Source organism: Strix aluco, chromosome 14 (assembly GCF_031877795.1).
Source record: "Strix aluco isolate bStrAlu1 chromosome 14, bStrAlu1.hap1, whole genome shotgun sequence".
Taxonomy (NCBI): Eukaryota; Metazoa; Chordata; class Aves; order Strigiformes; family Strigidae; genus Strix; species Strix aluco.
Window position 1 is genome coordinate 20,135,402 of NC_133944.1, and position 104,341 is coordinate 20,239,742.

Consider the following 104,341-nt stretch of genomic DNA (forward strand, 5'->3'; position numbering starts at 1 on the left):
CAATCTTGAACACTTTCAATGTAAACTAGATAACATTTTAAGTGATAAAGGCACATAACATTGTACACATAATCATATCTTCAGTCTGTCAAACCCAAGGAATTTTAATGCCTCAAAGGACATTATGCAATGAAGTACATGAGAAAAAAGATTTTGACCACTCAAAAGTCTGTATCATGCTTTAGAATGGATGTATTCTTTATTTTAACATGAATTGCTGTTAAAAGTTGTAGTTTATACAATTGCTTCAGACAAATTTCATTTTTTAATGGGATGATAATCTATTTAAATTTGGTAAGGACCTCACAGAATTATTTACTGATCAAATAATGTCATAATGTTGAATTTAACAAGTTTAGCCTTTTCTCTTACTGGTTTTCTTAATCTGAAAATATTTGTTCTGTAGTTTGTCATTAGTTACCTCCTCGTGGCTTATGGTATTATTTCTTAACGTATGGGAACACCAGGCCCTGGTCTCCAAAGGAGTAAGCAGCTGGTCAAACATTTTATTTTGCATTTGTAGACAAATTATTTCTGCATATTCAGATATTTGTGGCCTTTTTGATAATGAAAGCAAAAGGACTGATCATATGATTTGTTTTTGCTCGCCTACTAGATGACATGAATCCTTGGGATAAAATTTCTAGTTTGAATACACGTTAAAAATCCATATTATGTAAGCATTCATTGAAATTCTGTTGTTTTGTTCAATATAAATTAACAGCTAAACCATTCTTTATACATACCTGGTGAATTAATATATGGAATCTGCAAAGACAGCAAAAAGAAATTAACTTTAAATGGGTGAACCTTTACTGAGCACTATTTTTGCAGAGCTGACTGGGATCACTTTATTAACTGAATAGCTCATTCTCCATCTTGGAAGAATACTGAGATAGTATTTAATCAGTTATTCCTTTCTGTGTTTTGTCTTTTCTACTTTGCATAAATTTTTAATACACAGCAATACCTTTATCCCAATCCAATCTGACATATAAGTAGCCAGAGGATGCAGCTAAGCCTATTCCTGGGAAGGAGTTAGAGTAGAAAGACAAGGACCGGGACCAGCAGCATAATATCAGATGACTGACTGTAGTGAGGATTGATTCTGTGACTGAATCGAATAGTTAAACCTCCTAGCCCTTGCTCTGTCAAAGAAGAATCAACCCTCTTACATGCAATCTGGATAGCAAGCCAGGTAGAAACTCTGTCAACTAAAAAACTGAGAGGCAAGAGCTGCTAATGAAAACTACTGCCTCTATTCCAATGCAAAGGAAAAAATAAATGTAAACCACCTGGCTGGCCTGTTTGACTTTATACTGGAATGGATCACAGCAAAGAAGACACACAAACACCTGCCACAGCTGGGATATGGCAATCGTGTTCCACACCTGTTGTCTCTCAGCTGAAACCTGTTGTATCCAAATTAAGATGTTGGGTCAGAAACTTCATTAGGCACAGACTAAGCAAGTGGTATGAGCATATGTAATCTAATGACTGCAAAATGGATCCAGTTCCACAGAGAAAAGGTGAAAGTTCAAGATCCAAACTACCAGGGAGCCTTTAAAGTTTTCCACAGCATTAGAACCTATTGTTTTATGTTGGCTTAGTCTGATCTGAGTCAAGGACAAAAGAGTGGTTTGCACAAGGCTGACGGTCCCTCTGTCTGAAGAGTGAGCCTATCAGGTTTCATACAGAAACCTGGGAATATGCATATCAAGAAAAGATTAGTAATATATTTATTCTGGTTGTTTATTATGAATTATGGTGAAAAGATGTAAGAGGGAAAATATTCTTTTGCTACCCCTGAAGACAATTAATATACTGATAATTAAACCTTAATTTACAGATAAGCAAAGGCTATGTATCACTGATTAAATTACAGTATAAGGAGAAATGACTTAAGCACATGAAATTGTGGTTATATCTAAGGTAATCAAAGGACATCAAATGTATATATGGAATACAGAAAAACTGGTGCACCTTAAACTGCACATGCATTACACTTGAACAAAACAGAACGGATCCTAGCAGTATCATAGCATGTATAGATCCTAGAATAGAATAGCTAAAGGCTCAGAGACAGGGGTTTCATTTTGCTATACCAGTTGTATGATGCTTCTCCTTTTCCAGTACCAAGAGAAATATTAGCCCAAATCATCTAGCCAGGCTGCTTGACTGTTCAAAGACAGTGTATAAGAAGTATTCCAGACTTGAGAGTCCTTACTCAGAGGCATTTGCAATCTAAGTGAAAGGAGGAATAACAGAAGCTGTATTATCCTCACCTTAGAGGGAAATTAAGGCAGTGTTTTAAGTGCTTATATAAATAGCAGGGTACTTGTGCCGCTTTGAGGAAGTCTGAAAATTAGACTACAAGAAATTGGAAGCTTGGAACAGAACCTGTATTTTTTTTTATATCCCAGTCTTGTACAAGAGGACTGTCTGCTGGCTAATGAACAGTCAGAAATGAAAGTTAAAATATGGAAAAGTAAGTCAAATGACACTTTAGTCTTTGTATCAAGCCTAAGAGCTTTTATGAAACCTCATTTGAGTTTCCACAAATATTTATCTTATGCAAACATCACTGTGCATTAAAGGAGTTTGCTCTTGTTCCGGTAGCAATCTCGGTTGTCATCTGATTTCACTCACAAACCACTTTAGGCTTTGTAATAAGACTCTAAGGTATCTGTAAAAGCAATCATTTCAGAAGCAAATACTCATGCCTGGAGTGTCCTTATATATTGATATCAGTAATAATGCAGCTGATAAATTTGCTTTCACTTGATGATTTGAGAGCAAAATACTATGAATATGAAGTCTGTGAAGAGAGCCATGCAGTTGAGTGCCAGATTTCTAGACCCTCTAGTCTTTTAACATGTGTGATGGTAACCTCCAAAGGGGAGGATTCCAACCTGCTCCGTAAAACTATAGAAATATAAAACAGCAGCAAACTTTATGAAGTAATGTCTGCTTTACATGGCAGAATGTTAAACAAACAATAAAGCAAAGCAATGATTGTTTAATGTGAAAATATATTGAAGAAAAATATATTAAAGCGTACTAATATGACTGCAGTCAGTTTAGGAGAGCGATGAAACTTCTTGGGGAAAACTGTAAAATGGTTAAATGAGACTGTGGCCTCATTAAGTTTTTATGTAGTTATGTTTTGGTCAACACACAGCTTGTAGGCAATTTTTTTTTTTTTAAAAAACTTTGTAATCTTGTTATTACAAATGCCCCATTGACCAAATGCTGAGCACAATATCTAGATAGGAGTGTTGCAATTAACAGTCACGGCATACAGAGTCTTAAAAGGATGGCTGCAGATTTTCACTGAAAACTTAAAATTTATCCAGGTTCAGTCAGATTACTCCCTTTTATGCTATTTTCTGTTACCATGTATTCTAATGCCTGAATTAGGACAACTCCTAATTTTCCTACAAAACTTTCCAATGCTAGGCAATCTAATTTTGTTTCTGTTTTCCCTTTAATTCCCCAATGGCAGAAGTTTCACATTTCACCCAGGCACTGGTAATTAGCCAAGGAAATTATTTAAAATGCCAGATGTCACATATTAAATATAAATAACCTATGACCTTGTGTGCAGAATGCAAGCCCCTTTCCTATATGACTGCTGAATTTAACTTTCTTGAACATAGCTTCTATACTGAAATAGTATCTTTCTCCTACATAACACCATTCTGCATGCTTAAAAAAATGGATGTGCCTTGTTAGCTGTAAGAGACATAAAGGCTGTGATAATTTTGTTTATGTGCCATCTGCAAATGAGTTTTAAGTGTGTAAGTATACATTCACACTGGTCAAAAAACTTCCCTTGTTGTACTCATGCTTTTTTTCAATAGCAGCTGTAAAAAAAGGCATAACCACAGATGCAGCCAAGGACCCCTATCTGCTGATTCCAGGAGTCTTTGTGCTTTCTCATCTGCCCTTTCTAAGCCACGCTGGTGTGTGTGGCTTCTAAACAGGTCCAGATTCAACCACAAACGGGAACAAGATCAAGCACATGAAATACAACCTCATGCGTTGTATTCTTAATTTGAGGCTGTTTGGTTTATTGAATCATGCAGAACGAATGCCTGACCATGCTTCTTCCAAAGCCTATTCTGGCTACAATTGCACAGCTGGGTTTGATTTGCTGCCCATAGGAAGGGGGGAGGAATCCCTATTACTCCAAGACAAATAGAGATCTGGGATGTGGCTGTAGATCCAGAATTCCTAGCTATCCAGCATAGGATGATGTGTGGAAAATAAAACACGGCACAATGTAGCCCTCAGGTTTTTGGAGCTGAAAGTCACAACACGCCTAGAAAATAGCCCCAGTTTGGAAAGGATTCAAATACCACAGGAAGCGCGTTCCTTCCTTCTCAAGGCACATGCAATAACTCCAGCTTCTGACCAGATCAAGGTGTATCCCCATCTGGATGCAATAACACAGCCTAAAAGCAGCAAGGACAGAAACCACCTATGCATATTAAATAAATGAATAAATAAAAGCACTCCCTCCTCACAAAACCACAAGTGAAATTAAGTTGCCCTCGTTACTGCCACCATTTCGTCTCTCAATAGTGAGCCAAAGCCAAATCAGCCATGCATGCCGTGGACCTCAAGCACAGAGGTTGACATAAGTCCCTGGAAATGGATGTAAGCCCACGTCAGTCATTTTAAGGCTTCTGCCAACTCACTCTCAGTCACACCCCAATAACTCTTTAGCTGTATAGAAAGGGTTTGAAGGTGTTTTTACTAATTCAAATACAGAAAGGATGTGCATTCTGGTGCAGTAGGACAGAGACAGCATGATGAAAAATATGGTGAAGACAAGACAAAAAGAAAGGATATTGCTGGCAAGAAATGCAGGTTGTGAAATCAAAGAGGTATATCTGATGTAAAAAGCTTTATAAAGATTACTGTAAATAACTATTAATTGCTTACAATGCCACCTTACCTTCTACATATTCTGTAAATTCTTATCTTGTTAGCTAGATGGTCATGACAATTACTCTATTTTATTTTAGGATTGACATTTATTTTTAATTGACAGCCGTAGGCAGGACTAAAAGCACTGCCTAATGACCTGCATGTATCATAGTTTTCTGAATAAATACTGCTTCAAACATGGGAGAAAAGATTTGTTTTACAGTTAAGGGAAAGGAACAAGACAATAATATACATAATTTTCATTTAGTATACTCATTAGAAATATGCTCTGAGCATCTTTATCAAAGAACATGGATCAAATACTTGCTTGTGTTCAAATTTCCCCTTATGGAGAGAACAAGTTTGGTTGTATTTTTCTCTGGGGACATGCATAATGAATAATCTACTAGTATAGCAGAACAGGAAACTGCTATGGTTACTCCACGTGCTGTAATCTGACACAACAGTTATTTAACAGTAAGACAAATTCTAATATATCTGCTTTGAAAATGTGAAAGATTACACAAAAGTTTTTAGACAAAAATTACCAGCTAAGAGCCATTTTTTATATAGTATATTTTACTCAATCATTCATTGTAGACCTGTTTTCATTCAAGAATGCATGAGGGTTTTTCTTAACCGTGGTTAATCCAATTACACATTCTTTTCCAGCTTGTCTTGCTACGTGACCTTGGATTTAGAGGTAAAAAGAGGCTACAGGCCAACTGGGTGTGAGCTTCTTATAAAAGTTCGGGCTTCCTTCACGAGAGGGAGTTCGCTACCCTAACAAGAGCATCAACCTTTGGATTAAGTATTGTAGGAGCAGTGGCTACAGTTGCTCATGTATTTTAGGTAAAGAAATAGCTAGTGGTGTGTGGGAAGTGACAATAGAAAGGACAGTGCATTAGAAGATTAAGTAAAATATAAACATAAGGCTGCTTTGTATTCTGGCCACTAGAAGCAGCTTCCCGTTTTCACTTGGGCAAACTCCTCCTGTCCCAAGTTCTACATAGTATTTTTTAATTATGCTTTCTGTTTCCGCTAAAATTGCAAGGTCACGAAGTAGGTTTTTATGTAGGCTTGCTTTCTTCAGCATAGATGACTTGTTCTTCCTTAGGAGTTCACAGATACATACAATTAACTGAACTCTCTTAAAAGCCTGCTGGACTGAAAATGTTACACTGTAGCCAATTTCTCTTCGTGTTAGCCTGCTTTTCTCACTTTCATTCGCAGTCTGTGAAGAGCACATCTGGATACAAATGCACACATGGGATTATGGTATGTCTGGATCGGTCTAAACAGAAACAAACATGAAAAGACCCTGTGCATAGAAACAACTTGAATTAGTTATTTATGAATCAAACAATATTAACAGATAAACCTATAATTTCCACATGGCCAAAGAGTCATGACACACTAACTCTAGTTCAGTTAATTTTTCAATTAAGTAATGAAACCTGGTCCTTTAATTTTAAACAGATATAGCAATGATATTTCTGGTTAATATGAGTTTCATATTCAGTCCGTAACATAAACAAAACTATCACATAACTATTTATAAGCAAATGCAGTGCTGCAAGTAGTAATTTAATTCCTATCAATGCCCAAGTTTCAGCACGAACCTAAAATCTTCCTGGATCACATATATTGAGGATTAATCTCTTACTAATTTCACAGCACCCAGTGATGGTTTCACTAAATTGTAGGATTAAACCAGGATTAGACTGCAAATTCCAGACACATCAGGCCAGTTATGGTTTGTACACTGCCATCGGCTGCTGGGAACAGATGCTTCTCCTGTAAGAACAACTTCAATTCTACGTTTTATCTTGCCCTTTTGTCTTTCCAACCTTAACGCAAGGTAAAACAATAGGTGATGGTGCGTTACTCTGCAGTCAGAGTATTCTGAAACTTCTGGGCTTTTCCTAATGATTCCTTGGCTCCCTTTATTGGTGCCGTACATTGCTAAAAAGTATTTTAATTAGTCTCCTCACAGATGCTTCATCGCCACTGTTTCCAAGGAGCCCGGAAGGTAAGTGGCTAACTGCTTGGAGTCCTTCAGCCAGCATCTGTTATCCCAGCTACATTCCTCAGTTTACGCCAGCCTACCTAATTACCCGAGTCATTAGCTGGTGCCAAGGACACCGCCTATTTACGTGCAGGCGTTCAGAGGACTCTAACAGGAGCCCCGCACCCCGAAGGATTCTGCCCCGCTGTGCTCGTAGGCGGCCGTGGGCGCCTCGCGGGGCGGCTCCCACGCGGGATCCCGAACCACCGCGTCCCGACTCTGGGGGACGCTCCGCCCGCTCGCGCTCTCTCTCCCCCTCCCTCCCTCCCTCTCTTCCTCCCCTCCCTCTCTTCCTCCCTCCCTCCCTCCCTCCCTCTCTCTCTCTCTCCCCCCACTCCCCCCTCCCTCCCTCTCTCCCTTTTTCTCTCTCTCTCTCCTCTCCCCTCCTTCTCCTCCCTCTCCTCTCCCCTCCCCTCCCCTTCTCTCTCTCTCTCCGGGAACGAGCCGCGCGGCGACACGTGGCGTCCCCGCCCCTCGCGGCCGCCCCGCCCCTTTGGGCTCGGCTGGCTCCAGCCCATTGGTTGCCCGCTCCGGGCCGACCAACCAACTACAACCCCCGGCAGCCCTCGCGGCGCGCGGGGGGGGTGGGCTCTCCGCGCCACGTGACCTGCCGCGAGCCGCCCCTCCTCCCCTAGCGGCACCGGCGGCGGGTCACGAGGCGCTGTCGGTGCCGCCGACGCCACCCGTGAGAGAGAGACCAACTGTGGGAAACGCCGGCGGGGGCGGGGCCGCCCGGGGGCACGGCGCGGGGCGGGGCCGGCGGGCGCGCGGGCCGGGGCGGGGCCAGCCGCGGCCCGTAGTAAGCGCCCGCCCTCCCTGAGTGACAGAAGGCGCCCGGACACGGGAGCTCGCGCTGGGGCTGGAGTCGCCGCTCGCGCCGCCGCCTCCCCGCGCGCTCCCCTCCCCCGCCCGCCCCCTCCCCTCCGGCCGCGGCGCCATCCGGTGTTATGAGGCGGCCCTGAGGGGCGGCGGCGGGGAGCGCAGCCCGGCAGGAGCCCGGCGCGGCCCGGCAGGGCGACGGGGTCTCGCTTCGCCTCGCCGGCCAAACCCATGACTACGGCAAACTGCGGCGCCACCGACGAGTTCGATTTCAGGCTGATCTTCGGGGAGGACGGGCAGCCCGGCCCCGGGCCGCCGCTGGGGCCTGCAGGTGCGCTCCGCCGCAGTCGGGTCGCGGCCGCTCCCCTCCCGCTCCGCCGGGGCCGGCGTGCGGGGGGGGTCGGCTTCCTGTTTTCCTCCGAGTAAGGCGAGGGCGGGGAGGGGGGGGGCTGCCGCCTGCCCCGCCGCCGCCGCCGCCGCCGCGGGAGGCGGGAGACCGGGGCGGGAAGCGGCGCCACCGTCCCTTCTCCCTCAGGCTGCTGCTGCTTCACGGCGCCGCTCCCCTCCCTCGCGGGACGCGGGGGCTGCGGAGGCGCCCCGGGGACTGAGGGGTGGCAGTGCCGCCAGCGGACCCGGGCCGGGGCTCTCCGGGCCTCTCGCCACCGTTACAACTTTCTTTGGGAAAAGGAAACCCCAGAGCTCGCGTCGTGCGGGAGGAGCCTCCCCCGGGGCGCGGTGGCTGTGGCGGGGGGCAGGCCCCGGCGCTCGCGGAGACAGGGGCGGTTCGGGGCTGGCGGGCCTGCCCCCCTTCCCCGGGTCGAGGGCGGCCCCGCGTCCCGCTGGCGCAGGTGGCGGCGGGGGGTCCCGCCTGCCCTTCCCGTGGCTGCGGCGACGAGCCTGGGTCGCGTCGCAGGGCTCGGGGGAGGGCAGTCGGCGGGGGGTCCCGGGGTGGCACGGCGCGCCCTTAAATTCGGCACAGGGCAGTGAGCAACCCAGTATTAACGGGCTGGACTAAAGACTTGTCTGGGGCTCTTGCGATGAAAAGTTTCGACCTAACTGTTCCCTGTATATAAAGCATCATAGTTATGCCGGTGTGTTCTTGTAAATTTTGTGTACGTGCGCGTCTATATGTGTGGATGGGCAAAACACAGCGTGTTGAGATGTGATGGCTGTTTGGGTCCATATGTACGGATATAAACACACGTTTCACAGTGGTTCCATTTTATTGTTTTGTAGCATTGGAGCCTGAAAATCCCGTTTAAAAGAACTTGTATTTCTTTAAACCGCACAAAATAAAGTATTCCCTGTAAATTATGATGTGGGGAATCAATAAGAGCCAGCTGTGCAGTGTGTAGCTGTACCAGAGTTCGATGGCTGCGTGCTTTTTTTTCCTGACCTACTTGAAATAAGTATTAATTGGTAATGCACTGTCTTAAGTCTAACTTCTTAGATAATAAGATAGCTCTGAAACATGACTGCATCTAGGCTAGATGATGTAGCCATGTTGTTTTGTTCTCAGACTTGGTTGTCTGCATAAATTGATTAGGAAAAAATTGTTTGATACATTCTGTGTATGTAATCCAGCGTGAACACTTGGGATTAATTTCTTACAAAATTTCTAACATGCTTGATGATTTAGTTTACAGATTCCTTCAGATAAGGGGGTATTTTCTTTGCCTATTTTCCAACTTAATGGAATAGCAGATGGTGCTTTTGGGAAGGGGGCCTGAGTTCTGCAAGCCAAATATATGGTACAGAAAAGCATTTGAAAACAGTGGGGAATGTTAACAAATTACAACAAAAATAATTGACACCCCTGTTTCTATTCTTTTCACATAAAACTAGCAGTCTTAAACTATGGTCCTCTCAATGATAGATGAGAATGAGAAAACAAGTTGCTCAGAAAACTGGAAATACTAGTGGTACTCACTTCACTTCTATAATATTTGTATTTTGGTAGCATTCCTTAACTAGCTGTTCAGATATTACTCTGAATATAGACAATTTTCCATGCTTGATAAGTTAAAACTGTTTTTAAGGCAAATTTGAAAATTGGTATTTCAGACCATGAACTGATTTGCTTATTGTAGCTTGCAGTAAGAAATCCTGCATCTGCATGTGTAACTCAGTAATTTCATTGTTTTGTGGAATACTGAAGATCATATTGCCTGCTGTGCGCAGGTATGGTCTTGAGGGGAAAGGGTTAGAATAGGTTTCTGCCTTCAAGTATTCTAATAAAAGGATTGCCAGAGTTTAGCTGTTAATTCTGCCTATGTATTTTGCATGTGAAGAGCTAGATTTCATATGAGGCAACTCATACTAGAAATCTGATATTTTTCCCTTTCCCCTCTTCCAAGTATATTAGTTAGATGAACAAAAGTTCTTAGATCTCCCGAAGGCATGTATTTCATAATCCCATGTCACTTGCTTCAATGGTGTTGTCCATTGTGCAGCAAAGTAAGTGCAAGGGTATTTTTTTTTTCTAATGTATACTAATAATAAAACATGTAGGTTACATGGAAAGTTGCTTAATATGAAATAAATAATATCAAAATTACTAGTCTTCCATGATCATGGAGAATGCCTGAAAACATGTCCTCTTGCTTTGTGGTGTATCTCTAGAAGTTTGGGATTGGCATCCTTGTGAAAGAATTGTCTAGTACCAAGTTCTTGGGTAAATAACGTGGAAATCTACATTAGTGCTTTCTTTTATGCTGAGACTACTGCAGTGTTGTGGGGATTTTATTCTTTATATATATGTACATATATAAGTTTATATAATTTCTTGCTTTTGATTAAAAATGCAAGTAAAGATAAAAAGTAAGCTATTCTTTCATTTTATTTAATATACGCTTGATTTCTGAACTACTAAGAAAATGCTAGTCCCAGGCAGTAGATGACCCTTTTTATTACATTAAAAGGACAATAAGAGAAATTAAATCAACTGGGATTCTGAGTTACTATACAGAACAATTTCAGTGAGTTGCAGGATAGTAGAACTAACATACCTAGTTTTGTGCTAAGTGGCAGGAATTGAGACTAATGTTCTGCAGTAGTGCTTGTGTGCTTGATCTGAAAGTTGTCGTTCCTGCTGCAGAGGGGAATGCATCAAAGATGTTTTAAAAGTGCTTAAAAGTCTGTAGTTTAATACTGCTGTCTGCAGTATACTTCTTGAAATCAAAGGGATAGCCCATTTCATACGGCTTGTGAAATGAAATAAAAATCTGCTCAGGTGGTTGGTAAATAGGAGATTGTCAGAAGCTCTTCAGCTCCTTTTAAGTGGAAGTTAGGGTACAAAGCACCTTCTGCAAAATCTTACTCTTTTTCTCTGATAGTTTAGTGTCCTTGTCCCGGAGAAGAAGGAAATTAGCACTGATTTTTGTAGCATTCAGCACTCAAAACAGGCGGTACAGTTCTAGGTACTAATGAGCTTCATCTTTTTCTGACAAAATAATTCAGGCCTTGAGTGCCCAAAGGTAATGCTATAGAGCGCTCTGAAGTGAACCAAATCTTTGGTATACTCTTTCTTGTGAAACTATTTGGTTAGTTGCTGTAGCATCTGATTGCATCTTCCCACCTTGTATCAGTTGCATTTGAAATGCCTAAGTAGGCATTTGAATTACAGTATCGTTCAGATCCTGTACAGTCTACTAAAATAGATTGTCATGCAATTACCTTTGTCATTTAATGTATTCGAGGTGCCACGATGTTTGCTCCTCTTAATGAAGAGACTTTTGAGATGTAATATACGACCCTTGAATATTTCTCTAATGATGCCCTCATCCCCTTCCCCCTCTACCCCCCTATTTTTGCAATACTGTTCAGTATAATTTTGGGAAGTTTGCTTAGAATTTATTAAGCATTAAAGTCTTAACACTACAGTTAAAGAGTGTACCACATCCTCAGCAGAGTTTTTAAATGCCAGACAGTGCCAAAGGGGAGCAAATACAAGTGCTATAATTGTTTTAGTTTAATTTTTATTTTAAGGGTTCCTCTTCTATGTTGAATAATGAATTTTTACTAAGTAAGGGCCTTTAAAGAACTTGGGATATGTAGTACTAAGCTGGGAATTTGGGATCTTGTAAGGTTCTGTAACATCTGAAGCTGTTTCTTGTTGGTATGTGAAATGGGGACTGGCTTAAAATTAGAGGCTGCAAACTGTTCAATGTCCAGGAAATGAATTATTTAATTAATTAGGGAATTCTGACAGATGAGTTACTGATACTGCTGTTTAGAATCGTAAAATGTTATTTCTAATGAAATCTTCTAAGAGCAAAAGAGGGGCTAAGGTTTTGTTACTCAGTAAAACAGAGTATTATGTGGAATTTACCCTAACATCCACCTTTTGTTCTTGGTTCATGAAGAAGAGGAGGAGAAACTAATATTATATTTCAATGTAAATAATCATCCTTGTTGATTTTTTTTTTTTGTTTGCTTTCCCAAAATATGAGTGCTTTAAAAGTACCTTCCTGGACTTCTGGTTCATAATATCTGTTTTATTTTCTTGGAAACTATGAAACAAGCTGAAAAGAGGTTCTCCATATTTCCTGTGACTTAGTATTTGGTTAAGTAATATTGAGTAATCTTGTTACAGATGAATCTCACAATCTCTCTTACTTTTCTTCCGAAAAGTACGGTATGAAAAGTATGAAAAATATTCCAGTTCTGTGATGAATGTAGTGACATCTTCGTGAGCTGGAGCCTCACTCTGGATAAGGACAGTATATCTGGATTTGCATCTTTAGTTTATCTGAAAAATTCTATACTCTTGTTCTCCTTTGAGGCTTTTTTCCCTCTAGCTGAGACCTATTAGCTTATTGGTTTGAGGCTGTTACTGAATGTCAAGGTTGAAATACACATTTTGCCATTGTGACTGTCAAAGTAATACCTGATCTTTTCTTTTGAAGGTTTCGGTGTCTGACCTTCTTTATGAGCATCTGCGAGCTGCTTGGGCTGCTCTGCCCATGCATTAAGTCCTCTGAAGTGATGACAGGCACTGAATTTTTCCTCAGTAGCTAGGCAGAGTTATCTATAGCAAAAACTGGCACCATATATGTGTAATTTAATTTAGATATGTAGTGAAAGTCTTAAAACTAATTATTTATACTGAAACACCACCACAATACTAGTCTTTATAGCTTTGCTTTGATCATTAATATGTAAAGTGTTCTTTTTCACTTCTTAAATGTGTATTGTGACAGGTATTGCTGTCAGGGATTGTTGGTAGAGTAGAAAACAGCCTCAGCTGTTTACAGAAGTTTGCAGTGTGCTTGAACTTTTTGTTGTTTTCCCTAAAATGGTGATTAAGGTAAGCCATACTAAGAAAGTCAAGTTGTGGCAATAATTGTGAACTCGAGGTGTGAGCTGACTGAGGATTTTTCTTGGTGAAATTAACTTCTGTGATCACATACCTCTGATCCAGAAATGCTACAAAGTTTTTGTTTTCTGTGGCTGAGTAAGAGAAACTCATGAGATATGATCTTCTGAAGTCTTTTTAACAGACCGTCTTGCACACCTGTATGGTTCACGAGAAGTTTTATTCCTTTTTAAAGTCTTATTCTGTTTAGACTTGGTTGCCTATGTAAATGGGCAGGAGAGAAAGTCTTTGCACAAGATGGTAACTCTGTGGTTAATATGTATAATTTGAGCCATCCATATAAATACAGCTGTCTGTGCTGGTCTGTAAACATTTGCTATACAAAAGAGTGCTCATGTGGATTAAGACTAGGATCAACTGGTGCAACTTTAAGAAAGGAAGGAATGAATGAATGAACAAGTTGCTCAAGTCCACTTTTTTTTTCCTCCCTTAGACATAAATGATACTTTATTCCATATTGAGCATTAAATGTATTGTGATATGAACCACCCCTTGAGGGAAACTTAGTTACTTTTTTAGTTATTTTACAAGCTAGTGGATGCTGCTATCTGTGCATGAAAAAGATTGACACATGGGGACACAATGCAAATCAGTCATGGGCTGTGGTTATATAATCTGCTAATGGAGGGGAGGAGGGAAAACCAAACAGCTGCATCTGACCAAAAATAGAGGGTCTGTGACAAGAACCTTGTGACTTTGAGATAACTTAGAGACACTGAGGAAGAACCAAAGGAAAATGTGTATTAAAGTCAAATCTGGTATCAGTGGAGTCAAGAGGTGCTTGGCTATTAAGAGTAACAGATTAAGATGGTAATCCTGGGAAGCTGATGTGTTCGAATATGTTGTGTTTTTTCACAGTATGCTGGCTAAATGAAGTCTTGCCGATTTGGATAAAGCTTGACCAGGATGAGACCATTGGGAAAAATACCAAACTCCCTTGGGTGCTGTTGCAAAGCAGTTGTAGTTGCACCTGATCTAATTTCATAACTTTTATGGTTTGGCATATGCTTCTTGGATCACTACATAGTGCATCGAGAATCACTATGTAGTGAGTCACTATGTAGTGTAGGGATTTGAAACAGATCCCCAGTTTGGCAAAATGTCACTTTTGTGTGTGAATTCATAGTTGCACTTCGCCCTCTGTCCCCTTCCCTCTCATCTGAATTATGGGCACAGTGCAAATGAAAACAAATCCTGAGAGTTGGGATGTGGGAGATGGACCCGGTACAAAAGCATTTGTGCTAATGCTTTTATCTCCGGTATTTCTGAAAATTAGAAATAAGCTCTTTTTCTTCAAAGTAAAAAGTAGCCCCCTGCTTAAAACATGATGGGTTTTTGTTTGTTCGTGTTGTACAACTGCAAGCAGTTTATACCCCACCTGAAGAGTAGCCAAATAAGTAATGTCACTGGGAATGCGTGAGAAATGAGAGTAGATTGGGCCTGGGTCAATAGTAAGCAGCAGTTTGGCTGTTCACAGCAATAACGTAAATATGGGAGTTGTTGCCTAAAGCTGCCCTAGTGGGCCAGGGAAGTACATGGAGCAGACTTGGCAGGAAGCCCAGCCTGTAAAACAACATCCAAGTCCTTGCATTTGTCCAGGCATGCCATGGGGGGTTCGAATGACAGTGGAATTTAAGATGAGTGAAATGATCAGTAAGGCTAAGTAAAATTGCAAGGCAGGAGCAAGCTTATCAACAAGCCAACTTTCTCTTCTACCTTGAGTACACCTATCTGTGAGTATTCTTGTGAAATACTGGCAAAAGAGAACATAAAAAATTTGTGGAACTGTTCAAAGTCATTCAGAGAAGATGAGTTGAAATCTGAAAAACTGCAGAACTGGTTGATAAGCAGGCTCTTGGGCTGTGTTGTGGCCTGCACATCTCATGAGCTAACTGAACAGCTGAACTTAATCATTTACGTGGCTCTTCTGATTAAATGTCTCGGTGGCATTGAATGCTTGTGGTTACTTTTCAGACAAAGGACGATAGGTGTGATAGAAAAGAAGATACTTCTGTCAGTTTTCTTTTGGAGGCCCAGTCCTCATTTTTATGTACCTGGGGGAAAGAGAGAAGAATCAACTTTCTGGGGATCTGACTACAAACCCATGATCTTTCAGCAATAAATTAATGAAAATAGAACTCTGGGTTTAGTTTGGGGTAGTGTAATGTTGCAGTTTTGTTGTTTTTTTTTAAATCAGAAATAAAAACTTCATTTGAGGCTTCATAAGACATCTGTAGGTAGAAATGTGAGCAGGTACTTAACAGCTAATTTATTACTCCTAGAAATGTAGAATCATATTATTCATATTAATATTTAGATTAATAGCGATTGCTTGTTTTAAAAATGACTTCTCAGACAGCATTTTGAAGCTTTTGAAGATTAGTCATCACTTCTAAAAATGAGAAATATTTTTAATATAGCAAAGTTGCTGGATGGAGTTGGATTTTTCTGGTTTTTAACAGTTTGGTGGAGAGGTTATTTTCAAAATCTTGTAAATATTCCTTTTTGGACTTACTCTTAGGACCTTTCAAACTGAGATCTTTCCATTTTCTTAGGTATGAGGTTATTCAAGATTGCAAGAGGCAAATAACTTGAATTCACTGCTGAATCAGAGTCTTCGTGTTTTAGTGGCCACTAACTTTGCTTTTTACGAACAAATGCTGGGAGAAGTGTTTATTTAATCCCAGATTTTAGATTTTTTTAATGGCTTTGGTAAATAGAAAAAATGAGAAGACTACTTATACATAAATTCAGTGACAAGCAGCATTTGTACAAAGCTGGAGAGGGAATGGAATTATGACTGATTGTAGTTGGGACAGGGCACAAACTGTGACCTTCTAACTGAAGCTGTTTTACAGAGTAACCCTTTGTATCTTCATACCCAAAATGAAGGCATACACTAAAACCAGAATGACAAGCTGATAACACAGTCAAGGTGCATGTATTAACCATTAGTGACAGTGATTCACTGCTTTTGATGGCTGCATAATGGGCTGTAATAATGTCTACAATGATTTATAGCTACTCATTTGTATCATAGTTGCTTTCTAGTAGTTCTCTAAATCGGGAACACAAAGGAGATGAGGAGATGGAGTAACTGTATGATTACAAGAGGCTTTAATGGTGTCATTTAGGATAACTGTACTCAAGTGACAAGGCCACAATAGAATGTGTACTTTAATCTGAAGAACAACTAAGAAAACCTATCAACATTTTGTATTTTGCAGAGCTGCTTTAAATGGGGTCGGAGTACCTGTGTATTTCATCGGTGTAATTTGTCAAATTTAGGCTTTTGAAAGCAAAGGCTACTGTCTTTCAAACTGCCTGGGGACAGGAGGTTAGGTTAATAAAGTATAGTAGGTGGTGAAACCTCCACTTCTGCTGGAATAAACGCAAGGTATTTAGGACTCTGAAGAGATGCAAAGTTGCAGGGCTTGCATGTAGCACAGTCATGAGGCATGCTAATATGGTCTCCCTTGTATTTTGTGGGATCAGTTTGAAAGTTGCTGAAAAAATGGCATTCATGCTCTGCTTCAGCCCCCCCTTTCTCATTTGGCTGTTTCATTCCTGTTACGCTTACTGTGTTACTGTGTCAATCTTAGCAAAGTGAATTCAAGGTGTTTCTGACTCTACATTCATGTGAGCAGCTGGGAAAACAGGAACGTTTCAGATTATCATTCTGGCTGATTTCAGTCCTTTGATGTACATGAGTTTTGTGCACCTGAAGTCTACATTAAAGCTGTATTATAAAATACATTGGTGAAAAGCTGTAATATTAATGATTTGAAATACTGAGTTAACTATATGGTAGGATAGCCTGCTGTGGAATGGTTTGCCCTCTGTCATGTTGCAGAAGTACAGTGTAATTTTGCTGAGGTGTGAAGAGTTTCAAAACTAGTTTGTTCAGATAGTATCAGTACCAGTTCTCAGCCTCTGTGTCATGCTCTGTTTGATAAACAGAAAGAAGCATGCCCCCATTTTGGTCTCCCCTTCTCTTACTGTGTAACCTCTCCCCACTCAAACTTCTTGCCTTGGTTTATTGCATTCCTTTTCTACCAATTTTCATGGAGACCCTAGCCTATGTCACTGTACTCTCCTATAAACTAGAATACCCATTTTCTTGCACACTCCTGTCTCTTGTTTGCTATGGCCCTACTTACACATTCTGATCTTGGAAACTTGGGTTCTGCTCAGTGTTTGGTTCAGGAGGTGTCTCTGTATAAAGCAGCAGGTTGCTATCAGCATGCTCACTGGTGTTAGAAGTTGATCGATGGTAAAGGCATCCATGTAGGTAGGTAGGTGAGGATTTCAGTTTATAGGTACAGCATCAACCAGAACTTTGAATAATTGGAGAGCCTTTTATGGAGTCCTTTAGTTTTGCTCCCACAAAGGAAGAGTTAGGCTGTGGATAATAAATTGGCCTGCAATACCAAGAATCTAGACCAACCTTCGGCTGGCAAGTACAGCACATAATTCCCTTATTCTCTTCAGTCAGTATTTGTCTAATGTCCTCACTTATCTTTACGATCAGTCTTCTTCCTGTGGATCAGGCACAACACACCAGTTTTGGAGTGCCCAGTCTTGTCCCGGTTCCCATGTCTACACATACCAGACACTCGGGGATTGCAGGGCTGCAGTCCTTTCACAGATTCTAACTGATGATACAGAATAATGTACTTTATCTTCAGCATAGCAGTGACGAATAGGCTGTTAATATTATGTGTTAATAACTGATGCATGGATGTATTGTGTCCTTTTAAGAATCTCCCCAAAGGCCACACTGTATTTCTTAATATCTCTGAACCACTGGGTTGTGTTAAGCTGACTTTCTGTCTAACACTGAATGACAAATGAGGCTTCACCAAACTGGAGGGCAACAGCTTCCGTTTTGTCTACAAGGGTATTAGGCAGTAAAATACTGTGCCCTCTTGAATGATGTGCCCACAGAGGAAAAAAAGGAAGCAAAGAGGAGCCCATAGAACTTAAGAGATTTTTTTACAGCACAAAATAAATATTTTTCTCTTTTAACCTGTTATGAGTGTTAATGAATAATCCTTAAATACTGAACCACAAGCTCTATAAAGTTTTTTCACTTAAAGTTGTGCTTCATAATCAACCAGAAATACCAGGAGAGCTGGAGAAGGCACAGGTATAAACACTGCCTGGCACTTCCGGTTGCTATTTTCTGTGCTTGTAACTGAACTTAGAATGACTAATTCTTGTTGAACCTTACAGTTACAAGCTGGATTCTTTATCTGCTTTGTATATCACTTTTTATCAGCGTATCTCAAAGCACTCTGCTATGAAAGATTATGAGAATTTATGGGTTTTTTCAAAAAAAGGAAAAAACTCTCAACTGAGAGTAACTCCATTTGCTGCAACAGAAGTACATAATTTTCTGATACGTGCTTATGGCTTAAGCAGATGCATTTGATTTTCATGTTTATTTACTCTGTTTTTCTTGCATGCCAAATAAAATTTCATGACTGTTATTTCCCTATTTGGCACTTTGGGGTGAAGCTGCATGTACCCTAAGACAGCCATTGTAGTTTAAACGCATGCTAAGCTGTGGCCTAAGGGTGTAGGTGCATGTTACACTTCTATTTGAGAGTGAAAACACCTGCAGTTCCTGTCCTGGTTGCTCGCTTCTCCCCATGTCCTAAAGCTTGCCATCCTGTCCATTGTATACATACAGGTGTTTGTTAGTGCACTGCAAATCTTATTGCCAAAATCATCTGGGTTAAAAATACCTCTTCTCATTTCCCCTCCTCCTTTGTGTGTGAGTGTGTGTGGGAGGGTAGCTGCTGCTGAAAAAATATAACATGTAGCTACACCCTGAGAGCCAGTATGTTCTTATTTTATTCAATGTCAGTTGTAAACATTTGATATGCTGTATTATTCTCTTGCTTGAGCTAGTGCAGCCTCATTATTCTTCTGCATTTCTATTGAGGATAATAAATTCTCATCCAGACTAGAATTTGGAAAAGACTCATTGAGGAGCTCCCACTGTTGAGAAGATTGTTTTTCTTGTACATTTCCAGTATTTTTGCTTAACACAAGAAAAGAAGTGAAATTCTGATGAGCACAACAGAGCTGCCTCTGGTGTACATGATTGACAGAAGTAAAATTTATTTTTATCCTTTTTGAGTAATCTGATATGACCATGAAATGGAGCACAAAACCATTGAAGAGGGAGAACTGCTTTGTAAAATGACAGTTGTTGTAAATAATCCTTTTCTGAAAGCTTAAACTTGCACTACTGTTTTGTGTGTTGCTAAACTTGGTCTAGAAGGATGTGTTTTCCCTCTGTTCCAACTTGCTACCTTAATTGTTTTCACAATTTATACTTTTTTAGTACTGTATTTGGTGGCTTACTAGTCAGTTATACTCCTTATAACCTAATGCATTGCTGTGTGTTTTAGGGGTTTTTTTAAGTTGATGTTTAAGCTTGTAGGAAGTGTCTCTGCAGAACTTAGAGCTTGCAGTTGAAAACTGCAGTTAAATATCTGATTATAGAGCTTTAGTGTGGTAGTGTGCCAGCAAGAACTCTGATTGTCTTTTTAACTGCACAAAAGGAAAACTATGACTATTGGGTATTTTGGATTCTTTGTGAAGATTAAGAATCCACTTTCATCCCAAGAAATATATGAATTGGTGCGAATCAGTAGATTGGATGGAGCTGCATGTGCTATTTGTTCTTATTTACAGATATTTCTGTGGCATTCTTTCTAATACCATCGTTTTCAGAAGGAGGAATGGTAACTCTCATGACAGAACTGAAAAGCAGAAGAGGCTGTTATTCTTTCTAAAGTTTGGGAGTGAAGACAGATTATGACTTGCCTGAGAACACACGAGATGACTGTGGCAGTGCTCAAGTCTTTCCCCATGCTATTTAAAGGACTTGATTACTGATCCTGTTTTCACAGTAGTATTTTTATAAGACCTAGGTCGTGTTGCGTTTTCTTAGTACCTTATAACAACTCCTATTGTCTGAACCTGTTTGTTTATGGGCTTAGAAACATAGAATACTAAAGTGGTTTGGATAATTCTGGCACAGGGCTTGCGTTCAGACATTTGATAGTAATTGACCTTCATTCTGTGGAGAAATCGGGCTCACTGCACAGCTGCACATATGCATGTGCCAGTACATCATTGAGGAGTGAACAACTGGTGGGCAAGCATTACTAGTCCTGAATGCGCAGTCTGATACAGGAAATAGCAAGCAAAATGTACTCTAGGAGCAGTTGTTCTGGATATTATTTAACCATATTCTCCAGTTAGACAGTTTATGTTGAAGTGTAGTTAGCAGCTTAGTAAGGGATGACCCAGTGTTGTTTTAATACTGAACAGAAGCTTCTGTAAACTAGCCTGTTTCCAGACAGTTGCAAAGGTACATTCAAAATGACAGACCTGGTCCTCATGGATAGAAGATGACACAGATGTAAGATTGCAGTGGAATTCTGCAGCTTTCTATAGCTTATATGCACTGTGTGAATATAGAACATCTGCTATTTTGTGATCCCTCAGTAGTAAACCTGCTCTCAGCGGGGTGGGGAAGCAGGCTTCACTAAATTTCTAAAGGCTCAGTGGGTTCTCCGTGCATGGTAGTGCTAAAAGTCTTAAGTTAAAACAAAGTTGAGTTTCTTTCTATGCTAGCTATCTACAAGACCTCATTTGATTGTAAAACAAAACTTGTTGACGGGGTTTTGTTCTTAGCAAACATTGACTTCTTGTTTTGTTTCCCTGACTCCTTTTAAATGCTTACTGGAACAAATAAACTATTAATACTACTTCTAAAACTGAAGTTCAACTTATTGGGACGTAATTCTTCAGTACTTTTTTTAACCTTTTATCTAGTCCAGTTTTCTTTGTGTTGCATTTAACTTTGTTAGCAATTTACTCGGCTGACTTTACTAAAGCCAAAGCATTTAACACACCTGCCTTTTCAGGGTCATGGTGGACTTTTGATGTTTCTCTTGGTCTTTGAGTTTTGCTGTGTCTATCATATCTAGCATCTCGTCCCCACATGCTTGTGGTAGTTTTTATGCTCTACCTTAGTAATCTAACCTAGTTTCTGTTTCCTGAATACTTCTTTCTGGTATTTCATGGTCAGTGAAGGCCTCATGATTTGACCAACTTCACTTTACCATCTTTCCTCCCCCAGTAGGATTGTTTGGATGTAATAGCTCTCCTGTTAAGTAACCAGATATCCATAACTCTGTTTTTTGCCTTGGGCTTCTCCATAACTTTTTGCCTTTCACTTGTGTATTGTGAGACATCCCTGAGTTTGTTTGCCCTCTGGTTTCTTGAAGCCCTGTGTTGGATATTTTTTTGAGCTATTCTCACTCCTTTCCATCTTAAGGGTTGTCAGCTGTTTGTTTGGTTTTTTTTTTTTCCCCCATTTCTTTCACCGGTTATATTCATCTTTGTATGTTCACTAGTTCCTTCAAATTGGTTAGAAGGCTCTTCCAGATTGGATTTTCTCTACAGTCTTTAATAGGACAAGAATAATCATTGGTCTAGTAGAATTAATGACATGATTTGTGAAGGTCTTAGTAGTTAGTGTTGTCCTTTGTATGAGCAGCTAACAGGTTATTTTAATGTATGCCTCGAAGGGGGAGGGTTTGTGTGTGCAAACTAAAATAAGTTACCTGTTTATTGATGGTGTCTGAAAATGCTTTGGGTGATTCAGACTTCAAAATGTATTGTTTCCACAGTCTTAAGCATGCTTTTGGGATTTGGTGTTCATTAGATGCATAGTTCTTACTCTAGGTTTCTAGCTTCCTGTTTTTTGAGTGTATGTGTGTATGCTGCTGGGGGCGGGGGGTAAGGGGAGAGCACGGTGCCAAACTCATTAGCAGTTGTTTGTCGTGGAGAGGGACCAAAGAAGCCTGAGTCAGAAGAGTGCTCTTGCCTCTCGGTCTCTTGCCCAGTTCTTCCCAGCTGGTGTTGATAATTCTGTGTGAGTTTGATCTTTCCACCTCAGCTCCAGGAAATTTAAATTTTGAAGGTATATCTGCTTTTTGTAAATCCCAGTGACATTAAAAGTGGACAAATTGTCTTAAATATTTTTAAGATTTCTTGATTATTGCTGCAAGAGAAATAAGGCTTTTTGCAATGGTGAGTTTTAGCACAAAGTGTGCTGCTACTCTTCCTAAAGCCATTACTGACAGTAAATGGTTACACACAGGGCTTGAAGACTTCCAACTGTTGCTTTCCTATAACATTTTTATTATTTCAAAATTTCTGTAACATTTATTTTGAAGTTTTGAGTAGCTGGATAATAGCTTTTATTAGGATTGCCTTTTTCCTCCCTTTACGCTTCTAGTACTGAGTTAGGAAACAAGGACATCTGTGATCTTGCATGTGAATATACTGATAGATGTGGGAAACCTGTAACTAACTACTGTCAGCATTTCATGTTTGTGGTGGGGAAACAGCAAAAAGAAAGGCCCCCAAACATAAAAAAAAACCATGTTTGTTATCCTTAGAGAAAGGATAGGGTAATGCAGTTTTGATAGTGTTCAATGTAGTGAGCTTGTGTTAATTATTTGTATGATATACAAAACAGTCCTTCCTGAGTATCCTAATCCTCTTAGTGTGTGCATATTTAGAAATTAACCTATACCCATTTTTTGTGCTCTTAACACATATAATAGTAGTTAATGATATATGTTGTATATATGATCACACAATGCTTGTAAAACTACTTGGGACTAGTCTTAAATGCAATTTTGTGCCTCCTTTAATAGATAGATTACTAATAGAGCTGCTTCCTGCCCATCAATCTTCATTTTTTTTTGTGTGTTTTAGTTTGGTTTTTTTAAAGTCTGAGGAATATAGTCTGTTCCTTGATAACAATATGCTTTCTCACCATTTGAAAATGCTTCCTTGTCATCCCTGAGATGTTGTTTTGTTTTCTGTTTTAGTTAATTTTAAGCTGATTGCAATTAGTGAAACTGATAATAAAATGACTTCATTAACATACTAATTTTTTTCATCATGGAAAGGCCTAAAATACATGGCTTCCTGCCTGGATATTTTATCTGATTGTGACAGACTAGATTTATTTTAAAACAAGTATTAATATTCTACTGATACTCAGAATAAAAGCAATTTTTAAAAAAAGAGCTAATACCCAAAGATGCAATTAATGTAATCCAGTCTGGATTTATGGAAAATAATTGTATGAACATGATGTCTCATTGTCACATTTGACACAGGAGCACTTTAGTTTGCAGAAACGTTTCTGCTTCCCCTACTCCTGAAAAATACTTTTAAAAAATAAAAATCCACATGCAAAGCACTAGAAACTATAACTTTAATGATGTTGTTAAATGTTAGTGATGGGTGAAAAGCTCTCAAAGTGATTCAGCATGAAAACAATTACTCAGGTTGTAGAGACAATGTTGTTAACAGGTTTTGAGACTAGTTTCAGTGTCTAGTGGGGATGGTCCAAGTACATTTAATTTCATCTGCTAGGAGAGGATAGACTAGTGAACTACCTGAGGTCTCCTGGTTACTTACTTTCTATGATTACAGAGGGAAGGCTCTATTTTCAAAGGGACAATAAACAAGAGTGGAAGCATAGTGGTTACAAAATAAGAAAAAAAGCTGTGTTTTCTACTCTTACTTCAGACAAATGTCTCATACTGGCAGTTAATTCAATATTGAGAAGCAGGGCAAGAAAATCTGCTTCAGTTCTGTGAGACAAAGCTGCTGATTTTTGTAACTGGACTTGCACTCCCTCTCAATTGCTTGTTTTTCTTTGGAATATTTCCTGTGTTTTGGATAAGTTAGTGAGATCTGAGAATATTTTGTTTTGTCTTTTTTTTCTGAACAACTTGTGCTCAAACTTTGTGAGACTGCACTTGAAAAATGCTGTTCTGTGGGACGGACACTTGAGAGTTTTCTAAGCAACCAAAAAAGATCTCTGGAATAAGATCCTTCATGTCTTTAACAATGTTCTTTGTTGGACATCTTTTGATTGCATGTTTTTAGTTGTTTATAATATTCATTGAAGTTTGAGTCACTGTAAGATGCTTTCTAGTGTTAAAAGAGATAAATACTAAGTATGAGATATTCCGGTGCTTGCAAGTATTGACTAGTGGGCTTGCAGAAAGCGTCCTACTCCTATTCATGCCAAAAAAAAAAAATTTTTAATGGACTATGATTAAAAATGTTTAATTATGAATGGAATGTAGTTATGAAAAATAAAGTTTGAATTGAGTGTTCCATCTTAGATCCTTTCAAGATTTTAAACTAATTTTCTGTGTGTATTATCTTTTCAACCACTGAGGACGTGTATAAACTGTGGAATCTGGTTGAAAACAATATTTATGACAGAAAACTATGATGTAGTCATAGTTAGCTGTAAATATGGCTGGGGAAAATTTACAATTAGGAATTAGCTTTATTTTGTGTAGCTAGCATAATGGGAAATGTCTAGGATGTTGAAAACAGGCCATACCTGGGAAACAAAGGTTTTTGTTTATGGCATTTTTCAAGTATTGCATTCTGACTGTTCCTCTTTTTTTTTTAAATTTGTTTTCAGATCTTGAGTCAGATGACTGTGCGTCCATATACATCTTTAATGTAGACCAACCATCATCCTCTGTAAATCAGCCAATTTGTATTCCTCGCCATGGATTGCAGTCTCACTCCTCTCCTCTGTCACCACCTACAAGACTTCAGAGTCATAAGAACTACGAAGGAACTTGTGAGGTACCAGAATCCAAATATAGTCCACTAGGTGGACCCAAACCCTTTGAGTGCCCTAGTATTCAAATTACATCTATTTCACCTAACTGTCATCAAGGGATTGAAGCCAATGAAGATGAATTGCACACAAATGGCACAGAAAATGAGTATATGGAAAGGCCTTCACGGGACCATCTCTATCTTCCTCTTGAGCCATCATATAGGGAATCATCCCTTAGTCCAAGCCCTGCCAGCAGCATTTCATCCAGAAGTTGGTTTTCAGATGCTTCCTCTTGTGAATCCATTTCCCATGTTTATGATGATGTAGACTCAGAGCTAAATGAAGCGGCTGCTCGATTTACCCTTGGCTCTCCTTTGGCATCTCCTGGTGGTTCTCCGAGAGGTCCCAGTGATGAATCTTGGCAGCAGCCTTATGGATTTGGGCATGCCTTGTCACCTAGACAGTCTCCCTGTCATTCTCCTAGAACTAGTATTACAGATGAAAATTGGCTAAGCCCTAGACCAACATCAAGGCCCTCATCGAGACCTACATCCCCCTGTGGGAAACGCCGACACTCCAGTGCTGAGATTTGCTATGCTGGTTCTCTCTCTCCTCACCATTCTCCAACTCCATCACCTGGCCATTCTCCCAGAGGAAGCATAACAGAAGACACGTGGCTAAACACTTCCATCCATAATGTACAAGGCCTTAATTCTGGCCTTTCACCATTTCAGTGTTGTACAGAGACTGATATTCCTCTAAAAACAAGAAAGACCTCAGAGGATCAGACTGCCACTTTATCTGGAAAAATAGATATCTGTCCTGAAGAACAGGGTAACTTATCATCATCCCTTGAAACTGCAGTAGATGACTGCTCTGGATCTCAGCACACATTGAAAAAAGATTTGCCTGGAGACCAATTTCTTTCTGTTCCTTCGCACTTTACTTGGAACAAACCAAAGCCTGGTCATACTCCTATATTTCGGTGAGTGATTATAAAGTCTTTCCCTCCCACTTTTCCCCTCCTGTGCATCTTAAGTAGACATATAACAGTGCTTATATTTCATTATATTTTATTTTATATAACAGTGCTTATATTTCAGTGATGCATTACAACTTCTTAAAGAAAACGTCTTGCAGGCAGGTAGATGATATAATTATGAAAAACAAGTTAGGTCACCAAATACTTATCTTTTTCTTTTAAAAACCACAGTAGATGCATTGTTACATAGGATTAGTTTTATTTAAATAAAGTTTGCTTGCATATGTGCACAGAGCCCAGCTGAATCAAATGTCTGCAGATTTTGTGTACATTTTGCAGTTCCATCTAATCTGAGCAGTTAACATTTTAAGATAGCTAAAGAAAACCGACTTACGTGATTTTATAAAACTGTGAGACCACAAAAGAGGTGGGGAGTTTATTTGCTTTTGGTTTTACTTGCTTCTTTGGGCTGACAGAAATCTAGAAATAGAATAGAGAAAAAAATTTGCATGCCATACTGAAAATCGTCCAGAAAGAATTGGTTTCTGGGCTGTAGTTCCAAGGGTATTTCCACCATCACGGTGCTGAGTTAAACTAGCTCTTTTCCTTTTGTAGTCCTGTTATGAAGCTAGCAGGACTATTTGTGGAGGCTCTGAAGAGGGAACTAGTTTTTTCTGGGGAAAAATTCATCATCCTCCTTATTCTGTTTCTTCTTAGATGGAGCAGTTCTGTGATCTTTCCAACCATTATAGCTTCTGGAATCACTTTGCCAGTCTAGTGCAGTGGGTGGAGTAGAAAGTGGTGGATGTTTTGTAAAAAAGGTATCCATACAAAAGCCATATTATACATTTAAATGTCAGTGCTTTCATGGTAGTTTGTACTGATTTTAAAATAACTTTGATTAAAATAGTATCATTCTGTCCACAGACAATGCTTGAGATTTGCTCTTGAAGGATGTAGCGGATGAAGCAGCTCCTCTTTCTTCAGGAGGTGGGGAAGATAGAGTAGGATTCTCCACATATAGGCTTTGTTTTGAAAAAGGCAAAGCTGAAATCCTAGAAGTTAATGATAAAATATAGGGTTCTCATTGTAAAGTCATCTTTGAAAAGCACTTGTTTTTACACTCTGTATTTTGAATTTTAGAAAGAATGGCTTAGAAGATACTCATGGTTTTAACGTTTTTCTCCTTGCTACCACCTCCTCCCCCAAAGTAAGTGAAGCAAAATAAAGAAAGAAATGTTTCTGACCAAGCTTCAGAAATGCCCTGTAGGAGGCTTTTTTCCCTGGCTCTGAGAGTTTTAAATTCTTAGCAGAAAACTGGAATTAACTGTTGCTCAGTAAGTCAAGCTTACTGAAGAGGTATTCTTTTTGGGGACCTCCCTCAAAAGCACAACGTGTTGAAAAGTGGCTGAGGGCTTTCATGGCAACATGCTAGCTTTTATACAGTTCTCCTTTCTATAGTGGCTTTTTCCAAATTCAGATACCATTCTTGCATCACTTTAATATCTTGATGTATTATTTCCTGATGACTTGTTGGATGAAGAAGCCTGTTGAAAAAAATGTTTTAGAATACCTGTTTTCATTCTGTCAGGTACATGAATATTCTCAGGGCTGTCCATCTTGTGGAATATAGAAGCACTCAGTCTTCTTTTAAAGATTGCTATAGCTGACCCTTTCCATGTGTGTTTTAGGCAGAGAACTAATGGAGAAAATTGAGCTGTAACTTTTACTATTTGAGTACCTAAGAAGGAAGGTGCAAACACAAATGGATGAAATATAAACCAATACTTTCAGGGTACAGTGAAACATCCTTAAAACAAATGGAAGATAAGTGAATCATAGCTTTAAGAGCTTCCCAAAGGGTAACTTCTAATGGGTACTATCAAACAGACATCAGCATTCATCTGAGTTCACTGTTAGAACTTTTCAGTTTTACTGCCGAACATATCCGATGTGTTGATAGATCAGTGTCACACAGAAGGCTCATTTTTATTAATACAAAACTTCTGTTTATTTTAAAACTTAATTTTTGTATAAATTCTTTAGAAGTTGTCAACTAGCTTAGATTGTTAATACCCAAATATATTTAAACAGTGCTTATTCAGCCATTTTGTCACTTTTATATAATTGTATAACTGCAGATTTTAGTTTCTCCTCTTCTCAGAAATGTATCAATTTTATTGAGTAGAAGTTGTTGTTTTTTTTCTCTTTAATGTCCTTCCACATAACTGTTTATGAACATGAAGCTTAACAGTAAGACACAAAGCTGCTAGCTGGAAAATTCTGTTTTACCAGATCTGAAACTACTATGTTGACAGATACATTAACTGTCTTGAAGGGGTTTTTTTGTATTTTGCAGTTTTCTCATCTGTTATTAAAAGGTGTTCAGTCTGTTATTAGAATCTTTTCATTCTAACTAAAACAATGATAACTGTTTTTCCTTAATTTGTGTATTTTGGAATTGCATTATATTTATGTAGGACACTCAGCAGTCCTAACTTGGCATTTCTGTTAGCTCACAGGCTAACATAGTTCACAGAATGTGAGCACTACTGAAGGGTAAAAGCACATGAACAAGATGGGCTGTGGATCTATGGTTCTTTTGTGGGATGACCAAAATAGTTACAAAAATGGCTATTCAGTTAAACCTGCTTCCTCTTGTAGTGGGGAGAACTGAGCAGAACTGAGTAAAAGTCAATTTTACTTTTTTCCATTAAGAAGTAAAAATACTTTTTAAACGTCAGAATTTATTTAGAAGCTGGCACTGAAGAACTTCTCTAAATATAAAATGGGCAAACAGGCAGAAGACAATAAAGACTACACCTATTCACAAGTAAAACTAAATAAAACTATTAAGCTGTATACATTTGCTGCCAAAAATATAGTCTGACTATTGAATTAGTGGCAATGGCTGCGTTGGCAGCTGTATCCTCAGTGAAATGTTGAATTACTTAGTGGTTGTAGCCTGTTCCACAGGTGCTATGAGAGTGTGTATCTTCAGTATGTTAAAACATTTCATTCTGGCATATATAATATTTTACAGTTTTGATCCTTATAAAGTAGGTGAGGCAAACTGACTCTTGTTTTATGAATAAAAATGAAATGCAAGAAGATCCACTGTTCCTTAAATAGTTTATGATATGACAGTGACCAAATGAGCACTTCAGTTGTCATAGAGTTGGTTATTAATTGCAATTTATATCTTTATTATGTATTCTATATAGCAATGCATTAATTGTAATATAAATTACAATATATCACAGAATCAACTAGGTTGGAAAGGACCTTGAAGATCATCTAGTCCAACCATTAACCTAGCACTGCCAGTTCCCACCTACACCATATAATACAATTAATACACTTTTTAAATGTCTTGATTGTATTGTCAAGTACAAAGTAGTGCATGAAATAAACTGGAGTATTGATTCCAAGCATATGAAGTGACTCTGACCAGTGTGCACACTCAACTGTAATATATTCATCCCTGGTAGAGGTGGGGAGAACTTGCCTCTCATGTGACATGGCATGAAATGTGCAGCTAGCACCTTTTTCTCACAGAATCACAGAATCAACTAGGTTGGAAAGGACCTTGAAGATCATCTAGTCCAACCATTAACCTAACACTGCCACTTCCTATCTACACCAGATCTCTCAGCGCTATGTTGACCCTACTCTTAAACACCTCCAGGGATGGGGACTCCACCACTTCCCTGGACAATCCATTCCACTGCCTAATAACCTGTTCTGTAAAGAAATACTTCCTGACATCTAGTCTAAACCTTCCCTGGTGCAACTTGAGGCCATTCCCTCTTGTCCTATCACTTAGTACTTGGTTAAAGAGGCTCATCCCTGGCTCTCTGCACCCTCCTTCCAGGTAGCTGTAGAGGGCGATGAGGTCTCCCCTCAGCCTCCTCTTCTCCAGACTAAACAACCCCAGTTCCCTCAGCCGCTCCTCCTACGACATGTGCTCCAGACCCTTCACCAGCTTCGTTGCCCTTCTTTGGACACGCTTGAGTAATTCAGTGTCCCTTTTGTAGTGAGGGGCCCAAAACTGAACACAGTATTCGAGGTGCGGCCTCACCAGTGCCAAGTACAGGGGTAAGATCCCTTCCCTGTCCCTGCTGGCCACACTATTTCTGATACAAGCCAGGATGCCATTGGCCTTCTTGGCCACCTGGGCACACTGCTGGCTCCTGTTCAGCCAGCTGTCAATCAACACCCCCAGGTCCTTCTCTGACTGGCAGCTCTCCAGCCACTGCTCCCCAAGCCTGTAGCGCTGCTGGGGGTTGTTGTGGCCGAAGTGCAGCACCCGGCATTTGGCCTTATTGAACCTCATACAGTTGGCCTTAGCCCATCGCTCCAGCCTGTCCAGGTCTCTCTGCAGAGCCTCCCTACCCTCAAGCAGATCAACACTCCCACCCAACTTGGTGTCGTCTGCAAACTTACTGAGGGTGCATTCGATCCCCTTGTCTAGATCATCAATAAAGATGTTAAACAACAGTGGCCCCAAAACTGAGCCCTGGGGGATACCACTTGTGACCGAACTCCAGCTGGATTTAACTCCGATTTAACTCTGAATGCTATCTAAAGTTTTGTAAACCTGTAATCTAGTTTATCAAATCCTGACTGTGTTTTCCTTCTTTCTTCTGTGTTCAATAAGTGTGCAATACTTAACAAAATTTAAAAATGTGTAACATGCTTTTGAGCAATTTAGTCGTATTTCAGATGCCATCCAATTTGTTAGATGACAACTTGTTATTTGGTCACAGAAACCCATATTCTGCCAGTGTGTAGCATATGAAAAAGTGTATGTGTATTATGTGCCCTGAGTCCTATTTTTGCCTCCTTGTCAAAGATAAGGCTGTAGACAAGTGACAATGGACAGACCCAGTGCAGCGATTCCTTTCAAACAGGTTAAAAGGAACTAGGTAGTGTCTTCTGTATCTAGGAACAGTGAAGGTATCTGTTGATGGTGTCATCAACCAAGTACCTTGGCAGATGAGCACTCTTTCAATGGCAGATTAAATTGGTCATTATACAGAATATTCAGCAATTAATTATTTGATAATTTTATTTATTACATTGTTACTTCTGTTATTTAAGATACTTTTCTTCCACCCTCAGCCTCCCCCCAGAATGATGGATAAGAAATGGCTTTATCGGTGTGTCTCATGTTTCCCTCATCTCCACCTGGAAAATCCCTTTTTTGGGGGGATCTTAATGTAGTGATAGTACATCTGACCTACCCATTTGGTTATTACCCCAACATTTCATGAAGGTGCTGATTTTATGACTTTTTCTTGCATATCTAGTGATAGAGCTTGAGTTTTACTCACAGAAAAAACTCCGGTGTTTTTTCATTAAATTTCATTAAAAGACCTATTTCTAGGCTTTTGCATAAAGTTATTTCAGATTCTTTTATTAAATGGATTCTCTTTTTCATTCCTTTCCCAAATTCTGTACTGGCTGTTGGAATGGAAGCATAGATGCCTCAAGTTCACTTTCTTATACAGATAGCCTATGTCAGTATAGGTTATAAATAGTCTAGAAGAATACCAGAGAAAGTGTTTCTTCCTAGAGTCTATTCATATTCAAATATCTGAATCTGATCTGCTTGCTCACACTGAGGCACCATCTGAAAGGAGTTAGTATGCTCATGTGATTTATCTTAAGTGTATCCTTAAGTCTTTGAAACTTTGTGAAATTTCTACTTAGTAGGTATTTAGTGAATATTTATGAAACTGTGTAATATTGGGAAGCTCTTCAAGACTTACCCCTTTTTTATTAAAATTTTCTTGTTTAGATTCCAGTCAGCCTTCTTGAGTACAAAGCTGTTGAATTATTAGGAAGATGAGTAGCAAATAGTATATTGAAGTGATATGTATACTTGTTTTACAGAAATTAATGTTCTCAGTTACAGTGTATATAGCTCTTCTGTGGCCAATCCATCTCCCCTGAAACAGGTTCACAGTTGTAAGATTTCCAGAAAATGAGGAGGAAAAAAAAAAAACCACAAAACAAACAAGAAAAACCTACTAAGTCTGTTTTACAATACTTTTTTTTTTTAACTTGATCAAGGGGAATAAAAAGGGTATTAGGGATGACCCAGAAAACCTCTACTGAGCAATCAATATAATACCTTTGGTGAGGACTTGTCACTAAAAGTACATAAGAGATCAGCAACATCTATGGCGTTAACAGCCATGGTTACAATGTTCTGGAGTTAACAACCAGCACAGACGTGGCCAATACTGATGCATGGAACATGGGGCATTTCATTAGAAGAGTGGTCGGTGATGATGCAATGGAAAATGATGGGGGTTCTGTTATTTTTGCTTTTAGGTTTGTTGGTTTGTTTTCTTTTACTTTAAACTTACGACTTTTCACATGAATGGCTAGTGGAACAGTAAATTTTAGGTTCTATAAAGTAGATCTTGAGAATCTCATTTGTGTCTCAAGCAGATAGGCACTTTGCAGGGTAATAAACTTAATGAGTCATTAATTTTTTTTCTTGCTTTTTTTAACCCCTGAAGTATTTGATGGGAACAAATGGTGCTTTTGTGTCTGGTAGATAACCAGGCAATATTCACTAATGGTCAAAAATCTTGAAATAAAGCCTAGTTTCTTTTACTGTGTCTTCCCTTGTGGAGTTCTTAGAGACTTGATTTTAAAACTACTGTATGAACTGATGTTTGTCTTCAGACTGCAATGGCACAATTTAATCTAGAGCACTGAGAAGTGGCAGGGTATCAAGTAGTTTCTTTGTTCCAGTGGTGATGAACAAACAGGCTTTGATAGATGTATTTACAGCTCAGGAATCTCTTTAGTGATGGATACTTAATGACAGCTTGAGAGTATTTTACCTGCAATTATTTGGCAGCTACTGCTGGAAATGAGGATTGATGACAATGTTGCTTACTCTCGGAGGAAAAAAATAGTTTAAATAGTGGTAGATGGTCAAATACTGTGAAAAGTTTCTTGCCTTGTCTGAATCCTTCTCTTGGAAGTCTGGGGAGTAGAGAGAAATAGAATTATGTTCCATCTTTAACATAACTATTGGGACTTTGGTCTTAATTTTAAGAAGAATAAATCTTTCAATGTGAGTGGACTATAGGCAAACTTAGTCTGCCCAGCACTTACCATATTATTTTGATAAGTAGAAATTAACACCAGCTGTGCTATGTTAGCAAAACTTTAAACTTAAAATATTTGCAAATCGCTGACTTTGAAGATAAGGACCCACTTAAGTGAGACAAGCAAGAGAACTTTGAACCTCTTAGATTTTTCATAAGCTAGGCTATCGCTGTAATGTTTACACACCATTAATGAATCCAGAGAAATTCAGGTAGTGTTTAATGTGGGACCTTTGTGCTGTACATGTGAATCGGCACTCTACTTTGTTCTGAAATTATAGAATATAGATTTTACTTGGCAGTATACTGTATCAATACTCTGAAAGCATAGTTAACTGTGGGCTTGCTAGTAGTAGTACAGTGATATTTTAACTGTAAACAGTATTTAAAAGTCTATTGATAAGCCACTGTGGCAATTGGAGTGGCTCTAAAATTCTTAACTCCAGAATTACTCCACCAGGGAAACGTTGCTTTGTTCTAGGTAGTGAAGAGCAGCTACAGCAGTATTTTGGCTCTACAAGCATTCTTGAAAAGGACCGTAGTATTGGATCATAGTTACAGTTTGAGATTCTTAGGGGTTTGCTGAGTTGCAACATTGACTTGTCACAGGATATGCTGTTGGTTAATCTCTGCAAAAACTTCAGTGGAGAAGAAAATGTGGAATATCCATTGTATGGTCAGTGAGCTTTTTCCCTTTTGATGTGTTGGGAGGAATTGTAAGTGGAAATTTATTTTTGCTGCAACTAAGAAATAATAAAAGAGTCATTCTAGGAGATCTGTGAATCTCAACCGATGAAGGAAATAAAAACTCTCACAAGCATCTTGACATCCTAGTGGATATTTTCAAAAGGTTATTACTAGAATTAATGACTACAAAGAGGCAGGAATATGTTCACACAGAGTGTCTAAAATGAGTTCTATTGGTTCCACCTGTGCTCAAAAACTTTCTAAGCAAGGAGTCCAGGAGACCATCAGACAAAAACTGAGCTAATTGCACATGTGCTTCAGCTGAGGTACCAGAGTTAGCAGTTTACCTGCACAGACCCCCAGCTACTTGTCCAGTAAATTACCCAGGAAGAGTGCTACAAATGGAAGGTAACTGTTTCAAGTTTTTAACTGGATTGTTTTTAGTGGCTCTCATAGGCCTTGTTATTTCTTCTGTCCTACATGTACTGCTGTGGGGCCACAGTCAGTCTTTGTTTCTTCCTGTGTGAGAGAGGCATAGTCAGCCCATGAGCCCGGGCCCTGACTTCTATAGGTCTGAACACTGAAGTTCATATGGACACATTTGATTGTTCTTATGCTGAATATTAGATGTTTCCTCATCGATTCGTGCAGCCTCAATCAGTTCTGTTTTAGAGATAATGATTGCAGAAGAACATATCTGTTAAATTAATATTGATAAAATTATCACTTCAGTGATAATTTTAAATGCATTGGCTTCTGCTGAAGATGCTACTGAAGCGTTCCTTCTTTACTTCTGAGTTTCCTTTAATAGCTGCTGTTCTCTGAAGTCTTTAATCTTGATGTGATAGGAGTCTGAGCTTTTGGAGGCTTGCATTAATCGGATTGTAAAACTCTCTTGGTATTACTGGAAGAACGTTTGTAGGTTTACAAATTGGTGTTGTTTCAACAGTGTGCTAATATTTGATTTAATGAAAGTTTTAGAATGACTGTCACTCATTATTTCTGTTCCCTGACATGTGATTTGGTGCTTTAGCAGGTTACTGCATTTTTAATAAGGTTTTTGCTCATTTAAAGAGAAGATAAAAATAGAGAAACTTCTGTAAAAGACTAAGTTACAAGCTATTGTATCAGTAATTTGACGATGAACTGAATAGAATTTTGTCATGAAACATGTGGAAGTGTGTGCAAAAGTGTTCATTCCCCATCAAGTCTGAAAAGTGAGGGGGTTTAAATAACAAAGTTTCCCATTTCTTTTAATCTTTTGATCTAAAATGACTTGGAAAAAACCTCGCAGTCAGCAGCTGATCTGGATTCTGGGTTCTGAATGCCAAGTTAGATGGCTTTGTCGATAATGCAAATGCTATCATGCTGTGTGTGAGCTGGGGGAGACAGACATCTTTTTGTAACACCAAATTTTTGCTCATTTCTGAAGTGACTGAGCTTCTTAAACATGTTCCAGGTATTTTAAGAGTAATGCAACACTAAACTTTGAACTTGTGTAAGTTTTGAACTATCAGAGATCACTGGAGTTCAATGCACAGTTTACAGCTGATAAAATAACTGGTGAGTTAAAAGTCTAGGAGTTTTACTGCTGATCCTCACCTAGTAGTGTAGACTAAACAATATTTTCTTGAGAACAGATCCTTAAATGCAGTAAAGCTATCAGCTTCAGACTTACTTTCCCATATCCAGCATCTGCTACAAAAATAATGTTTCTACATATTGAAAAGCGTTCAAAACATATGCAAACTTGTTATCTCTTGCCCCCCAAATGCTGACATGATTCTTCTTATTTGATACTGATTTCTACATAGTCAAAAAAAAAAAAATCCAGGAGTTTGTAGACTGTATTCTTATTTTTTTTAAAAATTTATTTAGTGTCCAGAGTTTGTGGGTTCATGTGACTTTCAGAAGGTGACAGTACTGGCTAGGAAGTTCCCACTCTGCTTCCCTCCCACTAGTTCTGTTTGAAGAAGCTGTATAGACAACTGGGACTCTGGTAAATTAACAGGATTCAAAAATTTACCTTTCAAAATGAAATAAAGTTAGATCACTGATCTAGTTCAATATGTATCTCTACAGAATTTGTCTCAAAGTGAAAGGGTGCTGTGGAAGCAGAAATACATTAAACTGATATCCTCACAGGACAGAAAGGTGCATGACAGTGTACCCTAAAGCTTTTTAAGATTCCACTGCTGCTGAGAAGTTGAGGGTGATAGAGACAGCAAGAAAAATACTCAGAGAAACAACAGTTTGGGTATCCAACAGAAAACTCGAAAGGGAAGCAGCTGTAACTCTCTAGCCTGCTAAATCTAGAAAACATCAATTTGATGCAGCACAGCCTCAAAGGCCATGTAATTTATTTGGAGCACTGTGTTTTGAAAGCTTTCCAATTTTTTGATGTTTTAGGCATCTGCACATGCATTGTGTGCTTGCTTGCTCTCTCATGCTGATATTTTCTATTTGTTTTCAAAGAATGACAAAATCTTGAGACTTGGTTGTTTTCCTGTCTCCATGTTTGTGCTAGTATTCTGACTATTTTTTTCAGGAGTCTGATACAGCTTGTGCCACATTTTTATTAGTTAATTGCAGAAAGAGTAAACCTCTCTGAGAGGCTGTATGGAGAGTGGTCACAAGCAACAGATACTTTTTCTTGACTGAGTTTATTATTATACTTTCAGTAGTACCTGCCAGTAATTGGTATACAGTCTGTGGTGTGCATGTTACACCAAGTCCTCTTAGGGACCATATCTGCTCACTGTCTATACCAACTATTTTGACATAGAATATTTCGTTACATGGGGGAAAAAGGTTTCCAGAAATACTAAAGAAAAATTTCTTGCATGCTATATTTCTTTTTAAACTCTTTTTAGTATCTTCTAATCCTGACATTTTCTTTCCTTTTTCAGACTGAAGACTTGAGTCCTCTTCTCCTTCAGTAGCTATAAAAGTGAATGGCAAGGTCTAGTTGATAGCCAGTAGTAGCATTTAGGCAGTGCGCCTTGGCCTGGGGTAAGTATCTGGAAGGATTGGGCTTACACTGCATTCCTGTCAGTTTGTTCTTTCATTGCTGACATCACCAGTCCTCTCCTACCCAGTAAACACGATTGCTGTGGAAGGACCAGTCATCAGACCTCCTTACTGTGGGAAGAACAGTCTTTGCTGTACACTGAATGCTTGTGGAGATGATTTATTGCTCACACTTTTTCCTTTCAGTAAGAAGAAAGGGAAATACTCTTGTTCCTCCCATTGCTCTCAGAAAGGTGCTTCAGGAGATAAGGCTTATATTACATTAGCTCTCTCCTGAAGTGCACAGCAGAGGTACTCCATGAAGCAGCAGGTCAACAGGCTTGTAGGTTGTTCTCCTGTAGGAGGAAGCCAGCAAGTGGTGCTGTTTCTTCTCCCTCTTTTCCACGCTTAGCGACAGTGACTTTTGTGGTAAAAGGTAGATGTGTGGTGCTGCAGGCTGAGCCCAAGTCCGTCCAGATACTTCCTAAAGACAAAGCTTGCTTTTTTTTCAGTCCAAACATTATCTTCTTTCACAGCTGTGGATATGTTTTATAGGTCTTAGCTAAATTATCCAGAAGGTATAATTTGTCTTGCTTGGACCTGTGGCTATTCATGTTTGTAGAAATTTGCATGGCTTTGGATTGGTGGTGGGGTTTTTCCTGACTTTCCTGTAAAGCAGAAAGAAATGGAATTGAGCTTTCTCAGATGATGATACAACCCAGTATTTGTCCATCTCTTTTTAAAACTTATTTTGCTTTGCCTGTTGGTCAGAATAAGGTAGTATGAAACTATTTTAATAGAAGCTTATGTTTATTTGTAAATGTTCTTGTTTGGTACACAATGCTATAAACGTTTACTTTTAAATGTTCATAAATTAATTTGCCCTACCAGGTAATTACTGTCTTGAATCTGACTGTTCATCTTATTAGAATCATAAGTATAAATCTATGCAGGTAAAAGGGTAGGTATGAAAACACTGGTGATACCATGTGGCTTATTTCCCTTTGCAGTTCTTCCATATTACTTGTATTTTGTTCTCCTACTTCCCTGGAGTGACTTTGGTACTATCTGTAAGGGTATATATAGTCTGTGGATAAGCTAAGCATGTACTTTGTTGCAGTAAGTCCTTATGCTTAGATAGAACTACTAGGTTTAAAATTTTGGTTCATCATATGGTGTTCATTGTTAACTATCATTAAAAAGTGCAGTGCTTACCAATCTTAGAAAAACAAAAATAACAAGGTGGAAGATAATAATGCAGAGAGTAAAAATATAATGACTTAAAGATTGAATTTAGACTTCCCACTAAACATTTGAACTTGCTGGCTGATATACTTGAGGCATTATAGAATAGCACTGGTAATGTGGGGTGGGGGAGTGGGTCATACAGTACCTTTCTTTTAATCAGGTATTGGAAGGAAGAAGTTCCACTCTAACAACCTCAAAAGAAACACTTAATTGAAGATTTTAATGTACCAGCAAAATTTTGGAATTTTCCAGTAACAGTTTTAGGCTAATAGCTATTCTTATTTGGTCCTTTGATAGGAAAGTGACATCATTGTTTGTATCTTCCAGTGAAGTTGCTTTGTTTGTACTGTGGCCAAATGGTATACTTCATTTAACCATAGTGTGCTGGTCTTGATTGCAGCACATCTTCATTGCCACCTCTTGACTGGCCTTTACCAAGTCATTACGGGCAGTGTGAACTGAAAATAGAAGTCCAGCCTAAAACTCATCACAGAGCTCACTATGAAACAGAAGGAAGCAGAGGAGCAGTAAAAGCATCTACTGGAGGACACCCTGTAGTGAAGGTAGGAAGTCTGGCTTTCTTGAAGATAATTTTTTAACTACAATTATTGGTATTTACAGTGCTGTGAATTGTTACCTTGTGTGAGGCTTACAGTTCTTTCTGGGTAAGATTTTTCTCCCTTAAATGTAACTTGTTCAACACAAAAGTTAGTTTTAGATGTTTAAAAATTTAGTTTGCTACAGTTAGTGTATGTCACAATTTTATGCTGTATGCAGTTTTATGTTTGTGAATGAATTAATGGTGCAATAGTGTATTACTTAACATATTCAACATGAACTTTAAGGAGGAAGGGAGCGTGCGTGGGGGCAGACAAGAAAAGGCATGGTAATAGATTAGTTGAAGCTATACTGAAATATGATATGGCTTCATTTGAATCAGAAATCATCTTTTGGTGTTGAGACAGCTTCTGAACACTATAAATGCCTCTTGTTCATGTTTTTATTAGGTTACTTCTGTGAAATGGTACCTAAAATTTCCGTTAACTTTCACTTAAATGTTTGGAGTAAATTAAACTTGACTCTTTTCTTTCTTCAGCATGAACCAAAGATGGTTACAGTTTAATGGTAGCCATTTCCTTAAAAAGGCATCACCTAGTTTCATTAGATTTGAACAGGTTATCTGTAAGGGCAAGTAAGACTTGTTTCTTTCTTTTTTTTGATCTCATTTCCATTGTCTTAAGAGTCCTATAAGCTTTCTTGTCTTTCAGAACAGTTTCAATCAGTTTCAAGAAAATGTAGTAGTGCAGGCAACAGTCCTTATGTGAGTAACAGAGGGTGGTGACATACTGACTGTTCTGATAACTGCTACCTGCCACTAACAGTTGCTTTGGCTGGCTTCTTCAGCTAATGCTAAATATTCCAAATGCTAATGGCCTCCAAAGCGTATTATTTAAATACATTGCAAACACCATCCAATTATTGTTGAGCTCAGAATTAGATGTAAGGTCCTGGTAAATTAGGCTTGGCTTTCATAAGAAAGCTTTGCCATCATATTCTTTTTGAAGGGAAAGATGTGTGGGTTTGGTATTGTGGGTATAACTGTGTGCACAAGCCGTGATGTGCTCCTCTCTGACTCTGAGTTCAGATGTGTACACAAATATCTTACTCTATGCTGGGAAGGCTTCTGGATTACTTAGGAGTAGTCACAGATATCTCCTTTAATATCTACGGTGCCAGCTGGCTCATGCAGCTTGAAAGGGAACCCACCCTCTCATTCACTGGACATGGGGAAGGTTGTGCTGAGGAACTGTGGGGCTTCCTAAGATGCCTTGATTTATCTGTTTGCCACAACCTGAAGTGAAAGCAATGTCTCTTTACTTATTCACCTCAATCTTGTTTAATGGTGTTTATCTTCATCCCAAACCAGGTTAAGATAAAATTTAACTGTTCATTTGTAAGTCAAATCAGACAATGGTTAAAATTTTTATAAGACAAACAGGAAAAAAAAAAATTAATCCATTTACATTAAGGTTACAGCAGGGTTTGTCTTTCCCCCAAGTCCAGGATATTTTCTGTTTGTTTTTTTTCCAGCAAAATGGCAGTCAGGGTTTCAGTCCTTAGTCTTTCACTGTTGAATCATAGAACACCAGCTGGGAAGGGACTTCAAGGATCATCTGGTCAAACCTTTCTTGGCAAAAGCACGGTCTAGACAAGGTGGCCCAGCATCCTGTCCAGCTGAATCTTAAGTGTCCAATGTTGGTGAATCCACCACTTCCCTGGGGGGATTATTCCAGTGGCTGATTGTTCCATTGTGAAACATTTTCCTCTTGTGTCCAGTCGGGATATCCCCAGGAGTAACTCATACCCATTACCCCTCATCTTTTCCATGTGATCCCTTGTAAAAAGGCAGTCTCCATCTTCTTTGTAGCCACCCTTTAAATACTGCAACGTGGTGATAAGGTCTCCCCTAACCCCTCTCTTCTCAAGGCTCAACAAACACAATTCTCTCAGCCTTTCCTTACATGGCAGGCTGCTCAGCCCTTTGATCATCTTTGTGGCCCTTCTCTGGACCCTCTCCAGCCTGTCCACATCTTTTTTTGTACACCGGGGACCAAAACTGAACACAGTATTCCAGGTGCAGCCTGACAGGTGCACAGTAGAGTGGGATGATGTCTTCTTTATCTCATCTGCCGATGCCCTTGTTGATGCAGCCCAGCATCCCGTTGGCTTTCTCTGCCGCAGCAGCTCGCTGGTCACTCTGATTGAGCTTGTTGTCCACCAGGACCCCCAGGTCCCTTTCCACAGAGCAGATCCCAGCCTGTGCTGCACTCCTGGATGATGCTTTCCCAGGTGCAAGACCTTACCCTTGTCCTCACTGAACCTTCATAAGGTTCTTGTAAGCTGCTCTTCCAGCCTATTCAGGTTTTCCTGCAGGGTGGCTCTCCCTTCCGAAGTGTCCACTTCCCTGCTCAGTTTGGTATCATCAGCAAAGTTCATCAGGGTACGCTTGTGATCCCATCATCCGGATCACTTATGGAGATATTAAACAGCGTTGGGCCCAATATCGATCCCCGGGGGACCCCACTTGTGACAGGTTGCCCGTTTGAAAAGGAGCTATTTCCCACCACCCTCTGGGTGCAGCCTGTCAGCCAGTTCCCCACCCACCACACCGACCACTTGTCTAGACCGTAACTATCATTTTATCTAGGAGGAGGCTGTGGGGAACCGTAGCAGTCTATACATTAAAAATGTATTTGATATATTTATCCTATTCCAGTAGTTGGAAGTAACTCATTACTATTTGCGACCAGAAAAAACAGATCTGTAATCTATGTGACTTACACCAATGACTTTAAAAGCTATTTATTTGTATTAGAATTTTGAAATACCTTGCTATGACAAGAATGCTGTTTTTAAAATGCGGATAGTATTTAAGTGTCTGACAGTCTCATGCTTAAACATATGGATTGTACTATGCCTTTCTAAATTAAAATGAATACAAATGCAAATCGATATTCTATTTTGCAATTTGGTCTCTTCCAGCTGGATTAGAAATTGTTGTGCTTGATGGGGGGAGGAAGTTGTTATGAAACAAACCATCGATTTGTATTAACTTTTTACTCACTGCCTGGAAAAACAGTATGCTAAGGGACAAGTTTGGTGAAAGGTAAATAAATACTGAATAGCTGTGAACAGATGAAAATTATTTAAACACAAAAGTGAAATCTTTTCCAGCACTTCTGGAAGCTTATTACACAAATCCATTCCACAATATGCATTACTAATTGTTTCTGACTTAACTTTTCTTTTTGGTGCTCTTAGCTTTATACCAGTCACTTCCGTGTGTGTGATCATTGTAATAAAGTACTCAGCATTTCATTGTCTGAAATGACTGCATGTTAACCAGTGTCAGAGATGAGAAAGATGTGGGTGAATAGAATAGAATATTTCAGTTGGAAGGTACAATGATCATCAAGTCCAATTGCCACATCTTTGGGTGCCTGAAGGCCTATGTGCTTTTGCTTCCTACACAATTTGCTTTGCTCTTGAACATTATTTTATAGAAAGCTAGAGTATTTACTTTCTGAACTGTGAAACCTCTGTAGTTCTGCATGTGTAGTTGATGTATTATTTAAAATAAAGATTTGAAGATAGTACATAGCTTCAAGCCATTAATCTATTAGTGCATGTCATTAATCTATTACTAATACTGTACCATACCTGTTGCTAGGAGACTAAGCTCCTGACAAATTTGGCATCATCTGTTGTGAGTACATTTAATCAGCTTATTTCCAAATGTGAGGAAACAAAATGAGTGGAGCATCATGCTTTACTTTGCAAATCCATTGACTTTAAGGAAGCAAATGCTATAAGGAAGTTCTCCTGTTTTCAGCTTTTTTAATGCAAAATGTTCTACATAGCAGATACCTGTCGTTTTTCTTTTTTGGGATTATGTTCCAGCTAATCCATGTCATCTGGAATAATTTCTTTTACCTTGGCAGAGAATCTGCAAGATAACACTGACAGTTTTCACAGGGGGAATAAATAACTTGGCAGAATGGTTAGCAAGGAGAAAGGTGGCATGTTGAGCTTTTGTCATCCAAATTATGTGGAAATTTTGTATTGCATTGTCATGAGACATAGAAAGCCTCTGAGCACTGTCTACCTTTACCATTCTAATTCAATAGGTGAAAGTACTTTGTAGATGGGTACACTAAGTCTTTTAAACAAATAGCTGCCACATTTCATCTGACTCTAAATGAATTATCATCATTGCTTGAATTTCCCACCCTTCCCATAGGTCAATTTGTACATAATAAAATGTTCACACTTATAATTTGCTAGAATGAGTTTTACTGTTATATAAAATGGTTAAGGTTGTTCATGAGGCTTCACTTGGATCAAAAACATAGAGGCATTTTAGAGCAGATAGGCACATGATAATAGTTTATTTTTACTTCCATATTTTAGCTTTCTGATCTAAAATGACCTTTTTGTTTTTAAAACAAACCTGTTTTGTATACTGTGTTCCTGCTTATTCATGTTGACTTCTGCAGTTTTCTGAGTCTTCCTCAGTATTTTAAATTTAATGATATCTTTTGGTATCTGTTGGTGCACAACAAAAAGTATTTCCTTTTTGTCTTTTGTCCTGTCACTAGTGAGGAAGGTGATCTGCATGATACTCTTCTTGATAACCATACAGTGTGTTGTACTGAGGGACTGTTGAGCTAACAGCTACTTATTGGCACCATTCTCTATGCAAGAAGGAGTATCTGTCCTGTGGCCATTCACCAGAGTGGGAATCAGTTTTAGATGTGAACTATGATAAGGGTAATTTATTCTAAAATGGATGATGTATCAGCAACAGGCACTGTATAGAATCCACTTGTGCCCCATGCATGCAAGACAAAATTTGGGGCAGTGGTAGCTATTAAGAACTCACTGGTACCAGAAGTGCCATACTATGAAGGATTTAAGGATGGAATCATTCATCAATTCCTCTGTTGTGAGCAAAATTCTTACTGTAGTTGCTTCTGCAGTAACAGAGGAGGGGAAGGATTGTGTAATCCATACGGACAACTCAGCAGTATTACAGCTGAAGCAAGTTGTAAGATCAAAAATGACAGAAATGTTAAATAAAAACTAGTTTATTTAAATGGTTATACCCTTCTAGGCACTGACCAGCAAACAGTAATCTCCTATGTGAGGTTTAATGGAGACCTGTGAAAGAGGGATTGAATGTCAGCTCTGTTTAAAGTGATTGCAGAGCTTGAAGTCATGACTGAAGAGCTCCAGTGGAAGAAAAAGTAAACTAATTGGGCTAAAGTAAACTAATTTTGAACTACTTTGAAAATTCTGAAACAGGAATGTGTTTTCAAAAAGCCTCTCAAACTCTGTCTGAGTTCTGGTGGAACAAACTGTAATCTACAAGAGAGGATCTAACCAAGCAATGTCAGAGATGATCCAAAAAAATAAATTAACAAAGGATTGTCTAAAGGAGTGTGTGTTTTCTGACCTGTAATTCTGTGGCTGTTACCTTTTCCCAGGTGTTCTGTGTGGCCAATTCATGTAACTACTTGAATAACAGGAATAATATCAGAGTTCTCCCTGTTCCCTAAACCAAATAAACTGCATGCTTTTTCTGTGTTTCATGACCCTTCCCATTCTTCCTGCCTTTCACTTTTCAATTTTTACTTTTGTCTTGAATTCTTCCCTATTTTTTACATCGCCAGAAGGCAGGCTGTATCCCAGCTCCAATTGCCTACTGTTGGTTGGTGACAACCACCCGCGAATAAATCTAGAAGGCAGCAGGTCGGTCTTGGCCTGTGTGAACCATTTAGTAGGCTGTATTGGGAAAAACACTGACCTTTGGATGAGATTCTAAAAACATTTATCTGTCAAGAACAGTTTGAATATTTAGGCATCTTCTGCTTCAGAATCCCCCAAATAAATAGTAAAAGCCATACTGATGCATCTACTATGTTTGAATACTCAATCTAGAAAATGCAGTGATTAACAGGAAAAACATTAAAAATGGCACACTAGATGACAGTGTCATCTGCTTTTTGCATCATATGTTTACTAAAATGTGGAAAAGTACTAATGTTTTTACAAAGTAAAATGAATTTATGGGTTTTTTTCTATAGGTTATGCTGGAATAACCTATTTCTATCCTGGAATTGCTTGTCCAAAAACTGCCCTTAACATAATTTAGCACTGGGAGTTGGTATTTCAGGAATAGCACACTTTTTTCCAAGAGTGTAGAGCAAACTGGAGATCGGTAGTGTATTGTGATGGCTAGTTAGATGTGACTGGCAATTCTGCACTGTGTGAACTCATAATATTAGTCTAACGCTGGTTTAGCTATGAATTGATCTCCTTTTTTGGGTAGCGTAGAATGGGGCAGGACTCTGAGCGAAAACACTCTTCAAAATATGCCTGAAATCAGTATTTAAAACACTTTCAATCCAGTCTGCAAGCAGTGAGTGAGTGTGTAAGTGAGATTTCAGAAACAGAAATCTGAGTTTTTAAACCTTGAAGGATGTTCTATACATTGTGTAAACATGTGGTATCATGTTTATCAGTAAGCACTGATATTTGCAATTACTTATTTGTTTTAGACCTCTGCAGGACCCGTTTGTCTTTGATGACCTTTAAAATTGGACTTGTGCCACTACCTAATAGTTTATTAAAGTTTGTTCCTTTTATGTCTCTATTTTTTTTCAGAATTGCAAAGGTCTGTACTATTTTAAAGTCTTCAAGTCAGTCTACTTGATAAGCTTATTTAGCAAACGAGGAAGGAGGATGCTTTTTTGATATGCATACTCTTCTTTCTCAGTTGATGGAAAGGTACATTAAATAACTGATAGAAAATAGTACTGCACTTCAGGAAGGGGAAGTAGGTGTTGTTTTTGTTTAACATACTGTAAAATCAGATATTTAACTTTTTGTAACATTATAACCTTTGCAGAATCAGAATGAAATAATAAAAAAAAAAAAATCCCATGTGCTGTTAAGACTTTCTGAGCCAGTGGTTGGGGTATTGCCTAATAGATCTGAATGGAGTCTTCTTCCATGAATTTATTCAGTTTCTTTTAAACAGTCCAATGAAGATTATAGGTCAGCACTTAGTGCACCTCTGCAAGGCCACAAGGGATGACTGTGGTCAGCCTGACTTTCAATAACTTCCCTGAACTCTGCTTTCTTTTTTATATATATGGTTTTATATATATATATATGGTTTTATATATATGGTTTGTTTCAAGCTGTTCAAAATGTAACTTGATAAATTCATGATAAATTGTACCACTGGTGTTAGCCATTGTGTGTGTTTTGTTTCAAATTATGTTCATCTTCATGCCTCTGGATCTTTGTCATCCCTTGCATCTATTCCCAGATCATTGTTAGTAGGTGTGCTGTGCAGCTTGGCAGAGTAGCACTTCAGGTTTTAAACCAGCAGTCTTCACAGTTCTTTAGGAAAGTTGCTGCATGCCACCCTGAAATTCCTATGGAGAAATGACTGAAGAAAAAATTTGGTTCTTCAAAGCCGTGCACCAGCTTTGACATTGCTGTCCAAAAGATTCAAAACTTGTGGGTGATATCTCCATTGTCTCAAAGTGCAAAACATGTCAAAGGCATGCTTTGCTTTTTTTTCTTTAAGTGAAATTAAAAAAAAAAAAAATTTAGAAGTGGACTAAAATTTTAGCAGTGAAAGTTCTTTCTCTTTAGGACTGTTTAGGTATCACAGTGAATTATACCTTTACTCATACAGTCTTCCAAAGTAAAAATAAAAATAGCTAATTCAAGGGAGTAGCTTTATCTCCTTTCACCTCTGCATAATGGGGCCTCCATTCTCCTCGTTTGCCTTCCTTTCCTTGGAACTTTGGGGGCTGTTCTAAGGAATACAGTAGTCACTGAAACGCATCCAGCTGCCATGAGACTATCAAGGAGGAAATAACTAGTTAGGACATGCTTTTCATATCAAGGTCTCAAAGTCTAAGAAATCTCTGTCTGAAGTAAATGCTTAGTAAATGCCTATAGTTCTTTACACAGCTGTGTGTTTCCTTCCCCATTCTTCGTGTTGGAACTGAGGATTTGTATATGGATACTGGTACATTTGGTGAAGATAGAGTTGTTAACTTCAGTGAACGAAAGACTTATCTCATACTTTTCCCCTGATGTATCTTGTCTTTCACAACTGTACCTTATTTTTAGGGAGGCCTATTTGTATGTAAAATCTTTCTTTCTAATCAGCCTACTTTACCAATCCAGTAATGCCATAAGCAGTGAATTTAATTGTGCAAAGGAGCACTAAAGTGTTGATAGAATCTTCATCTTCAATTAGCCAGCAAAGAAAAGGCACATAAAAGATACAAGTATGAGTATTAAACCCCAATGAAAGTTTGGTTAAACATGGCAATTTCCTAAAAAATGCTGGAAAGTTTGGCAGGAAAATTGCTTTAAAAATACAATCATATGGGTTTTGGCACTGTCTGAATGTCATTACTACTGTAGTATTGTTTGATTGCTGAGTGTAAAACTTACATAATTAAATTATTTTCTAACTTCCCCCCAAGTTTTAGTTCCATTTCTTGTTTTCCTTAGTTTTTAGTCTGAAAGAGTAGGCATGTGAAACCCTGACATCACTTCTGGATTCAGTGACACTATCAGGTATTGGGGTTTTTGTAAATAAACAAAGGGGGTTTGGTTCACAAAACCTATGACTATTTTGACATATACTAGTATTGTCTGGTGAGTACCTGTTTACTGTGAAGTGTATATTTTCTGTTGGATATTTTTCTCAAGTCTTGTTACAGGCGCTAACTTCTTTTTTCCAGGTTGATGGCTCTTATTTTATGTGACCTATTTGCTTTTGCAAGGAAAAGGTTCTCACCACTGACACAAAATTCAAGTTTAAATGCTGCTGTCTTCAGTGATCAAATTAATCTCTATAGTCTCTAATGTTACACATTTTTTAAGGGTTTTCCATATGTGCATTAAGAACATATGAATGTTTTTGTAATATAATATACAACTTCTTGATGATCCAAAAACTCTCTCATTAACTTACTCTCTTTTAATTACTTGTTAAAAATTGTAAATTAAGTATTGACATGCTTGCATGAGTTTACCGCATTGCAATATAGTAATACGGCTGGAACTGCTTTGGCGTGAAGCCCTTCTGGCTTATCCTGTAGTGACCTTCAGTCTTTAGCCTTCCAGCTTTAGTTTAACTTACGCATGCACTGACCTTTGCTATGGAAACGATATAGAAACACAAAAACAACTTGGCTGAGTTTCCTCTGCAAAGCAGTGGGTGGTGTATCAGTATTCTATTACAGAGGAGGAGGGTTTCTAGAGGTCAGTAGTGACAGTGTGCAGTAACTTACTAGTTGTCTACAGCATGGTGTTTGCTACTCCTGGGAAAGTGGTATATCTTTTTTTTTAAGTAAAAAAGTAATATTTTTTTTGTAGTGTGCAGCTCTAGGATTGCACATTAGTAGAGTAAATGCTGGAAGGCATACTTGAAAATGCACCTACTGTTCAACCAGTAGTTTCAGTTACTGTCTTTCTGTAAGTGACCCATGACTGAATCCTGGGCAGGCTGATACTGTAGCAATTGATTGCCAGTAGGTTGTAAAATGCTTTGTCAATTTAAATACTTATGGTCTGTATAGAGACACTATGTTCTTACTTGTATACATTGTGTATTCTTTACTAAGGTGAACTAAAGGTACAGGTACCGTGGCTTCATTAGGTATTTGAACAGAACGCAGTATCTGTTCTTTCAAGTTAATTAGGCAGGTATTTTTCTTGAGGAACAACTAGCAATTTTTTTTTATACTGACTTACACGTTTGGGCTGTTCAACGTACAGAATTGTGCGTAAAGTAGATGAGGTGGTAAGAAAGTGTCACCCCACTGTCAGTGAAACTAAGAACAATCAACAGGTTTTTTGAATGAAAACAAAACTGTACTTAAAAGAATGCATTTTAAATTCCAAAATAGGTCATTTTTTCCTGACTTGAAGTTGATTTGGAGTAGTAAGTCTCCTTCATTATTCACAAGATGGGTATTCCATCGATAATGGCAATTCAGGCTCCAAATATCATCTTTCTTTTGGGGGAGAGTTGACACCATTCCTAGGAGACAGAAGGTAGTTCAGATTCTGTGATAATTCAGTCTCCAGACCAAGTGTGATGGGCAGAAAGTTCTGCTTTGCTTAATATGTAAAGGTTTTGTGTAGGGAGAGACATTCAAGCAATTATTCATATAATGGACTTCAGAGTACTTTTGTACTCTTCAGCAAGCTGCTGAATGCAGCTGCAGTTAAATAAGGTAGGAGCACTTTCAGGTGAATTAACAAAGTAATCCAGCATTGTCCTCTGTTCTCAGGAGTGGTGCGACATGGGCTGTCTTTAATTATGTGGCGCTAGCTAGGCACAGCGTGTTGGTTTCACTGAAGGCTTTGAATGATTATGTAATAGAAATGACATGGGATGTGCAGGCATCCTCTCCACAAGCTGTCGGATCACTTTGTACCTACCCCTTGGCTCACTGGCCCCCGCAGACTCTTCTTTTTGATTAGACATGCTGTAAAATTTCAATTTTACTCTTGCAGAATCCATGTCATGCCTAGAGTTGTCAGCTCGCTTAGACAAGATTTAAGGGGAAACTGTTAATTCTAAAGCACAAATTTATAAGAAAGGTTTTTTTTATCAATGTGTTTTTGACAGTCTCTCTAGCTGCCTCAGTCTTAGCTAGTGCACAAGGCTGTCTCATTAGCATCCATAGCCTATTAAGCTTACTGTCTCTTTTGCTGTAAATATGACTGTTGGAAACATGAGGACCCTGTGCAACCTCCTCATAGCTTGCTTAAGACTGTGATATATTTCCTTTTTATGTGTGCCTGTTACTGTGATCAGGCCCTGTATTTACAGTCTATAATGTGGGAGACGGGGTTATTCTTTCCTTCCCTACTCCCCAGCTGCCTTGATTGCCTCACTTACTTGCACATATCAGTTACATTTATGCCTTTACATTGTTTTCCTTTTATGCTGTTCTCTTTATTTTAAACCTTGAATAAATGCAATAAATCATCTGTAATGCTAAGTACAACTTTATGAAGTCTCTGCTACCTTGCCAATATGTTACTACTCTGCCTAACCATATATAGATATATATATATTCCGGTACCTTTAACAGGACTTGATTGCAGATCCTTTGCAGAAATTCATTTGAGACAAAGCTATAGTGTAAGCATCTGATTGACATAGTTTGGGGGGCCCTTGTTGGCCTGTTAGTTTGTTTTGAGACTGGTTTACACTAGCATGGCTTTTAAGTACATATGAAATTTTCAGGGGTTTGTCCTGATGCTATTACAGACCATTTTTAATTATGAGATGCCTTATTTATATGTTTCTGCATTACAACGTGCTTATGTTTCTTCTAAATTACTATAAAAATATATTCTGTTGCATTATAATATTTTTTCTTGTAATTTCTTCAGGGCATTGGATTTCTTGTTTGTTTTTATTTAATATGTAAACCAGAAGGAGAATGACTAAAGGTGGTACTGCTGTGTGGGGTCTTGTTGTAGGGTTTTTATTATTTCTTCTGAAGTGGTAGTAACTTAGTTTCAAATTTCTACTTTGGTATAGCTAATGTACTGCAGTGATGTGAGACAGTCAACAAGCACACAAGCCTGTATCACAAGAGCATCATACAGAAAATGCACTTGATAACCTATTGATATATAACTAATCTGTTGGTCGGGTGGGCGTTTTTTGTCAGACCACCTTCCCCTCCCACAACATGCTTTGCAGAAATGAGGCCTTATATGTCTTCTGTAGCATATCTGAGTGAGCATAGAGGGTGAACCTTTGCTCAAGAATAATGGAAGCACAACTAGCGTTAGACCCAGCTTTGGGCAAATCAAGTGTTGTATATGGCCATAGTCTCATAGGCAATACCACTGCAGCTGCTGGCACGGGGTGTATTTTGCTTCACTAAATTAAGCTCCTGGTCTCTGTAGGCTTCTGTAGAGGAGTTTCTCCACTGACTACATGTAGGCAGACCTGCTTAGTTTTAAAGTATCCCTCCCTTTCCACTCCCCACCCAGCCAGCCCTTTCTCTCATATCACTAGTATCTCTAGAACTGTTGTGTACATGGCCATTGTTAAGGAAGGGGAAGATAGCTTTACTTGGAATTTAGCTTTGTCACAGTGACCCCATTTGGAAGTTATTCAAGTTTTTGAATAGGTCTGGCTTGTAATTTATATAATTCCCAGTATTAGCTTGAATGCATTTAACAGACGTCACATGTAGGCTGTATTCCATTGTGTTAAGATTTAATTTTAACTCTGAGGAAAATGGATGGTGGAGTCACAGGCTTGAGAACTTGGGACAAGATGGCTGCTGTAAATGCTAAACTAATACATGTCCTTAAATTTTCTTTAAACTCCTAAAAATAATTCAGACTCGTAGAAGTTCTGAAAATATTCATTTAGTATTTAAAAAAAATTCTTTTGGAAAGATGCTGGAGACCTGCATCAAGGTTTGTTGTTCGGGGTTTTTCTTCCCCTGGATTTAGGTCTGTTTGTGGCGAGATCTCCAGTGAGAACAAAAAGATTTTACATATCTGACAGAACAAAAGCCTGCAAATAATAGACATAAAACGCAAATAAATGCGATCATGTAGGAAATTAGTTGGAAATATGTCAAATTATAGGACAGAACTTTGTATTTGATACAAGCTGCCATGACTTTTAAAGATTGCTTGGCTTTTTGCGGCAGATATTTTTTCCTCCATTATAATGAGGGTCTGAATGGGTAAGGATTGTTTTACACATGAGGAGACGTGACTTTGTCATTTAATGCTAAATCGGTTTGTTCTGCTTGCCTGTGCATGCTTGAATTCTTGATGGTAGCTGGAATGAGGTGGGGAGACATGAGAATTCATTGAGTTGAAGGACAGAAACTGGTCTGCTTTAGCACAACCTCATTTGCAGTCTATGTACAATGCAGTACAAATGTAGCCTACATTTTATGGTAAGAGTTGAACTAGACCGGCCTCTTAAAGGCACAACAGTGGGAAGATGGTGTACATCTCCCAGGAAAGGTAGATTTGAGGACAACAGAATTTGGAATTATTTGTCTACAATCCTGAAGAGCAGCACAGTCTCCTTACTGCAGTAATCACCTAGAGATCTCCCATCTAGAAAAGCAATAGAAGCAGTAATTCTGAGCCGTTTTCCTTTCTTTTCTCTTCATTCACTTAAAAATAAACAACCCAAAAAAATAAAGGTAGACTGGGCATGTTCTGAGAGCAATCTCATAATGCTGTGATTGTAACAAATAATGCATTCAGTCTATCAACCTTTCATGTCAGCTGCTCATGATACGTATGTTGTTGGTCAGTAACAGGTGTATGCTGTAGCTTGTCTGTAGTATGTGTCTTTCAGGAATTATTTTAGATTGTGTGTGTGCTGGATATGAAGAGGTAAAGAACAAGCAGTTGTTCTGGATTTGAGTAAGCTCAGCTTTGTCTTAGGTGGTCTAGATTTTGGCTGTTCTGCTTCTAGATCACATTTAACCTCATTGGGCAAATGGGAAGAACGCTAACTAACATATGACCACACTGTTGTATCTAAATGGTTTAATTAATGAGTATTACATCTTGGACAAAAGCATTCATGTAAGGCTGAAAGCTTTGAGAATGGCTCTTTAAAGTTCCAGACTTCTGTCAGAAATTGAATTTCTGTTCTTGATTGAGAAAGCTCTAATAAATGTGACAGGAGTGGCAAGTGCTGTCATAACCAACTTGAATATAGAAAACAGGCATCTGTTTGGTGTACATAAAACTTACTGCCAATAGTAGTGCATCAAGATACAAGGAATCTACAGTGGTGCTTCTGACTTGTGGGTGTGCATTGGTTTTTTGTACTGCTGACTACTGGCATTAAATTACTCTTGTGAGTAGGTTAAATTGACGTGGTTTTGTTTGTTTTTTAAGTGTTAGTTCTGTAAAGAGCTTGGATAATATTGTTGTGTGACCGAATAACTCTTCCCTAGAGACAAAAATATTGACATGACAAAACTACATTTAAAGAATGGCTGTCTGGCCCTCCCTCCAGTTTGAACATAAGTTGATGTCAAAGTCAATGAACTGTAAATTTGTTGCATTGCTTTTTAGAAATTATATAACTTAGTGTGCATCAATCTGCCAATTGCAGGAAGGTGAAGTCAACTTCATGGATTTATAAGACATGTTTTATAGGCTTCAGATTTAAAATTGCAGTGGCTAAAGGAACCTTGCATATTACTGTTGGTTAAATTTGTTTCCTTTAATCTTCTGGATGATATGTTACCAATGTACTATCACGAAACTAGTTTTTCCTTTTAGAGTTAGATGAGGTTTTTTTCTGATGTTTCAATGTGGTTTATGCCTAGAATTACTACTGTTAGCTCAAGCAACGGGTGGTTTTATGACAACTGAGTGTATTGGTGCTTAGTCTTATATTTAAGAAAAAAAAAATGCAGAATTAACATTTATCAAATTTTAGGCTGTAAAGCATTTTCTTTGCAAAAAAAAAAACCCCACACCTGATTTTATAGCTATGAATTAATTTTTCTTTGTCCTCACATAAAACATTTGCATTCACAAAACCTCTTAAGTTTAATAAAACTCACTATGGTATCCATAGAAGAAAAAATAAACTTCAAAATTTTTAGTATTCTAGAAACTAGGTGTATCTCGCTAAAACTAATAATTCAGCTTCAATTAAAAACAGTGTCAGAAATGCACCTACAACATAGCGTAGCTTTGATGTAGAAATTCTATAGGTAAAATGATTCTTTTCTCTTTGAGAAATTCAAAAGTAATAAAGATATTTTGATATCCATTTGTTCTAGTAATTGTTGTTGCTGATACTTGTATTGGGGAACGTATCTGTACTCAGTTTCCTGATTTCTGAAGAGATTGAAGAAGTTGGTAATTAAATACTACTCTTTGACTCTTAAGACTTTGTACTAGTTGTGGATTTATATTATGCACACACAAATGCAGTAAAAGTCAACTAATATTTTAATACTACATCTGCTTTTTCATCAGCTCCTGGGCTACAGCGAAAAGCCAGTAAACCTACAAATGTTCATTGGAACAGCAGATGATCGCTACTTAAGACCTCATGCGTTCTACCAGGTGCACCGAATCACTGGAAAAACAGTTGCAACAGCTAGTCAAGAGATAATAATTGCCAGCACAAAAGTCTTGGAAATACCACTTCTTCCTGAAAATAATATGTCAGCCAGGTACATTACAGCATTAAGTAGCTGTTTGGTTGCTATGTGTCCTTATTTTTTTTTTTGTGTAAAGATGAAAGAAAAAACCTTGTAGAATGGCATATTTTCCACAAATGTGGCTCATGATTAAGATAGACACATCACTGTAAACATGCCAATGTTTAGGTAGTCAGAAGTAAAAGAGTAGAGGGACAGGGAAGCTTATAAGGTTGATGGGGAGACAGACAAGTACTTCTGGGATTATGCTTCTCCACACAATCCATATGTATATATGACTCCACATTTGTAGAACTGCATGTGGGTGACTGGCTGGTAGAATTTTTGATTTTACAAAGACATAAGACTTTTTTCTATGAAAATACAGTCATGCAGTTTAGCTATTTGTTTCTTGATTGAATGTGGTGATATAATTTCCGGCATCTTAGTAGGCCTTTTCCTTGTTTTGATTTTTATTTTTAGCAGTTGTGTTATTCTGACTTTTCAGGTATTGCCAGATAGAATGTGCTAAATAATAGTTTAATCGTTAGTTGTAGCAATGATTAAATGGCTCTATTTTAGCTGGCTGGTCAGCGAACAGAGTAAAGCACAATCATTTGTTTATGTAGCCCATTTATTTTTTACGTAGACTTCTGAAGTCACCTTAAATTTTCTTAGTTGCAAACTTCGTGCTAGTTGCATTGAATGCTATGAACCCACAATGATGTGCAAGATAACACTCCTCACAGCTTATATAAACGTGTTACTTGATTAAAGTGTGTGTGTCTCGTATGGATAATCAATAACTATGTGGAAGGGTAGCTGGAATTTGATGGCTACACTTTTGTCATTCTCTAGTCCTTCCTAAGGCAGAACTAAATATAGGTCTCTTGCTCCTTGTAAATGATGTTTACTATGTACAATAACTTTGAAGGTTAAACAATGTGCAATGACATATAACCTTTAAAGGTTCAAAAAAGCAGCAGCTAGACATTTACAAGACAAAATGTTTCAACAGCGTACCTGCTGCCATTTTTGACACTAACAGATCTTTTAATCTCAGACATTTAAAATAGCATAACATGGGGAGAAAATAGTGTTCTTTATTCTTTAACAGAAGAAAGGTTTACAGAATATACTTTGGCAATAGTTTGATTCATTTTCTTCCATTTCTCTTCTGATCCATCCGTCCTCACCTATCTTCAGTATCGATTGTGCTGGTATTTTGAAACTTCGCAATTCAGATATAGAGCTCCGTAAAGGAGAGACAGATATTGGAAGAAAGAATACCAGAGTGCGACTTGTGTTTCGTGTTCACATCCCACAGCCTAGTGGAAAAGTCTTATCTCTGCAGACTGCTTCCATACCTGTTGAATGCTGTAAGATTGCTTTAACTATACATCATTTATACTCATCTTTTCTGCATGTGTCAGTAGTGTTGTTGTTCTGACAGTGTTTATTGTCAGAATTATATAACAAGTGTGTGTGTAAAAAGCATTGTGTGTAAAGAGCTAGATTATCAAAAATTAATGTATCTTTAAAGATGGTGCTTGCCAAGTGGCAGCCTAAAGGTTTGGAAGAAACAAGGTGTTTTAGGCTTTAAACTTCATACTGCAGTCACACAGCTAGCAGCTATGGTAATTCCTGTATATTATATGAACAGATGCAGCTGATATATCTCAGTGAAAATAAATATTCATTTCAGGAAGAACTAATACCATTTCATTTACAAGAGTCTACACCATTACTTGTCTTTATACAGCATTATCTAACGAACAACTGAACTTCTAGAGAGTTCATTTGTTAAATGCTGGCACTAAGAAATCAAAGCATGACCTTAAACAATCTGAGTTTCTCCTAGAATTCATTTTGTCTATAAAATACTAAAGTCATTTTTAAACCAATATTCCTAAACTAAAAATTTCATTTTCTGTAACAGTAGAGATTGTTGTGATTCATGGCTTCTTGGTGTTTCATTTCTATAATTATATAACTTCAACATAATTTTAAAAACAAAGATAAATCATACACAGATATGATTTATATATGTAAATAGACGGTCATTTGTTTCACCCCTTGTTATTCTAGTTAGGATCATAAAAGAAATGTCACTATGATTAAAATTGTGAGTAGTAATTTTTCCCTTAATATTTTTTTAAAGCTCAGCGATCTGCTCAAGAACTTCCTCAGATTGAGAAGTACAGCATCAATAGTTGCTCAGTAAATGGAGGCCATGAAATGGTGGTGACAGGATCCAATTTTCTTCCAGAATCCAAAATTATATTTTTTGAAAAAGGACAAGGTAAATACTATCTTTTTTTCTTGAAAACAAAACAAAGAACACTATCTGAGCTTGATTTTAGGAAGTAAGGCTGTTTTAAAAAGAAAAGAAAAAGACTTAAGTCACAAGCAGTAATCTGAAACTTCACTTTGGACACCGATCTATATATGCTGGTTGGCAATTATTAATTAAATAGTACTTCTGATCCAGGAAGACAATTACAGGCTAACTAACTGAATTGTGTGTATTTGAAAGATGGTGTTGACAGATCATACCATGTATTTTCTTTCTTATTACAAAAAAATATTAAAAAATGAAAATGGGAATTAATGGCAATGTACTGTTTGGCATGGATGTCATCATGTAACATCTGATTTAATCATTGCATAGGAACTGACTTACTCCTAATGGAATAAATGTTAGTTAGGAAGCACTACTGATTTTTTTTTTCCATATATTTGCATAAGATTTTCTGTAGGAGTTACTGTTAAGGGAGATGCATTTTTTTAAAAAGTCTCAAGATCTGGCTCAGATTTGGTGTGCTGTGTCTGTGCCTCATTTGCACCTGTAAACAGGCAAGTGTGCATGGAGGTAAAACAGTGGCAATAAGCAGTGGGGTGAACAACAGCGACCTTTTGTACATGTATTAAACATCTGTGTGCTTGACAAGCTCGTCAAGTATTGAATTGCCAAGAAATCAGAAATGTTGTAGTCAGTTGTATTACAAGGTGCTCATTCTCTAGAATCCAAGTTCAGCCTTCTAGGCAATGCTTAGTTATGGGTGAGAACTGCAGCAGGCTGACGCTTGTTCATTAGCAGAGTTAAAAATTATATTGCAGGCATGCCTTTCGGTTAAGGTATACTAAAGACATGGTGTTTCCTTCATGCAGTGAAATCTGTAGGAAAATTTAACTGCTTCCTACTGATCTCATGAAATGAAACAAATTATTTTTTGGGAGGGTAGCAGATTAATTTTTGCAGTCTAATATATAGGAAATAGAATCTCAAAGTAAGCAAGAAACTTACAGATTTTGGATGAATATTTCTAAAACATCTTTAAATGTAATGAAAGGTGTATTTTTTTTCCTTAAACCCATGTTCATTCTCTCTTCTATCAGTTTCATAATGATTCAACTCCATAAACTAGAGAATTTAACACCAAAAAAACCCCTATCAAATATTTTCCATTTTTAGTTTACTACAAACAGATATAATGAATGTTTTTCAAGTTTTCTTTGGTTTTGTTTTGTATTATACACAGGTGCACATATACACTCGGGTACATATATGCATATTACTCAAAGATGTTCAATTACTCAGCATTCCTACCTGATTCTGCAGCTCTTCTGGATATACGTCTTGATCTTAATATTTCTGACTTAGACTGAAATGCATGAAAAATGGCTGAAAATTTAGGAGTAGCTGTCTTAATATGTAGAGTTCCTTTTCTTCCCTGATTGTCCCTTTAATGTAGAGAGCATAGAATCTGAACAACTTTAATTATCGTTGCTGTGACTTGAATGCCTGATTTGAACTTTTGGGGAAACAGTAGCAGAAGTAAATCATTAAAAATAGAAGTTTGCAACCAAATCCAGTTCTTCTACATCTTATTATTTCCTTAAATATTTAAGTAAAAGAGTTGGGATTTTTTTTTTTTTTATTAGCAAATACAACATAAGTAGGGGGTTTCTGTAACAAGGTGAACGCCTTTTAAAGAACTACTGCTGCTAGACAACAGGCTTTCTGATATCCTGTACAAAACCCAATAACCAAGCAAACTGAGTGTTAGATTAAGGGTAATGGGTTATACTAGGTCAGAGCAGGGAGAGGTTCACCAAGGTGATTTGCTTCTCTCACAATGCAGACAACTTGTCTGGTATTTGAACTACGGGGTCTTTTGGTTCAGGGAGGGTGTTTGTTTTCAGTGTATAACCTGGGGGTATGTGCATGAAGATATGGCATATGTTATCTCTCGCATGGTGCCTTGTAGGTTAAGTCATCAGCATGTTTGAGTAATCACAAGTGTTAGTAGTAATTTTACTACCTTTCAAAAATGTTTTTAGAAAAATGGGGAAAACATCTCTCTGTACACTTACAGTGCACACTGCCTTCTTTGGAATGAAATGTAACTGTGTAATCGGCAGGTTCTGTTAAAACGCAGAATCCTGCCCAACAGTCAACTTACGGACAACGTCTGTAGTGTTGAAACCTCTAAATCATCTCTCTACTTCAAACTTTGTTTACAATATATCTGTCAGCTGAATGGCCTCTATGACTGAAAATAAAAGCAGTTTTATATTAAGTATGTAAGTATTTTTAAGATTAAGTATTTAAGTGGTTTAGAAAATGCTTTTTGCTTGAATTATTTGTAAATTTCTCTCAACAGATGGACGACCTCAGTGGGAGGTAGAAGGGAAAATAATTAGGGAAAAGTGTCAAGGGGTGAGAAACAATTTTTCTTACTTTAGAAAGCTTTCTGTTTTAAAATGAGAAACTAGACGTCTTCATTGTTATTCTGAAATTTAGACTTCATTTAGTAAAGTAGATCAGTGGCTAATTCAGACAGACAACTGGAGACTTCTAAATTGGCTTAATACTATAGAGTAGCCATTAAGATGATGCTTTGAAGGAACTGCAAATAGTGTGCTGCTTGTGAAAGCAGTGAAAAAAACCTGAAAATTGAAAAAAGAAAACAAGATAAATTTGCTAGGATGACAAATAATTTCCAGTGCATTAAAATTTTTCCTAAAAGCTTAATGATCCAAAATGCAATTCTTTGACTACTAGAGTCTTTTTATGCTCTGGCAGATAAATAAAGCATCCTTTAGATGTGTCTATTTAGTTAAAAGCACTACCTTCAGAACACTTGTGTTTAAAAGAAGAAGAAAGTCTCCAAATAAAAGTTTGCGTATAGTACTGTTTCACTATGTAATATGCATAAACTTGAAGTTTACCAATTTCAAAATTGCATTTTGCTTTAGTTCTGCAATAAGTGTTCTAGTTTTTCAGTAATTAAGAACAGTTTCATTTGCATTTGATACGTAAAACTTTTTTATTTCAACTTTCGTACAGGCAAACATTATACTTGAAGTTCCTCCATACCATAACAAAACCATTACAAATGCAGTTCAGGTGCAGTTCTATCTCTGCAATGGCAAGAGGAAAAAAAGCCAGTCTCAACGTTTTACTTATACACCAGGTATTAAAGAAAAAAATCAAGTTGTGTTTTATTTTGTTTTTTTAAAGTAGACATTTGAAAGTAATCCAGTCTTGTACCTTTGACAGGTAGATAAGAAGAGTAGCTTCAAATTGTTTGTCAAACAACTTACTTAAGCTTGTCTAATTAAAAAGCTGAAATTTAGAGTGATAAGCTACAGCGCTATAATTACAGCCAGGTATTTCTTTGTTACGCTTTTTACAGAATAAATAGATTTAGATACAAGGAAGATAAAATATTTTTCCCCCTTCTAGACACATTGCAGCATGTTGAGAGGAAATAGTTTGTAACTTAGCCAAAAGCAAAAACTGTATGTGTTAACTGTACATGTAGTTAAAACATCTTAATCCCTGCCCTTTGGTGTTGAGGAAGTGGTTACCACTAGATATGCAATGCCTACTCCTTTGCCTGACACTTTCTTTTACAAAATTCATACCCATGTAGAGTAGTCACAATTCACAAGGTCCCAGTGATGGTGCTATAGACCCTGTTAGTACTGTTTGGAGGACTTGAGGTCAGGTATCTGAAGGAGTCTTTAATCTCAGATATGGATATTAATATAAACTTCTTAAAGCTAATGTGTATGCTGACAAAGCCAACTACCATTAGTTTACACTATTTAAAATAAGTTTTGCTCACTTGTGCTTTAAAAGTACCTACTTCATACCTTCGTGTGCCATTTAAGCTATGTTACCTGGGTATTTGGTACGCTAAGTATACATAAATTGTGTTTTCAACCATTCTTAAGAATATCAGCTTCTAAGATAGTTACAAGTTACATCTTAAACTATATTTTTGTTTGAGAAATCCATATTTTAAACTATTTAAATGGTGAAATGAAGTAATGACATTTACTGCTTAAATAAGAAGCAAGTTTAATTATAACTGCAGCTGTTACTGCACAAACATTTAAAAATCCATTTTGTCTATAAAATAAGTTTCTTTAACAGTGTATTGTATAAAGGAGTAATTGAGCAGTTAAGTGTTAGCATTTTTCTGCTATTTGTACTTAAAGTCAGTATCTTTTCATGTGCCTACCAGTAGCTTAAAAAAAAAATCCTGTAACTGAAAGTGTGTCAGTTTGTAACTCTCTGCACTACAAGACCAGTTGTTGCTATCACTGAAATTGGAGGATACGGTGAAAGAGCTGGTGTAATTAAAACAACACCCACTACTCAAACTAATTCAACTGTGTTGGCAGAGTTCAGCTCTCATCTTGATCAGAGGCTAAGGAAAGTGTGAAGCCAGCTAAAAATTTCATTCCCCTTTTCCTGGTGCCTGATACTGAACTCTTGTCTGCCTGTTTTCAGTGGAGCCCAGCAGCAGCCCCTGCCCCCACCCCGATGAGCAGTATCCTTTAGATGTACTGGACTTTCTCTGGCTGGGTTTCAAATGTCTTTAAAAACATACATTGCATAGCAGGGTATTTTAAAGGGAAGGTAACTGCCTTTGAATAAATGCTAGGAGAGTTCTTCTGGCTTTTAAGAGTTAATATAGCAGGAAAAAGTTTTTAAAAAAAAAAGGCAGAGCAAAAGAGGGAAAACTAGAGCAAGGACATTAACAATACTGTTGTGGCTGTTAAACAGCAATTGGTGTACATTTATCACAGGATACAAATGGATTGGAATTGTAATAGTGTTTTACTTTTTCTAGTTATAATGAAGCAAGAGCACAGAGATGAGGTGGATTTGTCTGCTGTTCCATCTTTGGCCCTGCCTCACACAAGCAATGTCCAGGGCCTGCATTCTATCCGAACTCAATTGCCTTCACCAGAGCAAGGGCATCCCCATGACAATTTACTGTCTACATCACCCAGGAGCCTTGTGTGTCCAGTTCAACCACCGTACCCAGCAATGGTGACCTCAGCAGTACCCCACCTGCCACACATGCAAGGTAGAAACCTTAGTCCAAGTGAAGAATGTCATGTTTTGCCTCCTGCTGTGGTTCAGTCTTTTCAGGTAACATCAGCACCTCCCGTGAGGCCTTCTTACCAGCCTATGCAGTCTAACGATGTATACAATGGACAGTCTGGTCTTCCTATGAACTCTGCCTCCAGCCAAGGATTTGATACCATTTCATTTCAGCAAGACACAGCTGTACCTCATTTGATAAATCTCAGCTGCCAAGCTCTACCACCAATGCAGTTTCATGCTTCAAATCCAGGTTCTGTGTCAACATCAAGTACGGCAGGGCACCCGCTAGCCCACCCAGCTCATTCAGGACAGTCATCTGCTCACCTACCGTCAATGGGATACCACTGCCCAAGTGCTGGGCAGGGCTCCATCCCTTCTGCAATGAGTCGGTCCCTTGGGCAGTCTTCTCCCCAGCTGCAGCAAGTCCCATACCATTCTACAAATCCAGCATCCGCCTCATCCCCATCCCCAACTGCTTCCCACCCTCTGGTCCATTCACCCCTGTCTGGACCTTCTTCACCCCAGCTCCAGCCTATGCCTTATCAATCTCCTAGCTCAGGACCTGCCTCCTCTCCCCCACCAACCACTGTCAGTCACTCGGGACAGCACTCCCCTCAAGCACACAGTCCAGCACTGGGAGCCCTTAACGCAGCGTCATCCCTAGTGCACCATACCGTATGCGATTCATCTCCATTTTCACCAGATGGGGCAGCTATTAACATTAAACCGGAACCCGAAGATCGAGAATTGAATTTTCAAACAATAGGACTACAAGACATCACGCTAGATGATGGTAAGTATATACAATATTTTAATACTGGGATATAATCTACATTAAACTACAAAGTGGGTGTGGGAGAGTTGTTTTGTTTAGAACACGCTCCTCTTCACAGAAGTAAATTTGTATCATCAAAATGGAGTCCTATTTTTGTCCAAAGCAATGACTTACTTAAAACTAATGATATCAGCTGTAAATCTGTAGTTATACAATTCAAGTACTTTAGTCTAATTTGCCCATAGACTTTGTTTTCGTTATAAAACAGGGCGTGAGGATTAACTCCTACACATTGACACCTTACATACAAGGAATTAATTTGAAGCCTTTTCTGATTGTCTTGTTGGTATCTTTCAGGAAAAGTCATAATAATATATCTTAAGTTGCATAAATGTAGTTTGGAGTCTTGTTTCTTGGAGTTGTCCCAGTTTTGAAGGGCAGACTAGTTTTTTGAAAATGTATCATATGCATTTTGGCACTGTCTTAGTCTCCTCACAGACATTCTGTAGATAAACTGCCATCATTCAGCACCTCTGCTGACAGTAGCTGTTTGCTTTCTCCTTACCCCTCTGGCTACCTTTTTGAGAAATTCACTTGTTTAACATGAACAGAACAAGGACATTCTAGTGCTAAAGGCCGGGCTATAAAGTTCTCTAAATACCTGGACAGTGTTAATTTACAAAACTTGTCCAACCAAGTGAAAAGAAAGAGGTATCAGATCCTAAATGTCAGCCCATTTGAGGCATAGATGCCAAGCAATTTAAAGAACATGTCATGTTAATAAGATTGGAAGAACAGAAGGCCTGGCCTTGAAAGGCGTGTAAAAGGCGTGTGTTTGGTATCGATGATGGGAATCTTTGTGGTATCTCTTTTCTACAATAGCCGTAACTGTTGTGGGTTTTTTTCTGTTTGCTTGTTTGTTTTAATCATCCTTAGTAATTATTCACTGCATCAGCAGCAGTGTAAAGACTTAAGTGCAGGCCATCTGTTAAATATCCATGTCAGTCCCAGTTTCCTGCATAAGTGGATCTTTGCTATTGTTACCTCCAGTCAGTAGTAAGACAATTTAGTAAGAAATGCCTTTAAATTCACAGCATACTAGGAAGAAAATGAAACTGATAATATAGTTGGGCTTTCAGTTAAATGGCCACCCTAATTAAACAAAGCTCTCTTTTTAGAAACACTGTTTATCAGTCAACCTAACTTTATTTAGAAAGGAAGGATGAGACTGCTTCTATCAAGGACTTGCTGCGGGGAGAAGAGCAAGGCTTTATGAAACAACGCAACAAAAAAAATAGCATTTCCTACTTCAGTACTAGAGGAGTGAGAAAGAAATCTAATATTTCAAGAAGTGTCATGTTAGAACCTACTTTTTCTCATCCTTCTTCCCTCCACCCCCACAAAAAAAGACATAGAAATAAATAAAACACAACTAAATACTGCAGTCAAACTTTTCACAATATAAGCAGAAGTGTTTAGCATTTATGAGCATCTTGGCAGTTCAGAAATTAGAATGAATGCACAGCAAAAAGAAAGCCATTTTTTTCCCTATATCACAAATATTAGTTGCTTTTAGAAACTATTTCCATTGCTTAACACAGTGAAAATACCAAGTTGTTTCTCTGCTGACAAAGACACTGAATCACAGGAGAAGCTGCAAGAGCCACACTTAAAGCATGGCTGCTTGCTGATAGTTTAGAGAAGTATAATCAATATACATATGAGTCAAATGGCCACAGCCTTCTTAATTTCTTTTTTAAAATAATGTTTGCTATAGAAGTTTAAAGAAGATCTGATAACTGGTGATTAACACACTTCCTATATGGAAAATTGAACATGGTTTTAAATGCTAAACTAGCACTTGGCAGCAACAACACCTTTGCAAGCACAGAGAGCACCTTCATTTCAGTTTCATGTTACCGCCATTCGATGATTGCTTGGGGGGTTGGGTTTGGTTGATTTTTTTTTTTTTTCATTTCCAATCTGCAAATACAAATCAGATGTCTAGCCTGAAACCTGCTGTTCCAAAAACCTTGAAGGGCATAGTGACAAGAAACAAGCTGCTCAAATCTCTCAACATGAGTAACTACTTCCTCTGCTTAATCAGCTTTAAATAAAAAAATCATGTTTCACTGGGAACACTTTTTATAATGTATCTAACATATTACTGTGGTTTAAAAAAAAAGTCAAAATTTTTCTTTTGTGTATAATTGCATTTTAGTTTCTGTACAAATAAAGCTAATAGACACAAATAGCAAACCACTTATTCTACATTAACATTATAATAATTAAGGAAAAAATCCAAACATAATTGCATACATAAATTAACGTTGATACACTATGTTTTCCCAGCTACTATATCAAACCTGAAAGCTATACTTAGTTGGAAAATAGGTTTTTAAGGGTTACCAATTAAGGCAAATAAATGTCTCAAAACACGAAGGCAAAGCCAACTGAAAATTTTATAAATCATATCTGAATTACTGACCTTAAATATTTAAGTCAGTAGTCTTAGAAAAAGTAAACAAAAAACTCAACAGACCTCCACAACATAAATAATGTTTGCTTTTAAGTAACATTCACTATTTCAAAATTAGCATACTAGATATTTTCTTTGCCAAGAAAATAAAATATTTTAAGAAATTTTAACAAAACGAGTGTAGTATGGAAGTGCTACCTCATGACAAAATTAGTTCTGGAATTACAAAGCTGTTTAGCCTGACAGAGTATGACTTAAAATTATTTAAGCAAAAACCAACAAAACCCCACAACACAATAAAAAAACCCAAAAAGCTCTGCCTACAAGAAGTGGCAGTCTGGATAGTAGTTACATGAATTCCTTTCAGCAAGACTCCTCAAAGTGAATCTTACTGCCTCTTCAGCCAACATTCAGGCTTTTTCTTCAAAACACACCAAAAAACTCCAAATCTGCTACTTAGTACAGAACTGCAAAGCTGCTTTATCCATCGGTGCTCAAGCCAAGAGCATCTGGATTAGTCTTGATCCAGCATCTCCTGGAAGGTGTAACACATCTGGATTCACCATTTATAGCTTCTCTGCAAAGTCCAATATGCTTGCCAACGACTGGAATAGAGTATCTTTTTTAATTTTGTTGTATTCCTTTGCCCTTTACCAGTTAGAGCAAGCTGGGCTCTGTTCAGACTGAGTGAAAAAGGATTACATAATTTAAAGGCAGAACCTCTACCTCGCTGTCTGCATAATGTACCCTTATTTTACACCCCCCCAAGTTTGTGTGGCTCTTTGGCTTCTTGTTTTTCAACAGGATCTGATTGATGTCTTTAGGCTTTTCTAATCTCTACCTTGAATTTGCCTTTCTGTTTGGCTTCCCCTCTTCCCATCCTTTCTTCCTACAGGAAACACTTTCTAATTCACTTGAAGCAAGGGATCAAAATGCATGAGGACACCTAGATATGAAATTCAAATGATATTACAGAAAACATTTGAAACCTAACATAATTTCAAAGTAATTTGTACTGTATGCTACTACTTAAAAGGTGTTCTGAAAACTAGTACTTTTTTCTGCTTAGGTCTTTGCAATAGTCAATCTGCACAAGCTGGTAAACTTTCGGACTGGAACTACATAAAAGCAGCTTCTTGATCTTTATTTGCCCCCTCTGCTTTTCCTTTCCCCCCTGGGTATGTTGGACCTTCTTTTTCCCTTAGCATATTTCAGCAAGTCTGCTCTCTGCCCAACTCCGCAGGCTGCTAACATTTCCCTGTATAGATGGTGCAATATTTAGGGCTGCAAATTGGCAATGCAGCTGAAATGACAAGAAACAGGCAGTTGGTCATTCCTGTCCTTTCCCATATCCATCATCTATCCTGTGTGCTGTTGTATGCTCATCTAATAAAGGTCCCATTTCTTCCCCACTTGAAAAAAAAGCTAGTCAAAGTTAGACTCAGTCTAATTATGTGATGAGGCCTTGTTAATTTTTTTTTTCCCCACTGTTTTTAAAAAGTGTTCCTAGTGTGTTGGTTTACCTATCCCACTGTCAAGTTTTAGATTTAAATCTATCCTATACTGTTGATGTAAAACTTAATCTCTTCTGGTTTGCACTTTAGGAGTGAGTTTACCTTGGATTTCATGGCTTTCTACAGTGATGATATTTCTAACATGTACAACTCTATTTAACCATTTTTAAGGTATTATGTTAGGCTGTATTCAGCAAGTCAGGATGACCTTCTACTAATCCTCTTACATTTTGTTACTCATTGCATCTCTATTACATAAAGCTGGAGATTAGAAAATCCAGTTTGTGGATTTACTATAAATCATAACTAGAAATCCTCTAACTGTTTTGTGTACATAAAGCAATAAGTATGCTTTGTCAAACATATTCCATGTAGAATTCTAAGCCATTTGCCTTCATTCATTTTAATAGTTCTGTGATAACTCTCTAGTTGATAAATTCTCTTGCTGGGAAGATCAGAGATTATTCTGATCTTTGCTAGAAAATTTGTATGTCTTTTAGAGGTAGCTTTTTACTGTAGCTGCAGTTTAACTTCTGGAGAATCACAGTAGTAACTAATAAATATTGGAGAATGACTGTACTTTTTATATTTAAAACATGCATTAGCAGGTCATTCTTAATTAAGGCAGCATCCTGTCAAACAGAGCACTGAAGCTCTACAGAAACACAAAGAAATACTGCATGTTAGAGTCTAGTTTAGTTATGGAGGAGAGTGGCTCAAAAACCCATCTTTTTGCCAGTGCAAATAAAACTTGAGATGTTCATATCAAACTCCAGGTTTTTTTACTGTCTCCTAAGCACAGAACAAAATGTTGCATCTTGCAGCGTGCCTGACATGGATTTGTGTGACAAGAACTAGCCTACATTGTACATGGAACTCTCCCAATATTCCTGCTGATAAAAGGCATTCTGAAAATTGTACTAGTATAAATTGTTTAGTAAGGTTGTGTTCAAACTCCTCCTTTCTTAGTATTCTGTATATTAAATATATATATTGGCAAGCAGTATGGAGGTAGCAATAAAAAGCAGTTTACAGTTCTAATTATTCTGATAAGTTTATGGGTTTCTGCAGTGAGATGTGGAGGTTGAGTAAGTAAGGTGATAAGGCAGAACCTGAAATGTGTTGGAAGAGAATGGGGATCTACTTCTAGAAATGGGTGTTATGAATGAAATAGAGAAGGATCCAGACCAAGTAGTAGATTAAAAGGCAAAGGTTGGAACAGTAAGGAACGGTGAAGAGAATGTTATCCATCTGGGGCTGTCGGCAGTTAAAGGATGCTATGACCATATCTTCTAGAGGACTCATTCACTGTGTTCATAAAATCTGTGCCAGCAAGGCATCTCATGAGAAGACCAGTTATAGACTGCTATGAGTAAAGAACTTCAGATAAATCCTCAGGTATCTATGACCAGCTAATATATGAAACTTCCTATTTGCATCCCAGAGCTACGGAACACTTTGTAACTAATTCAAAGTAGAGCTAAATGAGTTGCACCACCACAAGAAGATTCCCGTCTAAGAATTAGAAGAGGTTAGAAACTCACTCTGTGAGTGCAAGTGGCACGTTTACATCATGGTGCAGACACTTGCAATCGTAGCAGCAGTGGAAGGACTTGGGCACACCCGCGTAACGCCGGCAAAAAGACACGCAGACACTTTTGCACCACTTTCCACTGTGCAGCGTGTGTCCTCTAGCTCCGAGGTCCATGCTTAATACTTACTACATTAGAGTCATCTGTCTCCTTGTGTGAGAGAATGGGGTAAACATATGACTTAAATGAGTTGGTTTCACTGTGATACATAAATGCAGAGCGTGGTGTCATAACCATGACATGAACAGGGGTATCTGTTACCATGCCTCTGCGGGCACATCCAGTCTGTCTATACAGCTATAAACATAATGGGCACAGGAAAACTAAACTCCTCCTAACATTTCATACAGCCTTATTTTATGAGTTAATTTTAGAAAAAGGTACTTCTTAATAAAGTTAGCACAGAACCTGAAATTACTACCAGTAAGCCTGTCTTATGGCTTGAAATGGTAACCTGCAAGGCAACCCACCACGTCCTTCATAGTCTGCCATTGCAAACATGGCCTGCCACGTGACCCTCTGATCACAGACCAACAGAATCAGCTGGCTGCTCCACAGCAGAAGATGACTGAGGGTTAATTATAGCCTGGCAGCTTTATTTTTTTTTTTTGTTAGGGAAAGTTGACACTGTACTTGCTGGTCATGTGGAGTCAAAACCAGGCTAAATATACTGCACTAACCAATGTACTGTAGCTACAGGGATTCTTCACATAAATGCAGCCGATGGAGTTCTATCTGGGGCTGACAAAAGAAAGCCTCTATCTGAGGAAGCATGCGCTGTACTATCTGTACTGTTCTTAGAGGTTTAGTGATGCTCGTTACCTCTGTAAATAAAGCAATTCACTCATCTGTCCTCTAAAACACATGTATTCATATGTGGATGCAGCAATAGTACCACATCTCAACAGTTGATATGGTCTGCCATACAGTTATATCAAACTTCTTTTTGCAAAGCATACTAAAAACCCTCACTCGGTGCTACTTCAGCCACACTACAAACAATCATGCATTCTAGAATATTTTTGGGGATCTACTCTTCTAAAACCAGTACATCTTCAAGGTTAAGTCCCGTTGCCCATACAACCTACTTCAGTTCAGCAGTAGTGAAGGATACACAGGCTAAACTTTTAATCACGTAGTGCTACAAAAAATGAACTTGCTTGACTCCTGTAGGAGGAGATCCTGATAACCAAATGGTATAACTCCAGCAGCTTTTTGGTCTGTGTGTATCCATAATAGAACTCTAATTTTAACTTGACTTACTGCTTTGACCCAAATCTGGTGCAGATAATTGAGGGTTTAAAGTCGGGTGGTTTTTTTAACCTTTCTTTACTTAAGAGAGGAGCCTAGACAAAGAGGTGGATCATAAAAGTATGAATTTTTGGTCAGTTAAATAGATCTACAGGATGTCCATTTTCTTGATTTCTATTTCAATTTAATAGTGTTAATTTTAGTGTTACATTCTTTGGGTACAAAGCACATTTTAGTATTGCTTAAGGAAGTAGAAACCTTTCTCAAATGTTTATGAAATTGAGGTAGAAAGCTATTTTTAATGTATGTTTATCTGGTACCTTGAGTTCTATCTAACTTCAGTGTGCGTTGAACAAAATCTTTATGCTATATTGCACACTTTAAAAGGCTGTTGCTTTATTTACCACATTTCACAAACAACAAATATTGTGTGCCTGAGGCAAGTGCATGCTTCATTCCAGAAGGTGCTGGCTGGAAACATGTTACATGTGCTACGCATGACACGTTTTGTCAGGGATTTATAAAAGCAAAAACTCGATACTGTCAGCAGCTTTGTTAGAACATGCAAGAGCCTCAGAATCCCTCTATGTATGAAATTAATTAGAAAAATTTCTCATAATCATAATTCTCTGCTAAAGTGACAGATTCCTTATTGTATAAGCTATGCAGGGTTTATGGTGCAGAGACTGTTGCTAATTAACGCCACTGTTCTCTCTGGAGGCTTTTTGTCAGTGTGTTTGTTGTGTGCTCCTCAAAGCCTGAGCTTTAAAGAGGATTGCTGGTAAAAGTTTATTTCATCCCAAGGTAGTTTTCTGCCCATCTCCTTGGATTGATTAGATCTTTATTTAAATGTCACTTTCTTGCTGATTCTACCATAGTTGGTGGGAAAAAGTGTTCTTTTCTTAATCTATTATTTGACAAGAATTTGTCCTTCATCTATTCCTTTCCTTCAGAATGGCAGTGGACATTTTCATTGAAACCAAGATAATGCTTTCTGCTTCCTGTTTAAATACATGTAACTTTATGCTTTAAACAATTAAGCATAAGAAGTCATCCAAAATAGTAATTTGAACTACTTGAGTTTCAGGAGGAAGTAAGAATAGGCTCTTTCATTCTCCCAGGAGTCATCCCTGAGCAGGGCTTAAGTATCATGCTGGCAAAGCAAATGTGTGGCTCTATCCAGAAGGCACAAATCAGCCAGTTTCCAGTGTAATTTTGTTAATTGTATTAAAGTCCAATTTACTAAACTCGCAGCTCTGTCTTCAGCAGGAGAAAAAACCAAACCCAACCCCATATACTGTTGTAAGTTCTGTACAGTCACTAATCACAACTGAATAAACATGCACTTGTTGGTTAAAGTAATAAATACACTATTCTATGTTCATTTTTCCTCCAGGAAAACCAGTTCAGTGGAACACAGTTCTCCACTTCCTCCTTGGTTTCTTACACTGCCTTGGTCTGATAGAGCCATCTATACCAGGACAGTATTTAGTGTTCTGACACTTCAAACTGTGTGTGGCCTGACTGCAGATCAGTACCTTGGGCAAAATGTGCAGATAGTTTGGCAAGGAAAGGGGAAGCTAACATCTGTTTACAGCAACAGCTTCCTTTGTTTAAAGGAGAGGAAAAATAAAAATAAAAGTTTTACTTACTAGTACTCTTTTGCCTACCTTGTTCAGTGGAGGTGCTGTCAACAGACGTAAGCACTTTTAATTTGATCACAGTAAGTAAAGCAGATGGAGAAAATTGGAGGAATGTTCTAAACTAACACAAGTACTAAAATTAAATTTATGTAGTGTAAAATTCGTGATGATACAACTAGGCAGACATCCAAAAATATTAACCATTACCTTTATGGCTCTGGCTGCGAACCGAAAAGTAACTAAATATACAAGATAAGTGATATTGTTTTTAATAGGCACTCTGATAATTTATAAATAGTCACTTATGTCAACATATGTAGTAGTTGTGAATGAAACTGGGTATTTAAAGTTAGTGCTATTAAAAGAAAACTGAAAGTCACTTCCTGGTTGAGTGAACTGTAACTTCTTGGTTTAGTCCAGTCAGTAGTTATGTCTGTCTTCTTCTCTGACACAGACAGTTTTATCTCTGACCTGGAATACCAGCCATCAGGTTCAACAGAGAAATGGACTCAACATTCAGCACTCATGTCCAACTCCTATGTGGAAAATCTAGAGGGTGAGTCTGCTTACTGAAACGCTTCAATGTTTGAAATTGGAGCACGAAGGAAAGGGGGAAGTGTTTTAAGTCTTAACATCTACAGGTGAAAAGTGCTATGTAATACTGAAGTACTGCTATAATTGGACACCTGTGTATTCTGAAATAATTGGAAATTCAGAAGTTGTGAACCAGGTGTACACTCATTCAGTAAAAACCTCCACTTAAAGTATATATAGCTGCCACAGAACTTCCTGAGTGCTGTAGGATCCAGTAGAACAACAGAGGAGGATATGAAAATCTTAAGCCAAATATGAGCAAGGTTGTAGAGTGGCCAGATCAGTTAACTATGAGAAATTTAGAATGTTCTTCCTTTTTTAAAAAAGATGAAGCATTGTCAATTTAAATAGATAGAATCCAGTGGTGTACACTACCAAGCTAAGGATTAGGAATACAGATTCATAAATAGATTTCTAGTTGAATGTGCATTGTAATTGGGAAAGATCGTCTGGATTTATTTTAAGATGCTTTCAGCTTCTATTTCACATACAATAATTACGCACTATGACTTTTTAAAATAGTAACTATATTAGAAATTGACTCATGGTATATTGGTTGTGTTTGTGTTTATACTCATTCTTAAGTGTTTTTCACTTGATTACAAACATGCCTAAAATGCCAAAGAACTATACTGTCTATTTTTTGTCAATATATATACACACACATATATTTCAACACATATAACACGTTTTACTTTCCCCATAGATTTTTGAAGGGGGATACCTGTAAGCGTACAGTAGATTTGGGATTGTTAACAGTGAAGTAACCAAGCTCTGTGTATAGCCTTAATAAAACTCACACAATTGATGTGTAGACTGATCTTAAATTTGCCCATGAGACTAAAATAAATTCACGATGTTGGTCTTTTACCATCTTTCAAAAAATTGACTTAGTTCTGCTCTCCTTACCTTACTAGTAAATTTTTGCTATGTAAGTAGCTACTATTCAGAATGGTAAAAGTAGGAAAAGAACTCTGTACACTAAATTGACATTTCTATATCTTGAAACAGCAAATTGATTAGTAAAATACCAGTTATGGCTCAGATTATTTCTGTGTTCTAGTCTATATCCTGTGCAACTCAGAATCTCGTAGGTACAGAATAACTGTTGAAGATCAGAAGTTCTTGAAAAATGAAAAATCAGTAATAACATAACCCCCAAATATCAGTATCATCAACTAAAGAGTGACACACAGATTGGCAAACCCCAGACAGAATTATGAAACACATGCCAACAGGTCCCTTTTAAAAAGGGCACACAAACAGAAAACCAGACCCAGAGAGAAATACTCTTACACACAAATGCTAGCATCTGAGAAATACAAGTGAGAAACATGGCATTTTTTAAAATTTAAAATAATGGGTATTTTAGGTCTTGGATGTAAGAAAGATAGTCAGTGTGGTACTAATGAGAGAAAAATGTTTACACAGGGAAGTTAGTAGAATGGTTCTGTACCTTGAAGAATGCTTATGTCAACTCAGACAAGGTAACTGTACTAGTAGTACAGAATGCTTACAGATCTAACTTTCAGGCCTAAAATAGGAAGAGCATAGCTTCTAAATTATACTGCTGAACAGGAGAGCAACCATAACTCTAGTGTGCTGCAGGAGATCAGACAATCTGTAAAGGCAGGAAATACACTAATGGAATACTTGAGTCATCCTTTATAGAATGGGTACGTGTGATGACTGCTTCATGGAGCACTAAGTCATGAGAAGAACCCACAAGGGCAAACATCTCTTTATTTGGTCCAAAGGACCGTACAGGAACTGCTTCAAAAAAAAAAAAAAAAATTTAAAAAAAATCTTTCTTCATATGTAGCAGTTTCAGCACTACAGGCTATGACAAACTTCAAAAGGGGAACTGTAGGAAAACAATAAAACAAGAAAAAATAGGTGGTCAAGGATAAAATAGTTGCAAGCAGCCTGCAAACTATTTATGAAGCTTCAGATTAAGTGTACAACTACACTGCAGTGAGACTACAGGCTGCTTCCAAATGCAGAAAACAGGAAAAAACCTGAAAATTACTAGGTTAAATGTGAAACCTGGCCAACAGATGACAAATCAGGAATTCAGTTAAAATTAGATAAATGAACTTAGAAAGTTTTTTGTATTAATGCTCATAGTTGAGGAACTAGAGATTTTCATGCCAAAGCCCTTTGAAAAAGGGAGATGCTGTGGGACCTCTCTCAAGTAAAAAGGTTTCAGAACAAACAGATAAACAGACAGTGGCAATCGCCTCAACTAGGTGACATGCCAGACAACAGCTCTAAAAGAGTAAGCATCAGCTGAACTATCAACTGTGGTGTATAACCTCTTGCTTAAATCTGATTTGGAGCCAGGGCACTGGAAGTTAGTAAATATGACACTGCTGCTGCTCAGCTATTCAGAGTAGTGAAAACCAAAAACTGTCTAGAAACCTCTATAGGAAGACCTTGTGATTAAAGAAAATGAATTAAAGGAGTGGAAATTAGGGAAAGGGAAGGAAAAAAACCCTGCCCTAATTGCATACATACAGTAACAAGCTCTCCGAACTATTCTCATTTAAAGCCATCTTGAATTTAAAATGGATAATTCCATGAAAACTTGCTCGGTAGTGTTAAAAGTAGTCTTAAAAGGGTGGATAAATCCTATGAGTATTTAGGAAACCAGCAGAGAATGAAGAAATGCTACCATATAGTTCTGTTATGTGCCCACACCTTGTCCCTGATGTCACAAAAGCATCAGATGCCTAAGTGTTGTTTTGTGGGGTGTTTTGGTTAAGGACAACTAGTATGACCAACAAGTTGGAACAGAAGTTACGTTGAATCAGCTAGGACTCTCCAGGCAGAAAAACAAATTAGGAGACCATGCTAAGTATAATAGAATGAATGGGTGGCATGGAAAAGGTAATGGACAGTACTTCTTGGGAGTGATGATAATAAGTGTCCACCAAGTAATCATGCTGGAGGTTCAACACACATAAAAAGCATTGTGACAGCTATATGTAGTTAAGCTTTGGAACTTACTGTTTCAGACTGCTGCAGATGACAATTTTGCACAGACCTTACAGACCCCAGGGAGAAAAAACCACATGAGACCATTCAGCACAAAAGATACTGCCTCTGGCTTGGGTTTGTAATCTGAACTGGTTGGTTTGTAGTTCTCCATAGAAGTTTTCAGGCAGTATTTTTGACCTACAAAAACCTAAAATGCTTGGTAACTGTCTATTAGAGAGATTCACTTGTCCTGTAGAAAGTATAGATGCTGATTATAGATTACCAGCTTCCTGCAAGGGAAAAAAGTCACTTGCACTATTCCCAGAAAGGCCTTTAGGTTCAGGAATTGCTTATGCTTACTTTGTGCTCTAGTACAAAATATTTGACTCTTGGCATTCACAGAGATAGGGGGAATTAAGTACAGAGCAATTTTGAAGTATGCTAGTATTTGTTTATCATTTGATTTAAAAAGATAATGCCTTTACTTCTGATGTTAGAATTTCAAACACCTATCCTGGAGATCATGCTACATCTAAATGTGGTTTTATTCTAATATAAAATACTGAGTAAGGTGGTACAGGTGCACAAGTTGGCTGACAAATGATGAATTGGTCTCACTGACAGGTTAATTTAAGGTGACATTGTAGAATTGATTAAACAAACCAGTGGGGAAAAAAGCATAGATCTTACAAACACATCAAAGCACCAGTTCCTCTTTTAAGAACTTGTTACTCCAAATTCGGGGGGTTTTTTTACTTTATCCAAAACACTCAGCAACTTATTATTAAAAGCACCAGCTTTCATGATACTGTCATGCTTCATAACACAAGAGCCAGCCAACATAGGTAGCTTTTTGTAGGTGAGAATTTCTCCTGAGAGGTTGGTCAGTACTGCTGACAGGACTCAGCCCCGTTGGAACAGCTGATGATGCGGTTACTTCCCCTAGGTCTACGTGTCACCTGCTGCACAAATGGCTGAGCTGTTCAACCTAATTTTAGTTTATCTTAAAACTCTGGCTTGCAAATTGCAACAGTTTTAAGACCTCTTCATGAACAGTCTGGCTGTCGATGCAGCAAACAGCTGGAGCAGTAACTTTATCAGCTGTCCCACTGCAAGTCTTCAATGACCAAGCAGCAAAGCCTCAGCCTAAAAGATAAGGGCAGGGAGTGGGGGGAAGAGGCCTCCATGGAGCTGTGGCCCAGTTTTGTCAGCCTTGGTGGCTCGGCTGTCTTTCATGTGTGCAGTCAGTAGGGACTTAAAAAAGCAAAGAGAACACTATGTGAAATCAAAACAGTGAGAACGACCCAGTAAAACAGAATAGGTGGTTGCTCTTGTTTTACAAGCTTGACAACAGATCCAAAATCAGAGCTAGTTATCTTCTACTCTGTTCCTCTGGTACTGATGTTAGTATGCTGCTTAATTTTCTGAAATCTTCATCAGCCTCCAGATGACTTTCAGTGCTTTTTCAAGGCAGCATGTTCATGCTTTTTTGATGCAGCACAGAGGGGGAAAAACAAAATCAAAAAACCCACTTTGGAATACAACACTACAGTATTACCAGTATTGACAGGTCCAAATCTAATCTGTCTGTAGGAGAAGGTTTTCTCACCAGTGTTCTGTTCTGCACAATCTATTTTTAACTATTAGTATAAATTTACCAGCCAGCTTACACTATGTATAAATACTAGGGAAGAAAAAGGTGAAACTATTGCAACTAAAGTAACAGCTGAAATTCTGAAATCTGGGATAACTGTCAAAGATGTCAATTAAATAGACATAGGAAAGTTGTTAAAATAATTCCCATTTCACAGCCTGATTTGAGGAAAAAAAAAAAAAGCTGCATTTCGATCCATGCCATATCTGACAAACAAGATTTCAAAATCTAGTTACCACTTTTGTAGTAGAGGAATCTGCCACATTTCTATAGTGTGGTGTGTGCCACCCCTCCCTTCTGATCTCATCCAGTCATTATTTCCAGATTAGCAACCTGGATTGCTGGCACATAAAACATTTGATAACACTTTCGATGTTACCCACTCAGTTGACACTGATCATCCCAAACAATTTCAGGTGATCACTAGGTACTAAATACTAGCTAGACCTTTGTAATTATTTAGTACATAATATATTTCTGGTTCCTTCTCTTGACAGTTAAGGCCCAGGGTATGGGATCAGTGATCAGAACCCCTGGCACCAAACATACCAACTTGGGGGTGGGAAGAAAGTAGGAGATTGACAGTCAAGGTCCTACTCATCCAACTGTTCACTTCTATCTTAAATCTCATGAGATTGGTTCTCTTCAAAGAGGCAACAGAAGTGTAAACTGCACAACACCAATGAATGTGGCAGACAGACCATGGAGAACCTTAACATACTTGAGATCTCTGTTACTGAATTCCAAACAAGCTCTGCAGCCTTTCCCTAGAAACTTGTGCCAAAAAAAGAAAGGAAATGTTTTTTAAAAATAAGTGTATTAAAAAAGCCATGCATCTTGGTTTCCCAGTATCTAGCTGATAACTGAATGGCTTTTAAGGTTAAGCAAAAGGGTATATGAAATCTTTCTAGCTATGTTTCTAGGACAGCGTAGCTCATGCATCCCACAGTCAAAAATAGGAAAGGTGGGATAAAGTGTTCTTCTGCAAGTATAGAAAAGGAAGTTTTCTTTTGTCTGTAAAGCATCATCAGTATAGCCCGAGCTCTGTCCTTTCTCAGGACTGTTGAAATTGACTTCCTCTCCCAATTTGACACCTAAGAACTTGGATTTTGCTAGACAACATTACAGAAAACCTGTGTTCATGCTCATGAATTAAGTTTTCAGTTTTAATCACAGACCACTAAATGTTCTGTGATTGACCCTGTGTGGAAGAAGGTAATGTGTCCTGCATTCAAATACTAACCTTTGGATTTCTATTTTAGTCTTTAAACTAATACAATTTTCTCCATCACAAGTTAATATAAAAAGGAAAATGCTGTGTGATTTCACCATCAGTCTTGTACATTTCTATGCAGGATTTTAACTCTTCTTACTGACTACATGACTTACATTTTAAACTAATTTAATTTATACGAGTCGCCTGTCAGAAAGAGAAGTTAATTATAATGATGCTGGTAAACACAGGATGTCCTTCATATAAAGCCAAATGCTTTTCCAATTTAGATACATGCAGGCATCTCATTATTTGCTGCCGAGTTGTACATCTCTTCAGTCAGCTGTTCCAAAGGTCTTCCAGGCTGCCTACCTTTGATAAATATTCAAGTTTCTTTACAATGTTTTTTTCAGGCTTTAAAAGACCAGCCTTCTCTAGAAAAGCTGCTTTCCTGGTTTAAACACCCACTCCTCCACCCGCTAGCCTGCATGCTGGACGGGTACTCCCCACTGTCCCTTCCGCTGCCTGTTGGGCACAACCCAGCCAGCAGCAGCCCCGGGCCTCGCTGGGCCTGACCACGTCACCCCAACACCGCCCCGCCCAGCTGCCTCAAACCTGGCAGCCAGGCTACTGCACCGCAAGAGGTTAGCGTGCTTTCATCTCAGCTGCTGCCTTCTGCAGGCTCTGCTTGCTTTGAAGCATTTTTACCATCATCTGTACATAATCTAAACCAATGTATAGTCTTCCAGAGTCTGCAGGCTTTCCCTATCCATTTTTTGCCTACAGACTTCCAGACAGCTGAAATGGGCACACTTGGAAGGTATAAAATAGGAAGATGTGTTAGTCAAGAGGCTATGGTCAGTGGAAAAGTGAAAACACACCTTTGCCAGACACAGCAGAAAAAGGAATCTGGCCTTTTATTTAGGCCTGCCCAGTGCTCTGACAAAACACTGATTTAGATACTACTTTTAAAAAAAAAAAAAAAAAAAGCACACTTGATTGGGTTTAAAAATTAGCAATCCTAACAAAATTACTGTGCCAAGTAAAATTACTCCACTAGCATTTTCTGTTGGGAAGAAGACAAGGTACTGAATTTCCCTTAGAAGTGGTAGATGTTTCTAATGTAAATCCATATAAACCAGATAAATCTGTATTGGCCACGTGCTAAAAATGTTGCCAAAAACATTCTCCAGCAGCAAAATGAAAGGTTATGACAGCCATAGCACTGAGCTATATAACAGCTTCTTGTAAACAAGTTGATGATTATTTAAAAAAACCCAAACCAACATAAACTCACCTGCAACTTAAATTTAATACTCTACATAATGAATTATGCAGAACTTTGGCAAATAAAACACCGCATGACCAGCTATTGTATTCACAGTGTAATGTGATTTAAGGAAAATTTACTGCCACATGGCTACATGCTATTCAGTTAAACACCTTTGCCTGTGGGAACTACAAAACATTGCAACAATGTAGACCAGTTTGTTCTGATGTTGGCAGTACAGTTAGACATCTATCAAAACTTAAAGGAAGTAACCATCTAATAATTTCAAAATATAAAGGGTATTTAGCTATGTTGCTTTTTATGGTACCGCTCATCAAAGTTTTAGTAGTACTGAACAGCTGCAGTATTTGATTTGCACAAAGCAACTGTTCCATAGCACACAGTAGATAATAGCTGTTAGGGGTCCTGTAGTTAGAACAAGCTGATGAGTGTCCTGACAAACTGATGGAGCATAGTTCTGAGCAGTGAACATCTACATTTCAGTTAAAAAAAAAAAAAGTCTTGTTTTTTAACAGCTGTTTACTTAGGCATTGTGTTGGCATAATAAAAATACTTGAAAAAGTATCCTACCTGCAGTCACAATTTTCAGTGTCATAGTACCAGTTAAATTCCTTGAATTAAAGATTTTTTTTTTAAGCCAAATAAACTGCAAGTCTTGTAATCCTGGAGGGAACTGGTTCTTATGTAGCTCATCTGAACTGTTTTAACCTTTGGGCTGCAATAATGTGTATTTTTAACAAGCTGTCCTTGCATGCATGCAAGAGAATACCATTGCCATTGATTGCCTTTTAGATAACAGGCACCTCCTCCATGGTTACATACGGGTATATGACATACGGTGATTTTAAAGCTTTCCTAAGTAAACTAAAAGAATATAGACAACACTTGTTTTCAGAGTTGGATTGTACATACATTATATGTACTTCAGAGCATTCACAATATTACAACATTTTCTTTCAGACCCATTCATGCTATTGCTGCATCAAAAGACAACGCTCAGACTGTTGAACACTATAAACAGAAAGAGCAATTTACACTACCTGTAGGTTGGTCTTGTTATGCTTCTACCAGACAGGAATGGTTAGTAGGAAGCTAAATCCTGCCAGGGAGAATTAAGGAAGCATTAAGAAGGGTGGTAAAGTATATCAATTTTGTTGTGTGAAGTTACCCAGTGGAGAACAAAAGAGCAAAAGCCTAGGTTCCAAATCTGTTAAGATTTTCAATAGAAGCAGCTTACCAGCAAAACAAGAAGTTCTTGTTTTTACTAGGAGTGGTCCTTACTCAACAAAAGGATCCCATTAAACGTCTGTTTATAGAAGGTCCAAACAAACTCCTGTCAGAGGCTTTTCTTTTATTACTATAATTCAGCATATTCAAAGTCTTGCTGAAGAAGTGATGCTGTACATCTATTGATACTCAGTCGTGGAAAACAATATGATTGGCTGCCTCTCCAAACCATTAAGTTGTAGTTTATATTTTTGGTTATCATCTAATATTTATCAAAAATTTGTTGTTACTATTTAATGTGATATTTTTCATCTCCAATTAGACTATCATTCAGTTTTCTCAAACTTACCATTGCCCATTTTGTAAAACGGGCATTTATATCACTGCATTTACTCTTATCCATTAAAATAATTATTTTTGTCATCTTCCAAACTCAAGTGTACTGCAGTCAGTTATCCAGGCTTTAGAGTAACACGTTAAAATTGTCATTTGTTGATAAGTGCTACTTTGTCGTACTCACAGTGGTGTCCCTCACTTGAAAATAGCAACAGTTGGTTAATCTTTGCTGAATTTGACACTCACACAGACACACAAACCAACACGACATGCGTATTAGTCAACCTTAATTCTTCCCTATAGAAAAGTTGACTGATAACTAAGGAAGATTTTGTAACTGCAGTTTCAGTAATGCAAGTATTCAGAAAACTGGCCGATTAAATAGGTATATAGTATTAAAAGAATATTCTATTAACCCAAATCCGAGTTCTGAGGAAGTTCTGTAAGTAGCTTGAAAGAGCCAAGAGTTATTAGAGTTATTTGTTGTGCCTGTGACACTCTTGAACAGAAAGAGTTCTGTGGGGAGATCTGTACTGAACTGACCTGTGCTGTGCCTTTCAGTTACCTGCTTGCCATGAATATGTATGTGCTTATTTTCTTCAAGTGTTCTAGGGACTCTCCAACATGGATTATAGTAAGTACAAAGTGTAATACTGAGAGAAACTAGGACACTTTTTTTTTTTCCCCCTTGCTCACCTGTTACTGAAGTTAGGTTCCTCCTTCATCCTCTATTACTTAACTGCATCAAGGCTTAGGACTGAAATATTTCTTTTTAAAAGGGATACACTTTGGAAAGCATAATAACAGTCACTTTTAATTTTTTTTTTTTATTGTAGTGAATGAGATCATAGGAAGAGATATGTCACAGATCTCAGTGTCACATGGAACAGCAGTGGCCAGCCAGTCTGCACGTACGTGTCCTGGATCTCTGGAGACAAGAATATCTGATGGAATCCAGTAACGGATAAGCTTACAACTAAACATCCATGAAAACTTAACAGTTTTTCTGAATATTTCTTCGTCCTCTTCCTCTTTAGACTTACTGTGCTTCCAACTCTGTGGCCTTTATGAACTGGAACAGTGGATCCTTGCAAAGCCCTTTTAGTGGGTTACATTTTTGATGTAGAGACAGAGCATTTTAATTATAGTTCCTCAGATGCTGTAAAGAGACTTAAAACAGACACACAGAATCTACACCAGATATTTTAACTGTTTTAAAGTTACAAACAAGCTTTGCTTTTTGCATTTAAATAGAATACTTTTATATTGTAAGTGCTTCAGATGTGTGGAGATGTTAGTTTGCTCTTATAATATTCACAGTACTGAATGTGGAAAAAGATTTTAATACACATCTTCAGTGTGCTGCTTTCCCTTAGAGATAGTATAGTTTGTAACTGATGATTTGTAACACCTTTTCGTCATTTTGGAAAGCCTTTAAAGCTTCTATTGTTTAATTTTTTTTAATACGATCTTCCAGTGGCAAATCATACCTGTCATCTGAAGCCAATGCCATGGAAGCCATTGTGTATGCAAATACTGTAGTGTTTTCTTTCTTAGATTCATAGGAAGCAAAGCCAAATGTAGATCTGCACTTGTTTATAAACTGAAAATGTTACTTGATAGGCTGCAAAAAGACCATTCCATCATGAAAGTGTTGGGATAGAAATGACATTCCAAAATTTAACTTTTATAACTTTGTGGATAATCTTCCTGTTCTTTATTAGCACAGGCTCCTTCTTGAAATAGCTTTTTCTTAGAAAGTTACATTTGTAATCAAATTTGAGCAGTAGGATTTTAGATTAACGAACAGCAACATCAAAGCCATGTTAGATACAGGAGAAGTTTTAATATTTGCTGAGGATCTAAGTGTTCCTGTTACCCCTGCAGAATATGGTTTTGAAATCATCAATTCAGTGGCATTCAAGTTTTCCATGCAATAAATCATTTGATCACATCTGTATCTCTTACATGCTGCATGCCTGACCAGGCCACTCAGAAGTCCTAAGGAGACGACAATTACAGTTCCTTAACTTTAAACTGTTTATAAATGTCAGTTTGCTAAGAAGTCATTTACTGTGAATTAGTGATTAGGTAGGATAATTTGCCCCTGTTTAACTGTAAAGGTGTGAAGCAGAAGCTACCAAAGAAATACACAAGATGTGCTCAAAGGATGCATTCCCCTTACCCACGTAATCTGGTACATTTGAAACAATCTGTTTACACATAGCTATTAAAAATCTCAGGCCTCTATGATTAGAGCCCTAGGAGAGGATCTGAAACTGCCTGCTTAGACCATAGCATTTCCCTCCCCCAGAAGACAGTGTCGTTTACAGAGCTTTCTGATACGGAACATACAGGGTACAACAACCACACTAAAGTAAGATCAGAAATACACTGAACCTCAAAACATTTAAGATGGTAGTTTTAGTTCCTCGTTTGGGGGAGCCACGATGCTCTAATGAAAATTAAGAGTGAATACACTCCAAAATTTTGAAACGTAGAAAGGGTATTTGCATTGAATCTAGTTCAGACAATTGGGCACATGTTAGTGGTTTAGCACCTGTGGAGCACATGCCTCTCTCTGTAGAAGGTTACTATAGACTCTTAAAATCACAGTAAAATGGTCTTAAAGTGGATACCATTACTGAACTATAAAACCTGTAAGAGTAAACACAGATCCCACTGATGTTGCATTTTGGCAGGCAGTCATGGGGAAAACTTTCTATTGAGCCTTTTTCAGGCAAAACATTGCACCTAAGTTTAAGTCAGCACCCAAGCAATACCATGAAAGTAGCCATAATCACATTGTTGTAATAGCTGAATCATGAACTTTTAAAAGTGGGTGAAATTATAACTCTTCATCCTGTACTTCCTTTTAAAGAGTGCAGCCTAAGGCTACTATCTTGATGTTTCATAGTTATTTCAAAGAACTTAATGCAAGGCCACTATGTGCGTGCTGGGAATCTTAAGCATCCTTTTGTGAATGTATTGTTCAATGGTGCAAATTTTAAATCTGCAGAAAAAAATTGGCAGGGCTGTAATCTGAAAAGTGTGATATTGTAATTGTCCCTCAGCGATGGTGCTTTACTCTGTCCTCTACTCATTTACGTTAAAGATCCTAGAAAACGATTCACATGCTCAGAAATACATCTAATGTTTTTAACACCTTAAAAAAAAAACCACCACACCCAAAAATCACACAACACTGTAAACTATGTAATTGTCTTCAGACTGTGCTGGTGGCAAGGCATGTTCCAGTTTTCATTCGTGTATTGGGTCTTTTGCATTAACCATTGTTTGTAGGAGAATTCTAACTTAAAAGCTTTTCATACTGTATGGGATTAATGCTCCTTTATCCTACTGGTACAGGCTCTCCTTGCAAGTTCTCCAAGTAGCTGGAATTCACACTGTACCTAAAATACAGGAGCCCAAACAATCCGGAGTTGCTATGCACTAAATTTTCTGATGCCTTTAAATACCTTGATGCCTGTAGACATAGAGACGCTTTCCTATTTAAAAATTAAATAAAAAAAAAAAATACAGCTTTGGATACTAAAGCAGTTTTGTATTTGCCTTGTAAAAGCTTCAATACAAGGGTCTTAATTTTATTTTAGCTTGTGTGATAATGTAGGTAAAGACTGTTAATCTTGTATAATTTTAGTGATATAAAAAGCACACAATTTCTATTGGACTATGCAAATTTCATTAAACAACAGAACCCGGCCACTGTTGATATTTTGTTGGCATCCACTTCCTTGCCCTTAAGTCCTTTCTTCTCCCCGAGTACTTTTCCAAAACTTTTTAATAATTTAGATTATCCTGAAGGAAAGCCTTAATGATGAGGTAACTTTTCTATAAGGAAGGTCAAAGATAAACATCAAAAACAAAATTAAGGAGTAGAATATTAATCCGGTGGGGGAGGGGGGGTAATTTCCAAAATTACCATAAACTAGCAATCTGAATTTCTGTACTAAAACTTTCATGTTATCAGGGGAACTGCCGTCCTTTTTAAACCAAAGAATGAAAATAACATGAAGTTTTGTTCTGATACAAACAAAGCTTTGAAACTCTATTTTTGATACTCATAATGGATGTCATTCCTTGAGGTTCAGAAATTGTTCAAATTGAAGTTTTATATTTAAAAATGTGGGACAATAAAGATTAAGTTCTAGATGTTTACAGAGCCTTGTATTGTAATTTCATGTACATTTTGTATTTTAAACATTTTTGTAAGTTATGATTGCAGTGCTACTTGCAGAAATAAAGGGAAAAACTTGCATTTAGGCTCTTAAATCATAGTGTTCAAATAAATAAAAAGAATGCAAATGCATTGTCATTTATTTAAAATGCAGACCCAAATGCAGAGTGGGAAGAAACTCCCACTTTGTGATGCAGTGGTCAGCAGCTGTGCTCAGCTGCGACACATGAAATGAGGGACAGTTACTGCTCCCCCGGGAGAGCAGCGGCTTTGAAGCGATATGGTGAGAGTTTGGGGCTCAACTTAGAGCCAGCAACAGTGAGCCTATACACACGTCATGGGTGAGCATCGGTTTGCACAAGACCTAGTGATTTCCTATTCGCAATTATCATTTCAATTAGACAATCACAAAATTATTTTGAGGAATTATTCCAGAAATTATTATTCAGGGAGCACATCATAAACGGTAATTTCCATTCGTGATAGGATATTATCCTAGGCAAGATGCTGTTAAACTGTTTCAGAAATAGATGTAAAATTCCTACAAAGTCTAAATTCTTTGCCAAATCTTGGCTGATCAAGCAGTACTGAGGGAAATGCCTTTGGGAATGGTACAGTAGATTTAGCCCTTAAAATCTGTATCTCATCTCAGTGATATTAGTGATACTGAAAAGATTTTTTTTATCTCCCTTGCAGTTTTGTTACAGGGTCTTTTACTTAACAGGCCCAAGGATTCCACAGATAAGGTATGAAAGCGTTCCAAACTCAACACCTCTGGCCTTTGGTCAGCAACACGCACCTGCTGAGAGAGAAGAGGAGCAGCGATCTCCTCCTCGCCCTGCCCAGGGGAACGGGGGCACTTTGGGATTAGCCTCGTCATTAGAGTGCACGCCCTGACCGATCACCTGCACCAGTTTTTTATCTGTCAATAGAGCAGAAAGGGCTGGCTACAGCGCCAGTAGCTGAATGCAAAGTAATTATATCTGAGTTTCACTAAAAATAGCTCAAGCAGTTTGGAAGCTGTTCCACATGTTTTCTAGTATGATTACCCAGTATATAATTAGCATATACCAGCACTAGTAATAATCCATGGATTGACTGCGTATACTTTACTGTCAATTCAGATGCAAATGGGCTGAAGGCTGATTCACTGGGTTTGCTGGGACAGGGAGGAGAGGATATGCAGTCAGGCCAGGGCGTTCCCAGCTGAGCAGGGTTAACCCTGGGCACTCACACCGACCCCCGGGGCTGTTGTACTGCAGGGCGCACACTCCATTCCAGGCAGCGTGGAAACAGCACCACTACCCTGCAGAACGCTCTTTTGTAATTTCAGGTAATCGGAGAGAAGGAATGGCTTGTGAAAGTGAGTTCCTTTAGAAGAGTAATCAGAAGTTTCTGTTCAGTTAGGACCCGAACCCAAACGAAGCGCTGTCAGAAAATCAAGATCTTAATTCTCTTATTGCAGCTAGTATTTCCTTACAATATTCCACAGCATCACTTGTGCCATCTGCTTCCCTCTGCTTGTTTTTCCAGACTGCCAGCCCTCTCCCTGCCATCTCTCCCAGCCTAACTCAAAATACCACTGTATGCTCTGAACCCAGTGCTTACTCCACTGTAGTGAAAGTTGAGATCTCTTCCAGATGGTGTGTCCCCTCCCTTTTTTTTCCCCCCTTAGCTTTAATGAATTTACAAGAATAATATTCAGAAACTAGCCCCTGCTATAGCGATTAAAGTGTTAAGGTATGTGAGCATACTCAGTCCAACATGGAAAAGAAAAAGGTTTTCTAATGTATTTAAATTCATGCATAGTTTTGCATACAGACTTCTCTGGTAATGGCAGTTAACACTGAACTTTATTCTGCATACTAAAAAGGTTAAGTTGATCAGTCATTCTTAACACACAAAAAGCATTGTCATTTGCTGAGATTCTCTAAGAAATGAATTATTTTACAATAACCTACTGTTACCTTTGTTAACAGTAACATCTGCTACATGTAAAAGAGAACAGAAGGGAAAAAAGTAACCAGACTTTAAGATAAAGAAGCAATAAAAATAGTACTTGCTTTGCAAAGCCTTGTATGTACCATGAATTTTGTTTTAGAGAAGATTGTTCTGCTAGCAAAGTCACGCTATACAAGTTCTCCAAGCTGTTTCTGCAAATTTAGAGTGAAGTTTTTGTTGGATTATTATTATCATCTTTAAATATTGCCTGGAGACTGAAAAAAACCCACAACTTATCCCTTCCTTACTGTCATTGTTGTGACATCTGCTGGTAAGAGCTGGAAGAGTGTTTGTAGCCTGTGCTTGTGCCCATTACAAGGGCTCTCCCTCCAGAAAAGAGTCATCTCTCATTTGACACCTTTATTCATAAAAACACCTAGTTACTGGTGCAACTGATGTATATCACAGAGAAATGCATACAGTCATAGATACAAAAACCCTTCAATAGCTCCTGCCTAAATAAGACAAACAGAAGTCACATCAAGCTGACAGTGCACAGCTTAGTCTGTTAGCAACCTAGGTTAACTTCTGTGCACATTGAATAATTTAGTCCTGGCCTCTTAATACACTGCAGAAAGAGTTAAACCTTCCATAAAGAAACACTTGGAACAGCTCTCAGAAACCCAGTCACATATATTCGGTGATAATGAAATGCAAGCATTTATAAGAATAATAAAACTGGGCGGGGCAAATAAGCAACAAACAAAACAATCTTAGAGTCACTGTTTTTCTTCAGCAAGACCACGTTTTGGTGCAAGATCATTCATTAACCAACCCACTCTTGTTAAAAGTCATTTTTGTGACATCTAGAAAACACACATATATATTTTTCTCAAATCAGCGATTTGATGCCCAGGGGCCTCAGCCCTTGCAGATTTATTTCAAAAAGACAATGTTGCCATTCAACTTTTCTTACAGAAAGATTCACCATGACAAAGCAAATAAAAGAGACCAATGTATTGATGATAAATACTTCTCCATGTAGGAGCCGTGTTATCCATAAAGATAAAAGGAAATGAATGAAAGCATGAAAAGTTGGGTCTGGAAGAAATCAAAAAGGTGTACAGCACGGAAAATTCCTGAAGGCTGGACAGACTGATTCTCTAGGGAAGAGGGTGGGGAGCATGGGCTAAAGGGCCTGAAAGTGATATAGGCAAGACAGTCTGAAAATAATAAAGAGCAGTTCTGATCAGAGAGGTCCTGCCCCTCGCACCAAGATCAATGCCAACATCATATTGCAAATAACTGACAGTGAGTATTTGAACCCCAGATGCTGTTTGTTGGGTGTTTGCTTTTGGGGTTTTTTTCTACCAGTGTAATAATCAGACTCCACTATTGTTTCTAGTATCAGTGCAGTTCCAGCTGCTCGTGCACTCATACTCTCCTATCCACCCGACCTCTAGTGTATGAGAAAACCTACTTGTCAGTCTGTTCTTTTCTGTAGCTTTTGATTGTGTCAGAATTTTCAAAGAAAAGTGATGCACCTAAAAAGGGTTCAGACATTCATGAAAATATTGCTTGGGAATGCAGGGTTGGACATTGAGTGATATCACATGAAATAAGTTGGAGGGAAAAGGGAGCAACTACTTTTAGAGGTTCCTGTGTCAGTGAGATGAGAAATGACTGATGACTTGGAAAGGTCCTACGTTTTATTCAAAGCAGAGAGGACAAGGAAGCAGACTGTTGAAAATCCTGACAGTTGGGAAGGCAAATGTTTATAGAAAACAGGTAGTGTTAAAAAACAATAAGCACCTCTACACCTCAACAGCTGTAGCATCTAGTACCAAACATACAATCTCTAAGCCAGACTTGTTAACATACTAGACATTCTGCGAGTAGCAAGAGTGAAGCCAGCAGAGCACTGGCTTTAAAGCTAACATCAGCTTTCAGGATTTTATCTGGCATCAAGCATTTTTTAGGACAAGGCATGACAGGTCAGGATTGCCTTTCTAAATTTAATAGAGCTTGGTATAAAAGGTGCAGTGGATTCTCTCTGCCAAGGCAGCAACAACACTGCAACAAAACATACACAGCACAGAATAGCTGAGCGTTCTCCTGGTTCTCTTACATGCACCATGAATTTTTTCCTCACTGTAATAATAGGATCTGTTTGTAAATATTCCATGAGCTCCCTGGTGTATCCACCAGCCAAGTCTTTCTTACAATGCGTTGGAAAAGGACAAGACAAACTTAGAAGTGAGTATGTCACTGTTTTCAAGTAGGAAATTCTGTGAGTATGACGTAAGAACAGATTTTTCCAGTCTTCTGTCATTTGAACATGTGCCTTCAAAGCTGCTGCACACCCTGCTCCAAAGAACTGGTTTTCTATGATTTAAGGAATTACGTTTTAGTTTTAAGGTCTGGCACTGCAAGAAATGCATCATAAAAAGGTGGAACCATTTACAAATCAGAAACAGTTTCAGTTCACAGCATATGTTCAGATTTCCAGTTGAACTGCCATTCATTCAAGAGGTACGCTGTGTGCGTTTGGTGCAGTGTCTCCCTGCCTACTGCCTGCTCATCACAAGTAACTGCCTGTTACTTGTAACAGTTCCTGTTGAGGTCTGTGCTGTGTGATTGTCTTAACTTCTTGTAGTAATTGTTCCTGTCTCTAGCTGCACTAATTGGCACACTTACTGTTTTGCTGATACATGTATTTGCATAATTCCATGTTCCCACCACTTCTTCCCTTACCAGGAATAAAAGTTTGCTTATAAAATCTCCAAGAGAAAGCAAATATGAGAGGTCATGGATAACTTTATTCAAGTAACAGCAAATACCACCCTGTGACATTTGCCTGGCTGTAGCCACAGTAGCTGGATGAGGAGTACAAGTCATCAAGCCAATAGGACAAATAAGGCAATACTGAAACTGAATTAAGTGCTACTATGGGATTATTTTTTCTAAGGATATGAAAAAGAGAAGCTATGCCAAGAATGTCATCATTGCCATCTGACCTCACCACTGACAGAAGTTCTAATGGAAAAGTTGCACAAACAATGAAGGAAACAAGCAATCCAACACTGGCCAAACGTTGGACTGAATGACATCGTGGTTTGGAGAGACAGAGACAGACATACATTTTGTGGCTGTCAGCAGAGTTTCACTGAGTCTAAAATGCTGATTGTCTGAGCCTAAACCCTTTGGAACTAATCCAGCTGCTAAAATGACACTGGAGACCAATAAGGTTTCCTTAGCTAGAAAGAGGAATACAAAACATAACAGAAAAAGAAGAAGAAAAAAAAAAAAAAGAAAAAAATATTTTGGTTACTGAGCAGGTCTGTCTCCAACTGCAGCCTTCCACTACTACAAAAGGTTAACCTCAACTCCTACTTCATAGCAGAAATTAGAAAAATCTTCCACAAAGTTCTTAGAAATACTTTTGAGGTGGCAGTTAAGCTGATAAAACATATCACTGCCTGAGCAGGGCATGTTCTAGTGTTTATGGTTCAACTTTTTTGTGTCTCCCTCCTGGATCCCCCCTGCAGTGACTGTGCCTTCAATGCTTTATATCACTTGCACATATATGACACTATGCTCAAGATTTTTTCTAACAGTACACAAACTCTAAGCAGTTCAAACAACATTCGAACTAACTGAGTAAAACAGAATTCCATCAGTTGTAACAGAAAAATCCCATCTGATTGGAAGGACACAGCCTAAAAACAGTACAGTACTGAGTGACATTAGATGCTTAAACAGTGACTAAGTCTTTCATAAACAAAGTACTGAAAATGAAAGTGGCAATTAAATTCTATATGTCCACTCAGCTTGTAAGATAGTTTTTAAGCTACATGGTGTTTCTTTCATCCAAAATACACTCGGGTAGCTTATGCACCGCTGAAGGCCATTTTGCAGACAGCAGAGATCTGCTGCAGATGGGCCTAAGCAAGCAGAATCAGAACTGGATATCATGCAACATAAAAAATGCTCAGTGGTGATGTTAAAAAAAAAAAAAAAAAAAAAATCACATTATGGAGATACGTGGAGCTCACTTGTTCAGCTGTTCTGGAAGCGTTTCTCAAGCTCTCAAATTTGTTTAAAACAAGCAAGAACCTTCAAATCTTCATTTGGTATTGCTGTCACTCTACTGAGTCAGAAAATACAATCAAAGTTTCTACTCTCGACAGCATACTGACTTTTTTAGGATTACATTTTTTTTAGAAGGCAAACCTGCAGCTGCGGGGGCAGGAGCAGAGTTGCTACGACATTTAATCAACGTAGAGATCCCATCTTTATGCCTGCTGTTCTAATGCCCCCCCAAGAAAAGACAGGGGTAAGAAAAAAGTTCACAAACAATTAGACAGAACTCATCTTTTGGAGGAGTCTTCAGGACACTTCTCTGTCTCTTTTATCTAGCAAAGGAGGTGTGAGTGCTCAGGAAACACACACCTGAATCCAGCTTATACTTTGTGAGCTTCCCAAAGGCACAGACACTGGGCACAAGTGAGAAGCCAGGGGCACACCAGCTTTAGCTTTCTATTTACAACTGAGAGGGAGGTTTAGGATCACATGTAATTTGAATTATTTCTCCTCATTGTACATTTTGAGTCACTTTATTCTCAGTACAACTCCCACAAAATAAGCATAAGCAAGCAGAAAGAGGAGGTGAAATCTCACAAGCAGAAAGGTCACTGAGGAAAACCGCTTTGGCCCACCTGCCCTGAACCAGAGCTGATCAGGAGGTTCACAACTTCTGTAGCATCCCTCTGTACCAAGCTCCTGTGAAGCCACTGCTGCTGCTGCTAATTAACTAAGGACTGGACTATCTTCTACCTTTTGCTGACCATAAAGAGCAACAGAAAATAGCCTTTCCCAGAAGACGCTAATGGAATGACAGCTAACCAAGATACAAGGTCTCCGACTGAAAGCAAAATCCGAATTTCTGGTATCACTGCTAACACGGCAGTCACATACACTTAATGACAGGGCTGAGGAGAACAAAGCAGAAGAGTTCAGTGGAGACTTGCTTTTAAAACGAGAAAGTGCTAGGAAACCTACCAAGAGGAAAAAGTCGGAAATCTGCTACTCCTGAGTGGTGGGTAGCATCTGGTCTCTATTAAGAGCCAGTAAGAATCTGGCCGCTTTCCTGTACAGGCTGGTAGGGAGCACAGGGCCTCAGTGACACTGTGTTCTGCAGCAAGGGGCAGGATCCTGCAAAGGGAGAGGAGAGAATTTAACACCTCACTGAGTCAAAAACTAAGCAGTTTAGTGAAAGAACTGATGCTTAATATGTGGAAACATTTACATTCATATGGAAGGTAAATCAGCCTTTATTCTAACTAAGAGGGTGGCCTGTCTCCTACTCAAGAAAAGAATAGGATCTGGAAGGGGGCCAGCAGGAGACATTAAACTGGTATGAATCCTCTAGAAGACCTGAAAGGGAATAAGGGCTGTAAAAGCTAAAGATGCCCCACCAAAAAGGAGGAAGACACAAAGGCTAAACCCTTAAGTAGCTCTTATCAGAAGGGGAAAGAGCAAAGCTCTTTATTGCACAAAAAGGGAGCTTTCTCACATAGTATAAATGCAACTAGACTAAACATGGGGCTGTCTGTTTATTTCTACTCCTATGTCTTTTATTAAAAAAACCAAACAAACAACAACAAACCTGCTTGCTCTGAGCATTATGATTAAACACAGTATTCACAATCTAAATCACACTTAACTCATGCTAGTTAAAGTAATGTGGGTAACAGCAAGGCATTCCTTACCCTAACACGTGGTGACTCTATAAACCACGACTTCAGGACAATTGAGCAAGTGACCCTGCTACGCAATACTTCATCCACTCGACTGAAGTAGTTGCAGAATGAGTTCCCAATTCAAGAGGCATGGCTCAGGGAAGAGCCGACAGCCCATGTGCCAGAGGAGCAAAAATAACTTCTAGTAACTGTTGGCCATACTGGAGGCTCTCTGCTGGTTATTGGGTTAATCAGTTAATCAGTTATTGGGTACATACCGGAACCCCAATGCTCATGGGGGGGAGAACATCACAGGATGCTTTGGTAAAATGGATAAAGATGTCTTAGGATGTACTCATTTTCCAGTATCACTGTATCATAGACAATTTGTGCTATAATTTTGGTTTTAACCCACTTTCCTTTATGAGATATTTCAAATAAAAAAAAAAAAAAAAAATCACGTTAGTCACCAAGGAGACAACCTCCACTCAGGTGGAATGCAGCAAGTGTTTAATATTAGGAAGTCGAGAAACTAAGAAATGTCATAGCTAGAGGAAATACAGATGAGTTTCAAGTAGGTATTACATAATTATCTGAGTTTGTGCAGGCTACTAAGGTAAATGTTTTCTGAAGCAATCATTACTTGAATTCCATCAAGTTATTTCCCACTATGTCCCACAGAGATAATATAAAATCTCTGTTAAGTACTGCGATCCCCCGTTCCCAGAACTCAATATATGTTTTGGTTGAAATTTCAGGTCATGTATAAGCATTTTAGAGCCTTATTGGTTATGATGTGCACCTTTTAGTCTCAGTATTTGCCAACATACCACATATTGATCATGAATTGTTCCATCACCGATCTTTCCCGCAACTCAAACTTTCAACCATTCACAGCTTTATCAGTGATATCCCTCCCTACCCCCAGACAGATTCACCATTTAAAGTCAGTCCCAAACCAAATAAAATTTGCGGTGCTAATGGAAGAATAATTGCTTCTTTCCCCCCTCCATGCCACTTAGTGAATCTATATCCGATTCCACTTGGGAGTAGAGAAGGACCAGTGATACAGATCCTTCCAGTTTAGGAGCCCTAATTCAAAAGCCAGGATTAGGCAGGTTCAGATGCTGCACAGCAGGTACCCCGCTCTCGCTGTACTCATGAAGGAAGCAAGCTGCTAAACAGCAAGTGTGTGGGGAGAGGGCAGGAGAGTGCTATTCAAGTGCTTATATTATCTGCAACATACATCTGCAATGGCAGTAATGCCTCCCGCCAGCTCTTCGGTTAGAGAGGGTCATCTCACTCCATTCTGTGGCTATTATTCCATATTTACAGTCCTCCTTTTCAGCTCCAAAACTCTGCTGTTACTGAAAGATACTCAGGTTCACCTAACACCTTATTTATGCCCCAACATCAAATCCACTTAAGTAACAGGTGGTGGCTGATGAACCCTAGAAAATTTTAACATGTGCTTCTCTTCTCAGTTTCATTAATTTAAAAGTAATCAATAATTTATATATAAACAATTAATTCAATGTCCCTCTCTTGTTCCTACAACAGTACAGAACCATCCAAACCACATGAAACAATTGCCTCAAACACCAGCCATGCTAAACAACTATTCAGAAAGTCTTCAGTCCTCCCCTGCCACAAAAGGCACTACCTAAAAGATGGTATTACACAACTGGTTGTTTCCACAAAACAAACGCACAGCTAAAGAAAAGGACACATGAAGGTGTATTTATGGAAAGCAGCATTAAATCTTACAGAACAGATTCCTGGTATCCTAAAATTTACCACAGTGCATGTCTCAAAAAAAATGGGGGTAAAAAAAAAAAAATAAATTGCAGAACCAAACCCTCTACAGCCTTATTTGTCTAAAAGGTAATACAGAATTTTGCATGGAGAAATCTCTTTGTAAAAAAGAAGATACTTTGCCAAAGGGGCTGGATTCAGAGGCACAGCCAGGTAGGATTGATGATTCAGTGAGAGCTTTCAGGAAGAGAAGCCATTCTGAAAGGAAAAAACTTGTCCTTCAGGAAGAGGGCTTCCTGCTTATAGCAGGGTTAAGAGGAAATCTTTGCTCAACGTTGGGAACATTTAAATTATCTTCTCTAAAAAGTCTGCATAATTAAGGCAGGCCTTGGTTGGCCTTCCAGCAACTACTGTAGCCACTCCACTGGCTTCACACAGCTGGAGCGATGTTTACAACAGTTGAGGAGCGGAGCTCTTCTCAGAACATGGTGGGTGGGCTGGGAACAGTAGGCACAAAGTGTGCTCACACTGCACAGCAGCCAACTGTCTGTTCACCGCCAGCAACACCCTGCTCCCTGCTCTCAGCTCCGACTTCAAAGCCAAACCATGCACCTCCGTTTGTCAGGCACCCCTTGATACTTCCTATAAACATCTTCTCATCAGCATGTCCTCCCAGAAACGTCCATTAAATTATTCTTACAGCAGTGCAGAAAGGATTATTTATAAAGCTCTGCATTAGCAATCTTTTAGGGAACGCTGTAGTAAGATAAATGCAAAGGCACTTTTTGCAAGGGAGGAATGCTTTCCCATCATGAAGCATTATCAAGAGAACATTATCTTCAATACTTTAATACATTTGAGGCAAAAGGCTATATGTGTGGTTTCACTATTGGTCTGAAATGGACTGCATTTACTGTACTCACCTAGAAAATAATGTTTTTTTAAAAAAGTTCTTTGTGCTTCTAAATGAAAGTCTGAACAACTATGTGGGGGGAGGGACAAGGAATAAAAAAAAAATAAAAAAATCACAAGTTACTAATCTTATTCACTGTTGAGATACTTGTAGAAAACAAAGATAATTTTAAACTAAAAGTTAACATCATGCTTCAAACGTACCCCAAACTAGATGGGCTCCTTTCACAAATGAAGCCTAGATTTAGGGAGTATCAGAGGAAACCTGGGCAGTGATGGCTGTTGCTTCGGACAGAATGCTGGCCCAGCCTCCTTGTGCAATCCATTCACAGAAAGGTTCAAGAAAGTCACACAACAGATAACTTGATATAAAAGTCTTGCTCTGCAGAGGTTACAAAGTGTCCACCATACAGAAGCGGGGTATATTCTGAAGAGGGAATATACAAAGAACAGGACAGAGAAATGGGAGACACTTAAATCTGAAACACAGTCTAGGCTGTGCCGCGAAGGCGTTCTGGAAGCACAGTTTGAGGAGCTACTCACGAGCGTCAAAAGGCAGGACAAAAGCTTTCCTTTCTAATTTTATTATATCACCTGTGGTATAATTGCCACTTCCACTTTCATATTAAAAAAACCCCAAATCAACCTACCATGCTTTACTCCTTTTAGCACTGTAAAGCAACCACAGGGACAGGGAGTAGTTTGGATTATTTTCCACATTATTCATGATTATCTATTTGCAAACCTTGCCATTGGTGAAGAAGCAGTGAGGTTGAGTTTCAGATCTTAAGAGTATATTTGTCATTCACAAAAAACTTCTTGTAAATTTATCAGATTTGGAGTGATTGAAGGGTAGCAAGCATGAAACTTTATTATATAATTCTTAAAGCATATCAGCAGAACCCATTTAAGAGAAAAGAGAGGATAAGGGGTATTTTCTCAACATTGTATGTTCCAGTGAAGTAGACTGTCATGCTAGTTACCATTCTGCACAACACAGCTCCTCACTCACAAGACTATCTAAATGACATGGATCTGCAAAGCACTGTGTGTTACACCAATAAAGGTACTCAAAAACTAATCCCCTAGGTATCAGTGTTCCACTGTTGATGTGGGGGACTAAGGAAGGAGTGTTTTTAATAAGAAAACTCAAAAAATACCCTATGGTTTATGTGGGTAAAAAATAAAAATGAATTATAAACCACAGAATCTTATTTTTCCTGGGTACACTGAACAATAGAGAAAAACATTCAAGTGGGGGCAGGGAGGGCAGTGGTTTTGAGCATTCAGGAAAAAAATGCAAGTCCTCTTAAACAAAGAGTTTGTGGAGTTTCATTTTTAGTGGCATAGTCTGTTAAACGGCAACCATATTTTTCCTGTATACTTCACAAATTTTATATCTATAGTTAATATGAAACCAAATATTTCTGAAATCTGTAACAATACATAGGAATGAGAAGAATTTCTGAAGAGACGTGCTGTGCTTGCTAAATAGAATTCAAAAGTTACTCATTAAATCAGTAATAGCTTTTCTGAAGAATTTCTGACTCAAATGCCAGAGTTACAAATTCAAGGGTTCTAAGGTCCAAGGGTGTCTCCTTCATTAACAACTCCATAATTATACCTCAATGTTATGTGCTTTTGACAATGACATCGATACAAATATTACATGTTCCCTCTTGCTAAATAAGCCTTGTTTAACAGGGACGAACACTCAGGTGCTGGCATAAGAAAAGCTGTTCCTCGGCTCTTCCTTCTGCTTTCAAATCCAATTTCCTATTCTATATCTAGAGGCTAAACCTTCATTATTGCTCAATGACAGACATGCAACGAACAAACTGCAATTGCATCCCGCTTGCCCCCGCTTTGGTTTATCTTAATCGTCTCAAAAAAAAAAAAATATCTAGAGTCCATCATTTTATAATCAGTTGTGACTGCAGCTCATGAGACTAGCAACATGAGCAGAATGACCTTTGTGCTGTTAACTGCTTCCTCACTTGTCCAGCTTTTTGACGTAACTATACTCAACATTGCTGAGGCTGCGTTGCATTCCAGAGCTACCCAGCTCAAAGCTGGTTTAGTTAAATCTACAACGTGTTTTGACTGATTTTTCTCCTCACCTCACTGCTCCATTTCTGGCTTATCCAGAATTACCCCAAGAACAGTCTGCCAGCAATCATGTCCTTTGCCTCCAGCTCAGCCCATCCTACCCACAGTATTGGCTAACACTGCAGACTGCCTCCTCAGCGTATTTCCAACCTGCTTTTCCTGTTCAAAACAGGTCAGAAAATCACACCACCTTCTAAATCCTTAGAAGAGCGATGTTAATCTCTATACCACTGGCCAACATAGCCCAGTCATTAAAAACACTCTGAAAGCCACAATACCCAAAACTAAACTTGCCCTGTAGTTGGAAAGTCTCCAGGCTCACTTTAGTTGCAAGTTACTACACTGCATCACCATCGTGCTATTTCCCCAGAGTGGCTATATTTAAAAAACAGCAATTAGATACAGAATTAGGGGGGGGCAAAACCAACCTAAACCCTCCATATTGCCTCCACCGCATTCACAATTTCCCTTGTTAGCACACTGACTCTCTCATCAGTGTTGAAGCCCATGGCATTATAACTTACTTTCTTTTCCAAACCAGCTCCAAAACTCTCCCTGCAGCCTGAAAATTCATAATCCTTTTTCTGGGCACTTAGTTCTTACAAAGTAAGATCAGGTTACTCTAATAAAAACACTGACATGCTGTTACCTCTCAGCCACCAGTATCTTTTAGTGGAGCAAAAAGATTAATTTAGAGACAAGTAGAAGGCACATTTCATTGAAAACATGGAAGCCACCACCCTTATAAGCCTTTTCCTCCTCACAAGCAAGAGAAATGGTCTATTATTCACATAAGCCCTAACAGGTATAATTCCAAATTTTACTGCTTGTTTAGGAAATATTTACTTATGGCCTGTAGATCATCAGCTAACCTGTGCTCCTGATCCCATCAGGAATACAATGTACTTGACTTCTGGTAAGTCATTTTAGAAGGATTTAAGAGGTAAATACCTCACACAAAACATACAGCATTGTAAGTGATCTTACAATATACATGCAGCAGGCATAGATTACTTCAGTGCCAGTAAAAAATAAGCAAAATTAATGGTATTTTTAGGTTTCTGCATTGCTTTTCAAAGAAGGTAGTCCTGACATTTTCAAGGACATTTTAAATTAATATTCAATGTAGTTTGTGTGGATTTTCACAGTAAAATTCATGATTGCACAAGGACTGCATTGCATCAAACAAAAGAAAGACACACCTAATCCAATGGGAACCAGACCCACATTTGCAGAGCATGTTTAAATAAGAATTCGTTGGATTAAGTTGTAGGAACAAATGTTACACTCAGGATGAGACTAAAACTGTCCTTTCTTCACTTAACCTCTTATGTCCTGACTAGAGATGAGGAAGCACCTATTCCCTGCCTGCCTTTCTGCTGCCAGTTACACCACACCTTTACTCTTCTCCCACTGCAGGTCTCTGTGTATCTGCCATCCATAATGAAGGCAGTACACACCCGGACCTAGGAAGACCGATCCCTAACAGCAAAATAGTACAGAAAACATCAGGAGAAGATCTTACTCTTCCTGACAAGCCCACAAGTGCTAGCTTTCAATGCAGCAAAGAAAGCTAAATTTTACTGCTACTCCATTGCACACATCACAGAGATTTTTCCAAAGTTTTCCAGAGCTTCTGGAAGAAAATTCCTGTAAGTTCCCCCCTTCCCCAAATACCATCATACATTTCACTGTTTCTCCTCAGTTATTCTGATGTTATTTCCTTCCTCCTCTAGTCCTGTTCTTGCAGATGGTGGTAAGAAGAAATACAACAATGTCTCTTTCATTTCGCTCTTTCATACTTTTTAATATTATTCATTTAAAAGCACCCAGATTAAAGATTTTGAAGCTTTTTGCACATAAATACATCTTTTTAAAGCTACATTTGCATGAATTTCAGATGTCCTAAGTTATTTTAAAAGGGACTATACACATACAAGTGACCCATGGCAGTAGCACATTAGCTTTTCCCCCACCAAGCAGAAAAATTAAGTGCTGATAACAGGTGATGATGATTAAAAACAAACAAACAGCAACAACAACAAACTTTCAAAAGTTACAATGCTGTAGCAGCCAAGCCAGAAGGTAGGGACCGGTACAAGAGATTGCTATAAACCAGAACAACTGCACGTTCATCAGGTCTGTTGTAAAAGCTGCTCTCCCCAAATAAAAGCAAGGCAACACGTTGTTCACATTTTTACTTACTGCTCAACAAGGGAAGAATGTCCTTAAAGGTCTACAAGCAGTAAAAGGCCCTGTTGAATGTTCCCAGGCTTTTGACACCAGGTGGGTTGCATTCTCATAAGTCTAAATTTTGTCTTCTATCGGTATTGGCTCGACCTTGCTAACTTTTCTCTAAACTCTCTCTTGTTTCTAACCTTTCCTTTGTACTTTCTGTTACCTCAACATTCTTAGGGCAGGATCAGAGGTCTGAGTAAAAGAGATATTCATTACACTTACAGGAAGAAGGAGAAGAAAAAAAGAAATGGAAAAAAACCCAGCATTTTAAAACTAGAACTTATAATGTCAAAAATTAAGGGTTTATATGCTTTCACTTAAAAACATACCTTGCAAATGAGCTTATTGGATTTTTCTTTTAATGAAACATGAGTTTCTTTCATAAACTCCTCACTTCAAGAGGTAATGATTTCTCCTTACAGTTCTATTGCTACTTTCACATTTTAAATGAGTTAAAAATATCTCATTTATTCTTGAACTGTGTGGGAAACATCATGACACTCAATAACAGGGAATGCTTCAAAGCAACAAAAATCTACAAAGACAACTCACGTGTTTGAAGGTTAAGGGTTGTGGGAGAGAGTGTTTGTTTGTTTAATTTTTTAAATAGCGGAAGTATGCTATAAAACTCCCCACCCCCCCAATCATTCCTAATTTCACAGAATTCTCTCTTGAACAAATGAGGCAGTTCCAAAATGTGGCAAGTGCTAGAGCAACACACGAGGATCTAATACCAAACATTAAAAATCCCTCCTCATTTTTATGCTACTTCTTTCTATACTACGTACACTCTACAGTCTGAGTGATTAACATGCATGTGATCCTCTACAAAGAGAATTTCTGAAGACTATCAGATCATGGTGCTCAACATGACCAAAGGAAATGACCCGAGAGATGTGGGAAAGGCTGAAAATTGAAACAACCCTACATCATCAATTTGGTTTCTTCTTTAGAAGGGGAAATTAACACATACAGGGTGATTCAGAACATCAGACTTGGGCATTAGATGGAGGGGCAAAGTAAACGTCAAGTCTGATTCTTCTCATGCTGAGCTCCAGCTCTCTCAGCCCAATTCAGAGTCTGCTCTGCAAAGGCAGCATCAGGAGGAGGGCAAGTACCAGAGTCCCTCTACATCTGGCCACTGCGCCAAGATGCCCAGAGCTGTGGATCTCAAGTAGGCTGGAAACAGGATTCAAACCAACAAGAGGAGCAACTTTGCTCTCTGCCAACAGTAGTTTACAACCCCCAGCAACAAGGAGCTGCACAAGCAGCTTGAGAAAGTCACCACCTCTTTGAGAGAAACCCTGCCAACATTGAGGCCATTATACCACACAAGGAAACCAAGAACTAACCACAAGGCCAAGAGCAAGCAAATCAATCAGCAAAGCATAAACACCACACTCAGATCTACCAGCTGGGAGCAGAGAGCCATCGCAATCAAACACATGTTCAACTTAGGCTGCAATCAGGGTTTTTGCTACCAAATTTAATCAGTCATAAACCCTTAACTTTATGCTATTGGTATAAATTTGTTCTTTCTTAAAGCCAGAAGCCCAAAGAGCCATTTTGCTTTTATTTCTTGGTCCCTTAGTTTCTTAAGTTCTAACATAGTATGTTCACATTTGGTCACACTTAAAGCACTCCTTTTGTCCAACCATTTCCACTGGATTTCTGTTAGATACTTTAATGATTTCTTTTTGTAAAGCAGTTTTTAGAAGTTTATTTTTCCAACTAGAGTCATATACTACTGTAATTTTCACAATTTGAAATAAATTTGTACATTTCAAAGCAACCCTACCAAATATCAATGAATGCACCAGTCTACGTGAAAAACATTTAAAATAGAAAAACAATAATGAAATAAAAAATAATTAAATCAAGTGTTTTATACGAAACATAATGACCTCCGATTTTAAGACTAACGGACACCAGGCTATTCTACTGGCTTTTGTATGCAGAAGCTTCCACCGCAGTTGCTAACTGCGAAACTCCGAGGCCCCTAAGCGTTTGTATTTCAAGTAACTACTTGCAAACTCTGATCGAGAGGGGACATCTGCTGGTAGCAAAGATTAGTGTAGGCCGTGAACTCCACAGTTTAACAAAATTACAATACCAAATTAAAAATCCACTGATGCTCCTGACAAATCTAAAAACTCCTACTCCTGCCACTAAATAAAGGTTACTGAAAAAATGCAAAAAAAAAAAAAAAAGCCCAAAACCCACACCGCAAAAGATATTCTCTCAATGACACAGCTAACATTAGACACAATTATAACAGTACTTTAGAATGTTTACAGAGGCATTCTATTTAAACTCTACCTTTTATTATCAGCAAGCACACAAAAAGCAACATCAAATAGCTAGATTTTTAAAAAAAATCATCAAGTACAGAAAGTAAAATGAAAAAGGAATAGAATAACACACCAGTATAAGAAATGGTAATTGGCAAATCTAGATTAACATGCCATCATCTTTATTTGAATATTTACATTTCCAACTGCACATCCAACTAAATAATATAATGGCCCTCATCTGATTATATAAAAAGAAAAAAGGAAAAATAAAATCAGGCTTCTGGTTTATTTTGGGTTAGCTTTTTAAAAAAATCTACATAACAAGTAGATCTAAAAAGGCAAGATTTTAAATTGACTATAGGCAAACCTTGGCACATATCAGGAGAGATTTATGCTTTAGAAAATTTCAGGTTATCTTTAGATGCAATCTGCTTTCAGAAGATACTGTAAGCGATAGACTCATTCATTACCACAGACTTTTGTCAAATACAGATCTATACAAAACAGGATGCAACTGGTTAAACAGCAAGCCTGATGATTCATTTTAACTGACTGAAATGAAACAAGTATTATTTCAAAACTGAAGGTGTTGAAAGGCTTTTTTTCTTTTTAAAAAAATCAGGAATTGAGTTTCACTAACACAAGTTTGTTGGAAATGTCTTAGTTCACCTAAACAAGCAAAACTTTTAAGTCTGTCTACTGTGAGTCTGCTCTGCAGATGAAGAAATTCCAACACAAAACACCTGATCTAGAAGCACAGCTGCAACTATTAAAATAGAGAATGTCCATTTCAAACTCTCCAGTCTCACCTCATCTCAAACAAAAGTAGTAAGAATAAACTATCTTCTCTCTAAACTGGGGAGGAACACCTCATGGGATGGACCAACATATAAATACTAAGTAAAACTATCAGCATCAAGAGAACGGGATCCAGCACTATCAGAAGCATGAAACTAAGATGAAATACAAACAACGCTAATTCTGTTCTTCAATTAGATAATATGGCAATACAAGTGCAGGTAAGGCATTTTGCTGATTGTGAGCACAGAATAAGCTTATTTTTGAGAAACAAGTTTTGTGGCTGATGAAGGAACATGAGGATCCTCTCTTCAACAGAAGTCAAGTCACAGTTCTTTCCCAAACTTCACTTCTTTTTGATGAAAGAGTTAAAGCTTAACACTTTATTTATTTTCATATTCCATTAAACCACATGCACGTAAAGACAACAATCCCTTTGATAAGGCTTCCACAACACAGTATGGTCTAAAAATTCAACTGCAAGGAATAAATGCATACATTGAAGAGAAAATATTTAGGCCTTACCCCAAGTTCCCAGCCTTCTCCAGCGACATAAGCCATCATTCAAAGATGCGTGGTGCAAGTGTTTATATTCCATTTGTAAGGAGAACGCTTGGATTTGAAAGCTAGCTCATCAGCTATAAAGCCTCTGCTGCCAAACTGCAGGTAAGCAGCTCCAACCCTGACATTGCTTCTGGTGCATGCTGCTGCACGGGGTGGGGAAGATATAAACGTAAGCACAGCTTAATTTCCAGCAGTCACCTGCCGTACCTGAGGTCTCCAGCATCCAGAACACACCTGCCTCCCCACGGCCCCTCCACGGCCCTCAGAGCTGACGCCGCTCACAGCTGAGCCACATCAACCCGGGGCAGCCGGCCGGCCTCCGCCAGGCCCGAGGGAGGGATGAGTTACCGGGGATTTGTTCTGCAGCCCGCTGCAAGAAAACTTCAAACGCCAGCTGCAGAGGCAGCCTGGCTGTGCACATGGCTGGGGCAGCACTGCTGGTGCTCAGGGTCAGGGCCTGGGCCCTGGCGGAGGGAGGCCGGCGCGCCCTCTGACATGGACGGGCCGCCCTGGGCCAGGGCCACCTGCGGGGCCTCCCTCGGGCTCCTCTCTGCCCTCCCCCGCCTGGAGCCGACCCCCCCCCGCCTCGGGAAACCACCTGGCGCGGGCCCGCCTCACTTTTGCGGCGGCTGCAGGCCTCCTTCGCCGTCACCCCCGTGCTGGGGGCCCGGGCGAGCCGCGGCCGCCGGGAGGGGCCGGTCACCGCGGGCCCGGCCCGCTGAGGGAGCGACGGCCGGGGGCGGGGGGGGGGGGGGGGGGGGGGGGGGGCAGCGCGAGCCGCGGAGGGGCCGCGCCAAGGCGAGGGGCCAGGGGGAGCCACCACTTTTGTAATTATTACTACTGCTGCGGCTTTTTTTTTTTTTTTTAATACTGTAGCAATATGCATTTAAGTGAGCTATTGCAGTGTTTATTTTCTCACTACTATTTTCTTTCATGGTTCTTTTAGGCAAGACCACAGTTTCCAATACAAGCAGGAAGTTCAGAGTAAGTGTCTCCAGGCCTGGCCTGCTGCCAGATGCCCACCTGGGGGGCTCTGGTGTATCCGCAACACTATTACTGCCCTTGCAGTCATTTTGCGCAGATGACTTCTAAAAAATGTGTGCTAGTCACCCATCCCATGTGTTAGGTTTTATACACATGCAGACGCACGCTCTGAAACATCCACATCCAATTTCTAGAAGCAGTTTCCACCATCTCATGCTAAGCAGGGATTAAAACAGCAGTTGGTGACAGCTAGGCCTGTTTTTTGATAGCTAGCTAGATACAGATTTTGCACATAATCTCAGTTTATGATAGCATGGGACTGCACTTAAAAGTTAAACCCTGTTCATTGCTGACAAAGCCATAAAGGTGTTAAAAGAGTAAGAGGAATGTGTAAATCTAAAACATGTCTGATGGGCTTGAGGGGCTTCATTCCAGCCCTGGCTCAGCTTTCCCAAGCTGCCAAGAAAGAAGCAGAGCACATATAAACAACAGAAGGACCTGTAAAAAGACTAGATGCTTTTAGTAGGTTAGGCATCATTTTAGCTAACAGAAATCCACAAGTTCCATACAGACTATTTAGAGAAGAATGTTTCAACTGATTGTAAAGCCACAACCAAAAGGTGACCAGATGGATGCTGGCAGAATGTAACTGTGTAATAAATGGACTGGTAGCTACAGGGCATAGGTACTGTAGTGCTTAGGATAAACACTCCCCAAATTTTAAAAGGGAGAGGCATTCTCCTCAAAGGCACAATGTGAAAATTACAATGGTGCAGTCCTCTCTAGTATTCAAATTACTTTAAAAGATTTATTTTTTTTTTGTAACTTCACCCAGACAAATCTTGGAAACAGATTAATGCAAACAGTCCCACTTTAAAATAATTGAAAAGCTTTCCCTCCAGTCCCACCTGATTGTAATAAAACTTCAGGTTTAATGATGAAATGGCATCTGGCAGGTGATGCTTCTGACTAGAGCAAAACAAACCTTACTATCTCAATATGATTCCTCCCTCCTCTCTCCTTTTTACTACAGAAAGATTGTCTTGCTTCATCATGAGATAAATGTAGCATTTTGCGTTGCACAGAAAAGCAAGTGACCCATTAGGTCAA

The 104,341-nt window shown here is 38.6% G+C and overlaps 1 protein-coding gene across 2 annotated transcripts; it reads left to right on the forward strand.

Moving 5' to 3' along the window:
- The first annotated feature begins 7,832 nt into the window (after positions 1–7,832).
- Positions 7,833–84,023, forward strand: NFATC3 (nuclear factor of activated T cells 3). Of its 2 annotated transcripts, XM_074839286.1 has the most exons (11): positions 7,833–8,153; positions 24,754–25,885; positions 38,360–38,522; positions 53,572–53,771; positions 54,945–55,117; positions 55,900–56,040; positions 58,406–58,461; positions 59,092–59,218; positions 60,890–61,942; positions 70,858–70,959; positions 80,534–84,023. In XM_074839286.1, the coding sequence occupies exons 1-11, from the start codon at positions 8,054–8,056 to the stop codon at positions 80,656–80,658; spliced, it is 3,372 nt and encodes a 1,123-aa protein (XP_074695387.1). In that variant the 5' UTR covers positions 7,833–8,053; the 3' UTR covers positions 80,659–84,023. The 2 variants fall into 2 exon arrangements, with proteins under 2 accessions (XP_074695387.1, XP_074695388.1); XM_074839287.1 differs by lacking the exon at positions 70,858–70,959.
- Positions 84,024–104,341: the final 20,318 nt, after the last annotated feature.

Excerpts from the sequence above, each read along its gene's own strand:
- NFATC3 (XM_074839286.1), top strand. The coding sequence starts at position 8,054 with ATGACTACGGCAAACTGCGGCGCCACCGACGAGTTCGATTTCAGGCTG. Across the intron at positions 55,118-55,899 it reads TTCCATACCTGTTGAATGCT|CTCAGCGATCTGCTCAAGAA; the intron begins GTAAGATTGCTT and ends ATTTTTTTAAAG. Across the intron at positions 61,943-70,857 it reads AGACATCACGCTAGATGATG|ACAGTTTTATCTCTGACCTG; the intron begins GTAAGTATATAC and ends TCTCTGACACAG.